Source organism: Sinohyriopsis cumingii, unplaced genomic scaffold, assembly GCF_028554795.1.
Source record: "Sinohyriopsis cumingii isolate HCF-2022 unplaced genomic scaffold, ASM2855479v2 utg000913l, whole genome shotgun sequence".
Classification (NCBI taxonomy): Eukaryota; Metazoa; Mollusca; class Bivalvia; order Unionida; family Unionidae; genus Sinohyriopsis; species Sinohyriopsis cumingii.
This window is the reverse complement of record NW_028315943.1, coordinates 2,371,129-2,515,307: the sequence shown is the minus strand read 5'-3', so window position 1 is coordinate 2,515,307 and position 144,179 is coordinate 2,371,129. Positions and strand designations below refer to the sequence as shown.

The window sequence follows — 144,179 nt, the reverse complement described above, 5'->3', positions numbered from 1 at the left end:
TTGGAGTAATTGACGTGCCGTCACCGTGAACCATCGTAAGACTTCTTTGAGACTAGCTTCTAAGACACGAGCTCGTATTTGTGGATTTTTTTCTCGACTGATGCCATACAAGGCACGAATCAATTTGACGGGAAGATGCGACTGAAGGGACGTCATGTTGGCGTTGTGTGAGACAGACGAAAAGGGTCTGAGGTTTTTATAGATTTTTTTGTGGAGTGAAATTAAGTCGAGGACGGAGACGTGTACAGGACAGGCCCTCCGTCTTGGCACCAGTGGTGAAACAAGTGGGTACGAAATCGCAAATCCTCGGGGGTCGTAGGTTTCAAATCGACGAGTAAATAGGCGTGTGGAGTTTGAGTGGCATCGTCGTATGCCTGAGTCAGCCAAGGCGTTCCTAACTGTTTGGCTAAGACTTGCACTTGCGATTTATCTCGAGGGCTTTTAAACAAGACCACGTAATGCGCATTGAGACTGATGGTGCGATGGGCTTTACTTTGTTGAAACAAATTTTGGGTGATGTAAACGACACTGGCATTACGGTGATGCCCTTTGCGCGTGAACCACAGTTTAATTTCTTCTTCGTTTTTCTCGCAAGAGGCTGTACGCCGATTGCCACTCTTTGTAACACCACACGATCCGTTGAGGTGGCCGATCGATCAAATGATGTTTATGTTCGATCAAACGTTTGACGAATTCGGTTTTGCCTGAACCGCTAGGTCCAGCAATGAGCATGTTAAAGGGATGGCGAAGATACAAAGCCTCCCAACTGGCACGATCTAAGTGTTCGTCGATGACTTTGACAGTAGAGGAAGAGGGAGCAGAGACAGCAGAGGTAGCCATAGTGTGAGAAATGTCACTTGTGACACGAAAACAAACAAGACAAGAGTTTATATACTTTTTTTCAGAACACGTTTATTGAATGTTTCAAACATGAATACGAAAGACAAAAATACATAAAAGCCAAAGGCTTAAGTATAAGGATAAAAGGCACATTATAACCATTAACGTGGAATAAACACAAATGTCTGTACAACATGTTTTGGGTAATGTTCTAACCAGTTCTATTGTAGGGGGTAAGGTCACACAAGTGTCCTCCCGAAAGGGTCTTTCAGGCCTGTCCACGACAGTCCCGTCCTGGGTGACGGGTTCTTCTGGCACCGTCACTAACACAGGTTGAAAAGTCGCAAGGCTCACAATCGCATTCCACTTCAGAAGCCCCACACTTGAATTGTGCCTTTCTAAACTTGTTTTGTGTTTCTCTGAAAGTATTCGTCTTGTTCGCTCGGTATTGGTAGTCACAATGAACTATCGATCTTGCCTAGGGTTTCTTTTTATATACAGACCAATACCGACGTGTCCATACGGTAAGGTGAAATGATTGGGAAGTCGCACTCGCTTCTGGTACACGATTTGATAGACTTTTTCCAAGGGTCGACTGACGATGTGGTGAGTGGGTAAACGTACAATTTTGTTGGGTTGATAGGTGGTCACTTTAAAGTTTCCATCCTCTCCCGATTGCAAGGCTTCTTTCAATACCCCAAAGTTCACCACACGACTGGTACGATAATTCAGAGTCAATCCTTTCACTTTACACGTCGTGTGCAATTCTCCTTGTGGGTCCCGGTATTCGTAGCCGTAATTTTTGGGACCACCACTGACGAAACTTAGAATCTTGTCGTCGGGATGTTCGTCTGTCCAGGCTCCTAAACGGTCTCCTTCGATGTCAGGGTGCTGTTGACTCGGGTGATGGATGTAAATGCAACTGTCCGTGTCAAAGTACAGGACACGTTCCCCTAACAGTTCTAAAGCTTCGTACAATTTTAAGCGAGCATGAGCTGTCACATAAGCCGCAATGATGACATTTCCAAAGGGGTCGTCTTGTACAAAGTCCAGATCTTCTTCGTAATTGACCAAGATCAAATCCTCGCGAACGACGTCCACGTGTTTCATGTATTTGGTTTTGTCGTGAATCATCTGAAAGTAGCGGGAAGGTTCTGTCAAATATTCCGTCTTGGGTAAACACGGTCGTTGTGCCATTTTACCCCACAAGCAATTTAACATCACTTTGGCAAACGACCGCCTGCCTTCGTTTTTCTCGATATGGTCTAAAGAGATGCCTTCTTGTTCATAGTATTTCTCTTTGAATGTCTTTTCGTCTTCGGAAGTGTGACACCAGGAAGGATAGCCGCTGGCTTGTTGTTTCAGTTTCAAAAAGGCATCCACGTAGTCGGCGAAAATGCCTTTCTGACTGGGGTCACCCTTGTGGTATTGTTGTGTCTTGGGAAAGTGGCAAATTTCGTACACTTCTAACAGTTGGTATCCCATGTCCAGAGCTTTGAACAATTCTACGCTGATCCAGGTTCCCGTCAAGGCACGTTCTTCCTGGGTGTGCTGACAAGGTTGGTCTTGGTTGCACGTTTCGGCACAAGTACGGCACAATGGGAACGTCAGTTTGCCTTGACAATGGTGAGGTAAGACGGGATGGTATAGGTTCGTGGGAGGCAAAACTTTACACTTGATCAAGCCTTCGTATTGTCGAATGTTTTTCAGGTCGATGTGTTCCGTGAGCAATTGTGGGTGCCCTGCAGGAAAGGGACAATATTTGCACACGTAAGGATACAGCGAACACACGTCCAAGTATTTGATTTCTTCTCCTTTCTCTTCGTCGGCTTGGTACAGCAAACAGGTGGCATTGGTCCTTCCTCCGTACAAACTATCCCTCGGGTTTAGGGGGTCCATCAGCTTGTAACTTTCCACGGCACGTTTAAACTCGGGATCGGTTTTCATACGGTGATCGTACTCGTGTTCCCACACTTCCACCACTTGGTATCCTTCCTGTTCTAACTTTAGGCGTCACTGACAAGTGTCCTCGTACAAGTCTTCCATGGTTCGTTGTAAAAACTGATTTTTAGTGCTACGATCAGGGTAACAGACGGGACATCCGTGAAATAAGCAACCGTTAAACTCGTACACGATCTTGGGGTTTTCTAAGTCCCAGCCATCGACCGAATACGTTCCGATGGTCTTTTCGCCTCCTCCGTTGCGGGCATGCTGAATCCATTTGTCTTCCTTGTCGCACAAGTAATGTAACCAACGTAGGGCTTTGACCGAGTATTGACGTTTGACATAGTGGGTCGTTTGAGGACTGATGACAGCCACGGTCTTTTCAGGCATGAATCGTTGTCGATACACTAAGGAACACGCTTTGGCAATGGTGCAAGCTTCTTTCAAAGGATCGACCCCTCCGTGTTCCATGAACAGTTCTCGAAATTTTCCACAGCAACGCTGTAAAATGTCCACGTCAGAACGACAATACTTTAGCATTTCTTCCTGAAAGTCGAAAGGGTCGGAGGCGTGAGTCTGGTACCAAGCGTAGAAAGCTTCTCGTTGTTCGGTACGCATGTTGTCGTGGTCGTAATAGTGAGCCTCAGGCAAATGGGGTAGAACGGCGTGTTGATTGGCTTCCGTATTGAAAAAGTGAGGAAAATAACCTTTAGCCATTTCTGTCATTCCAAACGTTTTAGGCATTCGACTCAAAGGCATGGCTAAGTAACTCATCGAATCTTTAAACTGCACTTGTCCCACTTGCATGAAAATGATTTTGGCTCCGTTCAAAGTGACTTTAGGACGTTCGGTGCCATGTTCCGTATAGTACCTCAAAAGAAACTGTCCATCGTATCCGGAGAAATTGTGAGCCATCACCGTGGCATGACGATGACAATCTCCGTAACGTTCGATGTCCTCTTGGCTCCACGTCTTGTCGATGGGATCTAAGACCCATTGGGCAAAATCGGCTAACGTGTTCGGTCCTCGAAAGATTTTTTCACGCCCTCCGGGAATCTTGCTGCAGTGAGGGCAATGACTGAAGATAGGTTCTTGAATGCACTTCTCGCACGCTCGATGAGCCACGCAGAAATTAGGAATGTGAATGCCAGTCTCTAGCATGCATTCGAAATCGAAAAAGATGAAATTGCCTTTCTTCTTGTGATCGTCCTCTTTCTCTGGTGGGGGTTGGTATTTTTGCACGTAGCATTGGTGTTCCAAGTCCACGATGTGGTGACAAATGTGACATTTTTTCTTTCCTGAACATACGTGTGCCTTGGTATTATTGGTACGTAGGCCTTTTCGACACGTAGGGCACAATCTCAGCAGTTGACAAGCACATTTCTGCTGTGAACCTTGCGTCTTCAGATGTTGTTGGTAACAGGCAGGGCTGACAAACGTGCGCAGACAAGCAGGACATTGTACTCTTTCTTGTCCTTCGCTCAGACAGGGTGGAGAGGCCAAACATCCTGGGCATTTCCATCCGCAATATTTGTGTTGCTCTCGATTGTTATAGCCATAGTCACATTTCTCACAGTAATAACTGTATCCCAGGAATCCAGTGATAGTGGTAATGGTATCGAAATGGTCATCGTGATAATAGACATGAATGTATTTTCCGTCCTTAAAGTCTTTCCCTCGAAACAACAGAGGTCCGCGCATTTCTTGAGGGTGCACTTTCAAGGTGTAGAGTGGAGCTAGGACATCTTGCAATTTCTGCATCTCAGGAATGCCACAGGGTGTGTCTTTGGACAGTCCGGCTTGTTGTAACAGGAGTTCTGCTTCGTTTCGTTGTTTGGCTCGGTCGGATCGTTGAATAGTTTTCCAGGCTCTTTTCCATTCTACCGTGTAGTTCTTGTTGGCATAGGTTCGTCCCACCACGATGGCTCGGGCTAAACACATCTGGTCTTGAGAATTGTGAATTTGGACGAGACTCTTTTTGGTGCTGCGAAGGTCGTCACCAATAACACCTTATTGCGTTGTCCGGTCCCTTGAGGAGGAGAGACGTGGGCCATTTTCAGTGTGGCTTTACCATCGGTGATGTCAAACTGGTCATTAGATTGTTGTACGTGTTGAATCTTGTCCATGACTTTGGAAGGGGTTAGTTCTGCGGGTCTGCTAAACTCGATCCAAACAGGGGATTTCAAGCTGTCGTGATCTATGGATAGTGTCAAGCGATCGTCTTCTTTGGGTTGACATTGTCGCTTGAGTGCGGTGAGCAAAGAATCCCACATCTCGGTGATAAACCCTTCTGCTTTCTCCAATGGTACGTCGGACTTGAAATCTTTAAACTTCACTGTGTAGGTGTAAGCCGTGGTTCTAAATTTTCTAAAGGAGCGCTTTTCCGTCTCTCGAATGGAATAGTACTTTTCAGGGTTGACTAAGAGTGGTGAACTTTGTTTAGAGGGTTCGGATTCTGGTTCACTCATGTCCTCTTCAAAATCACTGGCATGAATTTGTGCCAAGACTTCAGCTCTGGTACGAGGCGATAGATCACGTTTCTGCCTCTTACTTTCTTCTTCTTCTTTCTTCTCGAATGAATAGGATCGTTTCATCTTGAGTGCAAAACGTCAAATGACTCAAGTTTAAACACCATAGACTAATTTATAGTCATGGCAAACCAGCGTATATAAAAAGGGTGTGTGTCTTGTCCTTTCACTGTTCATTTCACTCTCAAACCGAGCACAACGATGGAAGAGACTACCCAGATGGAACGTTTCATCAGAGCTTTGCAAGGGGTCATTAGAAAATTCTCTTCAGACCAGCCGACAGACTACTCTCCTTCCTTTCGAGATAAAAGTCAAGATACTTGCTATATCTGTCAGAAGAAAGGGCATTGGTCTTCAGAGTGTCCAGACCGTCAAAAAAGAACAAAAACAGGGGCTAGAAAAGACAAAAGTCAAGATACCTGTTATTATTGTCAAGAAAAAGGACATTGGTCTCCAGATTGCCCAAAAAAGAAACAAGAGGAGTCGGAAGAAAAGAGGGATTCTTCAGAAGAAGAGAGAGATTCTTCAGAGGAAGAAAGCAGCCAGGTGAAGAAAAGAAGAAGGGAAGAAAGTGAGGAGGAAGAGGAGGAAAAGACTGTGACGGTGAAGAAATTGAAAAAAAAGAGAGAGTAAAAAAAGAAACAGAAGAAGTGAATGTAATTTATAAAGTGTTCTGTTGTGAATTGTGAATTGGATTGTAACTATGGAGAAAAGAATACATTAATTATATAAGGTAAGTGTCTTTGAGTTTTGATTTTAAAATAAGAAGCTACACTCACGCACTCATACACAGACATGTACTATAAGGGTAAAATGGGGTTTTTTTGTTGATTTTTGAGTTATTGGCAAATTGAAAGGCTATCTCTTTTCGAGAGAAGTGGGTGGCCCTGAAAAGGGCCTTTTTTGGTGTAGGGGTGAGTTTAAGCAATCAACTTTAACTGTCTTAAGCCTTTGCCACGGCCGAGGCCTACTTCTGATGATGATGATTGGGTTGAAATCACTAAGGGTGGTACGATAGGCTTAGTCACAGGGTTGGCGTGTTTAGCTCGGGAAGGTCGTATTCTCTTCGGTCGTGATAAAGAAGTCTGATACATTTGTTTCAGACTTCTTAACTCCGCTAAAATGTCCAACAGTACCGTAGCCGTTTGATTTTCACCCTCTTGTTTCTTTGCTGCTACTTCTTCTTGTTGTTGTTTTTTTCTTACCTCTTCTTGTTGCTGTTGCTGTTGCTGTAGGAGAAAAGCTTGTTCCGCTTCCTTTTGTCGTTGCATAAATTTCTCCAATTCTTCTTTCTGTCTCTGTCTAAAATTCTCCACTTGCGGTAATGAAGAATGAGACGAAGGTTCCGGAACAAATTCTTGCGAGGTAAGAAAATCCACAAAATCCCAATGTACCTCTTCTGAAAGTAAGTCCGGGTTCCCTTGGGCGGTCTCCACTGCTGGTGCACCCCAATGGATCGTTTTCTGAGTTTCCGTCATGTTGAATCACTGTCGCATAGATTGACAGCACACAGGCGCTAGCGAATCTATATAGACCACATGACGTCACAGACTGCTCTCTTCGGATTGGATGCGGACTGACTGAATTTTGTAACGCGTGTTCGGATTGGTGAATGAACTCAATCCGTTTCAATCCTTCCTCTACCTATAAATAAGCGCAGTTCACTGCATTGATTCACCTGTTCTCGTCGCCTCACGATGTGGACCACAGTTGAATCATCCAGACTTGTGTCTTCAATGATGTTTAGGACGGACATGCTCATGTATGTCCGGTCCAAGTGGACTGTTGTTGATAGGACAGATACTAGTCTATGGATGAGAAGAGTTTACATAGAAAGACAAGGATGCCTCAAGAGGGTACTTGTGTATGGACCTGCAGTTAGAAGGAGTTTAAGAAGAAGAAGATGTGACAGATGCCGTCTATGTTAATATTAATATTAACATAAATCCAAAGGCCCTTTTCAGGGCCACCCACATTTCTCGAAAAGAGATAGCCTTTCGATTGCCTACCCCTTTATAGAAATTTTAAAAAAAAATCCCATGTTCAATTCCCCTTGTCCCTAAAGTAGTTTTTTTTTCTAACATGTTCAATTCCCCTTTGTCCCTAGACAAACCCAAACTCTATTCCCATGTTCAATTCCCCTTGTCCCTAGACAGACCCAAACTCTATTCCCCATGTTCAATTGCCTTTGTCCCTAGAATCGATATTTTTTTTCCATTGTTCGAATGCCTTTGTCGCTAATCTCAATATTTCCTTTTTTTTCCTTTCTCCAATGTTAAATTCCATTGTCGCTAATCTTACCCAGGGTTTTTTGCCCATGTTAAATTTCCATTGTCGCTAATCTTACCCAGGGTGGTTAATGTTAAATTTCCATTGTCGCTAATCTTACCCAGGGGGTGTTTTTAATGCTAATTCCCATTGTCGCTAATCTCACCCCTTATACTACTAGCCTGGAAGTCGTGTACGGCGTACCCGATGGCTAATAACCACAACGATGAAAGGAGAGATATTTGTGCGTGGTACGATATTGCCATGGAATCGAATTTTATTATAGTAATAGTAATAATTAAAAATGCACCGACGCGATTAATAAACTAGTGAGCGGAGCACGCATCAATATAGAGGTCGCGCGTACATGGTTATGACAAATGGCAATATGGCAATCTTACTCGCCTTCACCAGAAAATATTCCACGTGAGTGGAATGACGTCAGAACCCAAATGAAGTTTATCAGACGGATTTGTGGCCTTTATCACATGTGGTATGTGGACAATGGCAAGTATGTGTTGACCACTGTCTATGTCGCCAACCGTTACGAAGATGCTGTTTGTTTTCATTCCATAGATAGTGTAAATACCATAAAATGTAGGGCCTAGATGTAAACAAGTATAGGCGTTGTTTAAAAAAGAGTCACAATGTTTATTCTCAAGAAAAGCATAATTCACGTCGTTGGGTCCTGAAGGTTTAAATTCGATAAATGTATTTGATTAACACTGTAAAACCACTTTTATTTATATTGTTTCAAAAAACCACTTTACCTAGCCCTAATAATAGCTCCACATGTAGCTGTTCACCTGGCTGCCAACGTTTCTATATACACCTGATATAATTATCATGAAGTGTGTAATGGCTAAATCAATGGGTTGTATGTTTTTCATACTTGATGATTTTATACTGAATATTTAAAGCAGTTAAAATTTTTAATTTATAATGTCAGATAACATACATGAATTGACAGTAGTAGAGTGCAGAGTTTTAGGTGTAAATGAGGTACCATCTTCAACACTGTAAATTATCTGTGACGAAAGTAACATAAGGCTGACATAATGATAGTTGTTTGCGACAATGAAGCATGAGGCGACTGTCTGCACTGGCACAAAAATGCCATATTTCGTAATAGGCTTATCATGTGTAGTGAGTCTTTCTCTCAGTAACATGTTTGTTCCATTTTGGATGACAATGTAACTAGTTAGAGTTTGATAACTCGGAAACGGGAGTTTGCTCTTTAAATCGAAAATGGCTTATTACAATGTACGTTCCACAGAAAGAGTTTGTCTGTTTCCAATATGTTAGTTCTGTTTTGAAGAGAAACCTTAATTGGTTGCGGCTTTTGCTTTCTTTTTCGAACTGGAAACTGTGAGTGTGTCTGAATTATAAGTGAAATCAGTTTATTTTGCTTTTTTTGATAACAAAACTAACTTCTTTAGCTCCCTTAACCACCCGTCACCTTCCAAATAAAGTTATAATTTCCACACAATTCTATAATATCGCTATCCCTCCCCAATCCGAGATGTTATTGATATCCTGGTTCGGCTGAAGTGTTCTATCACCATCAATGGGTAGCCGAGTGTTTGTGCTTAATTTCAACTTTTGTCTAAATTGAGAAATATATTAGTTCTTTTTCCGAAAACGTCCACTAGACTGTAATTATTAAGCTCGATTATCTCTAGTATCTGGTTAAAAGTTGTATGAATACAGTAGGTGTAGCTGTACTCGAAATGCCGAGGTCGTGCCCTTCTTTATCAGCTTTAAAAAGCAAACCACAGGGCTGTCGGTAAACTTCAATCGATGCAGTAGTAAACCGATTTTTATTCTTCCTGGTCGAAGCAGGAAATCATGTACTTGTGACGTGTAGATAATAATAATAATAATAATAATGTGGACTTAGTACACCGTCTAATCTTTCGCATCTCTAAGCGCTTTACAATATTAGATAACACATATACAACGCCAACATTACTAAAAAAACAAATATTATGAAATTATACAAGAAATGCATGCTGACAACAATTACGGAAGGAAACATTATTATATCTTTAAGTCTGCGAGTGTAATCAAAATAGGTGAGTTTTAAGAGCACTCTTGAATAAGATCAAAGTGTCCTTGTGTCTCAGATCTATAGAAAATTCCTTCCACGTAGCTCGGTCTGGGTAGGCAAATGAACACTGTCGGTATGACTTCGTTTAAACAATCGGAACAATAAAACTGCGAGTGTCCGAAGAGAAGTTTAAGTTTCTAGATCGATTGTACTCATGGGTTAGGTCAGATAGGTATATCAGACTGGAGCCAGCCAACGAAATGTAGCATTGTGAAATATTTTGTTTTTTATTTTGAACAGAACTGGCAGACGGTAAAGGTTACATAAAAGAGTGTGCTCAGTTCTTCATATTCAAAGGATTATTCTAGCAGTGATTACTCCCCCTAGGCCTAACAAGTCGGACAGAATACAATATTTGGTTCTGCGACTGATTATCCGTAGCTGCATAACTATATACTTTCTCGATTACCCTCTCTTGTGATTTAGTATATGTAAGCAAACAAAATCTTCTCCAGTTCCAGTGATAGCGTAGGCCCTTCTATAGGCAAGAGCAAACAGATACCCACCTTCCTCCCTAATGTACACTAGTTAGGGCTTTTGGCAGGGACCGGGAAAACTATCTCCATAGTCTATATTCGTCTATCCTGGATCGAACAACTCAAATAAGTTCTCGGCCTTGTCCATCTATGTTCCTTATTTGGTTGTCAATGAAATCTTGTCTGGCCGCCTAAGCGGCTGCCCCAATTCTGAAACTATGAGATTTAAAATGGTTAGAGTTAAAGCCACAAAACAAAGCGCTCATCTAAGTTTTGTACTAAATTCTATTCTTGTATTATAGAGTTCTTCGTGATGACAGCAATTCGCAAATATCTTTCAGTTGATTTCACTAAAACACTTGCGTATTCATTAGTACCTTCAAGACTGGACTGGTCTGTACCCTACACTGGCTATCCATTCGATCCAGAATCAAACACACAATTTGTTCTCTGTGCTACGTTTCACTGTCGGACTCTAGTCCAACATACCTCTCCGACCTCACCCATGTGTACACACCAGCAAGATACTTACGCTCCTCTTCTGATAATCGTATAATCATTATTCCCACTATGAAAACAGAGTCATATGGACAGCGTTCTTTTGCATACCAGGGCCCAGCAACGTGGAATGAATTGCCCACTGAACCTAGACACAAAGACACAGTGATCACATTCAAGAGGGTTCTCAAAACTCACTTATTTGGACTGCAAGAATAAATTTAAAGACCTAATAATGTTTCCTACCTGAAATATTCTCAGCATGTTTTTTTATTTTTTAATGTTTTTCTAATTTCATGTTGTTTGTTTTTGTAATAATATTATTATGTGTTGTTTTTTATCTTAATAGGTGTTGTCTAATGTTGTAAAGCGCTTAGAGCTTCTAAACATTAGGCGCTATACAAAGTCCTCATTATTATTATTATTATTATTATTATATGGAGTCCATTGTGAAATACAGTCCCAATTTCCGATGTATATAACGAGAAGGTTAAGTATTCAGTTTCATTCAGATTTCTGGAATCATTCACACTTTTTGTGTTCCTGATTTAAGTCTGCAGATGTATTTCGCGTTGTACTTATATATTTTTCGAGAGCAAAAACATTTGTTTGGACTGTACATTGGTGACAGAAAGTGCTCATTATGTGGAGAATACTATTATTCTAGAACTATTATAAATTATTCGAAATAATCCTAGACAACGCCATCTTGAAAACGAAACGGTTCATTTATTACCAGTACATTTATGGTATTGAAATTATATGGAACTTTTCATTCGTTTTGGACTTGCAAAGGAATAACTTTGGATACTCTTCGTTATGCTGAAAGTTCCTCTCACATGTTTCATTTATCACTTTATCAAGTAAACTGTCTGTTGAGTTTTACCAAATTTTTGGTTTTGCTTCTCTTCTGTAGTATAAGTTTGTGACCATAGAGACGTAAAACAAAATGAGGTTGATGAAGGAGATGATAAAGTTGATTAAATTGCCGAGGACGGCAAAGCCTAACTCTACGGAAATGACGAGACTAAAAAGCCATAAAATAAGAGACCATAATCACTATACTGTAGCATCGGTGCAGATTTGTTGGTTATAGCTGCCACTGGCGAAGACATCCAAGTAGGCTGTATCGTTGGCGACTGCAAGATATGAGATTCTGATAACTGGAAAATACAGCGTTTTCACATTAAAAGTGCAATTCAAAGCATAAATACCCAAAACATAATCTGATATTTATTCATAAGAAGATAAATTTATTAAGAACATAAATGCAATTTATGATAATATTAATAATGTAATTTTCAACGGCGGCGTGCGCGAACAGCACAGCCAGCATAATAAGAATTAGTCATGAGGAATAGCCTTTTTAAATCCATAATGAAGAGGTCATCAACAGGAAGTGTGGTAAAACCATTAAACCTGCTATATAGATAAAAACTAAAAGGGACTAGATATAAGTTTATGATAAACAAGCAAGTTTAGGCGACAGCTGTCGCCCAAAGAATATATTTTTAGTGTACCTTTAAGGTATTTTGTATAAGAAATTAAATCGACAGTGATGAGGTTGAAGTTCATTTTAAATCCAAGCTTGTTAGAACGGACGTATTCCATTCTTCAATTTTGTTATGTTTTCACATTGCAACCTCACAACAACAGCATGTATTTTACGTATATCTCTGTTAACCCTTTGTATGTGTATATGACTATGGTACATATTGATGTTTTTGGAATCAAAGTAGCTACTTATTTGCCTTTTCTTAGAATAATGCGAATTATCATAACGATATTTTTTTATTATAGTGAAATAGTGTTGGGCCAAACTCGATGTTTAATCTCATGTGGTCACGAATGTCTATGACCAGATATCTGAAAGCAGACCTGTGTTTTGACTAGGATCCTTGAGGAGGAAATCTTAATAAAACCACCGCCTGGCGAAAATCTTTCCAGTACCAATGACTACTGAGTCGAGCACAACGATGCAGCTCAGATTTCACGGGATGGTGCACACCAGGTACAAAATTAACTAAGATATTGTTGATGTCTTTTGTCGGATTAATCATCAATATGGAAGCAACTGAAATGTGAAAAAATAACAAGCCTGTAAAAAAAAAATAATAATAGTTAATCAATGGAAGCAATCTTTCTCCTTTCATTAAAATAGTAATGTACTTAATATGCGTAAATGCTTTTTTGCTTTATTTCCTCTGAGTAATAGAATTACAAACTGACTTACCTATAAATTTGTCCTTGGTCATGGTGGACCCATTCATGTCTTGGAAATTACATGTCTATTTTCTTATCAGTTCAGTCATACAACACGATATAATGTGAAAGCATATTTCTACGTCATCAATCTAAACTCGCATTTAGCAGATTACAGTTTCTTCTTATTTAAGACAACAATATCTCTTAAAATATTCCATATTTTCATATGTGCCCATATAACCAAAATACTTTAATCTTATAATAATAATTATAGATTTCTTTTAAACAATATGCATAATTGTGTCCAGTTCTGACACGTTTCATCAAAAAAAAGAACCGAAAGATAAAGAATCCAGCGAAATTCATTATATGGTACTTATCATTGTTACCGCAAAATATATGTATTAAATAAAATGGGTCTAAATCAGCAGAAAACTTTGCAAATTCTGCAACATTCTGGCATTATCAGAACACGTTTGTTGTTTTATTTTTATTATTAACTTTCGGGAGAAGCTGTCATTCGTCGAACCAAAAAATTGACGTGTAATCTACACATGACTTCAAATGAGTATGTTTGTGCTTGCGCGCGCGTGTGTATATGTGTGTATATGTGTGGTTAATTGTTCATGTGTGTTTGTGGTTGTGTGTACATATCACTTATGGGGAAAATTACATGTTTACAGAACAACATTAAGAGCACATTAGACTTGAAATGAACGTACTCTAATGGTTCCCTTTAGAGAATGCGATTTAGCAAGTGGAATGATTTACATATAAGAATTTACGACATTCTTGAGATTAGATCTCAGTAATGCTTGGACGTAATGGCAGGTCACTACAATGGGTAAATTAAAAAAATAAGTGTTTAATACAAAGCTTGCCTTTCTTGTAAAACATGAATTCTCCGGACCTGAAATAAATGTTTAATTATTGTAGCTGGAAAGGCTTTTTAAAGATATACCTTGTATCCCACTAAGATTTACAGTAATTATTTTATTTACGAGAGAATAAATCTTTTACAGTCCTCTCAACGCTGTTGTGTAAACAAGACATACGATTAGACATCAGAATGTCAATGCGTAAAAAGTATTCATTAAGACCTGCGTACTAAGCTGATATGCAAACAAGCCACATGATAGAACGTCTCAACGTTTATGGATTCGTAGGTGATCTACGACATTCTGACACTGTTGCGTCGGCATGTTATACTTTATTCAATGCAAATCTGATTTCAATTTAAGGCAAATGGATAACGTTTGATGATTTCTGGTTTTTAGCGTTTGAGTCTTACGTTAATAATCAAAGAAAAATTAAGGTATAAGATGTGTTTTCACCTACTCTTTCCAAAAGTTACATTAACTTATGTCATTTAGAAACCATTTCTGAGCATCAAATACAAGCGTGAATTTACCTTTCTGGCATCATTAATTCATATTTATATATTTCATATGGCATATAGCATGTGTTCAAAATCTTCATAAATGTTTCAGGAGCTTATTGTTCTACACGAGGTCGACTGAAATAGTCATCGTTTAAATTAGCGTCACAAGACACGTCCAGCATTTATTTTGACGAACTGTTCGCGTCAGATTTTACATTTACTTAAGAGAAGACAGAGTTATCATGAACATTTCACATTCACACACCAACATTGAGATGACTGTACTAAATAGGGGTTTATTATCAAATCTATAAACCAATGATATGACAATTTTCGAAAAACAAGCAATACATAATGGCAGGTGTCATACTAATGTTGGTATGTAAATACGAAGCTTACCTATTAATGTAGGTAATGCATATACCAGTTAATCTTTACTATTAGGACAGAAGTTTTTAGTAAAAGTAATAAGACTGAAATTTTCTCCATATTGTATTAAAAGTAATTGTTCATTAAATTATGTTGAAAGTATTTTTTATTAAAATATATTGAGATTAAATTTATTTATTTCGGTATTAGAATTATATACTATTTAATAAAGATTGGGCCTTTATATGCAAAAAGACAAAACTCTCTTGCACTATACATTTCTCTTGTATCGTAAGTCATCAATTATTTACACTCGGTAAATTGTGTAAGTTGATTGAATTAGCGGATTCCTAAAATTCTCTGACTGACTAAGCTATAAGCTCAACGCGCTGATGTGGCAAATTTGTCAGTCTAATGACGTACATAGACCTAGACGATAGTCTGTAAGAAACGATGAAGCCTCACTTTGAGATTCTGGCGCAACTCAAGAACTAGACGTATGACCATATTTGGCTGAGTCCTAAGAAACTGTATACAAAAGCGAGGAGATTTGTTGACGAATCAGTCCGTTCATCGGAATCTCAAAGGGGCTTGTATCGTTACAGGTAAGATACTATCTATATAGTACAGTATAAGGATTTTTAGTGTTAAGATGTTAATCTAACATCGGTACGTTGCATCATTGGATTATTGTAATATTTCGTTACTATTTTTTAATATAATGTATCGGAAAGTTCATTGTTTGAAGAACTTTTATTTACTTGTAATTATATTACATGATTACAGAATAATAAAAAGAAGATCGCTACCAACTTCATACTCAGTAATAGTCAATTCAGAAATAAAATACTCATTAAATAATAGAGTTTAATATGTTGACATTTTAGATTACATTCAGTAAAATATATTTCTATTAAATGATTGTGGTATTAGTCTGAAGTATTGAATTTCAGATTCTTTAATTATCATGAAATTATTTGATATTTAATTATCCGTATTATATTCTGAAAGGCAGAAATTATACAAATGTATGATGTTAGTAAGTGATGGAATGTCGTAGTTTTATATTTATATCTTATATGCGTAATTTAAGTTTATGTAGATTGATATTGGAATGTAATTTTGTATGTCGAATATTTCAATAAAGCGGTCCTTTCGTCGGAAACCCATGGAGGCTTGTGTCGTTACAGAATCCCGTACCTTCGCCTACCATATTTCCCAGATGTACCTATATCTACGCCGTCAAAGTTACACCTCTTTCAATAGAAATTCTTCTTCTTCTTCTTCTTCTTCTTCTTCTTCTTCTTCTCTCTCTCTCTCTCTCTCTCTCTCTCTCTCTCTCTGGTCATGGAAAACAGCATTACAGTAACTAAGAGTTTATGAGACAAACAGTCTCGTAAAATTATTACAGATGAAAGTTAGTAAACAAGTTACATGACATGAGCTCTGAACGTTGCTGGATACTGATATGATCCAAGACCATCTGACGCCGTTCCGTCTGCAAGATTTATTTGATACAATCAACCAATCCAACTTAGACATATTCTTTCACAAAGCATGCTTAATTTCATTTTAAGACGCATCGATTAGGATTTTAAGATTCGTTGAAGGCATATGATGATTTTTGCTTCCGAACTTATAACTCTAAGGTTAATGAATAAAAAGGAAACTGAGTTCTGAAACAAATCATTTTTCCATAATGCTTCCTCATAAAGTATAATGTTTACAAAATCAGTACTTCGAAGATCTGTGCTACTATTTTGAGTCGCAGATACGTTTTAAAAATAAACATATTTGCCGTCTCTGAATATAAAACGTTCATATTTAAATATTGTAGACCATGATTAAAATGTATACAGAAATCTTCATAGATGTTTCAGAGCCTATAATGACACGCAAGATCGACTGAACAAATGTAGGTGTAAGTTAACGCTTGGTGTATCTTGAAAAGACAAACATGGCGTTTAAGGTGGCGAATCCATTTTTGGTAATATTAAACATTACAGCTACGGTTTATTCAAATTTCTCTATATTTATTCAAATGTAACTTTTTCCATGCATTATCAAGTTTTAAAATTAGTAGCTTCACCGAAATAAAGGTATTTTATTAAAATTGAATGTGAACATAGTACAGCATGTTAGTCATCAAAAAGAAATGCGAGATTTAATTTGCACGAAATAATAATGTATATAAGAAGTAACATTAAAAACCAAATAAATAAAATAGAGAATCTGTAATGCACCATTATCTAAGAACTGTATAAGAGCCATCTTAGTTTCTCGTGGGTCGGTGGTTCTTCCCTGGGTTTTCCAGGGTTCTTCCTCCACCAGTTATACTGGCCGCCATGTATAGCCTATCTTGTGCTGAAAAATGGCGTTAAACCCTAGAACAACAACAACAGAGCCATCTTTGTATAAAGGAAAATGTCCATGGGTCCAATTTATACATATACCAAATCATCTATATAAAAGTATATGTTTATGAAGACCACTTTCAGCTTATTCAACTAGTAATCTTTGCACACAGGTTTGACTATAACCCATTAACGGATTAAAATTGTTCTACGGATGTTCAGTGATTAGCTCTGATTCCTTTTGATCAAATAAATATATGATTTACACATCAAATATCAATTGACCTATCGCCACTTTTGAGTCACGCTATCCGAACAACCACTTAGCAAGCGTAAATTTGACACACCTCCAGTTCCATTCTCTGAAGAGTTTGAAAATAGTTATTTGCTGCTGGTTATGAAACCTTATTTTGATAGAAGGTGACTTTGATGGTGAAAAAGTATATCTTTGACTCTGTACCCAAAACTATCAGTGCTATCTTAATGAGCATTCACATACTGTGCAGGTCTACTTCTTACAATTTTAATGTCTTACTTCAAATAGACTGATATGATTCGTATCCCTAAATTAATAAAATCGACCAACCTCGTTGCCTAGTTTGTGAATGGCTGACCTGTCACTTGTGCAGGTTAAACATTCATCGCTTAGTTAACATATGCACTAGCAATGCTTGCAGACTACTTAAGATACGCGACTAGCCCGGTAACTATTTCTTATAGGGAACTCTGCGAAATAAAATGTAAACTGGTAATATGAAATATGCTCTAACAAATTACTTTAGTGTTTGATTGGCCTTGCTCATCAATATTTGTCAGAGTTTTCTGCAGATGTTTACTTGCAATGATTACTATAGTAATAGGGTTCATCGGTGGATGGCTCAAACGGGGGCATGTGACATTCGTATACACAGAGAGTATAACAACTGGAAAAAGCACGGCTACAGCCGGGGAAAAACGCGCAGCACATCTTTATGCAACTGTACTTATATTTACGTAATACAGGTATCACATACAACGCAAATATATGTTAAACATTGAATCTCCTCTAGTGTTTGAATCTACTGAAATGCCATATATTTTGCATTGTTTCCTTTATCTTGCATTACTCGATAGATGTTGACTGTAAGCTGTGATATTAGCTCGTAAATACATCTTTTGCAATCTGCCGAATATATCCGTGCATAATTAATGATATCACAGCCATCTTCAACACTTAACAGTTTTGTTTTTTGAAATGTGTTCAAAATATTAATTGTTATTTCTAGTACTTTCTGCAACAACGAAACTATAATTAACAGCATTTCATTTCATTTTGATATATACCCGGTTAGCGCTATAGTGTAAAAAGAAAGTCCATAATTATTCAGATATACTGTATTTATTAACTACAACAAATAACAATTTCAGTGTCTTCTAGTGTTAAAATAGTAAATATTTTGATTCATCTCAAAATACAATAAAACAATATTTTCATTGGTACATATATTAAAAGCAAATATAATAAGAATGCATACATAGAGATATTATTCTAAGACATTTAAAAATGTATTCCGTTACAATGGTCATTTCTGGTCAGGCGAAACCAGCAGGATAGGAAAAAGTCATTGTGCCGAAAGTTTATTTATTTATTAAAATATTTATTACTGTAAAGATTACAAAATTAAAAATATCTTGTATTCTTAATAAAGTACATTCGTTAGGTTAACTTTATACCACCCAAACGTTTTGTTTCCATGTTACTGTAGGGAAGTGTTCGTTTAGCCAATTCAATAGGCTAAATTAGAAAGATTATATTGTCTACTAATCGAAATGATACAACGCATTTCAAAAGTATTGCTTAATCTAAAGATCACTTAACCAAAGTCACATGTCCAGGACAAATTTACAAACCTACATGTATAAATGTACATCTTTGCGAGCTTAAGTAGATAATGGCCTTGGATTAAAGATCAGACATTTACTCTACATTTAAACTGTTGAAATTAATTGCGCAACTTTAAACCACTGTTTGGTTTGTTGATTTTGTGAGAATTATGACAAGTTGTAGTATCCCATCTTATTCTGAGGCTATATAAATTGATTACTTTTCATGTAAATCACAGGCCATATTTTTGCATACTTTGATGATATTCTTTTGTATAATAAAATGAGTCGCTAAACCAATCTGTTAGAACTAAACGCTCAAATCAATGAGGCCAAAATACATAAGTCTTAACTTAAAAGTAAATAGTAACAAGGAGAGTATACGTTACACTGACATAAATACTAGTGATTTTTCTTTTAAAAAATCCATTATGATAATGTAGAGATATTTAAGTATAGAAATATTAAAGGATATAACACCATCATCATTAATAATGTGATAGAATCGATTAAAAAATCTTTGCAAAGTTGAATTGTCCTATTAATGCAAATTAATTGTAATTTTGTTCAAACTTTCACCAAGAAACCCGTGGAAGATGCTGAAACTAATTTGTGTACTTGTATGCAATCTTAGAAGCACAGAACAACATATATTCAATAATTGACCAATATTTTCAATCTATTAAACTCGTTGTACTATATATGACGTGTCATATTCATATTTCACCAGTCGTATAAGAAGTATGTTTGCAAAACATATTCTAAAATGTGTAAATTTTCCGGATCAAGAAAACGGATAATTCCAGTTTGGTAATTCTAACATAATTTGTTAACATTTTTGAAATACTTAAGTTTTAAAATAGTTAGGGAAGATAGCATACGTTATTTTATTCATTAATCGGATGTGTCATAGAAGAGATTGAACATTCTTTCCACGATTATTGTTCTTTCTAAAACAATTTAATGACAAAGAGAGGGAAAGATTCTGCAATACAATTGAGCCACTCGGTTTGCAAAACTATTTGAAAGAACTCTAGCTCTATTCAGCCCATAATCATCAAAATGTTTTGGCCTTCATTTCCATCTTAATTTTATGAGAATAACAAAACAAAACATGAAATGGTAAGTGAACATGCTCGAGCAACACGGTTGCATTCATATTTTGTAGAACACATGAGTGGAGATGCTGTCATCAACTGACTAGCAAATTAGCACTAGATCAATATATTGTATGCCTTCAAAAGATAAGAGTAGACATCGAGATTTAAAAATCAACATAATAATTTTGATGAAACTTTGCGGACATATGTATCCTTATTACGCAATGTGTCGCTTACCTATGGTATGTGTACCAGACCCCGAACCATGTGCTCAAGGCAAAGATTAGAGGCTTGGATATTAGGACATTCGTGTCCGCTCTATACATCTGGTATTATATCTCAGCCAAATAATTGGTTGCGTGAAACATTTTCTTGATTGAATAAACATCTATTTCAGGTAACACATAGGGTTGAGAGTATTTCCATTAAAACGCACAGGTTTCTAACTTATGTTGGAAAGTCATATGGTGATTTGGACAAATTACAAAGTAATTTCATCATAAAAGAAAATGCTCAAGTAGTAAATGATTTGCGTTCGAATGAAAAATCCAATATGTATTCGTAAATGTTCAAAAGGTTTACCATTTTATTCATTTTCGTTTCATTACAGCATTGATATATGTTGAGTCCCTGAGCTGCAGGGAGGGTAACAGAACACTTTTTAGAAGGGTCCGTTCGAGAAAATAAAGCTTCCTACGAAAATGAAAATTAAATTGTCGATAACGTCAAACCGAAGCCTCTAACTGACCAAGATATTCTCTAATGGCTCAATTCGTTACTTTATCTTTGTCGTTCTTGTTTTCAAATTTGTATGCGTGTTCGTTTACACACCTTGATACTCATTGTTGGTCGTCACCCTTCCTGCTGCTGTAGTGTGTGAGCAATTAAATCATTATTATATCAAAAATGGAATTTCACACATCTAAACTACCTCGACAGCGACTATGGTCAATTAATAAATATTTCCCTGTTCACGATTCTGTCAAGCAACAAATACAAAGCGTCAGGAGTGTCAGTTGAAATTTATAGAAGGTACAGAACAATTATTTAAGCCGGTTACGATGGTTATCGTGGGTCTGCTTCCCACGTTGGAGCACACCGCTAAAGCAACTGAGCAAACCGATAAAGCGACTAAACAAATAGCAGAAAGAACTTTAAAAAAAAAAGATTCTAAGAGAACTCCCAGGTAAAATAACTGGTGATACTTATCAACCACAAACACGTAAAGTACTTGAGGGTTCCGAAGTAGCCAATATATTTCTTATACCAGAAACAGAACTAGAACAGGAGAGAAAACTGAAATAACTAGTAAATTACCGAAGAAGATATTACCATCATCGATAAAGAAATTAAAAACACGGATGAATTGTCTGCTTTTGCCGTGCGCAATATTTTGAAACCCGACTACGTTAATGATACTGTAAGTAGTGATAAATGGTACAAATTGGATATTTCGTTTACACTACGGAGTTGATCAGACCCGAAGTAGTGATACAAGATATATTGCATGTATTAATGGAATAGATAAATATTTTGCATTGTTACAACAACGACAATTCCAATTACAACAACAACAATGACAAAAACAACAACTACAGCAACCAGCCCAAATAACAAGTGAGGAATATGCATGTTCTACCCACGGTGCCACTGGAAGTGGTATTGGTTAAGGTGCCAGAGTGAGTGATCATATTGTTCCATGCCCCAGCAATGTCCTTGCCGATGTTGAACGACTAGAGATTCTGATTGGCGAAAAAAGAGCCGGTAATAATTCCCCAGAAATCACTAATGAAGCAGCTGATATTTTTCAACGATTATTTACAGGCGGTATCATGGACATTAATGTTTATCGGTCTCTTATCGATGAAATCGTTGATGATTACCGCGACGATGAAATCGTTGATGGTTGAGGATATGGATATAGATCAGTGACAAGAAAATAAGATGATCATACATAATGCTCAACATGGACCTGTAATGGTCAGGGTGATACATTCGCGATTACCGACATATAAAGTGATCTACGGAGATGGACTCGGCGATGTTGTTCAGGATCTATTTAGAAGAATATGCCCAAAAGCAATACCAATTGCATAACAATTATCAAAGCTTTTGCCGTTGTTCGTGATAAAGTTATTTGTCCTATTGTTGATGGTGCTAGTAAATCATTCTCGACAATCATGGAAAGACTAGCACGATTAATACGACGAAAACCACAATCAATAAAATTGCCCACTTCTAAAATTATGCGTGCAAGCATTAGTAAAATAATAAATCAAGATTCAAAAAAAAAAAATGACAGAATTAGCTGGTGTACCCATATCAGAAAAATAAAAAGATATAACTGCAACTTTAACAGCAGGCAGTGGTCTTCCTGTTAGACGATAATAATTAATATAAAATGTTCAGAAGTGTACCTGATCCCGCATTTGACATGGACGCACCAATTCTCAAAGATGAATATGTGCGCGATTGTCAATAGTAATCGAAATGAGCTGCAAGTTTATGATACAAGTAGATATTTTTTACCCGCTAAAGCAATTATTGAAATAGAAATTGAAATTCTGAAGACAGATGATACTGAATATTGCGCTGATTGTGTTGATTTTGTCAATAATGTTATTATGGCGTTGTTCGACAGTGCTACATATATCATCGACGGAAAAGATATTGAATCATTTCAGAAAGACGTCGACTTAACTGGTCCGTCGATGATGTTTATGAAGGATACTACTAACCACCTTAGCAACAGACAGTATGATATAAGACGACCAAGAAACAATGCCGGCTGATGTCGAAAACATGATTATTATTATTCAACTTAGAATTCTCAGCATGTCAAATAATACTGAATGATGAAAACATGAGATTTTCACGTGCAATTCCACTGTTCTACATCTTTGGATTTTGCAGAAATGTCAAAACAGTTATTTTACGGAGCCAAGCGTATAGTTGTCCTTGTGCGAAATAGTGATGACAACTATGGAATTTGGCAACCTGCTGGTGATGCTGGTAAAGTAATACTAACAAAACTTGCATTTGGGATGCCAATAATGACATCAACTCTCACTGAAGAACAACATTTGCTTTCTTTTATGGACTCGGGTGGTAAATCAACATTATCATGGTTGACGATAGCCACTGATAGTGTTCAAAATACCATTAATTATTTATTCACATGACAGATAGCACCACAGCATGGTGAATCTGCACCGCGACATCTATTTTTGCCTACCAAGGTACTGAACCAGTAAACACACAAACACACAGTTGAATGATATTTGACAAACTTGGAATTACTGAGGTTTCACTGAGAATAAATGGACATCAAGAACCATCCGAAGATATATTATTGAATTTTGAGAATAATCATGTTGCACATGAATATCATCGTTTGCGACATTTATGAAATGTGATCAAAATTTTGATTCTGGTCTGCTAATATCACAGCTCGATTTTACAACGCTGTATCCGATCTGTTACTTTTCGCTGGAACATCTTGATTTATTTAGACAATCAGTCGCATATATATATTTTCGAGCTCGTGTGAACAGATGAGCTATTGCTAATTACAGATTAATCGCTTTTATACTCTCAGACAAAACAATGTTGCTTGAAAGGTTTGTGGACGAATGAGAATCATTGATGTCCCAGTAGAAAATATGTAATTAAATCGCTCATGATATTATAATGTCATATCATTATGTAAGTGTTAGTCTGACTCCTGGTCAGATTAAAAAGCTACAATCAGTATCAAAAATGAATTGTGGAATAAAAATATTACTGAAATCAGAACAGATCGCAGGTGGTCTGAATAAACTATCAGTACCAGAACGTTAACGCAGGCACCTCAATGACTCCAAACAATCAAGGACCGGCTTACGACTTAATCTTTCTGCGGGTGACATTAAAGACACAACCAAGACTGGTGGTATATTTCCACTTCTCGCAACTATACCAGCGTTAATACCCGCTGAAGCCTCTGCTGTTGCAAAAGCAGCTGCAACTGGTGCTGTTGGAACTGCTGCTGGGATGGCATTACAGAAAACAACAGGAAGCAGTACAAGGAATACAAACTTCCCAAAAAAAGAGGAAAGAGTATAAGACTCCACGGGACACCTCGTTGATTCTTTTTATGTCCAAGGTCGCTGACACAAACTCATAAAGTCGTACACGAATATACAAGTAGACGGCATAGCCATCCACCGTCGTTTCAAACAGATCTTAAAGTAGAATGGTAGATATTTACAGAAGATCTTCTCGCCTGAGTAAAACCAACAAGGCGACTTATCTAAATATGCAACCCTTGACGAGGTCAAGGATGAACTTGCTAATTTGTAAAAATAAAGTCTTGCAAATGTGGACCAAAAATAAAGTCGTTGTTTTTCAGGATAAATAAGGACGATTAAAGTCGAGCAATATCCCGTTGACAGATATTAGTATGTGGGTTCCAGATGCGACCGAAGATAACTTAATGGTGTTTACTAAAAACGGTAAAATTAAAATCTCGAAGGAATTCTAGCACTCATGGGAGAGCTTACTGGATGCATCAGAAGAATATGAGTTATTACGTATGGTGATCTCAATATGAATATAAATACAATTATTAATGTGAGAGAACAAAAAATAGACGATGATGTGGCAACAAAGAGCTACGTAGACAGCAACAACATCACGATCAGAACTGAGATCAATGGTCGTCTTCTAACCACAGATGATACAATGACTGGTTCTCTCAATATGACTAATAATAACATTACTGGTCTTGGAGAACTAGAATCAAGCGATGACGCTACAACGAATAAATACATCGATGATAGCAATATTCCGATGATAAACTCGTTAATGACATTCGATGATTGAATGACCACATTTTGATTCAAATATTCTAATCATGTACAATAGTTTTTAAATTTTCGCAAAAAATAAATATAATCGTTGATGATTTCTTTGAAAATTCAAGATTTATTGGTATTAAATTCTCTGACATCAAAAATATAACCGACAATGTAATATATACAATATCGTCTGGACTAGTATTATGGACACCACTCAATAAATCCATCAAACATCGCGCTGAGGTTACCGGTATATACAGGTTCTCAGTACTCGGTACTACGACATTTACGAAATCTTCCACAAATACATGGTGTTATCCACTAACTGGATCTTCTGGATCTATATTGCTGTAGCAAAATGACGAGGAAGTATTTGCTGTTGAACCCGAAGAAAAAACAACTAAGTTTATTGTACTATTAGGGTCTTGAATTTGTCGCTAAACTGAAACCTACTTAAAATATAATGAGCTCCCCCGTGAACGTTCAACATTACAAATACAATCAAATATGTGAGTGGCAAACCAAACTGAAAAATATCGTTGACGATTATACAGTAAAAGTGAGAAAAAAATATCGCAGACGTGTAGTTGTCGTTGATTTAATTGTATAATCGCTTTCCGCTGTTATCGCTGAAACCGGCGGGTTGTTATCAACAAAAAAGTGACATCGCCAGCATTTGTAACAATTGAGTTTGAGCTGCAACAACAATTGCTGGTGTTCTTAATATCATCGCAAAAAATCTATATGTACAAATACAAAATTGCATGAGTATACAATAAAGTTGCAGACAGCGACGCTAGCATACTCCAAATTATCTTCGTTGATGTCATCAGGCCTTAGCGATGGAATAATATCATATACTGAGTTTACAGAAATGATTAAGATTTACAACTAGGCAATAACTGTGTCAGAATCTACGTCCGATATAGAAAATCGTTATATAAAATCATATTTAAAATCACTGTTCACGAACAACATTATCAGCCGCGATAGAAATAAACTCTCTGGAATAAGTCGTTGATATATATCAGTCGTCGATCAGAACTATGTTAGGATAGCCAGAAATGCTACCTGCTTATCAAGGACCACCAGAACCACAGCGTGTCGACTTCTCCGTGGACAAGGAAATGGTTTGAATCTTCCGGAATATCGATGAAATTATCCGTGAACTATTTCTCGTTTTACTGCTTCTGATGGTAAATTACTTCCTGAAATAATGGGACAATTATATACCCATGATGATAAAATGAATCCGATCGTTGATGAAAAATGTATCAAATCATTTTCGGACCCCATTAATTCCGAGTTTAGACAATCAATCAGCAAAGTACGAAATTTACTTTCCAGTGTTCCACAATACTACAATGATGACATAGAACAACAGATCATTGAAACAATATAACATCTAAAAAAAAGTTAGATCAGACCTTCGTTATGTTAATAAAGATATGCTTGGAAATATGATTCCCTTCGGTAACGAATTCGATGATCATTATACAAAACTACCTAAAACGATTCTTAAACTGTTGTTTCTCAATCATTATAAAATAACCAAAACAGAATTATCAACATTTAAATTACCAACATTTAACACCGACGAGCTAAAAAAGTCAGCTGACGATTTCGTCAGTGAATATTCTCCAAAAATACTTGAATCGCGGAAACAATAGCCCGTCCTCCGAATACTCCCAAGTATAATAATGATCCAATGCGGTGGAGGCAGGCATATTTCACCAGGAATTGTAAATATCACATGAACGATTGGAGTTAATCTTGTATGTGAATCAATTGATGGCAGCTATCAAGTAGATCTTGAAAAATCCAGTCAGGCCAGGCAAGGATTGACATTGGAGAAACTATAAGAGATATTTAGTAGCAATCGAGGCTGTCAACATATAGAACATATATATTCTACTATATATAGTAGAAAAATTTGGATTTACACAAAGCCTGAAGTATACAATAATTACGTCTAACTCTATCGATAGCAAAATATCACATACAGTAAAGCTTTTATATTATTTTGTTTAACGATGAGATCATTATAAATACCATACTTGTTATTTTCAAAACTTGTGCTTTGCACTCTATTGAAGACAATGCAATGGAGTGGAAAATATTAAGGCCGATACCCGAGTCAAGATTAGTTGCAATGTAACAATTGTCTGTGCCAGTTTTAGAAAATAGCAAGCATCGAAGAGAATTTTTATCAAACTAACGATGTATTGTACCATTTTTGGTTCAAGTCTTCAACCTAACATTGGATTTAAAAAGATCAATGAATTAAAGTTTTAATCAGTGATATTTATTATTCTTTGCAAAAGGATAAACTTAAGTAACATATGATGATAGAGAGAGAGAGGGAAGGAGGGAGAAAGAAGCTTGGATCTTAGATCAAAACAGTGATAATTATGATTTAAATCTAAATCATTCTACCACCTATTGCGTGTAGGCAAGAGATGTTAGCATGGAATGAATCCATGCGTGTATTGTGTGTGTGTGTGTGTGTGTGTGTGGAGAGAGAGAGAGAGAACAATTTCTCTATGAAATAAGCAGTTTTAATATCCATATTTTAACCCCAAAAAAGACAAGACATACAGACTTAAGTTTTGTATGTTTTCCAATGAATTACAATAAAATTTTAAGAATACACACGCACGCCGAAACGTATCATATCTATGGGAAATCTGACCATTTTAATAAAAGTTTCCCAAGATTCAATTGGCTCCATAAAAATAAATCTTTGCAAAGCGTAGATGTAACACAAAATTGCTAAAAGGTTATAAATAACATTCAAACACTCCGTTTGGTTCTTGCATTTTTCATTCATCAAAATTTAACATATATGGGTAGTTAGTTTGTCTTTTTGCAATGGACTGACGGTTAACTCATGCAAGGCCAGTCCAGTCAGTTTGTAATATGTGAGACATCCGTACCACTTATTAATTCAAAATGTGGGAATTTAACATTGAGAATATATTTGGTTTTGGGATTCTGTGACTTTTACCATTAAATGTAATGTTAAAAATGTTCACGGATTTAACATTATTGGTGACTATGCTCTCTCATGGGAAAGTTAATGTTTATACTACACCTACTAACCAAAAGGTGGTTTGGAGTTACCAATAAGCATTATATAATATACCAAAACCAGTTATCTACTATCCAATACTCTTATATATACTATCTAACATCTAGTTATCTACTATAACAGCATACACACTATACCATCAACATGTAGTTGGAGTTATCATTACTCCACAAGAACTATCCAACACTCCGTCAGAGTGAACAAATCCCAGATATTTACAATCCAACACTCACTATACAATAAACATGCAACTGTTTTGACCAATATCCAAAGATCTACCACTATCCAGTATCCACACTATACCAGCAGCACATTCTTGGAGTGCTCGATAACCAGCATTATCAATTCATTACCCACACTATACCATAAACACACCATTGGTGCAAAAGTTATTATACCAGAATGTGTAAGCATAGCATCTCAGAGGTAAGACATAAAACTGAGGATGGTTCATGAAATAAGATTCAAACTGAGCAATGATTTTAACTCCTCCATAAAAAAATACTTTAACTTAAAAAACTCTTAGAATAGGTACATCTCCAATGTAAGGATATATAAAAGGTACATTGCAGGTTTATAAGGATCTGGATAAATCCTGCATGTTGCCATGTCACAATTAAGTCACCAATAGTTAGTATTTGATGTTCATCAAATATTAAAAGTATTAATTGTATATAAATTTTTAGTATCTTCATCTGATGCATTTCCATATTCCTTGATGACGATCAAGTGAAACTGATTCATTGTTGGAAATCTAACATCAATAATTTGATGGACTATATGGCAACAGGGGAAGAATCTGCAATAAGAAATAAAACCAAGCAAGGCTGTTATAAAGATGAGCAGGAAATATCATACCAAGCAAGGCTGTTGTAAACATGAGCAGGAAATATCAATTATACAAAAACACAATAAGTGATTTTTATGTAATTCTTGCAAACTTTATCACAGACTTAAAAGTATGGACATTTATTTACTGAGTTAATAGGTCAGACCCATTTTGACACTTCGTGATTTAGAATCTAAGCTTGAGACTTTGTTTGGGATTAATTATAAATGACATTACTTTTGGAAGCTCATTTCTGATTGGATGATACATAAAACTAGGTCTAAGAGTTTTAGAATCTCCAGGTAGTGGACTTGAATTTAACTTTAGGATCCAGTGATCAGATTGAAATTTGAATGAAAACTCCAACAACAAACTCGAGAGTTGCATCCCTCTTACAGGATAAAATCAAAGAGATGAGGTGGTAGTGTGCCAATCATTTATCAAACACTCCCAACTCATGCATATCTCCTAAAGAGTGAACCTTGTCCAGAATGCATATCCTACCAGTTTCCTCTGACAGCATCTTTGCTAGCCAAGGTTCTGATATGTTAATCCTATCTACACCTTGGCAGATTATTTAGATATTTCAGTACTTCAGGTTAGTGAATTTCATTTGATGCACCAGATCCAATCAAAATCAAATTGCTCAAATTTGAACACTGTTCCTACAAGATTGAGAACAGTGTTGCACACAACTGGAATGGACTCATAAATAAGCAATTTTCCCCCGCTGGTGCGTGTTTTTAGAAATACATCCTTTCACTCAAATACACATGTAATGGCTTCTCTCTGGTATATATTAATACTTCGATGTTAAACTTAAAAAGTATCCATTTGCAGTCCATTACCTCAACCATTTTTAGCCGATGTACAATGCACCACTGCTACAGGCTATTGGTTAGTTGGCATTATATATTAAGGGAGACAACTCATGAAATCCCATAGATGTCACTAGGACAAAGCTCTGAAATATCTGTACAATCCGCCAAGGTGTAGTGTTAACACATTGAAAAATTGACTAGCAAAGATGAACTGACAGTGGAAGACAGGCTTGTCAAGTGTCAATTTTCACCCTATTGGACAGGAGCATTTTTGCATGAACTGCTTGAAGAAAATATGAGGATGTATCACGCAAGAAAATCTTTATAGGCACTCTATTCTCAAATATAAAAATACCTTATCCACTTAAGCTGTTGTTAATATCATCCATACTTTCAAATAAGCTTCTGATTTTATTATGAATCTTCTATGAATTTTAGTAAAATTCTTGTGCATGTGAGATTTCTGACAAATTTTTATAGATTATACTTATATATCATATACCTTGGTATGATGTCTTTAATTGTTGAGACAGCCACAGTATTTCAACTGATAATGCATCAGACACAATCAAATTGATATGGGTTTAATACCTGACCAAGCCAGCTCAGGTCAACTGCCTGACTGTATCCTTGGAACATGGGCTTAATAGCCATCCATGACACCTCAGATCAACTGCCTGATCATAACCTTGGGACATGGGCCTGATAGCCATCCATGACACCTCAGATCAACTGCTTGATTGTATCCTTGGGATATGGGCTTGATAGCCATCCATGACACCTCAGGTCAGCTGCCTGATTGTATCCTTGGGACATGGGCTTGATAGCCATCCATGACACCTCAGGTCAACTGCCTGATTGTATCCTTGGAACATGGGCTTGATAGCCATCCATGACACCTCAGGTCAACTGCCTGATTGTATCCTTGGAACATGGGCTTGATAGCCATCCATGACACCTCAGGTCAGCTGCCTGATTGTATCCTTGGGACATGAGCTTAATAGCCATCCATGACACCTCAGATCACTGCCTGATTGTATCCTTGGGACATGGGCTTGATAGCCATCCATGACACCTCAGGTCAACTGCCTGATTGTATCCTTGGAATATGGGCTTGATAACCAAACATGCCAGCTCCGGTCAGCTGCCTGATTGTATCCTTGGGACATGGACTTGATATTGGAACATGCCAGCTCTAGTCAGCTGCCTGATTGTATCCTTGGGACATGGGCTTGATATTGGAACATGCCAGCTCAGGTCAGCTGCCTGACAGTATCCTTGGGAGAGACACTTGGCTGCCATTTCCTCATCATGAAACAGACAATGGTGTTAAAAGTACTATTAAAAGCAACAAAAACCAACATAAAAACCAAAAATCCCACATTAATTGTTGCACAAATAAATTATTTAAAAACATGTACATAACAGAAAATAGAGTATTGCTTCAGCATGTATTGTTTTTGTTCTAGGATGCATCATGTGATGATGTTCCAGTTAAGATTACAGACTTGACAAAATTGACCTTGGATTTCAAGGATTTTGCCCTTGCATTTTCTTTTAAATATCTAAATTTATTTTGCACTATATTTCCAGGACCATGCTGATATGCAGATGGGGCAAGAAAGGGTACATAGGTAGAAATTATATAAATTAAGACCAAGAACATGACAGAAAATGTATTTTATTTAAATTCTATATGTTAATATAACTCTTGTTAAATATGTTTAGACACATGTATATATATATGTATAGATATACATATTAAATAATTTGTAGAAAGACTAAACTTGTACATAAATGACTCAGTGAAAATAACTAGACACCATTTTTAAAGATAAATTTCCTCTGTCTACATATACATTCATTAATAAATGCAAATAGTCATATTGTGATAAAAAGATGTATTTTCTCTTATACAACATGCACAAAACGGCAAACATCATTAACCTTGATCAATTGTCAAATAATGCACCAGAACATCAGTCTCTTTGCTATAAAGTTGTCAAATAATGCACCAGAGCATCAGTGTCTGCACTGTATATTTGTCAAATAATGCACCAGTACATCAGTCTCTTTGCTATAAAGTTGTCAAATAATGCACTAGAGCATCAGTGTCTGCACTGAACATTTGTCAAATAATGCACCAGTACATCAGTCTCTTTGCTATAAAGTTGTCAAATAATGCACCATAGCATCAGTGTCTGCAATGCACATTTGTCAAATAATGCACCAGTACATCAGTCTCTTTGATATAAAGTTGTCAAATAATGCACCATAGCATCAGTGTCTGCAATGCACATTTGTCAAATAATGCACCAGTACATCAGTTTCTTTGCTATAAAGTAGTCAAATAATGCACCAGAGCATCCATGTCTGCACTTTGTATATTTGTCCAACAATGCACCAGAACATCAGTCTATTTGCTATAAAGTAGTCAAATAATGCACCAGAGTATCAGTGTCTGCACTGTACATTTGTCAAATAATGCACCAGTACATCAGTCTCTTTGCTATAAAGTTGTCAAATAATGCATCAGAGCATCAGTGTCTGCACTGTACATTTGTCAAAAATGCACCAGAACATGAGTCTCTTCACATTACAGTTGTCAAACAATGGATCAGAACATCAGTTTCTTTAATACATTCTACTACTTTATTACTGCCTTCTCTAGTGGGAACTGTTTTACTGTAGGACTGCCTGATTGATACAGCATCCAAGTGGGGCCACTATATCCCCACCAGACAACAGTGTAGGAAAACATCTGCCAAGTAGTGTGAAAACATATGACATCAGGTATGTTGCACCAGTGGTCACATTAACAGATTTAATAATCAGGCCAAGTATACTAATGTATCATAAAGTCAAAGAGAAATGAATATTGTCATATATTAATCTCTGTACATGCAGTTAGCCAATCAGAAAACGAGACTTTTTCCTATGATGTATTAATCTTCATTTCAAGTGAACATCTATTTGTGGTCACATGCAAAATATACATGGTATTTAAGGCAATGTTTCCAAACGTCCCTTCAATAATGTTCAGAGATGCATTTTCCCATCAAGAGCAACCATTATTTGGTCAAGAAAATTGTCATGTACTGATAAAAAACATATTAACAAATTTCAGAAGTTACCGAAGCCATCTCTTTCACTACAACAGTTGATGAGTTCAAAACATTGTGTATGATTATTGAACCTGTTTGAAGCAATTAGTTTTTTGGGGGGTACATTGCCATAATAAATGTTCAACAAAAGTTTGTGAAGACAGATCAACATAAGTAACATGGATTTGTCTGCCTAGATTCTCTTCAAACTGGGATAGATCTTTCTGCATCATGTCACACAACAGGATATTGAGACTACAGTTCTATCTGCATCATGTCACACAACAGGAGATTGAGAACTACAATTCTATCTGCATCATGTCACACAACAGGAGATTGAGAACTACAGTTCTATCTGAATCATATCATACAACAGGAGATTGAGAACTACAATTATATCTGCATCATGTCACACAACAGGAGAGTGAGACTACAGTTTTATCTGCATCATGGCACACGACTGGAGATTGAGAACTACAATTCTATCTGCATCATGTCACACAACAGGAGATTGAGAACTACAATTCTATCTGCATCATGTCACACAACAGGAGATTGAGACTATAGTTCTATCTGCATCATGTCACACAACAGGAGATTGAGACTACAGTTATATCTGCATCATGTCACACAACAGGAGATTGAGAACTACAGTTCTATCTGCATCATGTCACACAAAAGGAGATTGAGACTACAGTTCTATCTACATCATGTCACACAACAGGAGATTGAGAACTACAATTCTATCTGCAACATATGATGTTGACTTCAAGCTAATACACAAGTACAAGATTTGTTTAAGATTTCCTATGTAATGACATTCAGAAATCAGCAGCTCCATACAATTATATCAATACATCAAAAACATTTCTAATATATTAAAAAGAAAGAAAAATATTTCATAACTATGAGTGCTGCTTTCATGTTAGAAGCTAATGACTGGCATAATATATTATTACAACCACACATGTCTGATGTATAAGATCCAAATGATAGGAATCCTTGATTTTTCAAATAAGACTAAAGTATATCCAATTAAATGTCCATGCCACACACAGCTATTTTCATGAATTGCCATAATAACTGTGAGGTCTTTTATCTTAGAATCCATGAAAAACCTTCCCTGTGATACAGAGAATATTGATATTTAAAATATTCTATTCCTAAATTTCCACAAGAAAATCAGTTCAATAATTTTTAATTACTTCAAACAAATTAAAGAAACATAAATAAATTAAGCTCCAATACATTTAGCATTCTCTTCCCTCTTAATATTCACAATATAAAAAAGAGTAAGAAAGGAAACATGTACTAAGCATGAACACTGCTACAAAAAACAAGTTAGAACAAGTCTAATTCTATGGCAGATAAATGCATTATAATTTAATCAATAAATCTACATGAGAGATAATAAGACACTCAATCCTTAAAGGCTGTGATTTGAAATTTAATTATCTAGGAATACTGCCAATATAACATGCATTTGTTATTTGCCCTAAACAAATCATACTCTTCAGAACAAACACAAATGGGTTAGTTAGATTCAGCCTTAAAAAATAAACTAAAAACTAAAAAAAATTTAAAGATCAATTTATTCCTTCCCCATTTCTTCAAATTTTCTAATTCTAGGTTTAAAACAGATTGCTTTCCCTGTATGTCATGTAAGTATACACAAGAGACATTCTAAATCATTCAAATGCACACATAAAGAGATCACTATGGTAAATATATATTATATCAAAATTCTAAATTAGTCTCTATGGGTTTTCTTTTCATGACATATATTTGACTACTCTATAAGTTTGAAATTAAAAGTAAATGCACTAGCAAGTTTAATAAATAACAGTTTATATCAATCAACAATTATGCATTCAAACAGAACAAAATGCTCAACAGAAATTGAGTATATTTGATATATATGTTGCTAATGTAACATAATGGTTAGAAGCCAACTTTACAGTCACTATCAAGAAGACCTAGGCTTTTATAATCTCACCTAACAATAATCAATATTAGGTACAAAACTTAATGACCATAATGGAAATACAATTAAAAAACACTATAATTTTCTTTAAAGGCAATTTCATTACAAAACGGTCATGGATTGAGCATGGTTGAAAGAAACTCATCATAGGACACCCTTCCATTGAGTTTTTCATCAAACTCTGTCAGAAGATGGTAGAAGTCTTCATTGCTGAAAATAACATTGCAGGACACCAAAGCTCTCTTAAAATCTGCCACGTTTAAGTATCCTTTATTGTCCGTGTCCAACCGTTTAAATGCTCTTCTTAGACTCTTGTGTTCTTTGATCAGCTATGGGTGGAAAAAACATGAAGGAAAATAAGTTTCATATATATATATATATATATATATATATATATGCTTATAAATACTTATTTAGACATTATAATTGATTATATTTTAATTTTAATATCGGTCATGAAGAGTCCTATCCTATTATGGTAAAAAAATTGAACATCAATAAGTCAATAAGCATGGAAGAAAGGCCACATTTAAAAGGAATATTATGTAATATTTTAAACGATATGACTTAAATATTCTCAACAATCAAGTATTAATCAACATGAAATTGTCTCGCTTCATAATGGTGCAGTACCTCATTGGACATGATCAATCAGTCAGTTTTTAATAGACAATACTCCCTCTTACACTAAAAAGACCTTTGAAAAAACTCAGATGTTTTGCTGTTTTGCTGTTTTGTCAATTTCACTATGAGTATGAAAAATTTCACGGAACTCTATATAAGATTATAATATTTCCATGAAGAAATGCAAGCTTGGCCTTTATGATCATGTCATGGTTCATAATCTTCACTCTTGATCTGAAAATCACATTTGATTTTTAATTCTGCAAGTAATTATCAAATCAACAAAATCATGTCTTTTTTCAGAACATAAATGCATACATATTTCTGTACTGTTTTCCTAAAATAGATTCATAATAATAAAAAGATATGACATAAAAGTACACAATTTGAATAAAAGTGAAAAACAAATCCAGATTATGTTTATTGAATTTTATTTAATGAATTATTCTTTGAACTGCAAATTTTTCTTGAATAGTCAGAACCTTTAAAAAGAAAAGTACAAGTAAGGCATGTTTCATGAACAAACTATACTTCTACATTCTAGATGTATATAGGTGTAGATTAATTTTGACTAGTATGATGTCTTTTTTCCTTTTAATTGAAGAAACTATACTGATTTCATATTTATGACTGAAAATTGCTGTCTGATTTTCTTTCTAGAAATTTTAAACTCAAAAATCAAAATCTAAAGAATATTTTGTGAATTTTAGACATATATTGTCCTAGCTTTCATGCAGTTCTCATTTTCCTTATACAGTATTAGGATTTTAATGCATCCTTTATTAGCCTTTTACTGTATCTGATATTGGCATTTTACTGTATCCTATATTAGCATTTTGCTGTATCCTATATTAGCATTTTGCTGTATCCTATATTAGCATTTTAGTTTATCTGATATTAGTATTTACTGTATCCTATATTAGCATTTTATGGTATCCTATATTAGCATTTTGCTGTATCCTATATTAGCATTTTAGTTTATCTGATATTAGTATTTACTGTATCCTATATTAGCATTTTATGGTATCCTATATTAGCATTTTGCTGTATCCTATATTAGCATTTTAGTTTATCTGATATTAGTATTTACTGTATCCTATATTAGCATTTTGCTGTATCCTATATTAGCATTTTACTGTATCTGATATTAGCATTTTGCTGTATCCTACATTAGCATTTTACTGTATTTGATATTAGCATTTTACTGTATCTGATATTAGCATTTTGCTGTATTCTATATTAGCATTTTACTGTATCCTATATTAGCATTTTGATTGTATCCTTTATTAGCATTTTACTGTCTCTGACATTAGCATTTTACTTTATTTTATATTAGCATTTTAGTTTATCTGATATTAGCATTTTGCTGTAACACGGATTAGCATTTTATTGTATTCTTTATTAGAATTTTAATGTATCTGACATTAGCATTTTGCTGTATTATATATATTATCATGTTACTGTATTGTATATTAGCATTTTGCAGTATTCTATAATAATATTTGGCTGTACTCCGTATTAGCATTTACTGTATCCTATATTAGCATTTTGCTGTATTCTTTATTAGCATTTTACTCTATCCTATATTAGAATTTTAGTTTATCTGATATTAGCATTTTGCTGTATCCTATATTAGCATTTTGCTGTATCCTATATTAGCATTTTGCTGTATCCTATATTAGCATTTTACTGTATCTGACATTAGCATTTTGCTGCATCCTATATTAGCATTTTACTGAATCTGATATTAGCATTTTGCTGTATCCTATATTAGCACTTTACTGTATCCTATATTAGTATTTTACTGAATATGATATTAGCATTTTAGTTTATCTGATATTAGTATTTACTGTATCCTATATTAGCATTTTACTGTATCTGATATTAGCATTTTATTGTATTCTATATTAGCATTTTGCTGTATCTGATATTAGCATTTTATTGTATTCTATATTAGCATTTTACTGTATCTCATATTAGCATTTTATTGTATTCTATATTAGAATTTTACTGTATCTGATATTAGCATTTTGCTGTATCCTATATTAGCATTTTATGGTATCCTATATTAGCATTTTACTGTATCTGATATTAGCATTTTATTGTATTCTATATTAGAATTGTACTGTATCTGATACTAGCATTTTACTTAATTCTGTATTAGAATTTTACTGTATCCTATAAAACATTTTTCTGGGCAACCAATCTTTTCATCGACAATCGTATAAAAAACTGCTGTTTTAAAATTTGTTTCATTATCTTTTCATTTTGTAGATTTCATTTCATCAATTTCATTTCTTTAACATCATTTAGCTGACATTTCATTTAGTTGCAGTCATCCATCGATATTGATATGAACATCAAGAAATGGTATTATGAAAGTAAAACTCAAGAGATAAATAGTTTAGAAAAGTTATTCAATAATATTCACTATATGCATTAGACATAAAGATCAATTGTTCTGTGTCCAATATTAGCTTTTCCCTAAATCCCACATTGGCATTTATAATTTCCAAATCCAAATGCCTCTAATATAAACTACATGCTGTATGTACCAAGTAATAATAATTAATAATACTTTATAATTAGCACAAAATGAGAGAGAGAGAGAGAGAGAGAGAGAGAGAGAGAGAGAGAGAGAGAGACTGTTCATCACTATCAGAAAATACTTGTATTTAACTTTGTACACTAGTAAGCAATACAAATTATTAAGTAGTGAACAAAGATTAGAAACAAACCAGAAGAAAAAAAATGATCTGTTTCAAAAAGAAAGTTAATGTCCAAGTTAAATACCAGTCCTTTGAAGAAACATAATGCACTGACAATTCAAGTATGAAGTTTGTATATGAGAAACCTGAGAATCTGAATGACAGATGATTGCAGAGGGAATCATGAAACATGTAAGTAGTGAAATAAAACTTTAAAAAAAACACATTTTATTCCATGTAAGGAGCTTTGTTGTGAAATACTCCATCAAAAATATTATTACTCTGGTGGAAAATATGAAATGAGATAAATGACTTCTTGTCTGATATACAATTTGTTTTAATTTATTTCATATATTTGTACTGACTGAACTATCAGTACATATTCAGCAATCACAATCTCTATAACATAAAACATAACCAGTTAATTATTTGTCATTATTTTATATTCTGCCAAATATATTCAGTAGTCCTTACATTTTTGCAAACATAACTGGCTTGAAACTAATAAATCATCATTGGTACATATTTTGTTTTGAATGTAACAATCAAGCCTTTAAAAAATATCAAATTAAGTAATCAATATACTTTTCTGACATGTCAATCAACCATGTGTTATGTACATTTAATCTGAGTGTTTAATTTCTTTTGTTCACAATTATAGATTGTAACGACCTACCTGACTAGTGATATTTACTTTCTAAACAACATAATACATAGCTAATAGTTGTCTATCATTGTAGATTATGTATTAAGATAGTTATTAATAGTAAACATGAGTACTTCAGTTTGAGTTATAGATACAGTCTTGATTCTTGCTTAAGAAGGTTCCAGAAATTAATTTTTCATTAAGATGATGAGTATTTTCAGAAAATGTTAACAGTGGCCTAGATCAAGTGGAGGGTATGTATATATGTCAGGATTACTCATTCCTACCTTAACATCTAAAGTGGAATCAGTCTTATTGTTGTGTTCAATATTTATCTGAGAAGATTTATTTATTTAAATTTTTAATTGGAATTACAAAGAGCATAATATCCTTTTTGGACTAAATCAATATTTCAGGATTATTGTGAATTCATTCAAGGAAAATTATATACTGTACATGTATTCCTACCCATTTATGTTGGCATCCTCGGGCCCGAGGAAATATTGTCAACATAGGCGGATGTCAAGATAAGTGTTGGGGGTTCTGCTAAAAGTTAAATTTGTTAGTAAGGGATGACCTGTCATCAGTGAGTAGCATTTACACTTTGCGAAAACAAAGAATGGAAATTTTGAGTATATTAAGACAAAACCAGTGTGAAATACATTTGCATATTGACAAATTACATTTTGGCTACCTCTGAGTAATAGAAATCCACAATAAAATATTGCATCGGTCACATTCTGATATGAAAAACATTCATTATGATATTCAATGTCGGCATTAGCACATGGTTGCATAGTTGTTATTTAAAAGGTTCAAGTATATGTACTTAAATTGGCCTAGATTTTAGTCAGTCTGTTCCCCTCTTATTGAGGCTATCGAAGGGAAGGGACTATTCACAGGGAAATGAAAACCTGTCAACAAGTTGGTTTACAATAAGCTTTTTCGCAAATTCTTTTGTTTTTTGATGATCATATCACGATCTATGGATATAGTGGAATGTGCAATGCAGGTTTCATTGAACAGTTTTGCTGTGTCCTCCTCCACCTCTTCAAATTTAGCAGTCTTCTGCTTCTTCCTTTGGGGAGCATAGTTACCTTCAACATAGTCTTTCTTTATAGACTCAGCAGCTTTCATCAATCCCAATGTGGTGTTAAGTTTAATAGAAAATTTTTCACAGACATCTTTGCGAGATGCTCCACCTCAACTTCCTTAACAGCCAGATATTTACTTTCCAGAGACTGTAAATTTAATCTGCATTTTACACTGCCATTGGTAGTCATCATAAATATAAATAAAGTTAAAAAGGAAACTTTCACAGCAAAATAAACTTGTTTTAATCACCGATCACTTTGGAAAATGCAAGAATCTATCAGATTTAATTGCTTTTATTTATGTCGTCATGAGAGGTCAACTTTATAGGACCAAACCAAAGCCTGTGCTTTTATCCGACTGTGACATTTAAGCCTGGCAGCAAGATCAACTAATTGTTGAATAAAGTACAGGTTGGAACTGGCCACTTGCCGACATATATGATTAGGTGGAAAAATTAAAGCCTGATGGCAAGATCAACTAATTATTGAACAAAGTATGGGTCAGAACTGGCAGCTTGTCAACATAAATGATTAGAAAACAAAGGATTTGTTCAAGCTGGGACCAAGGCTTCTGTTGACATGTGCGTTTATTTTTTATCTTGACGTCGACATAGGCAGTTTGTCGACATAAGTGGGTAGGATTATATATATATATATATATATATATATATATATATATATATATATATATATATATATATATAGTGTGTAAGGATCTTGACAGTCTTTTAGTTGTGGCAATATTTTTCTGCCCTTGGGGCAGGTCATAAAGGAATAATCAAAATAAAAAGATTACATGTGTTTATACATAGCCCTGACCTCAGTAAAGATACACAACAACTTTCAGATCAAAAATATTTTAGAAACTGTTGGAGAGTTTCAAAGGGTGACAACTCATATGCACATCTACAGACCACCCTCTGTCATATCCATAAGTTTCAAGTCTTTATCTTGAACCATATAGAAGTAGGAAGCTGATACACTACATTACTAATGGATGAAAAGATGGTGGGATGAATTAATTAAGTACAGATGAACATGATGACATATTTCCCAGCTTTTTTCAGAAATTGTCAGAGGAAAATTTAGATAACAATTTTGGTCAAAAACATTCCCAACAAAAGCAATCTACACTGAAACAAGAGACAAAGTTAAGCAAGGCTGTTTTGAGCATGAATTCAAATAGAAACAATTTAGAATTAGAACACAGTCTTTCCTTTAACAGTTACAGATTTCAGATGACTGCTTACAAAATGTTGATCATTTGTGTTAATTGTCTTCAAAGGTTTATTTAAAACAATACAAGATAATAATCAGCATTTTATTAAATTACTGCTGGTTTAATTTCCAGCTTTTCAATTAAGACTGATCACAACTTAAGCACTTGAAACCTCAAAAAATGGAGAATTGATTACATTCTCACATTCAAATGCAATACAGCCACAGCTTTAGAAGTCTCAGCAAAAAGATGGAGAAAAAACTAAATAAAATCATTACACACCAAATGATTGGAAACCGAAAATAAAGTAAGAAAACAGACTGATATTCTAGCTCTAAAGTCTAGTTTTTGCTCAGTTTACTTCATGAGATGTATAGTTCAAACACCAAAAACTAATTGCCAAAGTTAGATCTTGAAAACCTTAATAAATAATTGATAAAGAACGTTAGAAAAGGATTCCCTGAAGTTAATATTGTTAGACATTTAAAAGCTATTATTGCAACAATTGCTCTATAAAGTTTTATATAAATTTTAAAAACAGCTACCACATGCAGAAATTAAAAAGAAATAAAAGAAAAGTTGATATGATCTCAATTTAAGAACATATATTTCCTTGATATACAATTTTGCATGCATGATACAGGAAGATCTAGACTAAATACAAATATACAGTGTTTCTATATCACCTGTTTTCTCATGCTTTTGAGAACCATGTGTACAGTTGTAGACACCAACTGTTCATCTCTATTTTGCTGATGATGCAAAGTGTTAAAATGTTAGTAATTAGTGTAATTATACATAATAAAATAACTTGCTCTAAAAACTTAGCAATTTCTATGCAGTTAGATCTAGAACTTTGCTGTATTATTATACTATCAGTAAAGTGAAATGTTCCTCTACTTTTGCAGTGGTCATTTTGTTATTGAAAAGTTATCGAAAAATCAAAAGTATTCCTATTCCAGCATTTACATAGTATTTAAATAATTAACTATTAGTAAATTAGATAATTAACAAAGAAAAAACAACCCTGACATTAATTTCAGTTTTGAAATGGGTCAAGATTAAAAGGTCAGTGATATTTAACAACAGTTTTCTACCACCAGTACCAGACCAGAAAGGTTTCTACCACCAGCACTAGGACCAGAAAGGTTTCTACCACGCGCACTAGGTCCGGAAAGTTTTCTACCACCTGCGCTAGGTCCAGAAACTTTTCTACCACCTGCGCTAGGTCCACAAAGTTTTCTACCACCAACACTAGATGCAGAAAGGTTTCTACCACCAGTGCTAGGTCCAGAAAGGTTGTACCTTTTGCATAGTTCTTCTTTCAATTTTCTTTTTCCATTCCTTTGACACAGATGCAATATATTAAATTTTGGAGTAATCATAATGGACATTGCTGATATTATTTTTGTTTCTTTTAAGCCAGTAGGAGAGTGATCAATGTCACATGCATGTAAAGTGTTTAATATTGTATTTTTACAGGCTTGTACTACAGTAACTATTCAATTACAGTAATATACTGTTGCAGGTTTAAAGTGCATTTAAGACAATTTCCAATAGCTTTTGGTGCCAGGTCTACCAGAGTGAACACGAACACCCAATCCGTTTGATATTTATGAATATAGGCAAAGTAACAGTATTTTAAGACATGAGTTTCAGCATAATCAAGATATTGAAGTTCAGCAGGCAAATGAAACCGATTCACTAGGTGTTCACAGAGTGTTGGGTAAATGACACCAATTCACTTAGGTGTTCGGACACTGTTGTACTGATATCGTTTCTCAACTATAGCATGTTAATAGCTAGTGAATAGATGTTCTTTGCTTTCTTGCCCTGCAATATTATGTCTGAATGAAACTGTGACTGTGTTTGCCTCATTACAACATTATGATACAGTAAAAAGATCCTCCAAAACAGAAAAAAATCTCAAGAAAATTTAATCCACATATCAAAACTATGAGTGTTGTAATAAGTTATAAAACAAAACAATAATAACTGGCCAAGAAAATGTATTGTTTAGTCAACTTTATATAAAATATTCACTCTAATATATTGTACGGTTTTTATTCATATGCAGTTTATTAACTTAAATTTCACATAAATTTGAAAACAGGATATTCTATATTACGTTCATTAAAATCTGTTATGTCCACTCTGGTGTTACAGCATATTAGAATTCTGTCTTAAGTTTAGTTAACAAACTTTTGTATTCATTTGGTTCCACTTTGTCATCAATTATTCCACATACACTGAATTTCACACAAGAATAATGAGACTGAAAAGTCAGCTGTGAGAACTTTTTCACATTTGTTTCCATACAGACCTCAGCTTTTGCTAAATTTGACAATCTTGTGCATTGAAATGACCACAATATACATGTATTTAAAATTGTTATTCTTTGGGGAAGAGTCATATGCAAGACTTTGGAGACCTACTTTGCTAATTATGTTCAATGTAAATTTGAATTACCAGTGTATCATTATCCTTGTAATGTTTATATATGTACTCGTGTATAAATAACAGTCTTTTCAGATAAGAAATGTATGAAATGCATCTGTTAATTCAACCTTAAATTATACTAGTAAATTATATTTTTTCAAAAGCCATAATTATGCTTAGAAATTAATTCTACAATCCTTTAATTTTAATATTTTACAATATAATGGTACTATAAGGAATCATAGCCATAATTTGAATAATTCCATTGTGTGAAATGATTGGAGTGTATTCTGATTTTTAAGGGATTTTGGCACAAAAATTTCAGCCAGTTCTGAGAGTAATTTCTGGCTGCAAGTGGGTAGTGAGACTAAGAACACATAACAGTGTGCATGATGAGACTGAAATATCGCTGTTCTTACTGCTTCATCCAACATTATTCAGTTGAGCCATGCTAGCTACTAAGAAAGAACATAATTATTATGGAAAAAATGTGGTATTGCATTGTTTATCCTCAGCTGGAATGACTAGATTTGTTACAGTGTTCTCCTCCAACCTCAACTACACTGCCAGCTTTATGAGGCCATCCCTTTTGCAATGAAAGATTAAAACTATAAAAGAGATAGCCTCATTTCAGGGCATGGCTTCTCTCTAGAGAGACTACATTACGAATTTGTTCAACTTGTTGACATTTCCTGACAATTCAGCAAAAAAAATGCCATTTTCCACAGCAAATATGCAAAAGCAAAACCAAAAATTTCAAAATTTGTTGCAAATTTTGGGTGGTCATCCAGGTCGATTCAAAGCTAACGGTGCATTATCAGTGTATGCATTGTGGAATCTGTAATGCACTATAGTGCAATAGGCAGTGCACTATAATGTGCAAGGCAATGCATTTTTGGTGAACATCTTTAAAAGCATGAAATATTACAAACTGGTGGTTGTCTTTCACATAGTGTACTCCTTTATCAACTGTTTATGCATAATTCTGCTTAATGAAATCCGACACCTTAACTCAAGTATACCAGTGCTCTCCAATTCACCAAGGTGCACCAGCTCTTTCAAAATAGTACAAAAGCTCATTTGATACATGACACCTCTATTCTTGCTGTAACGAAACCTCTTAGTGAATGTAATGCAGGGTCTTATCTTTACAAACACAGTTCTCTTTGCAATTTTTACAACTTGATGTGGGATTCTACTTTTATTAGGCAATGCACATTAAATACACTTTTGCAAAATTTAGTTAAGGCAAACTGTATGCAACCACATGAAAGACAGGTTGGTGTGTGCGTGTATATAAATATCGTACGAGAGTTGATCTCAATGATCTAACACCTTTATATGTAGTTTTCGGTGCATAAATGACCAGATTAATACCTATTATTTTCCATTAAGATCTCAAGTTCAAACTGAATCTTGCAAAGTATCCACATTATAAACCTGCAGTTCAAATTTAGCTTTGCAAAGTATCCACATTATAAAATCGGTAGTTTAAATGGAGTATTTGCATAGTATGGAATCTGTAGTTCAAATGAAGTGTTGCATAGGATGCAATTTGTAATTCAAATGAAATATTGCAGAGTATGCAGTTTGTAGCTCAAATGGAGTTACCCATATGCAAATCCACAAAGAAATGAGGAAAAATTGGAAAACTCTCATGACTACTACTTTTGTGAAAAATATGTCCTTCCTGATTCCTGGTCACTTAAACATAGATTACTGAATGACATTATTTTTGCAGGTAGGCTGTTTTGTTTTGTAATGGAAATTTGAAGTCAAATTGGAAAACAAAACAGCAGCAAACTAATCTGATGCACAAACTGCTAAACTTGTACAGAAATGTTAAAACAAGGAACTAGCTGGAATACCAATGAGTTCTGTGTTTATTCAAAATATATATTTCTCTTTAAGATCAAAAAAAGTTTGTGTTCCAAGGTGCTTTTACAAAATTAATGTAACTTGAGATTTCAAACAATGCACAACAATCATACAGGGATAAAATCACCTTTCCTAAAGGTAGCCATTTTCATTTAGATTCTACACAAGACTTATATGACACTGCAGATTCATAATAGAACATTAATCATATGATGAGGCATTTACACTGGAACACCATACAATTTAACTTTACTTAAAAGAAAGGATTCTCCACTCCGATTATTTGCAATTATTATAGAAAGGAGACTTTTTAATGGCATTTAGGCCCAATGTTTACTGATGGCAAATAAATCTGTTGCAAGTAAGTCCAAAAATGTCTATGCACAAAAATAACTTATTGGAAAATCTAATTGATTAACAACATCAGGCTCTATGCCATTTGCAACCATATCCTGTCTTTCAGGTTGTAGCAATCCCTTATCTGTTAGACCAAAATCAGTCCTTGAAGTACAAACTTACACATTTTGACAACTATTCAGCCTGAAGTAGTATAGAAAATGACATTGGTTATACAATTTAGCTTCTCTGAAAATAATAGAATTTTAGCAAAAATATGATTGAGACAGTTTAGACATTGAAGAGTTGAAACATTACATTCAATTTATATACATATCTGACAAGTAATAGTGGTATTATGAGAAATCTGAATACAATATCATTCTCTTTTGTAAAACATGAGGCATACTTTTACAAATTTAGAGAAATAGTGGGACGCATCCAGGTGATCTTTCACTAAAATGTCTGTATATCTCTGTATATATCCTATATTATGCGTTTTAAATCTGCAAATTTTGAACAATTTACTGAAACCACTTGTGATATTGATCCCTGACTCTCCATCATTTCATAGCATAAAAAGAATATTCATGTAATAAAATTTAATGCAAGTAAAATCCAATAACACATGTGTATCTTACACATTAACCTCTAATCATATGTCCCTCTATTTCCCACAAGAATTTACTCTGTTGCATTGGAATCTTCGAATTTTATTAACTATGTACTTATTATGGTAAGTTTTCATAAAGTCCTTTAAATCTACAATAATTCCATTTATTTAAATGAATCAGGAATAATTGGATAGTTTGGGCCTGACAAATATTTGGTATAAAAGAAATATGATGCATAAAAACAAAACAAAATAAATTCCAACTATTTTAAAATAATTATTAAATAATTAGTCAATTAATTGGTAAACTAACTTATTTGCAATTACTTACCAGATGTTCCAGATTATGTGAAAATTTGCTGTAGGCCTGTGGTTTAGCTTTAGCATTTTTCTCCTCTCTGTTTGCAAAACATTTCATGAATTCAAGATAGCAGAATCTGTGAATTGAAATTAAATAAATTTAATGAAGTTATTGAAAAATCTTAATAAAGCTGGAAACAATCACAATATTTAAGAAAAAATCAATTTACACAGGACATTTTCTTTTTTCTTTCCCTGCATAAATTCTGGATATATTATTCAAGTGGTACAAGAAAAACATGATAATTTAATTAGTGGCAAAGCCACAAGTTAAAATAGATTTGTTTGTGCCAGAAGATGAAATATGTCTGGTATTTCCACAGGAAAAGAGAATTTTCTTTTTTTTATAAACCAAACTTGCTGATGGATCATAGCTTGAATAGTAAACCCATGGTTCAGTATATAATCTCACCCTCTTTTTGGAAATCACCTAACTTAGCTTATAATATAACTTTAGACAGCAGTAGGATTAAATGGCCTAATCTCTTGCAGTAAATTACATTTTTTTAAATTGTGTCACCACAAAGCAAGTCTGAATCAGCAATGCTTCATGGCTGGTATATCAATGTTGTCAAAATGGTAAGGGGAAATAACTCGACAGAGACTCGACTGGCATCTATAAAAAAAATTCAGCAAAGCATTATTTCCATGTCTAATAGGTAATGTAGTTTCTAGTTATTTGCTCTATCTAACAAAATACTAATTTTTTTGAGACAGTTGAAACTTCTGTTGATGCAAACAATCAAGCATCACATGGCATTATGGGAAATCTATTTTTACATGTGAAGATATTACAATAAAATTTTCCTGTGAGAACATTTATGAAAAAATATGAACATATTTCATCAATATTTTTCTATATTTCATGCTTAATTGTGCAACAAAAAGTAAATATTTTAATAAACATTTGCTGTGCATGACATATATTAAGACATGCATTTAATAACGGAGTATCTTGTCTTCCTACAATTCAGTGAAATTAACATGAGATTACAATTTTAAATGAGACACATATACTTGGAACTTGGAACTTTGATGAGAGAGTGGAGTTTCTATGTTAAAAATGAAGATTATATAGCTATTTTGAAGTTGAATCCTTTGCTAACCCTTTGCATACTATGATTAGCAATTTTCAAAACTTTTAAACTCAGATACTCTGAACATGGTTCTCCTGCATACTGTAGTTTCTTTTAACAAACACAACTAAATGGTTTTGACATTAGTTCTACATGAATTCAATGTCCATGAAGAAGAAAGGAGTGTTTTTGATATGTTTCTCTTGGATAATATTATAGTTAAATGTCTTCATCGGTGAACAGATAATTTGACCCAAAAGATTCTCAATGTACAAAAAAAAAATAGTTTTTGTTTAGTCAAATATATTACCAGTGGCTAATTGTCCATGAAAAATTCAGTTTAGATTTATTCACCAGATACATAAATCATGATTTTATTGTGACCTAATGGCACAGTGTACCATGTTACAATCAGGGTGACCTTACACATTACATTTTTGTCACTTAATGGCACAATGTATCATGTTATAATCCAGGTCACCTTACACATGATTTTACTGTCACTTAATGGCACAGTGCCCCAAGTTACAATCAAGGTCACCTTACACATTACTTTATTGTTAATTAATGGAACTGTGTACCATGTTGTAATCCAGATCACCTTACACATGACTTTATTGTTACTTAATGGCACACTGTACCTTGTTATAATCCAGGTCACCTTACACATGATTTTACTGTCACTTAATGGCACAGTGCCCCATGTTACAATCAAGGTCACCTTACACATGACTTTATTTTCACTTAATGGAACAGTGTACCATGTTGTAATCAAAGTCACTTTACACATGACCTTACCATCACTTAATGGCACAGTGTATCTTGTTATAATCCAGGTCATGTTACACATGACTTTATTGTTACTTAATGTCACAGTGTATTGTATTATAATCAAGGTCACCTTACACATGACTTTATTGTTACTTAATGGCACAGTGAACCGTGTTATAATCAAAGTCACCTTACACATGGCTTTATTGTTACTTATTATAATCAAAGTCACCTAACAATGAGGTATATTCAGTAGCATAACTACTTTTATCTAAAATCTAGTTCCCTGGCCATACACGTTATCTGAGGGATTGCACTGTACCAAGGAGCTTTATTTTGAGGGACCATTGTACTATAATTTTTTAAGATTTTACTAAATGCTGTTGGATTATAAATGTATCCTCAGATTAAAGTATGAATGCAATAACTTGCATGCTGCAATGGAACTTCTCGTACCTTCCATTTTTCTGTAGATCAAATCGACCACATAACTCTGTCTTCTCCTCATCAGTAAGTTTGAACTGCATGCTGTCCATTATATCCTGAAATTAGCATTATGAAATACAGTTAAATAATATTAACAAAACAAAACAAACCAAAACAGTTCTGTGGAATTCACTCTCATGTCTATGCTACGACAAAATTCAAACACTATTGTTGTCGATGATTTTTTGTAAGTAAGAAAATGTCAAGATTTTCAAAAAGCCTTCATGGCAATCATAGTGACTGTATGGCTGGCACGTTTTCATTTAGAACAAACTAGATATCATAAGAAGTCTACTGGTGAAAATCCTATGTTGATATAGCCATCCATTTGGGTGTAGAGATAACAATATATTCAAGATGACCCACCTTGGTGGCCATATTTAGGACCAATGTGGCATCATAAGAACTCATAGATGAAAACTCCCATGTCAAAATGAATTTCCATTTTCAAAATGGCCACTATAGTAGCCATACTATATATCAAATCAGAACCATTTTAATTTATGACTGCCAAGACACTGTAAGAAGTGTTCCATTGAAAACCATATGCTGACAGAATTTCTGTTTTTGAGTAGTAATCGTCAACAAATATTGCAAGATGACTGCCATGGTAGCCACACTGGATATTAGATTTTCTGTTTAGGGCCAACTAGATGTCATATTAAGTCTGCTGGTGAAAGCAAGGTATCAATATAACCAGCCATCTAGAAGAATTCATAATAATGAGATTTTCCAGATGGCCAGTCTTGTTGCCAGATTGGCACCATTTTCATTTCTGATTAACTGTACATAATAAAAATTCTCTAAGAGAAAATCCAATGATGATATGACCATTCATTCAGGTCAATTAGTAATGACAAGATTTTCAATATGACCACTGTGACAATGATATCAAATCTCTGAAGGGCACAATTTTCACGATTTCAGAAATAATATTTATTAGCTTAATATTATTATCATTATTATTATTATATTATTATTATTATTATTATTATTATTATTATTATATTATTATTATTATTATATTATTATTATTATTATTATACTCTAGCATATCTGAAAAGTTTTGCATAACAATACCTTCATTTCCTCTATGGTAATAGTAGCATGTCCATTTCTGTCAATGTACTTAAAGACAGACTTCAGTCCTTCCCAGTTATTGACAACCTGTAATAAAAAATATGATGGCGTGTATACTAGAATGAAAACAACAACAAAACAAGACAAGAAAAGAAATCTTTGAAACTGTAATAGAAGGATTTGGCATTGTCCATAACACAATTTTAACTATCAAAGTTACAATAAAGGTACCTACGTCAGTTCTGACTTTGACTAAAAGTGACTTTGTGCGAACGCTCTTCACAGATCCCTGGGAAGAAGCAACTGAACCAGCAGTTGCTGGAGGCTGTTTTATGCTCATTTCCATTTGTTCCTTAGCTTCCTGCTTTGCTTGTACATTCTTTTCTTTCCTCTCACGTTGAACTCTCTTTGCCTCTTCAACCAACTCACTCGTATCAGCTAAAAATGACATAAAAATGAAGTTTAGTTTGTATGGTTTAAAAATAACAAAAAATGTATTGGCACATTTTGTCTGTTCAGCAGAACAGGCTATGGTCCACTAAAGGTCAGTTAAAGTTTTTCATGAAAGAAAATTTATTTAAAAATAAAATGAAAATTATATATACATGCTGATCTACCTTATTTACTCACTTATAAGTTGAGTCCAACTGTAAAAACATAGACAATGATCTGCCATCACATAATGAACTTGCAGATCAAAGAATATGTTGTTTGTTCTACTGATCACTACAAAAAAATTACATAGACCCAGATCTGTCAGTGCATTATGTGATGGCAGAGCTTGATCTATGTAGTCTGCAACAGGAAGTGACATAAGCAAGTATATGAGGTAAATAAATATTTTCTAAAATCCCAATTTTGTTATAAACATTTCCAGCATATTTGTTAATATAAATTGTAACATATGGTATATAAGAAAACATCAAACAATATTAAATCAGTAGATGAAATGGAATATAGATAATCATCTTCTATTGTAAACATTCTGCTTTCCATCCATTTTGTTTAAATGAGCTAGTACATGGATGTCAAACTAGTTCTTTTAAAACCATTTCAACATCTAATTGCATAAAACAAGTTCAGCTTAGTATAAATCTTTATATAAGGTTATTGAACTGATCGAAGTTCTACTTTATAATGCTTAAAATTTTCTTGAAACTATTTTTTATATAGGTAATATAACATTATTGAGAAGTTCTAATATCATTTATGCATAAATAAGTTTTTTGAAAATTGAATAAGAGTGTTTTAGTTATTATTTGAGGAAGAGATAGAAAGAAAATATTAATATGAAATAGCAATAATTAAAATACTTTAATTTGACACAAAATGTGTCATAGTAACGCTGCTGAAACAAAGTACAATGTTTTAGTATCTCTTTCAAAAACACAAATCACCTGCATAAAATTTAGGATTTTACCCATGCAAACACATCATACAGCTGTGTCACTTCAAACAGATTAGATTAGATAACAAAACAAACCCATTTATTAATATGTTCTAACTATATTTTCAGCATTAGACTGATCACCAAATCCAATTATTCATATGATATTTTCACCTCTTCAATGTTAAGATGCCTCCAAAGCATATTTCAACCTTAGATACATGTAATGTATGAAACGTATGAATCCCTTCAACAAATTTAATATGCAGTGTTGCACCAAAAAATGACTGAAACAAGTTTTTCATCCTTTGCAAATTCCCTCTGAATAGCTTTCTTTTCTTCATTTGTTCTAGATATGGGATTTCAGAACAAACCTCTTACAGACAATACCTAATGAGCCCAATGTAATTTTGCAAAATACAAGGAATTTTTAATACTGTTCTTACAAAAGAAAGCTAGAAAATGATATAAATAGTATCAAATATCAATAGCATTATTTAAAATAAAATACATAGCAAAACGTCACGAGTTCAAGATTTCATTAGGAGTTCAAGATGTCCCAAAATCTGTATGGCCAATTGAAGAAAACAAATATAGACTGATATGGCTGGGAAAGGATGAATAACCAGCACACTTAAAACAGCAGAGATTAAAAGCAAAACATGTCATTCGTATTATCTCAAGTCTATTCTACGAAAGCTGTGCCTTTTGCCTCACCATCCTCTTCCTCCTCTTGGTCTGGTATTGGTGATTCAAGTATAGGTTCTAGAAATAACCAGTTACACTGTTTGACACTGTTTGGTATTGGTGATTCAAGTAGAGGTTCTAGAAATAACCAGTTACACTGTTTGACACTGGCACTGGTGATTCAAGTAGAGGTTCTAGAAATAACCAGTTACACTGTTTGACACTGGCACTGGTGATTCAAGTATAGGTTCCAGAAATAACCAGTTACACTGTTTGACACTGGCACTGGTGATTCAAGTATAGGTTCTAGAAATAACCAGTTACACTGTTTCACACTGGCACTGGTGATTCAAGTATGGGTTCCAGAAATAACCAGTTACACTGTTTGACACTGGTACTGGTGATTCAAGTATAAGTTCTACAAATAATGATTTACACTGTTTGATACTGTAATAGGTGATTCAAGTATAGGTAATAGAAATAACCAGTTATCTTATTTGGTACAGTGTGATACCATTATAGTGTGCTCTATTATAACATAATAATAATAATAATAATAATAATAATAATAAAAACTTTATTTAGAGAAGTTAACTCAGTTAATTACAGAACTAATCTACCTTGAGGCTTTTCTCTGTTATGTACAACATATACAGTATATACAACAAGATGTGAAGAATCTGGCTTGACACTAAATAAGTGATTTAAAAACTCAAAGTACCAAGCCTGGAACATATGCACAGGTATCTGTGAACACATAAACATATATAAAATATCATCCTGCACTGAATAATTCAACTGTGAAAATGATGCAAAATTACAGAAAAGCAGGCAGTATTATTGTTCTAGAACTGGTCAATTGTCTAAAGATTTCATCCATTTGAGACATTGATTATGAAAAGAAGAAATGGTAGGAGCCTGCCTTATGTCACTGGGAATGTTGTTCCATACCAGTGGACCAGTATATTGAAAACTTTTTTTAAACAATTCCTTCTTTGGCCTTGGTATAATGTAATTTTTACTTCTTATGGACCTTAAATTTGGAGTACCATCAACATCTCTTTGGTGAAAGATATTGCTTAGATAGACAGGAATGGCTTTTCTGGATACTTTATACATCAATGTGGCCTTTCTAAGAAATATTCCTTCATGTATTGTTAAAATCTTTATATTATTCATTGCATCCTGGAAATTGTCTACACATTGATCTGAAATTAAATGGCAAGCACTCTTTTGGAGTCTTGAAAGTGTTGTTATGTTTGAATTAGAGGTATTACCCCCAAATTACATTACAGTAATCTAGATATGGCTGAAAACAAGTTAGATAAAAGATGACCCTATACTGAAGAGGAATGTATGTTTTGATTTTCCTCAGTAGCCTAAGATAAGAATTAACCTTTTTTGAAACATGTTTAATGTGAATAGACCAGGTAAGATTGTTATCTACGAATACAGCAAGAATTTTATCATGAGAGGTCATATTAAAGCTCACACTGTCAAACAGAACCTGGAGTTTGTCGTTATAATCTAGCCTTGCATGGTTTTGTTGTGTTGAATTTGGATATAACACAGTCGTGGCATGGCTCCTGAAATTTCATATTCATGTATTTTTCTCACACATAAAAATTTCTTTTTTCCTAAAAGAATGAAAAATAACATGTAAAAAGTTTATTATTTTGGTGAAGAAATCAAATATGAATTTGAATATAAGACAATAATGGCATGGCTTCTGATAGTGCATATGTATGTATTTTTCTTATACATGAAGAAAAAATCTTCTTCAAAGTATGAAAAATTAGTTGTACATTTTTTTGTCACTTTAGGGAAGAGATCGCATATGAATTTGAATATAAAACAAACATATGTTGGTGCATCTCCTAAAATTTTAAAATGTCATCAATTTATTGTTTCTTATTTTTGCTGTAGTTATTCAAATGAATAAGAGTTTTAATTAGTGAAAATTTACAATGGATAACGGGACATGGAAACATAAAGCTTTTACCACTAAGGAGAAGAATGAAGCCCTGGACAGGATTTAAGCCTGGTGTTCAAATTTACCAGATGGGGAATATGATTTGACTTTGCCAAGAGCAAATGTGACAGCAACAGAAAGCAGCTGAAAATCAATTTATGAAAATCAAAACGATAAAGTATTATGACTCACAGATGAGTAATTTTAGTGGAATAAGTATGAAATTTAAACAGACACTGTTTATTGACCTTAGGATGTACAGAACCATAAATGCGCTATAACTTTCATTATGACACATTTTACCTGTATTTTACCCAGAATGCTAGAGAAAAGCTAAAGATATTGAAGTCTGTCAAGGACAAATTTTACCAGTATGTTACCCAGAAACAAAACTACTACAAATTAAAAGCCACGAGAAGAATGCCTGATGCCCAGGGCATGTCATGAGATTAGAGAGAAATCCTGCTTTTTCAATGCCTTCACTGAGTAGAAATATTGCATAACTATTGTGTAAATAGAAGTCCATACTGATGACAATTTAATTACCAATTTTGAAGTGAAGCCACATGTGTGATTATATAATATTTTATATACATCATCTTATGAATTTATAAGCCTCAAAGTGAAAGCCATATCATTTTTCAACCTGACATATGTGAATGATTCTGACAAGTCTCGAGTGTGGTGGCCAAGGGCTACCAGACTGATGGGTCTGGGCTACAAAACTCGGTAGGCCTCTGGACTATAATATGAAATCATTATTCGCTTTAAACAAATATAAATACATAAGTATTCAAATGTCAAAATTCCACAAAGGAAGATTACAGTACACTGCTCCCTCGATAACTCGCGCCCGGATAACTCGCGATCCCGCTTATAACGCGGTGTCCGTCTTGGCTCCTGATTTTTTCCAGAGAAAATGTAATTAAAATGTCTTTAAAATATGCTCAACATGAAAAAATTACGATAAGAATTTATAAATTAAACCTTGATACATTGCTCGTTTTATCATCGAAAATGGTGATTAATGCCCGTAAAAATATGATCCATATTTTGAAACTTGCAAGTTCTAAAGAAGAATTAATTTCAGAGATCTCGAAAACGCTTAATTACGCGTATTTGGATGCCAATTTTTTATCTGGGACGCAGAAAATCACTGAGGCGGGAGTCCTCCATACGCATGTAATAGGTGCGCAGGAAAATTCAAAGATTTGCCGGTCCTGTTTCAGCCACCTGCTTTGTGGGAAAATGTGTTGATCAGTTAACTCTGCTGATATTTACAATGACAGAATTCAGTGACTGAAAGACTCTTTGATGTACTGTTGCCATTTTATAAGAGTACATTAAAAAAAAAAAAGAACATGATGCAAGAGCTAGGCGGCTAGTTCAAAGGCTTTGACTAGCGGCCGAGTGAGAAAATGTACTGATAATTAGTGATTGACTTCAGAGGCAGAAAGACCCAGTTTTAAAATCCTAGCGAGACCTCTGTTTAAAGATATCATATATTATGTAAGTTTTTATGATAAATAGTTGTCAGTATACTGTAAACAGTCTGGTGAAATAGCTATCAATGAAAACTTCTGGTAAATGCTAACAGGTGGCAACAGAGAATGAAATAAACACCAGTTAAACGTCTTCCTGTGTGAAAGTCGCGTTCTAATCCTTTAATTCTGTTTTAGTGTAACATTATAATCACAACATATTATGTTCATTGAAAACATGAAAAGAGTCAACCGACCGTCACATCAAAACCCGTGAGTACTTCTGTGAGAACCTAATTACATGTACATGCCGGCTTTGTTTTGATCAACAACTTGGGGAAGTGTTTGCTGCATTAAAAAAAAAAAATCGATTACAAGAGACCTCGGGTGCTGGATTAAGGGTCTTGGAGCTGCCTTTGACGTAAAGCAAAACAGTAACAGAGACAACGACGATGATAGTGACTTCGAATGTTTCAGTGAAATTGATGTCATTAATGCCGAGGCTGTTTGGGAGAAATTCGTACAGACTCATGGTCCTGAGACGGGCATTTCTCTTGATATGGAGGAGTGGATTTGTGCTGACAATGATTGCCCCACAGCCGAATACATGTCAGATGAAACTATAATTATTTCTATAGCGAACAAATTTGCAGCAGAAGACGATTTAACTGGAGTAACACAAGTGTTGAAAGTGATGCAGACGCAGATGTTGCACCCATGGGGGTGGGCCCTCTGCACAGGAAGCAATCAAATATTTTGATATTGCCATAAGGTGGCTGGAGAGCCAAAATGTTGACTACGTAAAGCTCATGCAGTTGAGAAATCTGAGGGATTTTGCTCGGCGGCAGAGAAACCAAGGAGTAACACACACAAAAAAAAACTGATTTTTTCAAAAAGTGAATTGATATTTGTCAAGCGTGGCACAAACGGCAAGCATTAACTTGTTCTAATTTACGTTGTTTTAAATTTGTAGACCAATTAAATACGTCTGTACTGATTAACCCTTGTTTTTTTTTGTTTTCCATTTTACTTCTATCACATTTACAAATATTTATCTATCTATCGTTCGATCGACACTGTTTCTCGAAAAGAGTCGATCTTTTGTATATAAAAAAACGTCTAATTTGGATCAAACAATAAAACTAGAATGTATCCAATTCAGCATAAAAATTAGTGACGTAGTACACAATGTGTGAAGTGGTACACATGTTAAGCGAACAGAAACCACGTGGAATAATGTTTTCGATGATCGCCTCAATATACTGTAATTTATTCTGAAATTAATGTTGTCCTATGAGGAAATAATAAAGTACACCATTATGAATAGATATTTATTAACATTTAATCTCAGAATGATTATAAAGTGAGTATTCAACAGTATAATCTGCCAACCCCCCAACCTCCTTATTTCTCCGTTATGTCATCAATCACTTTATTGGTTTTGGGCTTATTTTATAGGTCTCTCGATAACTCACGCCTCACTTATAGTGCGGTCGATGTTTCTGGACCCCGATGTGCGCGAGTTATCGAGGGAGTGGTGTATATAGTCATATGCAAGTCAGATCCAACTGCTAATGGACTGGTAATGGACTATGCCCAGATCTGTTGTGGCATAATATGCTGACACAGGTCTGGGTCTGTGCAGTCTGTCAGGACTAATTAAGAGAACAACAACAACGACCTTGCTCTGCTGGTACATTATGCAATGGGATCTCAAGGTTTATGTTGTTTGCAGTTGGATCTTACTCATATGTGAGTACATATGGTATACATGACTTGGAACAGAAGTCTTGACCGTGTGAGATTCATACAAATGTCACTTTTCTGGGACATTGAATTTATGCAGTGCATACTGAATGGACACCGAGCTAACAAGTGAATATTTTTTTAGGATACCCTGCAGGACTCTATATAATTCTGAAATTTATCAAACCATTATGGGGGCCCCGAGTGGCCGAGTGGTCTAAAGCGTTCTCCGTTACGGATCACTGCCATCTCACCTCTGTCTGCGCCGGTTCGAGTCTCGGATTCAGCCAATGTGGGTATGTGAGAAAGTTTGCCAGTAGCTTCTCGTGGGTCGGTGGTTCTTTCTGGGGTTTTCCTGGGTTCTTCCTCCACCATTAATACTGGCCGCCATGTATAGCCTATCGTGTGCTGAAAAATGGCGTTAAACCCCACAACAACAACAACAACAATCAAACCATTATGATTAAGCTTGTAAAGGCGAGTGTGGTGCTGCAAAAGAAAAGCTGATAAAGAGTCTAAAGAGAAGAGGTAAAGAGAGGTATCTAAAATTGTTGAAGAGATATATTTCAGAAACAATGCACTGCTCTAAAAGATCAATTTCAATACGGAAGTATCCAAAAAATATTTACCTAGTACAACTGCTTCTTTTTCCTCCATATCTAACTGAGATCGGTTGAAATGAACGAAGTGCCTTATGAGGGCACTGTAACTGTACATTCCATCTGGAGCAACCTTTAATGTAGCCCATAACTTGTCTAACTCTTGTGGCGTGAGAATCAAGCCACACCTAAAAGGAAAATATATTCAGTGTTGGAATGGAGAAAAGTTTAAAAGCAAGCATCTCCTGTCTGTAAGCCCTGCAGCCAGTGTCAGATACAAGAATTAGTATGAATACATATTAGTAGAACTTACATAAATGAATCATTTATCATAATGATCCATTCATCCTAATTTTACAGATTTAATGGATGAATGAATTAGTCTTTAGTATTATTCTTTATCATAATATTTTCATAGATATTAGCAAACAATGCATTTCCTGCCACAACATGGGTTATCTTCACAATAATCACTATGTGACCAGTTATCAAATGCATGTACAGCAAAACCTGTTCATAAAATACACCAATGTCCATAAATGTTCCTCTTTGAGCAAGGGTCTCTTAAAAAAAAGGGTTGAAATAATCAGAAAGATGACATAAGAGTTCTGTGAATGGCATATTTTACTGGACCTGCCCCACACACAACAGTCCTCTTTGTAAACATAGGATATGCTTGACTATGGAGATAAAAGTTACTCTAGAACAAAAGTAATTTCACAAACCCACTTTACTTTTCTAAAATGACCCTGACATTCAACTTCGGACCCCAAAATCAACAGACATCTTCCACACCTTAAATGCAAGCCCTTCATAAACTTTGGTCAAGGTTCATAATCTAGAATTAAATTTTGTGTAAGAATCATTTTGATTTTTCAGTCCATGAGACTTCCAATCCCCAAATTATTAGAGCTCTTGTATGCCTTAAAGCGCAAGCCCTCCATAAATTGTGACAGAGGTCCAAAAAAAATACTTATGACCCAAAAATCAATAGGTTTATTTTCAAAAGAGTTTAGTGGCATATAGCTTAATTTGGTAGATGTATTTTTGAAGACTACATACATATGACCTTTGCGTTTATTGGTGCTTTACAAATCTACTGTCATAAAACATTGGGGACCAGATAGTAAGGTGGCAATGTACACAGCAGAGATGTCATTTTAACTTGTGGACGGGGGGAAACTTGATTTGGGGGGGGGGACAAAACTTGGTTCATGCAAATATCAATGCGCTGGATCAGGCTGAAAAACAGATTAAAAAGATATAGCAGGAGCATCGTTTCAATTTTTGGGGGGTGGGGTAAAAAACTTGACAGGCTGGTTAATTTTCATATATAGGCTACAGCAATTTTACAGCATATGCAAATTCGGGGGGGGGGGGGGCAAATGCCCCCCTCCATTGACGTCCCTGGTACACGGTCTGTACCATTACAGTACCAGATTCAATGCCTGATTCCCATGTATATAGTTATGACATTGCCATCCTGCTTGTCATAAACTGACAGAACCTGTTGTGCAATCAATATTCAATAAATAAAGCTTAAGCTAAATCACCCAAGCCATTAGGAAACAAAAGAAAAATTCACTGCTCCACAATACAGTATACAACTGCCAACAAATACGGTACTTTTTCTTCTTGCAGGCAAATAGGGCCTATTTTCAAAAGCTAAAACAAAAGCAACTGAATGCTTGACAATTACACATTTTGCAAGTTCTACTTTTGTTGTTTCCTTAAACAGAATAATGCCTCCCCTCTTATTTTCCAATGGTGTAATCAACCTCCCACTAATGTTAGTTTTAGAATAGACCCTTGACAAGCAAGGACATATTTCATATTATTATGACCAAGAAACTTACATTTTCAACAATGCTCCAAACTGCCATTTGCTCATTCTGCCTGTCATTTTTCTGTCCATCTGTTTGAAATGCTGCAAACAAATTAATTGAAATTTCTTAGTTACTGGGTTTTGTTATGTGTGTGTATACATTATATATATATATATATATATATATATATATATATATATATATATATATATATATATATATATATATATATATGTATCTATAATCTTTTGCATCTCTACACAAGTGAATAATCTAATTTACAATAGTATCCATGGTAAACATTTTCTAATTCTGAATTTCACACTAAGAAGATCACTTAATACATAATGAAGCAAAATTATTTTATATAAAATAGTTATGTACATTAACATGACACTGTCATTCATGTAGATTTCAACACAACCTGTTCATTTAAGAATAAAGAATCGCTATAATGTAACAAGGTGTGGAAAAGACTTTAACTGGGTGTGATACCACATACTGATTGATACTGATGACTCTAAAACGCTAAAAACACATATGAATATTAATGACTCTAAGACAGTAATAACAGACACTAATTGACATTAATGACCATATGACACTAATAACTCTGGAGACTAGATAATGACCGTATCCTTTGGTATCATATTCATCAATGTATTCTCAGTTGTATTAAGTAGGATTGTTAGATCTTTATGCAACAGCAAATCCTACCAATATACAAACAAAACATACTCTGATCTGCCATTGCAAATTGCACTGACAGAACAAGGTCAATGCTGTTTGTTAAGACTAACCAGTAGAATAGTCAACATAGACTCTGATCTGTCAGTACATATTGTGATGGCTGATCAGACAATGTTGTTTACAGTTCAATCATACTTATACATGAATAAATATATGGTACATGATATTTTTGATTACATAATGTAATTAGAACTGACCTTGTCAAATGTGTGAAATCTTGTCCTGAACACTTCTTCAAGTTGTTTCTTGATCTTTAGATGGAAAAAATTAAATGCAATGAAATGAAGGAATTTAACATTCATGCCAAGAGCCTTACCACCACCACCACCCCAAAGAAATCATCTTGCATAATGTGTCTGACACATGTATTCCAGTCTTAAGCTTTGTCCATCATTTAGCAAGATTTATTAGCCACTATTTTCACCGAGAAAAAACCTTATTGTGCAATAACAGTGTATATACACTCTCTATATACTGCAGTAACAATATAGATAATGCAGTAACAGTGTATGCACTACAATAACATGGTGTATATACTGCAGTAACACAATATATACACTGTGGTAACAGTGTATACATGACAATAACACTGTATATACTGCTGTAAAAGTGTATACACTGCAGTAACACAGTTAACTGATGTTTTACAATATTCAGAATACCAAGTTGAAGTTACTTATAAGGTTTAACGATATTAATAATCATACTTAATCATCTTATTAATTTGGTTAAAAGTGCTTTGCAAGTTGCTATAACAACATAAAATTCAAGGTCATTCATACAGATCTAAACAAATGATGTTTTTTTTTTACAGTCAGACTGACAGGCAGTCAGACAGAAAGACATCAGGATGAAGCCAAAGTAGGTTAGGTTTGCATCTTGTAAAAAAAATAGGTATTTAATGATTCTGATAGAGAAAGTAATTCTGGAAAATAACGATAGTGAAGGCTGAATGCATGCTAAAAATATTTCTATCAAATTAGGTTAAAGAAAAAACAAAAGAAACATCTCAGTAGTGAAATTATGTTGTACAAATTTTACAGCCCAGTATAATTACGGCAAGGTAAAAAGAAACAAATTTAAAACTTTGCCCAAAAATATGGAAGGTTGAACAGAAATATTCTTTTAAAAGCCAGCTACCTGACTTATCATGTTATAGTTCAAATCTACCATTTTGGAAAACAATAAGGTATTTTTTAAATACATGAAGAAAATCAGCCATTGTATATTTTTACACATTCTGTTCATGCAGTAAGAAACCAGTCACAAGCAGGCTAGTCTGGCAACCATAACTGTTCCAACAGTACAACAATGATTTGTTCTCAGAATCCAATTATGAAATGTTACAAAACAGTTGACATGTATACAACAACAAGCTGTAAATTGATTGCCTTATTGCTGTAATTGGAGGGTCAAAAGCCATGGTAGGATCTTTATTAAGCAATTTTAAATAATAAAGGAATGAAAGGTGGTTCATGGTGGTTCATGTGTCTTTGGTTAACAAACTGACCAAATTTTGGCAGATGTGAGATAAAAAGGAAAGACAATCAAAATTATTTTAGCAGGGATATTGATATTTTGTCTTGTTTAACTGTTATTGCATTCTTATAATAGGAATATTTATGGACAGTTCTCATCTCTTTTGGTCAACTCATGCTAAAATGTAAACTTTTTCCAATGTTAAAAACCATAAGCTAAATATTATTACAAGTTCAACAATTCTTACAAATAAGAGCTTAATTTGGTGCAGGAGCATTATAAAGTAAAGGGATCCTGTTTGCATTGTGACACGTTTTACCTGCAAAGATGATGTTATGATTACCAGTAGTATACTGAAATGATATCACCTTATGCATGCAAACAACAATCACATCGGATAAATCTAGATTTGAAACCTATTGACGCAAACACCATCACACTGGGTAAATCTTGACTTGAAAACTACTGACAGTCTGCTTAAAGTGTAATAGTTAATAATCACAATAGATGTCTTTATTGGACACCATGAAGAAAACTTCTGAAGGAAACTAAGAATGCTTGTGGATTTTATTTTAAAAATATCTTTGCAGGAGAACTTATTAAAAAATACAGCTCTTTTTTTTCATCTAAATGACAATACTGTGACCCATATTAATGAATTATTATTATAATATTATTGTCAGAATCTGTACCATGTTCTAAGCCTACTGTTTTATTGCAATAAAGATAAAATACATATTATGGCAAATGATGCACTTGTTTTGTATAAACCCCTTTAAAACATATAAAATTAATGTTTATAAGAAATCCTACTGATTTTGAAACAAATCTACTTACCCAATTTTTCAAAATCTACTGATTTAATGTCTGATTTGTGTCACATGTATGCTGTAACATAAAATCTGCATAAATTCCACAAAAAGTTGAAAACTAATAAATAAAAATGCTTTGTGAAGAGAACCAAAAATGGAAACACTATGAAAACATCAAAAAATAATTCATTATATGACAGATCATCTCAGGAATTTCTTTTTCTTGCAATAAATAACCATGTCATTTTCTTCTTGAATTTAAAGGCTTGTCATTCTTTATGAAATATTGGTTTTATGTCTTATCCATAATCCATATTTGATCAAAAAATGTTTGTTAAATTCTTTGTATAAAGACATTACTGGGGATATAAGATGATTTTGTCACATCACTATTTATTCACTCATATTACAGCACTTTTGAAAACTATGTGATACGTTTTCTCTACTTGTCAACTGTAAACCACATTATTCCTACATATTTTGCACATCTGTCAACTGTGAACCACATTATTCCTACATATTTTGCACATCTGTCAACTGTAAACCACATTATTCCTACATATTTTATGCATTTGTCAACTGTAAACCACATTATTCCTACATATTTTATGCATTTGTCAACTGTAAACCACATTATTCCTATATATTTTATGCATTTTCAAACATCTACTTTATGACCTAGATTCCACTTCAAGGAATGCCGATAAGGAAACCTACTGAAAATTGATTTTATAATAGAAATAAGGTGGAAACTGCCACTCCAGGGGTGATTTTAAAACTGTCATAGAAGCTAACAGCCCAGTTAACTCATTTATGTAAAAAACATGTTTCAGTACAGGTTAGAAAACAACAGGACAATTAAAAGTAAATACAATTTTATTCTGTCTATATTCCTTTTGATTAATACATGAAATAAAAAGAATTATAGAGCACATCAAGCTGTTCTCAAAAACTGCCCTTGTCCTGTGCATTTCACTGTTGGCTCTGACTTCCAAGTGAATATATGCTGTAAAAAATTTGCCTAGTTTCTCCTTCAACTATAATACATAATTCACTGATGAAGCAGTGACAGACAACGATGTGCAGAGTCCAAATGCAAGCATTACAGGCCCTGATGTGCCAACACATAATGTGCCAGCAGATCAGGGTCTATGTTGTTTGTTCTATTGAACCTGTAGAGACCCAGATCTTCTGGCATATTATGCAAAGGCAGATCAGGGTCCATACAGTTTTGCCATTGGTCTCGGCTTAGAAAGGAGTATATATAGTATATTCCATGTTAAATCACAAGAGTTTGAAACCGCAGAATATGAAATTTAATCTAAATCCCTAATTTAATGATCACTCTTTAGAGTACAATATTTAGTGCTCACAAGTAATCTAATGATTATTCTTTATGGCACAAGATAAAGTGCTCACAAGTAATCTAATGATTAGTCTTTATGGCACATGATAAAGTGCTCACAAATAATCTAATAATCAATCTTTACAGCACAACATTTAGTGCTCACAAGTAATCTAATGATCAATCTTTATAGCACAATATTTAGTGCTCACAAGTAATCTAATGATTAGTCTTTATGGCACAAGATAAAGTGCTCACAAGTAATCTAATGATTAGTCTTTATGGCACAAGATAAAGTGCTCACAAGTAATCTAATGATCTGTCTCTACAGCACAATATTTAGTGCTCACAAGTAATATAATGATCAATCTTTACAGCACAATATTTAGTGCTCACAAGTAATCTAATGATTAGTCTTTATGGCACAAGATAAAGTGCTCACAAGTAATCTAATGATCAATCTTTACAGCACAACATTTAGTGCTCACAAGTAATGTAATGATTAGTCTTTATGGCACAAAATAAAGTGCTCACAAGTAATGTAATGATCAATCTTTACAGCACAATATTTAGTGCTCACAAGTAATGTAATGATCAATCTTTACAGCACAATATTTAGTGCTCACAAGTAATCTAATGATTAGTCTATGGCACAAGCTAAATTGCTCACAAGTAATCTAATGATCAATCTTTACAGCACAACATTTAGTGCTCACAAGTAATGTAATGATTAGTCTTTATGGCACAAGATAAAGTGCTCACAAGTAATGTAATGATCAATCTTTATAGCACAATATTTAGTGCTCACAAGTAATCTAATGATCAATCTTTACAGCACAATATTTAGTGCTCACAAGTAATCTAATGATTAGTCTATGGCACAAGATAAAGTGCTCACAAGTAATCTAATGATCAATCTTTACAGCACAACATTTAGTGCTCACAAGTAATCTAATGATTAGTCTTTATGGCACAAGATAAAGTGCTCATAAGTAATGTAATGATCAATCTTTACAGCACAACATTTAGTGCTCACAAGTAATCTAATGATTAGTCTTTATGGCACAAGATAAAGTGCTCACAAGTAATCTAATGATCAATCTGTATGGCACATCATGCAGTGCTCACAAGTAATCAAATGGCACAATATGAAGTCTATACAAGTAATTTTATTATAGAAATATTGGAAACTCTACTTTAACTTGATGGTCCTCATACCTCTGCAAGTGTTCTATTTTTATCTTTCTCTGCATCTCTCGGTGAAAATTCTGGTGGTACCATTGTTTCTTGTGCTTTCTCTTTTAATCTCTCTACTTGAGGTGGAACAGGTCTCTCAGCTTGCGTTATTAAAGCAACTTGTATTGGACCCTCCTGTTTCTGATTCCAAGCACCAGGCCTATTGAATTTTATACACAACAGAGTAATTAATACTGCCTTTTAAAAGTCAAACATCTACTGTTAAATAAAATAATAATAAAAAAAAAAATAATAATAATAATAATAATAATACCTGTAGCAGTCATGTTACCAATAGAACATTATATAAGTTCAGTTGTAAAAAATATTAAAAATGAGATTGTCCTATTGTCATTCCTCAGGAGAATTAACCCTGCGAATTCACTATCTAGTGTCTGCATTGACTCAGGTAAATAGAACTAGATGAGACAGTAGCATTATGACTGTACTTTAGCCATGAGCACAGACCATATGGTGTCTGCCTTGTCTCTGGTGAATGGATTTATGTGTGATTTGGATCTTTTTAATGTATCTTTAACAATTTTTCAGTCATTTTGCTACAATATCTGCAGTGTGGCAGTTTATAGTGATGTTTAGGATTGGGGCTTCATGCCACAGACATGTAGCATCATGTCCCACCCAGTCACATTATCCTGACACCAGGCCGACCAGACTCCTAACACTAACCTATTAATGCTGAGCACCAAGTGAGGCAGGTGTTAGTAACATTTTTATAAGTCTTTGGTATGACTCAGCTGGTGTTTGAATCCGTGACCTCTCACATCTGAGATGGACGCTCTAGCTACTTAGGCCACTGGAGCGGTCATCAGGTGAATAGAACTAAATCAAAAGAAGCATTATGACTGACCTTTAGCCATAAACATATCTGGTGTCTGCCTTATCTCAAGTGAAAACAACTAAATCAGGCAGTAGTATTATCACTGACCTTTGAACTAAAATAATTTCTAAAACTAACTTTCTGCCTGGTAGAAATTTAAAAGTCCAGTTCAGTCTCATTCTAAACCAAAATTTCTGCCTGGTACAAATTTCAAAGGAAAAAATGACATCTCAAAACACTGACTTGTAGTGTTTTCTGCCATAGCCAGGCGGAAAAATATAAAATTACACCTCAACTGAGAGGCGTAAGTAAGAATTTGTCTTATTTAAATTACGTCTCCTGCTCTATTCCACCTGGAATTTTTTCATTCCAGGCGGAAAACAGGTGGTTTCTGTCTCAATGACAGGTGGTTTCCGTCTCTCTATTTCATACGGGTCTAAGATCAAACAGTAGCATTGTGACTGACCTTTAGCCATAAGCATATCTGGTGTCTGCCTTATCTCAAGTGAAAACAACTAGATCAGGCAGTAGCATTATCACTGACCTTTGAACTAAAATAAATTCTTTGTACTAAAATAGTTTGAGGCACATAGAAAAACATACAAACAGAAATGAAATTTGATGCATTAAATCATATTTTGAGAGAAAATCCATTCTGCCAACAAAAAGTGTCTCTCAAGACAACTAGTAGCTGACAACAGGATTTTGCCTATAATTCATTGCTGCCATATTCATTTGCTTAAAATAGTGCATGTATATAATGAATCTGATCAATGAATGACACAGTCAAGTGGCTCGATCATCTCTGAGGTAAATCAAATCAGTTTGTACAGTATGAAATGCATTGGATCTTACATGATTGCTCTTTTCTAATAAAATTTGTACAAAGACTTTAATACTCTCTTACTTTGCAAGATTTGGTAATAAGAAATTCTATAATTGGGGGCCCTGAGTGGCCGAGTGGTCTAAAGCGCTCTCCGTTACAGATCACTGCCATCTCACCTCTGTCTGCATAGGTTCGAGTCTAGGATTCAGCTAAAGTGGGTATGTGAGAAAGCTTGCCAGTAGCTTTTCGTGGGTCGGTGGTTCTTCCCGGGCCACCATGCATAGCCAATCGTGTGTTGAAGAATGGCATTAAACACCACAACAACATCAAATTCTAAAATTATACAGTAATCAACAGTTTTACTTGTAATAACCCGGCTGACTAAAGTACAGTTTTATTGATCATGTAATGAAACAATGTTTTATTTATTTTGCTGTATAGTGTAGGGAAATGACAATGAAATGGATTTGGATGTCTCAGACATTAGTCTTGCTGTATGACATCATCTTTGACATCATGATCTGTTATCACATGATTTAATAAAAAACATATTGTAATGCTTTATAAGCCAAGATAATATAGCAGTCTTATGACAAAGGTATATTAAAATGTCCAAGATTTTTGCATTTCAAAAACTCTAAATGTTGTTTTTTAAGGAAAACAACATGATTTTTTACTTCTATTTAAAACTTCAAAGGGTTTTTACTATCACAAAGATACAAACATTCAATATTTCAAGGTGGAATATCACTACGGCTCTTAACTGAATCACCAAGTAATAAACACTATGAGTGATCTACATTTTGCCAAACTATACATTTTGGGGGCCTGACTCAGACCTACTTTGAGGACTATACATTTTGGGGGCCTGACTCAGACCTACTTTGAGGACTATTTCTACCCTTGCAAATAGAAGCACCCATTATACAAATATTTTTTTTTATAGTTCAAACTTTACTCATGTTCCAAACATGATTTTTATTACCTGGATCAACACTGCCCTTATAGTATGCTGCCCATTTTAACAACAACTAGAGATGGCTGCAATCTAGTACAAGTGGATGAATCCATAAAACCTGGAAGAAGCCACTGATCCTTGATGGGAAAAACTTAGTAATGCATTCACTTAGAAACAAGCATCAAACACTGTACTTCTATCATGCAAATCAAGTGTACTGCTACCAAAGAATGTGCAGGCAAAACATTAGGCCTTAACATAATAATGTATAAATCCACCATCTCTGAGATAATTATTTGATAATCATGATGGAATCTTAATGGCAAGGTTTTCAAATCAAGGTGTCTACAGGTGTGATGCGAAACACTCAGACATGTCAATGACCATTTACCACAATATATTCTTGCTTATACCAGTCCTACTGCAAACTGCACAGACTCAGATCTGCCATCAAATAATATCCCAGCAGATCTTTTGTCTCTGCAGTTTGTCAGGGGTAAATCAGTAGAAAAAATGCACAGACCCTGATCTCTGGCAAAATATGCACTGGCATATCACGGTCTAAGTTATTTGCTCAACTGATGCTACCAGCAAGCTGCATAGACCAAGATATGCCAGCACGTTATGTGACAACAGATCTGGGTCAATTAATTTTACAGTATTATATTATACAGTAATACCAGTTTATGTCGACATCCTCGGGCCAGAGGAAATATTGTCGACATAGGCGGATGTCGAGATAAGTGTTGGGGGGGTCTGAAAAAAAGATAAAAGTTAAATTCAGCAGTAAGGGGTGACCAGTCGTCAGTGAGTAGCATTTACACTTATCTGACCGCAACATTAAAGCCTGGCGGCAAGATCAACTAATTGTTGAATAAAGTACAGGTCGGAACTACCCGCTTGCTGACATAAATGATTAGGCGGAAAAATTAAAGCCTGCTGCAAGATCAACTAAATGTTGAACAAAGTAACGGTCAGAACTGGCAGCTGGTCGACATAAATGATTAGGCGGGAAAATTAAAGTCTGGCGGCAAGATCAACTAATTGTTGAACAAAGTATGGGTCGGAACTGGCAACTTATTGACATAAATGATTAGAAAACAAAGGATTTGTTCAAGCTGGGCCCAACGGCTTCTGTCAACACGTATGTTTATTTTTTATCTCGATGTCAACATAAGCATGACAATTTTGGTAGTAATAGTAGACCAAGGGACCATGACTTTGCTTTTTTGTCGAAATAGGTGGCTTGTCGATATAAGTGATGTCGATATAAGTGGGTAGGACTGTATTATATTATATTGCATTATATTAAATTATATTGCATTATATTTTATTACATTATATTATATTATATTATATTATATTATATTATATTATATTAGTCAGCAATAGTCCCTAGATCTCCTAGACTAAGGAAAAATAGTTTGAGACTTACACTATGTCAAACATTTGCAAGAATGACACGTAGGGTACAAGACCATCAGCATCTTGGCCAACATCCTCTTTCAACTGTTCCCATTGCTTTTCTGACATTGGGTAGCCAAGTCGCTTCTCTAAGGCTGTGCGAAATTCGTGTGGGGTGATGACTCCTAGGCTGTACTTGTCACATGACCTGTTGAATATTCAACATGCAATTAAGTATCAGATGTTTTAGCTCAGATAATGTTTATCAGGTAATACGTGATTATAAAAACATTATTTTAACCATCCTTTTAAGCCACTGACTACCTTTGTTCCATATTGTGCAAATTCTTAAACATACTGTAATAAAAATGAAACAATATATTATTATTATTATTATTATTATTATTATTATTATTATTATTATGTTTCTTATAACAATGTTAATAGTATCTATTTAATCTTATTTGTAAACTTCTCAAAACAGTTTCTTTAAATATAACATTATTAGGAAAGTCCATATCATAATAATACTATATAAACTTTGACATGAAGTCAACATGGATTCTGTAATGCGTCTAAAAAAACTGACAATGGGGCATAGCTCAAGCAGAAGAGCAAAAAGAAAATACAGCCTTACTAAAATGCATTTCATGAGAGCCATAAATGTGGACTACCTTAATAGGTGAGGACGCATGGCCTATTTTAGGGACAATATTATTATTAAATAATGCAAGGGGATCTATCACCAAATATTACTTATAAAAAGTATCACCTTATATTAAAGTGCTTTCAAATTTTCAGAATCTTCATATTCCAAATGCATCACAACATAACATACAACTGAACTTGCTACACTGATCACTGCTTTATGAAAGATGCATGTTCATAAAGGAAATATAGTTAAGAATCCACTGTTTACAAAGTTTACATGTACAGAGAGGACACCTGTCAAAAAAAACTAGATTCTCTTAAGTGTCCTTTATAAACAGGTTTCAGTTTACTGCTGTGTATGAGACATTACAGCACTGACAATGAAGTAAACTGAGCAATTTTTTATATCAAAACATGAGAAGTGTTTAACTATAAAATCATGAATTGAACTACAAGATACAGTACAGCTATATAAATTATCGTTTTTTAATTTAGGAACATGATGGTGTTTTAGATGATTAATAATAACTATACAGGTATACATCATTGAGAGCAAATGTACATTGTATGTGTAAAACAGTTATATATGATTTAAAACAATACTAAAAGCCATTATAATTAAATAAAAGAATAGTCTTCTGGTTAAGATAAGGGAAATTGATCAAAGTAAGTGCGGATAGATGTCTGTCACAAAATATATTGCATCTTATCATATTTCTATTACAGTCTTTCTTCAAAAATTTCATATATAAAATGAACAGTTGATTTGAAAATAATATCTGATAATCTGTACTGCTGAATACATTCTGATATTATTTTAGATTTATAAATGATAATTTATTTACCAGTTTTAAGTCGTACTACTAATGCTTATAGAATTTTTTCCATATTGATTTGACATTATTAAAGTTTCAATAACATAACATAGTTTATCATACAATAATGTATTACGTGTTCAAAGAATATATAACTGTGCTGAAATTGTGTATTGTTCAATCAAAGTCATCCAAATGTGAAAGTGTCTTGAACTTCAAAATTTCAAACTGGTAATCAATTTAAAATACACATCCATGTGTAGCTTGGCTTACAGGTTACAAAAAAATGAAATAAACTGACAGGTATTTAATACCACATTAGCACATGCATCACTGCACAGTGCTCAGGCAATTAGAGTATAGTGCCTTGCCCAGGAACAGACCACTTCAAGCAATAGGAGAAGGCATTGGTGAGATTCAAACCTGCAATCCACTGATTGTAATTCCAGCATACTTACCACTAAGTCAATGAGGCAACCTTAATTTAAAAGTTACAAACTTGAGTCAAATCACAGTTAAAAGTAACTAATAGTCTATTTTTTCCAACCTAAATAAATTATTACAAAATGTTAGAGCCCAACATTGTGCAGCGCAATTAGCCTAATTAGCCTAATTATTGGAAGCTCTAAGTAACAATCAACCAGAAATGTTACTCAAAAAATGCATTTAAAGGAAACAGGAGGAATTAATAACACAAACATAATTTGTTGGATTACAAATCTTATTGAATTCAATAACTAGGGATTAAATTCATTAGGACCTAAATAGTATTCCATACAATGTTTTGTGCTGTGCATATTAAAGCTCTGTTGTGTCAATGTACAATGTTTTCTACTGCGAATATTAAAGTTTGTTGTGTCAATTTACAATGTACAATGTTTTCTCATATGGATATTAAAGCTCTGTTGTATGTTTTGTGCCAAGAATATTAAAGTTCTGCTGTGTCAATGTACAATGTTTTGTTCCATGAATATTAATGCTATGTTGTTTCAATGTGCAATGCTTTGTGCTGTGGATATTACAGCTCTATTGTATCAATGTACAATATTTTTCACCATAAGTCATATGTTTATGATTAAATGATACTTTATCTCCCCTACACTGATAGTCATAACAAATCAAAAACTTATGAAAACGCTTTAAAATCCTCTCTTAAAAATAGCTACTAAAAGTGAGGATTTGGTTTGCTTTGGTGTTTTGAAATACAGCACCACAAGTACACAATTTAGTCATGATGCAATAGGAGTAAAAAGCCTTGCACAAAGGAACATCTTAGTAACCAAATCATGCTCAGGTGATTGTAGGATTCAAACCCACACCCTTTTGGTCATGAGTCTGGCACTCTAACCACTAAGCCACTGCGATTCATGCTTCTATTAGATCAGTCTTTGGAAACATGTGTCCCTTTTATAGAGGCTGTATATTAATGTCAAATTTTAAAAAGGGGCATTATAAGAATGCTGTCCTTGGTGAACATGTGTCCCTTCTATGGGCTCATATAGGAATGTGAAGTTAAGACAAAGTGTAGAGGAATTCTGTTTTTTGTGAGCAGGTGTCCTTTTTGAGGGTAGTGTCCATTAACACATGTTTTTAACATAATTACTTTTTTACATTAAAATTTTTAACTTCTTGAATTGCATTATTAATTGTATGACGTCTGAAAAATGGATCTACAGAAATACACCATTTAGAAATGTGAAAATGTACTTGAAAAGTGAGATTATTTTTCAATTTTGAAGATATGAATAAAATCCACCATAATTAAGTTTCTCAAAACTATAAGAACTATCTGAGTTTTTAACAGTATCAGTATGGCTTTAAATCATATTATATGAACCAAAGGCAAATTCACTCATTTGATGCTAACCACATTTCATAATATTTTTTGCTGATAATTTTTACTCATTATTCATTAGTTATCTTTTATGTAATCAAGACTGGATGTAACACATTATGGTTTTACTAATTCTCTTGTCTCAGTTGCCTCTTTTAAGAATGAAGGTCACACACAGAGTGAACTATCTCGGAAAGATACATATTTTGGCAAAACTTTTTAAAAAATACCACATTAAGATAACAACACAAGTATCATATAATTCCCCTTATCCTCAATCATAAGGTCATAACTGCCTGACCCTACAGAAACAATGTTATAACTGTCTGATTCTACAGCAGCAAGGTTTTAGCTCTGTGACTCTATAGAAACAAGGTTTTAGCTGTGTGACTCTACAGAAACAAGGTTTTAGCTGGGTGACTCTATAGAAACAAGGTTTTAGCTGTGTGACTCTATAGAAACAAGGTTTTAGCTGTGTGACTCTATAGAAACAAGGTTTTTAGCTGTGTGACTCTATAGAAACAAGGTTTTAGCTGTGTGACTCTACAGAAACAAGGTTTTAGCTGGGTGACTCTATAGAAACAAGGTTTTAGCTGTGTGACTCTATAGAAACAAGGTTTTAGCTGTGTGACTCTATAGAAACAAGGTTTTTAGCTGTGACTCTATAGAAACAAGGTTTTAGCTGTGTGACTCTATAGAGACAAGGTTTAAGTCATCTGATTGTAAAACAAATTGATAGCTGTCTTACTCTGTAGAAACATTAAGCTGTCTGTGAAGCCATTTCCCATTAACAGAACAGTAAAGAAAGGAGATATAAATTATTTAAAAAATACATTATCTTTCACTGATTCTAACAGATCAAATATATATATATATATATATATATATATATATATATATATATATATATATATATATATATATACACTCTGTGATACAATATTCAATATTGAAGGTGGATATTTGGAGGCATAATCAATTTATCAGTATTTGCCATTCCATTTTGTCTCTTTAATTGATCTATAACAACCAAACAGAGAAGTAGCCTGCAGGCATATGAAGGGATTGGGCAGCGTGAGTAATGACCATATGTATAAAGCCAAAATTATCTAACATGACAAATACACAGAAATAATGAAAATGGATAGGATTATGATGCAATCTTGTAAAAAATATAGGTGTCATATGTATAAGCAAAGTTTTTGTGGAAATAAATGGTGAGACCATGGTTTGCATTGCATCAAGTAATAGCTGGACATTTGAAATGATAGTCAAACTGTATGATCATGTCATAACTTGGGTCAAAACTTGCAGGATTGCAATCCTATTGACAAAACATATAATAATAATAATGACAACAACAACAACAATAATAATAATATAATAATAAATATTTTATTTGCTGAGGGTAACTCACTATAATACAGTATTCTCCCCTGAGGCCCTCAGAATTAACAAACTGTTGCAAAATTAAAATATTCATAATGGCTACAAATATATGATCACAATCACATTGACAGTACATCCTGTGCCAATGTAAATATGATCACCATGACAGTGTATCCCATCACTACATATCTGATTACAATCACAATGACAATACCCAAATGCAACATAATATGATTCAGTGTGACAATACATCCCCTGGTTTCATGTATAATTACAATCACACTGCCAATACCCCCCATGGATTCATGTATGATTAGAATCACACTGCCAATACATAAAATGGCAACAGGTCTGATTAGAATCACACTGCCAATACATACCATGGCTACAGGTATGATTGCAATCACATTGACAATACATCCCATGGCTACAAGTGTGAATACAATCACAATGGCATTACATCCCATGGCTACAGGTATGATTATAACCACACTGACAATACATCCCATGGCTACAAGTGTGATTACAATCACAATGACAATACATCCCATGGTTTCATGTATGATTAGAATCACACCGACAATACATAAAATGGCAACAGGTATGATTAGAATCACACTGCCAGCACATACCAAGGCTACAGGTATGATTACAATCACATTGACAATACATCCCATGGCTACAAGTGTGATTACAATCACACTAACAATACATCCCATGGCTATATGTGCGATACAGTCACATTGACAATACATACCATGACTGCATGTGTGATTCTGGTCTCAATGACTATGAATCCAATGGTTACATATGTGATTAACATTGCATTTGGTATTTGGTATGAGCATTACAACTTCCCAAAGCAGGATTAGTAGTGATTGCAGAGAACGCAGAAATAGGCAAAGTTTATAAACAAAGCAGATAAACAAAAAGCTGTAAATGGTGTGTTGAGTATAACAAACCTGAAAGTGCTGACCAATTTGATGAAATCTCCCTGGAAGTATTCAACAAGCTTTGCTTCAAGTTCGTCAGAAGTGAGGTTATCTTTGGTTGTGCTGTCAGAATGGAATCTGTATGCAAAGTAGACACAGTAAAAAAAAACTGAGGGAAAATGTATGTATATATTCAACTGTATATATATTCTTATAAGTTCAGTCCAACTGCAAACTGCATAATCCTGGATATGCTGTGATTGCATAATGCACCAGCAGATCTGGTTCTATTCAGTTTGTTAGTTATAGTCAATAGAACAAAATGACATAGACCTTAATCTGCCAGTATAATTTGTGAAGACAGATCAGTGTCTAAGATGTTTGTAGTTGGACTCAATTTATAACCTAGTATGTATGGTATAAATGACACATTTTGTGTTATATCATTGTAGAATGAAAAATTTTCTTTAAAGAGAAACAAAAACCAAAAATAAATATTGTACAAAATATTACAGACCATGTAAGGTTGTATTTATCACAGTCCTTTGTTTTTTAAATAAAACCATCAATATTTTGTATCATCCTTAACTTACTGAATCATAAGTGATAAAATCTACTGTATATACTCATCTATAATTTGAGGCCAACTGCAAACAACATAGACTGTGATCTGCCATGGTGTGCTGGCAAGTATAATTGGTACTTCATTAACAACATTCACTGCAATATAATTTTTTAGTTCTGATGGCAAAACTGATGATAGCAAGCATTCATACTGTTAAATCTTCACTCTGTTATGCTTTTTGCAAATGGACATGTTCCCACCCACCCCCTCCAACTGCACCCCACACACCCACTATCAAATATTATTCATCATACTTTACATTCCCAAACTTGTGGTCATCTGCATTTTTAGCTGTACTACAAATCTGCATTTCCTAAGACAAGTGCAAAATATTATCATCTGTATTTGCTGTTAGAACTCTCTATTCCCTTCTTTTTAATAATCCGACTGTCACTGCCACTCCTTTGGATATCATATTTCTTGTTGGGAAAAGGTTAATCTAGTGTGGTCCAATTAACAGTAGGCATTGCACTTTGAATTTCAAGCAGCATGCCTTCATTTAAAGATCTATCTGTGCTTGCCGACAACAAAGTTTTTCTACGCAGAAACATGCATTCTATTTTCAATAACATCATATTCATTTGAATTTAAATACTGTTTTGCTGCCAATTCACTTTGACATCCATGATTTGTGATTTTATTTCCTAAAAATCTGGAATATAAGTGTTCTCTTATAAAATGTGTAAAATCAGCAGAATCCTTTATGGGTATTTCTTTTGCACGGATTCACTTTGCTTACAATCTGTTTCTCTAGTGATATGGCAGGCTCTACTACTATACACTTAGTGAGTGATAGCATCACAATGGGTGATAATTAGAAAATCATGTCTATACTCGAAATAAAATGTAAGGGCAACTTTGTGCTATGCTATTTTGCATAATAATTTTCAATGACTCTGCATACTTACACATGATCTGTGTTTACAGCGATCTTGTTTGTGATGCTATTATCTGACCTTGCTTGGAATTTGGTGAGAAATTCTCTGTAGTTGATCTGCCCTTTAATGGTACGCAGACCACATCTACAAAAACAAAAATGTAAAAGAAATGATTGAAAACATAACACAAATTCCATTTCATTGAACTAGAGAAGACAAAACAACATCTAATCATAATATATTTAATAATAATAATAATAATAATAATAATAATAATAATAATAATAATAATTATTATTATTATTATTATTATTATTATTATTATTAATGTGATCGCTGGAATGAAATAATGCTAATCCTTGACTATTCCAAAAGAAATCAAAGTCTTCCCAACCATGTAGGAGATTTTTAAAAAATATCAACTATTAAAAAGATTCTATAAACTTGCACCTGAAATCTTCTAAAATAGAAGCCAGTCAATGTAATAACGTATAAAAATATTTAACAAAACTTTCCATTTCAATTTCATGAAAATCAATAAACAACCAGTAAATTTGAAACTGTTGTCACTATATGTACATGTGTACATTAATCAGCCACCTTATATGTTGACCCCATTGTTCAAAATTTTCAAAAATGATGATATTGCTATGGCCTATTTATAAGCTGAGATGAATTTTGGTATGAACAAGAATGAGTGGCAGTATTAATATGGCACTCCCTCCTTATATGCCTTTTCATTATAACACTGCTATAAGGTGGCATTTATAATTCATGGATTACATTTCATTATGTAGCAGTAAAATTATATGAATAATGTGCTTCATTATAAGGCAGTCTCACTATAAGGTATTATACCCAATAACTCCCAATGCATGACTGCATATAATACAGTGGAACCTGTCTTGAAAGACCACCCCTTCTGCCAAAACATAATGGTCTCTCATGACAGGTGGTCTCTCATAACAGGTTATAACACTATATAATCTCTAAATCTGTACATAGAGAACCTGATCTCTCAAGACAGGCGGTCACTCATAGCAGTGGTCTCTCAAGACAGGTTTTACTGTAATGAACACTGTATCATGTAATTCATTATAAGGCAGTCTTACTTTAAGGTGGTATTCTCTATGGCTTCCTTGGACATTATTATGAGTACTGTATCATGTAATTCATTATAAGGCAGTCTTACTTTAAGGTGATATTCTTTATGGCTTCTTTGGACAGCATTATGAGTACTGTATCGTGTAATTCATTATAAGGCAGTCTTTAAGGTGATATTCTCTATGGTTTCTTTGGACAGCATTATGAGTATTGTATCATGTAATTTATTATATGGCAGTCTTACTTTAAGGTGATATTCTCTATGGCTTCTTTGGACAGCATTATGAGTACTGTATCATGTAATTCATTATAAGGCAGTCTTACTTTAAGGTGATATTCTTTATGGCTTCTTTGGACAGCATTATGAGTACTGTATCATGTAATTCATTATAAGATAGTCTTACTTTAAGGTGATATTCTTTATGGCTTCTTTGGACAGCATTATGAGTACTGTATCATGTAATTCATTATAAGATAGTCTTACTTTAAGGTGATATTCTCTATGTCTTCTTTGGACAGCATTATGAGTACTGTATCATGTAATTCATTATAAGATAGTCTTATTATAAGGTGATATTCTCTATGGCTTCTTTGGACAGCATTATGAGTATTGTATCATGTAATTTATTATATGGCAGTCTTACTTTAAGGTGATATTCTTTATGGCCTCTTTGGACAGCATTATGAGTACTGTATCATGTAATTCATTATAAGATAGTCTTACTTTAAGGTGATATTCTTTATGGCTTCTTTGGACAGCATTATGAGTACTGTATCATGTAATTCATTATAAGATAGTCTTACTTTAAGGTGATATTCTCTATGGCTTCTTTGGACAGCATTATGAGTACTGTATCATGTAATTCATTATAAGATAGTCTTACTTTAAGGTGATATTCTCTATGGCTTCTTTGGACAGCATTATGAGTACTGTATCATGTAATTCATTATAAGATAGTCTTACTTTAAGGTGATATTCTCTATGGCTTCTTTGGACAGCATTATGAGTACTGTATCATGTAATTCATTATATGGCAGTCTTACTTTAAGGTGATATTCTCTATGGCTTCCTTGGACAGCATTATGAGTACTGTATCATGTAATTCATTATAAGGCAGTCTTCCTTAAGGTGATATTCTCTATGGCTTCCTTGGACAGCATTATGAGTACTGTATCATGTAATTCATTATAAGGCAGCCTTACTTTAAGGTGATATTCTTTATGGCTTCCTTGGACAGCATTATGAGTACTGTATCATGTAATTCATTATAAGGTAGTTTTACTTTAAGGTGATATCCTCTATGGCTTCCTTGGATATTATTATGAGTACTGTATCATGTAATTCATTATAAGGCAGCCTTACTTTAAGGTGATATTCTCTATGGTTTCCTTGGACAGCATTATGAGTACTGTATCATGTAATTCATTATAAGGTAGTTTTACTTTAAGGTGATATTCTCTATGGCTTCCTTGGACATTATTATGAGTACTGTATCATTATAAGACACTCTTACTATAATGCCGTGTACTCCATGGCTCTTATGGACAACATTTTATTGAACAATGAATTTTGTACTTCATTATAAGACAGGCTCATTATAAAGTAGAATACTCTATAACTCGCATGGACAGAATTATGAGGAATAAATTTTGTACTTCATTATAAGACAGGCTCATTATAAAGTTGAATACTCTATAACTCGCATGGACAGAATTATGAGGAATAAATTTTGTACTTCATTATAAGACAGGCTCATTATAAAGTTGAATACTCTATAACTCGCATGGACAGAATTATGAGAAATAAATTTTGTACTTCATTATAAGACAGGCTCATTATAAAGTTGAATACTCTATAATCGCATGGACAGAATTATGAGGAATAAATTTTGTACTTCATTATAAGAGAGGCTCATTATAAAAAGGTGTACTCTATGACTCGCATGGACAGAATTAGGAGGAATGAATTATGTACTTCATAATAAGACAGTCTCACCATAAGGCTTTATATTCTATGGTTTTCATGGACTTCAGTATAATGAGTTCTGTATTTTTCTGATTACTGCTTCATCTCTTCAACCATAATTAACTGAAAGTCAAGATTTGTTCTAATGATTTGTCTCCAAGCTGACAAGCAGATTTAGTTTTCTGAAACACTTTCATCACCAATCACAAACATCAAGCCAGCCACAATTTGTAAGATTTTTCAATACATTTGGTACAAAAATTGACTCTATGTTCAAATAAAGTGGGTAAAATATGGACTTACAGGAGAGTATATACTGTAATTGGTTTTGCTCTCAAAATCCAATGTTTTCTGAACATATAAGCTTATCTACACCTAAAACAGACATATTTAGTTTTCCCCCTATTTCATACTGTCAGAGAAGAATGAGTGATAAAAAATTGTGACTATACAATTAGACTAAACTGTGACTATAGAAGACCACAAATTTAGAATGGATTAAACAGTAAACTGGAATACTCTATCAAATTTATGTCTTTATTAGCACCATGGACTAAGTTTATTGACTTTGATAGGCAAAGATCTACAAGATCAACTCATTATGCCCTGGAGGTTTTTATCGTTTTCACCTGAAATGCGAGTAGGAAACACATTTTGTGGGCTATTTCTGAATACATCCTAATACATCGACTTCCAAGTGATTTCCCATTAACCTAATGCCAAGTTGTCCTAGAAACATCATTTTTTATTGGCTATTTTGCTTGCACATGAGCAGATGGGTAAAAGTTGGAGTTCTTTTTTTTCTTTTTTTTATTATTTTTTTTGCTTAACAGACCCATCATTTTTGTATCGAGACCACTCTTTATTCCAAATGCCCATCTTATCCTACTTTTTGCTTGTTGTTGTTGTTGTTGTTGTTCTGGGGTTTAACGCCATTTTCAGCACAAGAGAGGCCATATATGGCGGCCAGTATAACTGGTGGAGAAAGAACCCTGGAAAACCCAGGAAAGAACCACCGACCCACGAGAAGCTACTGGCAGGCTCTCCCACGTACCCAAGCTAGCCGAGCCTTGGACTCGAACATACGCAGACAGAGGTGAGATGGCAGTGATCTGGAACGGTGAGCGCTTTAGACCACTCGGCCACTCAGGGCCCCTCCTACTTTTTGCAAAGGTTCATCTGTCGGTGTGCAGTTCAGACCTGTCTGCCTTAGATATGAGGCCAAAAAGTCTAAAATCCAGACACAAAATCAGATTTCAACCATGGGCGAATATTGGGTGGAAAACAATCTGGTCCAAAAACTTGGGTTTTTCCCTCTGTATTTTGTAGTGCAGCTAGAACTTCCAGATTATTTGGTATCATTGGTTTCATTGTAGAGCTACATTTGTCTCCCTTTCTATAATACCATCCACTTTAGTGTATCATACATGACCTTGATGCTACAGAGCTCGGCGGTAGGCTACTACCTTCTGCCACATAAATGTGGTGTCAGGGGGTAATGAGTTAAACGGGTCAGATTAAGCAGGTTTTTCAGTACCAAATGGTACCATTTATCATTTGCACTAACCTGTTTAAAAAGTTTTCCAGCTCTGAAACTGATATGACAAAACCAAATTCCTGAAGTACTCTCCTGAAGTCCACTCGTGCTATGTAACTGTCGTTCATGAAGTCAAACAGTTGAAATGCAGTCAACATTGCATTGTAAGATTCCTCAAACTGAAAAAAAGAAAAAAACATAAGGAAGTAAAAATTGCATAATTTTTAGCAACCACAAAATCTGAGTGAATTAGTTAAGAAAACTATATTAATTTATGCTAAAATATGAATTAGTGGATTTCCCAAGAGAAACAACTTTAACATTCACTCAGTTGAATTTCTTTACTGAAGGTACAGAAATTACTTCACCACTGAGGAAATGGAGATGCATTCTTTCCAGTGACACTAACCTTAACTGAAATACACTTAAATTTTTCACTGGATGTTGTATAGAAAATTAAAATCAATCATAAATGTGTAGTTTTCATACTATCAGTCTAAGATAAACAGACAAAAATGTAAAGTGAAACTAACACAGTGCGTAGCAGTTTCTTTTGTTTAAAAAAAGGAGTTTGCAATAATGTATATGAGTGACATATGTAAAACAGCCTTGTTGAGGTTTGCGACACAATAGTTTACATATCTCCAGAGATTGTCTTATATTCGCATCATATGAAAAGAAAAATCATCAATATTTTGCCAATGTAAGTCAGTCAGAACCTTTAATATTGCTTTTTTTATTCTTGTATTTCATTCACTCTGAAAATTTTTAAATAAATATCTGATTACCGAAAATTTCATGTATGTGTATATCAGTAAATATATGTCTGATGTTTCCCTTTATGACTGAAAACTTGTTCACAGTGTTCAAGTTGTCAAAAAAGCTTACTTAAGGTAATTATTGCTTCATTAACTACCATTATCTAAGATGGAACAAACTGAATGTTTCTTTCCTAATCTCTCTATATTATGAAAAAGCAAACAGAAGGAAAGTTGAAATTAATGTACATACAATAAAGAATATATACAAAATTTTTGTTGAACATTTTTTATCAACACTTCTTGCAGTTAATTTCCTCTTCATGTAGTGTTCCAGCTTTACTGACTTACCATGTGTACTCGCTTATTAGTCGAGTCCAGCAGCAAAGTGCACAGACCCAGATCAAACATCCCATAATACACCAGCAGATCTTGGTCTATACAGTTTGACAGGAGTAATCAGAAGAACAAACAACATAGATCATGATCTGCCAGCACATAATATAGATCAGTCTATATTGTTTGTATCTGGACTTGACTGGCTGAATGTATATGATGAAAAAAAAAACAAAGGAATTTTGCATTCAAAGGAAAAACAAGTGCAAAATCTTTTTAACTTCATTCCAAAGCAACTATATATGATTCTGTTGGAGCAGTCTACATGAGAAATCAGAACATGGATGGAAGCTATAGTTCTGTGTGTGCTACAGTTGTTCTGGATCTCTTAACAGATTTTTCTTTCTCAAGAAACATTATTTCAGTATACCTTGTAGTGCAGGCAGTCTATTATATTTTCCAATTTTATAACTGGTTTTAGTTTTTTAGCTTGCTTCATTTTCTTTTCTGCTTCATCAGATCTCTTGTCAGTTGGTTCTTTGCTATCTTGTACAGCTACTACAGCTTTTTCTTCCTTTTCTTTTTTTTCTTCACCCTTCTCTTCAACTTTCTCTTCCTCTTTTGTTTCTTCTTTCTTTTCTTGTGTTTCTTTTATTCCTTTGTTCTCACTCTCTGGTTTCGTCTCAAACACATGTTTTAAGTCACCAGATTCTGAGACCAAACTCTTTTTTAGTTTGTCTGTCTTTTCAATTGTGTGGGCGATGTCTGAATGAGGTCTTTGTCTTCCTCTTTTGTAAGCAGCACCTCGCGGAGTGGCCGAGCCTCGAGGAGTCATATAGTTCACAGCATATGATGCTCTTCCTTCACTGTCTAAACCCATTAGTTTGAAGAAAAAACTTGCCCTGATAGCGCCTGTCCCATCCTTGTCATACCTGTGAAAACAAAAAAACTATGTCACTTTCTGTAATTACACTTTCTTGAATATCAGAGTAATCATACTTTTTTTTTATAAAATAAGTATTTTTTCAAGAATACTTAGACATCGCTTTCGCTTCTATTATCTTTTCACTCTTTGATTAAAATCTTCATAAAAACTAAAATCTGCATTGAAATTTGTTTTAACACTAAAAACTGAGATTAAGTTATGTTCTCGCTTTAGTATGATGTTCTATCACTATATCACCTCTATGTATATCGCTTTACCTTCACTATATCACCTCCATGTATATCGCTTTACCTTCACTATATCACCTCCATGTATATCGCTTTACCTTCACTATATCACCTCCAAGTATATCACTTTACCTTCACTATATCACCTCCAGGTATATCGCTTTACCTTCACTATATCACCTCCAAGTATACCACTTTACCTTCACTATATCACCTCCAAGTATACCACTTTACCTTCACTATATCACCTCCAAGTATACCACTTTACCTTCACTATATCACCTCCAAGTATACCACTTTACCTTCACTATATCACCTCCATGTATATCGCTTTACCTTCACTATATCACCTCCAAGTATATCACTTTACCTTCACTATATCACCTCCAGGTATATCGCTTTACCTTCACTATATCACCTCCAAGTATACCACTTTACCTTCACTATATCACCTCCAAGTATACCACTTTACCTTCACTATATCACCTCCAAGTATATCGCTTTACCTTCACTATATCACCTCCAGGTATACCACTTTACTGTATAAAATTCCTTTATGATACCGAATAAAATGAAAAAATATCCTATAAAATGCACAGTATACTATATTTTATCTGATGATCACACTTGAAGTCACTTGTGTGGCATACTGAATCAGAAGATAAGCTCAAACCTGGAGTCACTTGTGTGGCATACTGTATCTCATCATTAGCTCATACTTAAAGTCCCTTGTGTGGCATACTGTATCTCATCATAAGCTCATACTTGAAGTCCTTTGTGTGGCATACTGTATCTCATCATAAGCTCATACTGATTTTACATGTACAGTATACTGCATTTATCCATTGATAACCCCATGCTAGATCTAGGGTATATGGTATTTATCCAATGATAAGTTCATACCTGATTTTAAATTTAAATTATACTGTATTTATTCTATAATAAGTACATACTTGATGCTAAATATATTGTTTACTGTATTTATCTATTGATAAGCTCATACTTGCTGCTAAATCTAAGGTATAATATATTTATCAGATGATAAGCCCATAGTTGACGCTAAATGTATAGCTGACTGTATTTACCCAATGATAAGCCCACAATTTATGCTAAATGTATGTTATACTGTATTTTCCCAAAGGTAAGCCCATACTTCATGCTAAATCAATGATATATACTTGATGCTAAATCTGTGGTATATACTTGATATTAAATCTATGGTATACTGTATTTACCCAATGATAATCTGTTACAACTCTATATCTTAACTAAGTAACAGAATGAAGCACAACTAACAAGTTTAGCAAAATTAACAAATATTTTATTTGTTTAAGCTACAAAGTGAAAATTTAAATTGCTGATGTACCAATAGTCTTGAAATATGTTAATGCACCTAGTCTTGATGTATCACAATGATATAATCAGTAATGTCTTTGAATGAATTTACAATAATCCAAAAGTAGTGTTTTTGTCCAAAAGTCAAGAAGCAATTTGTAATTCCAATAATAATTTAAATCAATGAATCCTCGAAATTATATTTCAACACAGTAGTAAAAATGATTCCACACATTGAACTTCAAATGGGAATGAATAATTTTGTTTACCTCATTCTGTATTAATTTCACCTGACACAATAAAATTGCCAGGATGTGGGTCACAAGTTTACTTCTTGAACATTCTTAGTTTGTAAATAAGGCTAGAACTTGAACTAAAATATCAGTAAACAACTTATTTATAACTTACAGACATGACAAAAATCAGGTACTCATACAACTCTATCCTCAGTCAGGGACAAATGACAAGCACAAAACATAAATTAAATACACATAACACATTCCATACCTGATGCAAAATGTTCAGTATATTGCATTTATCTGATGACAATCCCATACTTGATGCTAATTCTACCATCACTTTTTTAAAAAACTGGTTAAAAATGTTTTCTGGATATTTTTATCTCAACAGAAATCCAACTTTTAAACTAATTTTTAGGCTCGCCACTTGGTCTTAGCATGAAAATAAATACTATAGGGTGATAACAACCAATGACAATATTGTTTAATCTCTTTAGATACCCCGTAGCTTTTGCAGTTGTACTTGTTTGTGCAACTAGTCATACACTCAGCCTTGGAGGAGCACATTCCAGTGTAAGGTGGACTCATTTATAACACATGTCACTGCCTTGTTGGAGCATATCTCAGTATAAGGTGGACTCATTTATAACACATGTCACTGCCTTGTTGAAGCATATTTCAATATAAGGTGGACTCATTTATAACACATGTCATAGCCTTGTTGGGGCATGTCAGTATAAGGTATACTCATTTATAACACGTCACTGCCTTGTTTGAGCATATCTCAATATAAGGTGGACTCATTTATAACACATGTCACTGCCTTGTTGGAGTATGTCAGTGTAAAGTAGACTCATTTATAACACATGTCACTGCCTTGTTTGAGCATATCTCAGTATAAGGTGGACTCATTTATAACACATGTCACTGCTGTGTTGAAGCATATCTCAATATAAGGTGGACTCATTTATAACACAGGTCACAGCCTTGTTGAAGCATGAACCAAAATAAAATGGACTCATTTATAACACTGGTCCCATCTTTGGTTACACATGAATCAGTATAGGGTAGACTCATCTGTAACATAGGTCAAGGTTTTATTGGAACATATATCACGATAAGATGAACTCAATAACAGAGGTCACATCCTTGTTGGAGCATACCCCAATATAAAATCTCATTTATAACAGCTGTCACAGCCTTGCTGGAGAATATATTGTGTAAGGCGAACATATGTCACTATAAGGTAGATTCAATAACACTGGTCCAATCCTTATTGTAGCTTATTTCAGTATAATGTGGACTCATTTATAGCAGAGGTCAGCCATTTTGGACCACATGTCAGTATACTGGTAATTTGGACTCATTTATAACACTTGTCACAACCTAACTGGAGCATATATCAGTACAATTTGGACTCATTTATAACACCATTCACAGCCTATGTTAGAGCATGGTATAGTATAAGATGAACTCATTTATAACACAGGTCATAATTATGGCTCCCATCAAATATGTCATAATGAGAGAACATGGTACTGTATTTCACTGTGAGTTATGGCCATGTGACCAGTAATAAGAGAGTTTTCCCTGCAACAGGACATACAGTACTGATATCATTTTGCTTTAAAGTTAGTCTTGTACCTTTGCCAGTCTTTCAAAGTCTACATGCATAAAAATGCTGTATCTTTGCTACAGTCTTTAAAAGTCTGCACCATGCATATAAATCTGTGCATTTGCTAGAGTTTTCTAAATCTACATCATGCATGAAAATCTGTATTTTAGCCAGTCTTTCAAAGCCTTTATCCATGATGAAAATCTTTACTGTTTCCAGAGTCTTTCTGTGTGAATATCATGCATAAAAATCTGTACCTCTGCCTGAATCTTTCAAAATCTACATCATGCATAAAAATCTATACCTTTGCCCAAGTCTTTCAAAATCTACATCATGCATAAACATGCTGTACCTCTGCCTGAATCTTTCAAAATCTACATCATGCATAAAAATCTATACCTTTGCCCAAGTCTTTCAAAATCTACATCATGCATAAACATGCTGTACCTCTGCCTGAATCTTTCAAAATCTACATCATGCATAAAAATCTATACCTTTGCCCAAGTCTTTCAAAATCTACATCATGCATAAACATGCTGTACCTCTGCCTGAATCTTTCAAAATCTACATTATGCATAGAAATCTTTATCTTTGCCTTAGTCTTTCAAACTTTACACAGACATTCATAAAAATCTGTACCTTTGCCCAAGTCTTTCAAACCCTACATCATGCATACAAATCTGTTCTTTTGCCTGCCTGGTCTTTCAAATGTACATCATGCATACAAATCTGTACCTTTGCCAGAGCCTTTCAAATCTACATCATGCATGAAAATGATAGAACTTTGACATCTTTCAAAATCTACATCAATCATTAAAATTTGTACCTTTGCCAGAGTCTCTGAAAGTCTATCATGCGTAAAAAAAATATGCACCTTTGCCATTCTTTGAAAGTCTATCATGCATAAAAATCTGCACCTTTTCCAGAATTTTTCAAAGTTTACATCACGCATAAAATTTGGTAACTTTGCCAGTCTTTCAAAGACTACATCAGGCAGACAAATCTGTACCTTTTCCAGAATTTTTCAAAGTCTACATCATACATAAAAATGCTATACCATTGCCAGAGACTTTCAAAATCTATATCATGCATAAAGATCTGTACCTTTGCCATTTGCCAGTCTTTCAAAGTCTTCATTATGCATAAAAATGATGTACCTTTGCCAGAGTCTTTCAAAGTCTATGTCATGCATGAAAATGCCCAACTGAGCATATGCTTCTCGCAGCTGTGGTGGAAGAATCATGCCATTGGGATCAAAACATGACTCAGGAAAAATTTTCTTGGCATCAAATTTCCTGGAAAGAAATAAACATTTATTGACATTGCATTTAAAATTATACATTTTTACCAAACCTTTGTAACATTGATTTAAACTGGTTACCAAACCTCTCTGTAATAAGCATTTAGACTGGTTACCAAACCTTTTTGTAACAAGCATTTAGACTGGTTAAAATTGCATCATTTGATGCAAACAAAAACTAGAATCTATTCTTGCATGTTTTGCCAATATGTGTAAACAATGGTTTCAGTATAGGTCTATCATTTTTTTTCTTGAGATTTGTTATTATTTTTATAACTATTTGTAATTAAATTGAACCTCATATTTTAGATGATTCATGAAGTAATGAAACCTGAAAATAGATTACACATTTCGCTTGACTGCAGCCATTCATAATACAATATGTAATACATTTTTAATCTTCATGACTTCATGAATCCAGTAAATGATAAAAAGTTCAATGCTTAAATATGTAAATAATGAATCAAATCAATATTGTAATTTATATTTACTGCACTTTAACTTAAAAATACAATGTTTCCCCACAAATCACTGTCCAGGGGAACCATGAAAGTATATCATGATATAAGAAAGGCCGCCTTCTACTGAGAACAATTAAGTAACTGAAGACTATTATATGAAAATGGTGACCATTTAATGAAACTAGGGACAATTATATGATCAATGGGTAACACTTTAAGAAGACTACAATTCAGCCAGTATAGTGTGATACATGATATATCTAAGTTACACCAGAGACTATGCTGCACTGAGTTACATGGTGGTGAAGGACTACTATGATCATATCCATCGAGTATGACTTGGATACAAATAATGATATAATTTTCTCTAATACAGTATAAAGAACTGTATAAAGAACTCTTAATGAACCATAAAAGGTTGTCCTTTGCAGATAGGTATCATTTATATAGAGGTTAAATTTGTGAGGAAATGTAGGGAAATGATTCATAAACACTGTCCTTCATAAATATGAGCAGGTGTCGTTTGCAACAAGGCATTGGGTAAAGTAGGTTTTGCTGTCATTAAATAGGCACAAATCCATGTAAAATATGGTGATTAAGAAAGTACAAATCCATGTGACATGGAGTCATTAAATAAGCACAAATCCATGTAAAATGGGGTCATTCAGATGGATATAGAATGGAAACAAAGATCAGATAACAATGATAAAATTAAAATACTAAATGTTAAAATAATGTAATGGATCTTGTTATCCAGGCAATTATTTCAATGACATCTTACGACCTTCTCTTCAACTTGCTGACAATTTTATATAGAAAAGTAATTGCATATCTCAATCCATACATTTTTATTATGAATTTTTGCTTTTCTTGAACTGTAACATATGAACTTGAATTTGAAAGAATCAATATACACCTCTTTAATTTGTAGACGCTAAAGATACCAGTATATCTTGAATACAAATGCTCTTTCATCATACTAAAAATGTTTTATTTTTAATATAGATTTGTGAAACACCCAGACGAGAACAGCCTTTAAAAGAAAGAGAAAAAAAAGGAGTCTTTCAAAGATTATAAAAATTGTGTCATTAAATAATATTTTTTAAACCTTCAAACAGTAAAGAAGCAAATAAATAACAAAACTTTTACCTTGATCTGCACTTTGCTCGAAATATTGCATCCGAAAAAGGTCCAGACGTGTAGGGATCATGTGTCATGATATCAAAACTTCTTAACAACTCCTCTGGATGCTTTCTTTTGTTCATCTCATCCATGGCTATTTGTGCCACAGAGCTCACCCATTCTCTTCTCACAGTCTGGAAAAGAGTAGAATATTGTTATGAAGTACAGTGATTATCTTGATTACAGTGTGCACAGGTTATTATGGGAGTGTTTTCATTTTTGACCTGCATCTTTTGCACCTATAGTGAGTATTTTACATCTGAATACAGTATATACTTGCTTATGAGTCCAATTCCAAACTTCATAGACCCAGATCTGATGTTACATAATATGCTAGCAGATTTGGGTCTGTGTAGTTTATTAGGAGTCATCTCTAGATTAAACAACATAATCGCTGATCTGCAGGTGCATTATATAATGGCAGATCAAGGTCTATGTTGTTTGCAGTTTGACGTGACCTATAAATGAGTACATATGGTAATTAATTTGTATGAAATACATGCACTGTGCTGTAAAATCACAATTTTAGGAGTACACAATTTTGTGCATTTTTTGGTTGCTACGAACCAAGATTTTAATGAGTTATAACCCAATGAACAATGATCTTTCATTGGAAACAAAGTTTTTTGTTTTGCAAAACATATAAATTATAAGTATCATAAAGTTCTTTGGAAGTACCAGTAAGCAAAATCAATTAGCTAACAGTTTAGTAACAAAAATAATAAAAATACATGTACTTCAATGTGACCATGAGGTTTTAAAAACATTTATTCAAAAATATCATCCCAAATCAACAAAATTCCATCATGTCAAATATCTTAATTTTGATTCCTGCAAAATCAAATTTTTAAAAATAAATTTAGTGTATCTTCTCTCAAAATACTTTATTTTACAAGCAATTTAGTATTATCAACATATATAACATCACAATCAATATATATTGTATATACTCGCTTGTAAGTCAAGTCCACCTGCAAATTGCACAGACACATTTAAACAATATATCTGAGAAATAATTCTGCTGGCCAGTTTTCTTTACGCAGGAGTGAAATTTTTGTCCAGATTTTAGACTTTTTCTCATTAGATCTAAAGCAGATATGACCAAATTTATCAGATGAACCTTCGTAAATCTTGTAATAATACTAGAATTGTTGCCCTTGAAACTGAGTGTGAATAATCAGCTGATGGACTTGGACATCCCACAAATATTTAAATGGAAGAATAGCAAAAGGCATATCTATATGACTAGTTTAATATATGTTCTAAAATACAAATAAATCTCTTTAACAGCTTTGGAGCTGTTGCTGAATCAAAAGTATTAATGATATGTGGCTGGCTAAATAATCAGGTGAAAACATTAAAAATATTGAAACTAAAGAATTATGTTTAGCAGAAGCACATCTATGCTTCTGTAAAAGTCTAACATATACGCAGATGGTTTCATAGAGATAAAATAATTTAGCATTTTGCCCTAGATAACACAAAAGTGTGGATAATAGATGAATGGGCTCAAGTTGAAAACAACAAAAAAATATTGAATTGAAGAATTGTAAATAGCAAAAAGCACATGTGAAATACTAGTCGTCTGATATGTGTAACAAACTTTATAAAGACACCTTTAACTGAAATACTAGTCTAATATGTGAAACAAAATTCATAGATACACCTGGAACTGTTTGAGAGGTATTCTCTGGAAACAAAAACATTTATTGACAAACAAATATACATATTGATATAAATAGTGAAGTGACTTTTAATTATCTGATGTCCTTGTTTTGTGCTTTTAGAAGGGACATATGATTGCTAGCTTGAAAATTCAGTACTCAACCAGTTGGCCTTCATAACTCTGCACAATTTGTCCCAAGTAAAAACGTGTAGTTGTCTCCCTTTGTATATCACTGAAACAAAATGCATTCTTATTCTATGTGTACAGTCAGACTGTGTAAACAGGGCTTGCAGATTCCAAACAGGAAGGGTCCACTTTATGTAGACTAGATGTGGAAGAATGTATTCAGCAACAAACACTAGAATATTGTACAATAATCAAACATTATAGGTAAATTCTGGTAATTAAGTCTCAGTTGGTACATTTCATAAATACCACTAAGGCAGTAAATTTTATTAATGACTGGACAGTTTTAAATCCAATTTCCATTTTCAAATAATCACAATGTGGATGTGGGGGTAGAGTTTTGGAGTTTATAATATCTAATTGTTTGTTGACAAATTGAAATGTCCTTGTGTGATCTATCTGGTGTGCAAATAGTCTGAGAGTCCACAATACTGAGTGATTGATTCTGGCTGTTTAATTATCATGCATTAGCTGAGGACATTTCTGGACATGCCAACTCAATGAAAACAATGTTCTATGACCAGTGAGCTTTGTAGTATCTAGTTGTGTTTAGTAATTTCAAAGTTGTGCAAATTCTAAATTCAGAGAAAGTGTTGTGTCTTGTAAAACTGACAAGGAAATTAGAGGCATTCGGGACCAGTGCGATGTAAGCAAAGAAATAAAAAAATTAGAGCCAGTGACAATTTTCTGTCCATGACTAAGCTAATTAGTGGTGATGGATGAAGGACAGATGCGGCATTCTGGGTACCAAGACTCAAGTAAAATCCTGACCAATCTGATTTTAATATTAGAAGGAGCCTAATTTTGAGTCAGTTATTGACCAGTTTAGTTGCTTGACCAGAAAGGTAACAAATATGGACATTAAGAAAGGACAACACTGTTTCTCATAGGAAAAATAGTAATATACGATATCCACTAAGTAATGGTAGTAGCATTCACAATGTAATGTGATTGGTTGGTATACTGTAGAATAAATTAAATCAAAGTAGTTGGTAACATCCAGAATAAATTTAAGTACCTGGTAAGATCCAGAATAAATCAGAGTAGTGAGTAAGATCCAGAATAAATCAGAGTAGTGAGTAAGATCCAGAATAAATCTAAGTAGCTGGTAAGATCCAGAATAAATCAGAGTAGTAAGATCCAGAATAAATCAGAGTAGTGGGTAAGATCCAGAATAAATCAGAGTAGTGGGTAAGACCCATAATAAACGAGAGTAGTGGGTAAGATACAGAATAAATCAGAGTAGATGGTAAGATACAGAATAAATAAGAGTAGTGGGCAAGATCCAGAATAAATCAAAGTAGTTGGTAACATCCAGAATAAATCAGAGTAGTGGGTCACATCCAGAAAAAATCAAAGTAGTAGGTATCATCTGGAGTGATGTGTTTAAAAAAAACTATAATGAAAGTGAACACAGGACAGTAAGAGTTCAAGAACTATAGTAAACATCAAAGATGTAAGGAACTGCTAAGAAGGTTCAAATGTAAATCTAGTTATTGAATATAAAAGACACTGTGTGGAGTCACGTTTAAAATCCACCAGTCCTTAATATTAGCTGAGCATCATCATAGTAAACACCTTTTGGTCACTGTTCCTTGCAGAAACAATTTTCTTCTGATGTGAGTGTAGCTTCTAAAAAATGGGCTGTTTGTGCAAGAGGGCTGTTATTTTGGCATCACGTGCCTAACTTGTTATGAAATAGTCTAATCCTTGTATCTGCAATCTTTGTTGACTTGTCTGATTTCTCTCAATGACTGAGATCATGAGATCACATGATATTAGACCTAATGTTTAATAATTATGATGCATGTACCAAGTTTATGCTTGGAGTTGATGCTGACCATATCATAGTGATAAACTTGACTAGTTTCAACAAGTCATTTATCAACTGAACAGTCAAGATGCAAACTGAATACAGTAAGCCAGATGGATAGAAATGGAAGGTTGTTCTGCTCCACCCTCTACCGTCAGTGCCCTCCCCTTTATTCTCAGTACCCTTCTAGACATCACCTGTACCCTAAAAGAGAACTCCCTCTACCAGTCTTTAAAAAAAAAACTAAAATTCCTTTTAATATCTGTGCTGTTTTTTTTATTTATTCCACTCATGCTTCTGTTCATTTAATATAGGATAAACTTTTATAAATTTGATTTTGTTTGTTTCTACTTCCAGAAAGATTAAATTATAGATTTTGTTACTAACATCAAGCGTTTAACTTTTAAAAAATGACCATGGTTGCAAAAATGCTTATAGTTTCTAGAAAAATGACCCTCTAGCTACAGGTGTCCCTTTTCACCTCCCATCTTCAACACATTCTAAGTTAGGACACTGAAATGTATCAATAATACTTTATGGCAATTACCTTATAAATATCATAGTCAATGAATATGAACCTCATTGGTGTTAAATATGAACCTCATGGGCACTAAATATGAACCACCCTCATTGACACTGAAACTGAATATGAACCTCACTTGCATTGAATATGAACCAACCTCACTGCAACTGAATATAAACCTCATTCCTCAGTGGCAGTGATTCAAACTGAGATTAGAAAGGCAAGTTGTGAAAACTTTTAGAGGTCTGATTATGTCATTATCAAAACTTTTCAAATGATTGTTATTGCAGCCAATGTCTACTAAGAAACAATAATACAAAGTGTATACACCACTCCCTCAATAACTCGCGCCCTGATAACTTGCGAAACCGCTTATAATGCGGGGTCAGGCATGAATCCCATTTTTAAAACCAGAAAATACCCCCAAAATTGATCCCTATTTATTGAACTTGAAGAAAATCATGCTCCAAACTGGTAATGGAAACTCTGATGTATCGCTAGTTTTATCGTCAAAAACAGTAGATTGGACCTGGAAATTTTAATCAACACTATGAATTATCAAATTTAAAAATAGGTCATACAATTTTTTACATTTACTTTCCAAATGACATTCCTAGTACACCACAATTAACGATATGTAAGGAAATTTCAATCAATGAAAATGTCAATCACACTGAGTCGTGGCAGTACTTTAATAAATATATACAAATTAAATAATTTTGTATCTATTGAAATTTGTGTTCTAGTTCTATCTTTTAGTTCCTTTTAAGTGTAATCATCATTAATACAATGTGTCCTATTGTAATTAAACGTAAAATGCATCAATCTACCATAACAGCTATTTCTGCAAGCGTTTTCTGAGAACCTAATTAAGTGCTGACCATGTTTTGATAAATGACTTCCGGAAGTATTTGTTGTATTGTTGCACTGAATTAAAAGCTGGACTCCTTTGTATTATCACGTTAATTATGTATTTTGAATCAAATAAAGGAGGTGCAATAAAAGAAAAGTTAAAAGGCACAAAATAAAAACCCTACAAACTTAAAACCCAGCGGTCCCGGTCATATGTCGGGTGAACTTACTTCATTTGATCAATCGAACAATTATAAATGTTACTGTGTATGTAACATAAACTACCTTAAATTAACCAACTCTTTCATAACTGTGATCAAAGATAACAAGGCAGCCAAGCGAAATGAATAATTCGTAAAATAAAGATCTTGATTTCACAGATATGGATTATTGTGGGCAAGTGAGTTTCAGAGAATTCTTGAAATGACACTTAGAGATATCTTCAAGGATGATAAGAAGTTTCAGTATTATTACAATGAAATCACAACATCAAAATTGTACTAATTGAACAATACAAAAATTGAGTTTCGACATAGACGATTGTCTCACGAAATAAATGTCGCGTGTTTATTGAAAAAAGGAAACAGGTGGTGTATCAACAGTTAGTCTAGTTCCCTGCTCTGTGGACTCCCAATTTGGCAGGATAATATTAAACAACATTGAGGGAACCAGACTCATAAAAAAAACATAGATTTTTTGCATACACATGATGGTTGTTGAAACCAGTTAGAACGATCTTTTGTATTTTGGACATTTTGAAAATAAATATTATTTAAACAGAATAACAAACAAATTCATTAGAAAAAGCACGTTATTAAAATTATTATCGACATGATTGTAAATGAAGAGTCAGTCAATAAAGAGCCCAGTTCCCTAATGCAGTTCTCCCTCCCACGGTTTTCTTGATGTCAAAGCGATTTGTTTTCAATTTTTTGACGTCCCTTGGTAACTCATGCCTCGCTTATAATGTGGTCTATGTTTATGGACCCCATTGTGCGTGAGTTATCAAGGGAGAGGTGTATTAGTATTCCCTGAATGGTTCAGATTTTCAAATATGTACAAAATTATGAAATCCGTAAGTGAACTTTAACCTTTTATTAAATGTAGCTAAAACAAACTGCTACAGACAGGGAATATACTCTTTTGAACAATTCTTGTAGAAGTACCCATTTTGGACATGAAAAGATTCCAACCTTTACTTGTACTGCAATCCATTTGGACTAAATTAAATTTCCTGCATAACAATGAAATACAATGGCCAGTTCTGTGTACCTACTTCATTGTCTCTGAAGCATGAAACAAAGGCATCAAATGATATGGTTGGTCTTCCATCAAGATTCAACCTGAAAAATGAAACAAAATTACCATACAATGAAAAAGCTGAAGCTATATATTGAAATTTATTAAATTTATTAAATGATTAGAAAAGCTAAATATTTGTGTTAAAGCACCAGTAATATTATGCAATGTGAGATAAATACATAAGGAATAGTTTAAATTCTTGGAACTCGAAAGTTACTGCAATAAAGAGGAATGACGGTACCAAAAGCTTTATTATACCTAGGTGGCCACTCATCCACTTTTATACTGACAGTCTGGTTTTCAATTAGCCTATCCCCTGTCAGGTATTTTATGCCCAGCATTTTTATTTTAAAATGCCCAGCCTTTAAGAACAACAACTGAACGTTATGTTGTCTCTCTTCATTTTTAAGGTATGTCATTTTATTGTCTGTCAACGTTTGTTAATATATGTCATTTAATGTCTGTCTTCAGTTGTTAATGTATATGTCATTTATTTAAGATTACAATTATACTGGTCCTGCGAACACAAAGATCCTACTGGACCTAGCTGTGTGTATGTCCTTATGCTTTCCTTAGACAGGGATGATGTCACATGCTCAGTGACCTAAATTCCTCCCAGCCTTAACATGATCATATCTCTGTGTGTGCATGGGAGTTGGCAGGGAAGTGTCAATATTCTTGAGTTCTGTCAGTGGCCACGTTAATTGTATCCTATACATAGAATTCCCTGTACTTCTGATAAGATTCAGATAAAAAGATAAATGATGAGGCATGATCTTCATGACAGGATTGACAATCATAGTTATCATATTAATCTTCATTATCATTATATTCCTTCGAAATCTTCATTATTATAATCGGTGATGTTCATGCAGACAGTTGTATTAATAACTATGTCTTTGTTTTGTTTGTTCTAATTGTCTCTTTATTTTTAATTGACCTTTCTTTGATGTGATAATAGAAAACTGCTAAAATTGACCCACAAAAAAAAAAAAAAAAAAAAATAATATGAACTTAGCAGGGAAAAGTCTTTATAGAATGAGAAAATATCCAAAATCAATAATGATGGCATCAAATAAATAATTGTGTAATGACATTTTCTTATCTTACTTACATTTTCAGTAGCTTGTTGTACTGGTCTGTAGGGATATAGCCACAGAGTGTGTATAAAATCCGCAGTAAGGCCTCCCTGGAATGGAGCAATCATTTCTGTAAATGCATGACTATGGCTAATTGGACAGCTGTAACAGAATCTGCATGTTTGACTAAGACTACATCATTCTATAAAACTGTGCTGAGGATAATTCATTGCTAAGAGGCATTACAATTTTGCTACTTATTCCTGAACTTCTACCTGTCGATATATAAAAATTAATAATTAACATATCTAATTAAGTCCTTTTACATATGCAGAGGAACAAACTTTATCAATCCCTTTGATCTACATTACACTATGTGTGGGGTCCCCATAAGCAGGTAAATGAACAATTGTAAGTAAGTACAAAAGACACTTGTGAAAGAACTGAAAGAAATACAGTGGAGACTCAGGATTACTTGACAAATGTTTTAGGACAGAAGGAAATACAGTGAGGACCTAAGTTAAATACTTGACAAATGTTTTAGGACAGAAGGAAATACAGCGGGGACCTAAGATTAGTTCTTGACAGATCGACAATCCAAAGTTTAGAAAATTGCAGAATTCAAATTATATGCATGGAATATATTTGCTCGAGATAACTGGATTTTTGTGTATGTTCGAGATAACTGGATTTTTGTGTATGTAAATAAACAAACATACAGACAGTTGCGTGCATATCTGGATTTTTACTGTGTCTGACCCATGGATATTTATAATTCTGCTAATAATAAAATTTAAAAAAACAGGAAAATTTACAAAGTACAAAAAAAATCTAAAAATAAAGCATTTATGTTTATTAAGAAAAGAATCTCAATTGATATTTGACAAGAACTGCATATATTTAAATGAGCCCCATACCACTGATAAATTAATGGTGACAAAGAACTGAAAACTTATGCAAATGATTGTAGGAATGCCTAATATTTTGTGTATTTCACAAATGACCACAGAGCTTAAAGTTATCTACTGTAAATTTAGTGAAATATACTTTATTGTATTTATCAACATCAAATATATAATTTACTCCATTTTCATTTGCTTTATCTTTCTATCAGAGCTATTGCTACTTACTGCAAATGTAGAGTGACATCTTTTTCAGAAACATTGGAGTATAAATTTTTATGTCATAAATCAATAGGTTAATGCTCTCTGGAGTGTCATTCTTAAAAACAATAATGTAGCTCTGATCTCCCTTCCAACACACACACCTTTTTTCTCAATCCCATCCCCCATCCAAACTTGTTTAACAAATAGATACTATTTCTATATACTGTACCATCATTATTGTCTTCAGGTCAAACTCGTAAACTATTTCAAACACCTAGCTGAAAACTGTGTCTGAACCCTTTCCTCCATTAAAAGTTAATAAATATGTTTACAATAAACTAAACGTGACAAAAGGGTAACTGAACAACACTAATTATAAATACCTAGAAACATTTCCTTGTCCCGTTGGATCATTTGAGCGAAACAGATGTCTAAGGCCATAGAAGCCTGTTGTCAGCTTGTCCTTAATCATTTCCCGGACCTGAAATGTTCATTAAGTCATCAGTAATAATATTGTTGGTGGTAACAGCAGCAGCTGCAACAGAAGCAACAGTTGCTGCACAGATGCACAGATCATCTCCGATACAACTGGTCAGTAAGTCAACCTGACAGACTAACAGACATTTCATTTGCAACCATTTTCAGAATCTTTGCCTGCCACAGTGATTTTTAAAGAGTACTATTTCATGAAATTCATAGTGTAATAAATCTAGGGTATGTGCCATTTGTATTAACGTCTCCATTTCTATAGATTTATGGGATTTTTGTGATTAGTTGCTTGATTATGGAAAACTGGTATTGGGGAAATATTCCTCAGCCTAAGTAGTTAGCCAATTGCTAGAGGCAGATGTCACAGAGTGAAGAGTTGATGAGATTTCATGTTGGCATGGTTTAGTTTCGAAGTGAGTTCAGGTCAGAGCTGCATAAGTCGGTCTTAATCCAAGTAGTTCCTATAAAAATCTAACTGTGTTGGTTGATTGTGTATCTCCATGTGAAGTATTTATGATAGAGGCTGTTAATTTTTACAGTGGAATAATTTAAATGGGATTATTCCAGTATCTTGAGACACCTTTTATTGTTGCTCTGATGGTAAATATGGTGTATGGTAACAGGCAAAAATGGAGGCTTAAAATCATGATTTTGACTAACCTAGGGATAGAGTAGGAAAATTAGTTCCCTGTAGTTGGTGTTTGAGTTGTATTTATATTTTCAAGTAGTGGTGCTGCGTTACAGAAATTTAATAAAGAGAAAACGTGCAGTTGTGAGTTTAGCATGAAATTGTGAAGTTGTGATGCAAATATATAGTTGTGATACTTGTGGTCTTGCATTGATTAGAGGAAATTTAGTTATAGTCTGGGCACGTTGGAATTTTCAGCAGACAAGGTTGTCGTCAAGAAGTCATTGGAAATCAGGTGAAAACAAGTGACTCCTAGCAGGATTCGCATCAGGGTTGGATTTGCTCAGTAAAGAGACCCCTTTGGCTTATTACAATAGGTTACAGCCAGGCAAAATGCTGGAATTTTTAAAGAAATTCCTATTTCTACACTAAATGTTTCTCTTGTATCAAGTACATAAAATCTGCTTTTTCTAAAACCAGGCCTGGTGATAATACAAATTTTGAGCTACAGTTTAGTTATTAAAAGAAAAAGGATGAAATATTTTGTAAAGTATGTATACATGTCAAGAGTACAGCTGGAAGAAAATAATCAGATTGAACAGTATTATGATTTCTATGCCTGATTCTGAATTCAGGAATCAGTAGGAACTTGTGATAATTACATAAATTTGGACTAAGTCATGTTGGGTGAAAAACAAACGAATGAAGTTGTCCTGCTTTCCAAACTTGCTATATCAATTGATGAGTGGCGGCTCTGGAAGGGTTTGGATTATTGAATTCCCTTCTCCAAAAGCATATTCACTACAAAATAAAAAGCAAACAAAGCTAAAAGTTGAACATTTTAAGTAAAACAAGACAAAGTTTTTAAATTCATTTCAAAATGTATTCGGAATTTGCCCCTGTTCTTTAAGTGAAGGTGTCCTTTATCTCCAGATAATGCAATTAGGACGGAAAGGACTATTTGCCTATAAAGGGGGTGGGGGGCTATACCAAGAGGGTTTTTTAATTGCTCTTTATCTAAAGAAGATCGCCCAAAATAACACGGGGGTGTGCTGCGTGAGCGTGCGTTTAAATGCCCATTGCACATGAAATATAAAAGTGCAATTTGATAAGTAACTCATGGAAATGATGAGACAAGCAACTATCAGTTATACATCCATGTCTATATCCTTTCTAGCTCTGAGTTATACCTATACAACCTATAAATGAACAATACATACATGTAGATAGGTAATGATTAACCAATAAATAGTCCATCAGAATGTTTTCAAGTTCGAGGACCCTTCTACATCATGTCTGTTCAATAGCATTTTCAAATGTTCAATCCTTCAATTATACTATTTTATGTGTATTTTATGTTTACTTCTCTAAAACCATAGCTATAAATCTGTTAACGGTTAATCCTGCCCGTCTTCTTTCCACCTGAAAATTGCACTACCTTTTATCACGAATCAGTCTAATTAGACTTGAAGATGTTGTATGGCTCTATGACAACGACAACTGCAACAACAAAACAACAACGACAGTAAGAACTTTAGACATCTACCATTGGCAAACAAAAAAAAAATATTTCCCAGTACAGTGCAGCTATTTCATTTCGCAGTCATAAATTTATCAAGTGTAGCTCTGTAAGGTCGTACATTACATGCTAGGTTGAAATATCAGTGAATGACGTGTGTAAATCAATTAAATGGTAATTGATAGTCGATTTCAGGCCATTAAAAGCTGCACTTTAAAGGAAAATGTTTTGCTTCAAATTCCGATAATACTTTCAATTAACTGCCAAAATAAGCATTGTCAAACGACATAGATATAGGTAATTATAGCAATGTATTTTTAGACAGGAATATCGGTCGTTTTTTTTACGATAGGACTCATTTGTCCACACTGTACACAAACAAGTCTAAATCCAAAATAGCTGGAAACCGCGTTACAGCTTGCAGAACTCATTGGAATGGCATACAATGATAATAAATTCAACGAAACAGGCATACCAACATGCGTACTAAATTTGATATTCTCAACTGGCGTATGTGTGCTTTCGTTAAAAAATAAATTAGGTTCCAAATCAATTTTTTTAAAATAATTAAGAATTCAGAGATGAATTTGAAAATTAGACCAGGTCACATAATATATGTGCATTAATATGCCTGCCAAAATCTCACTAGTCTGTATTTAATGGTTTTTGGTTTTCGTCCCAACAAAATTTGTACCAAAAAAGTCTATGTCCTGAATGTTTAAAACCATAAATACCGAATCATTTCTTTAATGACAGAAAAATCTAATCAGATCAACTGCAGAAAATTCGAACAATTTAACATATCTAAATATTGTATATATCTAGGTAAAGTTAGTTTTGCCCAATGGTGCTGACTGAACTTTGATTTCACGAACGGACGGATGCAGGGACGGACAGACATACTGAACAAGACCAAACAACGATGTTCATGCTACAGCTTTTCCTCCCCCAAAATGCACAGCGCAATAATGCGGGTATTTTTTAGATTTTGTCCTATGATATCTAAATGTATATGAAGTAAGTGCATTTTTTTATATTGAACAGTGATACCTCATCGGTGTTTTTCGGGATTGTAACTGCATCTTGTTTCTTCTGTTTTGATTTTTCGGGGCCAAGTGTATATTCTGCAACAGGAAAAACAAATTCAAGCGTATGGTTTTGATACTAAATGCTTGACAGTTTGTATAGAGTGATGAAGTATAACATAGCAGCTGAAGAATAATTTAGGAATAATGCGAACAGCAACTTGGAATGACATATACCTTCACATAATAAATATATCCTAAATATCTTTAAATAATTTTTATGCAAAAGTAATTTTTTTTTGTTTTAAAATATCATTTCATGATCAAACTGATATATATATATATATATATATATATATATATATATATATATATATATATATATATATATATATATATATATATATATATATTATTCATATTTAAATATTCCCTACAAATATATACACAAATGGACAAGTTTTAATTTTTGTTCGTAAAAAATCTATACATACAAATGAAACATACACTGGCTTCCCGAAATACACAATTTATAATTGGAGTCATTTAAACTTCCTTTCTTCTGGCTGTTTTTCGTTTTCTTTCTTTTTCTTAATCATTGCTAAACTTTTATGACACTATTTTGGTTTTTACATGGCTGTTCATACTGTATCAGCTGATGTAAATTTCGAGATAAAAGTACATATTTATGACAATAATGCCTATAAATCTAACTAGACCCATAATGTTAATGTTCTCGTACACTTTCTATTCATGGGCAAATCTTTAAAAGTGGCTTTTAAATTTTTTTCAAACCAAGGTTCCAAAGATTCCTAAATCCCTCTCTTGATAAAAATACAAACAATGGCGAAAATCCTTAAAAATGAAACATACACTGTTAATTTGACTTTATTCGTTGTGTACCAATTTTCGTATACTTAGTTGTTTCGTCAAAACATGAATTTTGACAGCCCACAAAATCTTATCTGCCTCAAGCAAGCTTACACCCAGTTAACATCTACGAATTTAAGTATCCACAAAAATGTTTTATTTTGCTTTTATTGCATTTTTTTTAAAATCATTTTTTTAAACAAGGACAAAAGTGAAATGTAGTCTCTAAATATTAAAAATTACCAACCTATAGTTTATATACTATCTTATTTTCCTCTTGAATTAAGATTTGGTTTATATTTGAGAAGAAAAGATGGAAATCACAAAAGAAAAGAATATTTGAAAAACGAAAGGTCTGTTTGACACAAAATACTCTTTGATACTGGATATTGCCATACTCTTTCACATTACGACAGACATTTTTTATCGCAAAATTAAGACTCCGGTTTCATTTAAGATCAAGTTTTCAATCGATTACAGTGACTAGATCTGTCTACTCTGAGCGCGGGAAAAAAATAAAATCTAAATCGAGTACAATACTAACACAAAATAAAAGGAGAATACACTAATTACAAATTTTAATTATTCGTTTACTTCCATTCAAGCTATGACACATGACAAAAAAACCTCCGGTGATCTTCTGAGTTTTCTTAACCTTTCCTTTAAAGTCACTTTCAAGTACTATTAGTAAATTCAATTACTTTAACTGCAACTGCTTGAAGCCCTGGACCTACTTTCCTAGTGTCTTTGAATCCTCTGTTCAGTTTTTCTTAAACATCTCACTTATCAAATCTGTTTTAACTGTCTACCTATATGGAGCACTTAAACGTTTTACAATTATGGATGACAAATAGCTGTGATATATAAAACACGTAAACAAATATATACTGTACATTGTATAACAAGGTATGTGCATCTATTGAATCAGCCCGGTGCGAAGTTTTGGAGAATCACAGTTTGATCGTGTCAGTGTGCTTATACACCTGTAAAATTCACAATTAGCTGTGGTAATGTATATAGCAGTTTGTAAATTAATCCTTTACCCAGTCACTCCATACGTTCATAGTTTATATTATATAAAGTTTTAATACACTCAGTGTAAAAAGCATATTGATGTTACTGATGCTATACATACCATCTATGCACGCTTATAAGTCGGGCCTAACTGCAAACGAACATGGACCACGATCTGTCGTCGCATAATGCGCTGGCATATCAGGATTTATCTTGTTGATTACTCCTAATAAACTGCATAGGCCCAGATCTGTCCATTTGTTTAACCCTTACTAGGTAGGCAATTCCCCTCACATATGTGGACTGAATGACAATGAAGTCTACATATTTTTTTTTGAAACTATCTGTATTCTATTCTAAAAGAGGCTTTAAAGAGATTTTGTAGCTACTCAGAATGTTTGTTTTCTTTTTTGTTAGATCTTTTCTTTTTGCTGTTGATTTTGTTTATCTTTTGGTGGGGCATGGTTGGGATTTGAGGATGTAATGTGGTCGTTGTAAAACTGAGTTTATTTTTTTCATTCAGAAAAGGCTAACTAAAGAAACGATGATAAATGAATGAATTAATTCAAAATTATCCCGAAGTGTTACTTTACAAATAGTATGACTTCACGGTATTCATTATATATAAATGTTCATAACATTGTATGCAATACTTATCCTATGTATTTTCTATCAGCTCATATATATGTTGAGTTGGATAATATATAAGTGTGTGTGTGAGAGAGAGAGAGAGAGAGAGAGAGAGAGAGAGAGAGAGAGATTGAGATTTAGACATATCGCTACGATGTCTGCAGTTTTGGTATTTATAGTGCTGTCTACCCAGTCACATTATCCTGACACCAGGCCGACCAGTCCTAACACTAACCTCTTAACGCTGAGCGCCAAGCGAGGCAGCTGCTTGTAACATTTTTATGTCTTTGGCATGACTCGGTCGGGGTTCGAACCCGCAACCTGCCGCATCCGATGCGGCCGCTCTAACCTCTTAGGCCATATGAGCAGTCGAATATATGTACGTACGTACGTATGTATGTATGTATGTATGTATGTATGTATGTATGTATGTATGTACGTATGTATGTATCTTTGTATGTATGTATATATAAATGTATGTATGTAAGATAGATAGATAGATAGATAGATAGATAACGCCATCAATATTATAATGATATAAGATGTGTCAGCGTTTTGTGCATAGAATGGAAAATTGTGACCTTAACAGAGGAGCTTAATGCCTTCTAAATTGGTTGTGTTAATCGATCCTTCGGATTTTACAAGTAAGACCATTTACCATTTAAGGGGACGACCATAGCACCATGAAACTAAAACAAAAATATTTTATATTTGTATTGGCATTCCGTTATGTTTTTTTTTATGATTTTTCAGAGTTTGTTGTGCTCATTTTTTCAGATGCTTCTTTAAGGAAGCGATTGCCAAATCGTAACTTTGTACGACAAGATAGTTTAGGTCTTTTTGTATTCCATTTTCTTTCTTTATTTTGCATTACATTTTGTATATCATGACACAACTAAAAACAGTGAAACCTGAGCTTCACGGCATTTATTTTGATACATGTACAATTTTGGAAAACGTCTCTGTGAAGAAGTCTGAGCAGACTTTATTTAAGAATGTTAGAACTTATTATAATGCATTTAGTCCAAAAACCTTTGCCAAACATGGATTTGAAATCTTGAATTATAGATCTGAATTAAATGCTTAATGTTGTAAGCGGTATATAAATAAAAATGGCTATAATTTTCTCCTCAATACGTAAGTACAGCTCTGAAATATATCTTAAATTTTCATTATCTATCTTTTAAGGCAATTTAGCTTCATGTTACATGAAATACTTTAAACACAAATTTGCTGGGGAGAAAAGAAACTTTCATTGACATGTTAAGTCCAGGGGTTGGCTGAATAATTATCTATTATGTAGATACAAAAGATAACCGTTTTCTTTACGAACTTCCTTTTCTCCGCTACCTCTACTAAAACAGATTTCTCCCATATAATCGACCCAGCGATGGAACGGTGTTCGATTACATTACTCTGGTTACGTCTATCCATAAGAAAAGTCTTCAGATTTATACTTCTACGTGGGCTTTGCGTTACTGGGATTTTTTGCTATTAAAGTATAAATCTTTTAAGTGCATATACAAAGGTTATTGTTTGAGGAATAGTGTATCTGCGTGTCACGCTCTCTCTAATAGCGTCGTTGCCTAGCAAGAACACAGAGTGAAAATATTTTAGTCTTTATATGTTCATTGCGCTCCCCAAGGCTTTAAACCTTTGGAGAGAGAGTGAAAAAGTTCTAACAATAAAAGAAACTACATGTATGAATAACCAAGCAGACAGATCATTTGTAGTTTTATGGCTTATTTCTTTTTTAGAAAAAAAATATGATTTTTCTCAGCCACTATACAATTTTGTGGCAAAGGTAGGTCTTGTTTAACAGTGAAATTCGAATAATCATGCAGTTTTGGGGGCAATAGCAAGCCTATGTTTATATGATATTATTACTTCCTTTCCAAGATCAGTCTCAAATTCACCTCTAATTGTCTTCATGAACTTTACATTTTTGCATATCTATTTCGCTGCTCTGTTTATATGCATTTGCAAATATCTCTTTAGTTACTCTGTTTATTTGTTTACAGCAATTAATATTTCATTCACGCCAATGACTAAAATGCTGCCACAGTATCATTTGTTCTCATGAAAAGTGTCTTGTTGTATCTATCAGAAAACACAGAGGAAATTATCATTACTTCCACTTATTCTTTTTTTTTTTTCTTTTTTTTTTTTGTTCTTTTTTATTTTGGTGTTAAGAACAAACAATTTCCAGGTGTACAGTTTCCAAACTAAATAGCATTTCTAGATCTTTTTGTATACCCCGATATAAATTCCATTATTGTCAGACGTATTGCCCTATCATAATGTAGATAATTAAAAAATATTAATTAGAGGAAATTTTTTGATAAATTTTGTGAAACTCGGGTCAAATGATTGATTGATGTCACTCGATGTTGTCTTACTTAACAATACCTCAATATCCGATACAAATTTCAGAATGGGATTATACGTCTCACGGAAAAATTGTTCATTTGAAATGTCTTATTTATGAGAAAATTCATGCTCTAAGATGTAAAAGTCAAAATAGACCTGAAATGAAGATTTATCAGCAGCTGAAAAATGATATAATAATAAGACATAAAAAAATTACAGATGTAATACAATGTCTGGGAAGAACCTGACAAGCATTGATGTTTTCTAAATTAATGCGTATGATGTGAAATCAATTAATGAACATTATGTGAAATAAATATACAAAATTAAATGATGTGTGGTTGATTGTGACATGCTAGACAATTTTTTTACATAATACATAACTACTGTATTTTTAGATGCCTTACACCCAGGCATATGTAAACAGCTCGAAATACACTTACATTGTATAATTGTATTAAATTATCTCTCATTATTTTAAAGTTTATATATTACAAATGCATTCAGCTTATTTTGCAATTGCAATATATCGATATATAGTATTTGTATATAAACACACTCATACACATACTCGGACACAATGACATTTCAAAGTTACAGAATACTGATTCAGAATACTATATGAACAAATAAAACGTATTGCTACAGCGTATGGCGATTTATTGCGAACAATCACTTGTGTAATCATAACAGCGCTAAACTGACAGGCAACTAACAAGTTATTCCTACGGCTCACGAACACTGTTCACACCCCGCAGAGACTAAATGTCTTATAAGCTTAGCGACAGAGGGTATCCCAACTCCGGAAGTGGTCCAGAGCATCTTGATGTGGAACAAACCACCTTTTTTTGGTCGGGTAGCTCAACGTCTGACGGAAGAAGGGGTATCATCTTGCGGAATACAAGACAACCTTATTTTGTCAGACCGCCTAATATGTTGATGGAAAAAATGCATAAATAAAAGGAAAGAAAAACAAATTTAACATTGAGTATGATCTGAAAAGCTTTAACACCGAGCTTAATCTACGGCCGAATATACTTTGCACACGGAGGTCAAAATGATCGATGTGTTGAGCTTCCGCAATGGCAGCATCGACACAGATGACAATGATGGAGGATACAGAAACAGAAGTTGAGCCTCAGTCGTAGGTTGTAATTTATTACCCTTCGTCGTTGTAATTTTTACGCTCCGTGATACTACCGATCTCACGCCTTTGGCTTGCCCTCCTTCGTTGACATATTAAACGATATGTTATGCAGGGTGTAATATTTTCTGCTTGCACATGTACTGATGACTAGATCCCGGTACGTTAAAGAACACTTTTTACTCGCATTCTTGCAGATTTATGAATGATGGCAACTAAACTAAATCTTATCCTTTTAATTTGTATAATTTAGCATAAAAATCAACAATTACAATAAGGTCTGAAGAAAAATTACTTTATTTCTGGTTTTCCATCTGCCGACCTTTGCAATTTTTCCGAAAAAAACTATATTTTTTATGAAAATATTTTCCCGAAACCCTAATAAATTCCGAAATTCCTGAATGCTATGAATAGTCCGATTTTTTTCTTTTAATTTTTAGTTAAGAATATTAGACTTCACACTTCAAAAGACATCTGCTATTTTTCCCAATATCTTTAAGCGCCCAATGGATATAGACCATAAAGCTGGATTCAATAATGGCTACCTTTATACGTTATCTGCTGATCGTGACAGCTTTAAATAAAAAAAATAAGTTTCAGTACACAGAGGCAAATTATTATAATAATTATACAGTGAGGGCATACATAACTATCGTATGGTATCGTTAATAGATCTTCTCTGAGGAATAAAATTAGATCATGCAACCGTTGTTCACTTTATTCAACGGGCGGTGGGGGATAATCTGAGCGACCAGTCCCGTTCCTTTTGGCAGGAAAATGAAATCACGTATTTATTTAATTTTTTGCTTCAATCGTTTTAAAGACGGCAATCGGTTGAAGTCTGTATTTAAATGGACAGTATCCTGTCAACATGGAACGAATGGATTTCGGTCAACAGCTATCGTCCGATTACTTTGATTTACATATAGTCTAATTGTTTGCACTTAATCGCCTTGCGCTGTAATATGCAATAGTATCCAAAATGGCAGACACCTTTTTTCAGTCACACTACAAATTGTCATCAACCTATGAGTATGCACACAAACACTCTAACATATCCTCCAACCCATGATTATTCACTCAAATAATACACTTTCCGTATGTAACAATTTTACTGTTTATTCCCTTTTTTATTTCTATTAAAAGAATAATAATTCCTTTTAGAATCATTTGGCAAAAGTCACATTTCACTGATGAAAAAACAACTGGAAGTTTTACATGAAAAACAGAAGATTTCACTTTAGTCAGATATGGATACTAAACTAAACCCAGAACCCACGGTGATGTGAAATCCACCCAGGGTCAAGTAAATAAGTAATTTCTAATTCATAAAGTCATATTTCATTCAAAAAATATTCAAGAATAAACTTTGTATTATCTCATAAATTAACAATTAGTATGCAATTTGCGAAATTCTATAATTATACAACATGAAATTTTAATATTTTTTGACTTTAGCAAAAGTAATCTCTTAAAATTATGAATGCTATATAAATGATATAATGAGGGATGTAACCCACAAAAATGGAATATATATATATATATATATATATATATATATATATATATATATATATAAACACACATAACCTGCCACCAACACACATTAACAAACACCAATATCGCAAAATCATAGCTAAGGCATATGCAGCACGCATGAAAACTAACCTACAGTACGTATGATGCATCAACAAACATAAAAAGCTAGTGATTCTTTTTGAAAAATCTTACTTAAAAAAATCATATGTAATAATTTACAGTAAATAATGAATCTGCACGGCTAAATAGCATCGCCTTCAGATTTTCGTGCATTAGTGTTTCTGTATTTCATTTCACATTTAACGATTCTTTATTCCAGTAGAAACTAATACAGGTTGATTGGAGTAAACTTTGGATGCCAAAGAAAAATGTACATGTGTGTGTGTGACTTTCGATGATGACACTGGAATACAACAGTGAACTGTGTCTTAACATGTCGAACACAGTCTTGGAAATTAGTGCAGAAATGCAGGTGTTAAATTAAAATAATTGCAAGAATGAAACTTGTAGATCTATAAACTGTAAATAGTGTTTTACATTATGTCGTGTGTTGCCTGACTAACGGTTGAGTAAAATAATAATAATAATAATAATAATAATAATAATAATAACAGTAAACATTAAATGTACAAACACTGCATATTATAGTCCATATATAAACCAGTCAACTTTATAACATTAGTTTTTAACTATCTAACACTCGTCTACGTCTATTGTTAAGTCCAACGTAAGATGCGGACGTAAAGCACGGCAAGGTATACTTGGTTTCCTGTACTTGTATACAAAAAACAACAACCGAAAACCACATGGTAGTTAACAACACAAAAGCATCAGACCGACGTTTAAATTGTGTAAGCAAATCTCCCCGCGCTTGAATAAGCAGCTATTATGCGCATCCTAAACATGGCAATGCGTTTTCTTTGACCAGGTTTAGGATTAGCAACCCTCACATCACTGACAACGCAGTTTAAGTTCTTTGAGAGAACGGTCTTTATAGGGTTCATCTCATAAATTTGGCTGCCATTTAGTGCATGACAGAAAAATGAATTGTGTTGATTAAACAAACGGCTACTCGATAGCTAACACTCGTTTAAGTACCTAATAGGTAACTCGAATTGAGCAATGAGAGACAATTTGTATTCATTTATAGTCAAATGGAGGAAGAGGGTCACTTAAACTGCGTTATTTTGTATTTAGCAGGTAAGTAAAAGTCACGCTGACGTCAGTGCGTAACCTTCTAGTTCTTCAAAGGCACGAAGACCATGTTTCCTGGGAATGCTGGGTAGAACGGGGTATTTCAGAATCGGGTATTTGTTCTCTTTACCGGTCGCTAGGGCAGTGAGGTGCAGCTCTGCCGTAATTTCTGTTCTCTCAGAAGCTGTGTCGTTAATTGTAGGTAAAATTGGGCGAGGAATCTTCTGATATGCATAAGGTGCTTTGGGTTCGCATGCTTAAATAAAACATTCAATAATGGATGATGACATTGTCAAGTGGCTGTGATATTCCTGAATCATAACGTATGTGGTCTTACCTGGGATAATTGGTACAATTACTTTAGATAAAATGTTTAAAACTAGGATTATGAACTCTTCTGAGATATTTCGATTGATTCGTTCTTCGTGTAACTATCGTTGATACCGTATAGTATTGGAGTCATCCAAATGAGAAGCACATTCAGAAAGGAATAAGGTAAACAAGTCTTTTCCTTCACAACTGTCGAAAACTAGTTCTAGAAGTACTCCACACTACATATTGCGCGCACGTTGAATACGCATCGCGTGTTTTAACGTCAAGAATCCACTTTAAAATGACGAGGGGAAGCAAATTCACCTAGGCTCAAACTTTGCAGCCACAAACGAAAGCTTCTCCAAATCGTGCTCTGATTGGCTGGAAACAACTTGTCACAGAGACAAACGCGAAGCTAGGCTGCAGAAGCTAATTCGTGTGGTATGAGATCCACCACTACGTGTTAGAGTTTGCCACACCTCGCTTAATACACATTGATAACTAACTCTAGCTACTTGACCATTTATAGCTAATGTGCTATGCTACCTGGCCTTTTCTAGCTCAATCGACTGACTTACAAACCCGATCTTCAAGGACGACTTAAGTTCCGATGCCTCAATTAAAATGTATGCAGACATGGCTAAGTCAAGTTTTTATCAAGTTTTATTACTCCCTTCCCATCGGGATACCTCACTACTGTTCCGCATCATTCAGTGTATACCCTAGCTTATTCTACCCTTTATCCTTGCCCACCTATGCCTACCCTAATTGCCCATACTTACCCTGCCTACCCACGTTAATCTACTGTATATACCCTACATACTGTAAACTACACTGTAATGCTCTAACATATTTAGATCGGGATATGACACACTGAAATATATATGACTTAAGTTTTTCTGTGTATGTTGTTCTTTCTCACAATATTTTGACACTGACTTAAGATGATTATATATATATATATATATATATATATATATATATATATATATATATATATATATATATATATATATATATATATATATATATATATTTATATGAAATTTTATTTGTTCCAGGTGTATCTGTTTGATCGATGCCTTGCATCTCTCCCTCTTTCTCTCTCTCTCCAATAAAGTATTTTTTAAAACAACTACTACGAAATCGACTTGAATTCCAATACGAGTCCTCTGCTTCTATCAGTATATAACGTACACAGCCACAAACGTGTATCCCCATAGGGATGCAAGAATGCAAGAAGTCAAAACTGTCCTTGGTGTCAAAAATGGGGGTCAGACTGAGTAAAATACAAACTTTGGTATCAAAAATGGGGGTCAAATTAAAAATTTGGGGCTCTCGGATGCGCAAATGAGGTAAAAGGAAACACTGCACACTGTATTTTGGAAGTGCACCCACGAAGGAATGACAGACAAACTTTCTTTGGCATCCAAATGGTAGAAATGTTGGGACTGCTCACCCAATGAAGTAATTCAAAGACCGCAACATAAACTTGTTCAACATACAGCTAACAATTCTTATAGAATGGATTTCACACTGTCAGCAGTTGGTAGTGTGTACTCGTTAGCAAAGGTATAATCACATACTATCCATGTACTAAAAGCAAATCTGATTCTTGATAAATAAATAAATAAAAGTCCCTAGGATTGTATTCGAATCCTACAGTCTTTTAGTGATAAAAAAAATAAAATAGCAACGTCAACGGGTGGTCTTATTTCCAGAATTTGCGGAGCACAGCTTAATGGCTTAGAGCCTTAGACAAAATCTTGAGAGCTGAAAACGACCAAATAAGTGAGGTACACGCTTCAAAGTAGTTAATTTAACTGCTTTGAAGTAAAAAAATAGACCTGCGAGCCCGCATCAGAGTATTTGAGTTAGCTGAACCTGAACGAAGTCTTACTAAGAAGAAACAAATTGACGGGGTGGGGTGGGTAGGATGTCCTAAGGTCTCGAGAATGTAGAATAGACCTGATGCGTCCTCCCGTTTGTCGCAAAAGGCGTCTAATGGAGGCAGTAGATGTGATAGTGCAGTGGTTAGCATGTCAAATTCGAGAACAAATAGGTGCGGGTTTGAATTGAATCAGCCTGGCTTGGTTACCTTGGTGCGGCCTTTGACCAGGGGCCCCAGGTAGCCGAGTGGTCTAAGGCTCTCTCCTTACAAGATCACTGACTCTCACCTTTGCCTGTGTGGGTTCGAGTCTTGGGGCGGCTATCATGGGTATTTGAGAAAGCTTGCCAGTAGCTTCCCGTGGATCAGTGGATCTTCCCGATTTCTTCCTCCACCAGATATTCTGGTATAACCTATCATGTGCTGCAAAATAGTATTAATCTCACAAAACCACTAACAGTCCTTTGGGCAAAGCAAAACACATTATTCCAATTGCTTAGGCACTAAATAACCTACTTGCGTTACTGTGCCAGAGTGGTATGTCAAAATGCCAACGAATTTACCCCTGAAAATGAAAGCTTAAAAGTAACTAACGTGTATCTCACTCAGTGTGTGTGTGTGTGTGTGTGTGTGTGTGTGTGTGTGTGTGTTGGATTTGTAACGTAGCTTTAACAATCTTTCAGTCATATCTCTACGATGTCTGCAGTGTGGCTGTTTATAGTGATGTCTAGCACTAGCGCATCATGCCGCAGACATGTAGCATGGTGTCCCACCCATTCATATTATCCTGACAACAAGCCGACCAGTCATACAACTGACCTCGTAATGCTGAGCGCCTAGCTCAGTACCATTTTGATAAGTCTTTGGTATGACTCGGCTGGAGTTCGAACCCGCGATCTACCGCATCAGAGGCGGACGCTCTAACCACTAGACCACCGGAGCAGTTATTCTTTAAATTTCTCATTATATCAACAGATACCATAACCCATCGTTATTTTACAATCAAGAGTTCGTTACTTGCTTTATGCAGTACATGCATAACCAAAAATGTTTATACCAACTGTATAATCCTTAATGTCGGATCGCGATTATCACTTCATTTCCAGTGAGCAATGTCAGTTATGCGAATATTTTTTCAAACATATTTCCACATTCAAGCAGTAATTAACATATTTTGAGACATATCATTGGTCAACAAAACGTAGGTAGATAAATTATCAATAATCTATCCTTGACTGTATATGAATGAAATCAATCAGTTATAGAGTAACCGGTGTTGACTTTTGTCATCAAGTCCACACGAGGTGTGTTCTTGAAGTCTAGCTGTACAATAAATACATGAACTCGATTCTTAGCATTCATTCTATACAAAGCCGCAAACTAATCTAGACGAGCTTACTGACACACAATATAAGGTTAACCTGACCTTGGTTTTGTGTATCGAACACTTCTTTTTCTGAAAGATTTGAAAGATAATTACATCGATATATTCTGACTCAAAAGTAAAGAGTTATTCTTCTGATAATTATGACGATAGAAAACTTGCATACATGTAGATGAAAACAAGAACGTTCGTATTATTTACTGCATGTATGTAACGTGCGAAAGAGTTTATTTAAAACATGTGACATACATGGGGTTTTTAATTTACATATGGAACATAAGTCTTTTTTTCACATAATCGACAGGAATTCAGGAATAATTTTTATGGGGGAGTAAACAAGCAGGCAAGGGGTTGTGGGGTGGAATTCTTAATGGGGGCGCAGGGACGAAGCTGTCGGATGCTCCTGTAGTTTAAGCGTTTCCATATGTTTAACAATCACACTGTAAAGGAAACTAAATCTATGATACGTTCCAGTTGTTTCACTCATTTTTTAATTAGTATTTTTTTTTGGGGGGGGGGCGACAATCAAATTAGCTTTCACACATGAAAAACAGGTTGTTTTAACAATGTGAAAATAGGAATGTATGCACACACAAAAATTGTTTGCCGTAGGAAACATTTTTCGGCAATCACTGAGTGTATAAAGACGACGTAATGATGCCTCGTTTTATAACCGTGGGTGATAACAGTCCTGCAAACCTGAGGCTATTATTACTAACGGTTATAAACACGGACATCTTATTAGCATTCAAGAAGAATAGGGGACACGGGTCGGCTCACGTGAAGCTACACTGCAAGCTGCATTGTATCTTCATGTACTAGCATTATACTTCATTCAACTTATTATTTGATTAAACTGCACTAAAAAAGAGTATGCAAAGTGTCTCGTATGAATTGGACTGATCAAAATATAAGTTCCAGGATCTGGTAAATTAAAAATGTTTTTGCCTGATCATAAATAAGACTGAAATTTGCCAGAAAATGCATACATACATTGTATTAATTTCGCTCTACAACTGTGTCCTTGGCATAGGGTTTTATTTTTAAAGAAAAAGAAACACCCAAGTTTTTTTCAATGGTTGTCCCAGTTATTTCTTTTAAAGGCATGGTTTATTGAAGAAACTTTTCATTCCCTTTTTAGTTTACGATCGATAGCTGTAATTTGATTATAGAGTATACTGCTTGGCCTTACTTCAGATGTATACCTCTCAAAATAATACTGGCTTCTCTTGATCATTTTCACTTCCTTTACTCGAAAAGTAAATAGGACACAAAAAGAAATAGTCGATAATTTTTCTATCCGATTTCTGTTTTATAATTCATCTCGCTGCAGTTTCAGAAGCTTATATTGTTTAATGTATCAAAATAAACTTTCCCTATTTTAATGGCTGCTACAGTTAATGTACTTTGAACTAGTTCAAGTGCATTTTTCGAGCACATGAAATCAGCCATTTTAATCCTCTTGTCAGCTTTAGATAGTGCATAGTTTCCATAGTTACCATGTACAGAGAAATTTCAGTCCCCATACATGAACATAGCATAGAGTTATGGCAGTTTTTAAAATTACCACATGTAAAGAAATCTCAATCACAGTAAGTGAAAGTAGCATGAAGGTATGCCAACTCTCCCCAATGTACTGATGGAAACAACTTTGATCCCTCTCTCATACGTACATAGCAAATGTGAGCGGAACCATAAAAAAGAAAATGTAATATTCTTAGACTGTCAATCCTGCCAAGAAAGCTATTGAAAGAATAATATCAGAATGTAGTTCTAAAGTTCAGTACTGTTTATACGAATTTAAAGCAGTTTTGCTGTTTTTAAGAAAAATTTCTAAGGTGAATTAAAGATTGATTTAATAACTGTCAAATGTCTACTTCATAATATTGAGGTGAAATACAAGCACCGACATAGGCTATCCTACTCGGAAAAGTTAACATTTTACTTTTCCTAATGCATGCAAGAAATTTAGACGGTAATTTGTTGGGTTCATACAGAATAGGACGTTTCGGGATTCAACAAACTTTCAGGTTTATTTTTCCAATAAAATAGGAGCTATATACAGTGCCAGTTAAGACTGTTTTTTTTTTAGCAGACCTAGGAAGAAAAATGTCAAAGATGGAGAAACATTTACGACAAGTATTTATAGGCTTCCTTTGGTTAACAAATTTGACAATATATAAGAAATGAATAACTTTCAATTCAAAAGAAAAATTACCATATCGCGCGCACGTGTGTGTGTGTGTGTGTGTGTGTGTGTGTGTGTTATACGTGCTTACATTGAAAATAAGAGAGACAATGATAAAAGCCAGCATTTTTGTTTGAACTTACTGAAAACAATCTGGCTAAAATGTTTTCATAGCCATTTAAAATCTAAAATCTAAAACACTAACCTCGTTTGACTGGGGCTGACTGTGGTCGATTCAATAGATCGTAGTTCAGGGTTATCATGGCATTCGTATTACGGTTTAGGCCTAAATCATCGTTGTCTCTTGAGATCGACACTCTGACATTTCTTACAGGTCGAAAGATATGGGTTCGGGGACTCATTAATGGCATGATTAAATGTTTGTAAGGGTATTATAATCCAGTAAATATTGAATTCTCCCGCTTTTCGAATTTGGTTCTTTGATAGACTGTGACACCGTTTCTAACAGGCGGCGTTAGGCTAAAATTATTAAAGTACAAATTATTTCCTGGATATCATATTTCGGACAGAATTGCTGGTATGTTATAACTGTTACAGTATTCAGCATTTCGGACAGTTATTCTTAGCTTAACGAACCGTGTTTTCCCTTCTGTTTTTTAATAGCAATTTTCATTTATTTTAAATTAAATTTTGCAGAACGATGCAAACAAAGTCATCGAGGAGAGAATATACAATATATACTGTGCATACTTTTTTAACATTTATTATTTATTATGAAGAAAGTTGTCAATATAACGAGAAAACTAATTAATTGTACATTTACTTCACAGAATAGTCAGTTTCTGATTAAATTTACCACATTTGTATTCACGAGAATTATTATTATAGGAATCAATAATCAATTGACAACGAATGTTTCCTTTCTATTGCATGAAACAAATCCAGGGTTGGTCTGTATTTTTTATTATTTTTTTTAATTTTTTTTTTTAATTTTTTTTTAAATTTGACAATGGTTATCTATAGTCGTTGGAAATGTTTGTGGAATTTATTAAGAATTTCAATAACACATTTACATGGAAATCAGTGGGAAGTGGAACAGATCAGTGGATTATAATATTTTTCTTTGTCATCATGCTCAAACATCTATTTTTTAAACCTTAAGTTTATTAGCTCGCATACATGTGGTCATGCTTCCCGTATCACATTCCTCATATTTAACTGGTCTCACTACTGAGCGAATCAAGCGATTCCGCACTTGAGTCCGGCTTAAGGTCCATGTTTCCCCAATTTCCGAGAACCTTAAGACAGCAGTTCTTATATGAGGCGTTCTTAAACGCGTAAATACTACACACAATTTCTTCTCATCACTAATGAACAAACAGCCACTAGGCCCTAACTTCACACCTGGTTTTATTTTGCTTCCAATATGTATGACCCATCGGGGTGCTTTTTCCAAGCTGAATATTGATACTTTACGCCATGGACCACAAAACACGACTCAGACAATACAAAGAATTGTTTCGATCTCAAAGTAGTAAAAACGTATACATTAGAATATTTAGAGAATTCATTATGTTAATAAATCAGGGAGGGTCCATTTTTGAAAACCCAATCCCATACTACCATAAAATCCCGTGAAGACTATGCATTATGAAGTCTGTTCATATAAACTGGATATTTCCCGAATACCGACACCCCATAATCAACAAATAATCACTACAATTTAATGAAGCCAGATCCGGTGATATCAATGCAAATATCAATTACATTAGGTTTATTACAGCATCACCATGCCCTAAGGTCATTTGATTATAATGTAAATATTTTATCATACACTAGGTATGGATGCTTTGGCATAATTTTATCTATATTCTCTGACTGTGACTGATACCCCTCACCCTTCTTATTTCTGGGAATGTTATCTTTTTAAAAAGAAAAGTTTTGTGGTTCATACTACATTGGCTATTTTCGTCAGTATTATACAGTCATTACCAATTCCATGAAAGCACTTACATTATCTTTCTCAGACACTTCTTTCACATGCGGTTCTGATAAGTATTCTAAATACAGTCCTTTTTGTGGGAGTATAAATCGCCGCATAACTATGGTGCCCTCGTAGAGGTTGGAGGGGAGTAACTGAAAGGTTACACTTAGCAGTTTATGTGCCTCGACCTGTACTGATACATGGTGTGTAGTTGTAAACTACTATCATTTCGCTTTTTTAATGACGTCGTATACAGTCCGCCTACACACCTGAAATGGCTAGGTTAATTATATAATTCTTGCGAGGATATCTGTCTGATTACACAAAGACTTATGTGCAGCCACTTTTCATTTTCTTTTGGTATGTCCTCTGCATACTCACTTGCGTGTAAACTTAATTCAAAAGTACTTCTGGATTAAACCTCCCATGCACAGGTACATTGAACTGAATTAGTAACTTCTAGTACTCAAAAAATAGTGTGTTCACCTGCTACATTTGTTTATGACGTGTTCAAAATAAGCAATTGATTTTTATTTCAAGTGAAATTTATTAAAAAGATTCTGTATATGTGTCTAAAAATTAGTTTGATATATTAAATATAGCATGTGTATGTTTCACCTAAAGGAAAAAAGAAAGCTTCTGTTTGAAAAGGCAGCAAGCGGACAAAACAAAAATATACAGTGAATCAGTACTGAGTGTGCAAAAAAAGGATATAAGTTGTAGAAAAATGTTATAATAATGTGTTGTATATTAAATAACATGATTAGCATAGAGTTTCATACATATGTTTACTTGATAAAAGAACGTTCAGAATTTGTAACATTGCAAGAGGTGTAACAACCGCCCAAGATCAAGCCCCGCAACAACCGGGAGTAGGGGAGGCAGGCCCAGTGGAGGCCCAAAAATTCCCATTGAACAATCTTTTTTTACTGGGTTCGGGCACCAGAATTAAGTTCTATGAAGAGGTGGCCCAGAATTTCTTGCCACGCCACTACATATTACATTTTAAGATTACCTATTATGAAAATTATTTATAAATGACATAATGACATTATGAATTAATAAAGTAAATAAAAGTAATCGAAGGTGCTGAAGATGTTAAATGGCTCTAAAGTTGTAAACCTATAAGATTAAGTAGTATAAAATGCATAGTGTGCCGTTTGAAATATTACACGCAGTTTCTTCTTTTGATGTGATGGTAGCTGAACTTTCATATTAGAAAATTAAGAATTTTATGGAAATAAATATTTTAATACAAGGAAATAATTATTAGTACCGAATCTTTTTATGCTACAAAAGAACTTATTTTTTTCTATTTTCAGATGTTAAAAGTGTCAGATTTTTTTTTGTAATACTGAATATTGTTCCAGTACTGAGAGACCCTTCTCTAATTTAGGAAAGGTAGAACTATTTCCATGGCCTGCCATTCTTTTCACCTATTTTTAGTGATGTTGGGCTAGCATTGCCAAATTATCAACATTATTCAGGGAATCTCTTTTTAGATCCAAAACGGGTGCGGAGATGGGGGGAGGGGAGGGCTGTCAGGTGGAGAGGAGTGGAAGACTTGATGAAAAAAGTACAAGGTTAGTCAACAGTCATCCCTGCTTACCACACCAATGTACGGTCTAACTGCGTTATTTGTATTATTTTTTGCCATTTTTTTTAAAGTATTGTTTGATAGAATGTTGCGAGCTTACAGCCATTTCTTGTATACTTGGATTAGAGATAAGTTTAGCTAAACACTTCTGCAGATCAGAATGATCTCTTACTGAAATTGACAAGTTTACTCAAAGGCTTCCAGCGAACAAATGGATGCAGCCTTTTTGGCTCCCGAAACCGTTCAGTTATGATATTCAAAAAACTGAGAGGGCCGTTTGAATACAATTAGGTTTATATTTTTACAAAATTGTTGGGGTTTATTTTTTGTAGTTTTAAAATTGTATCCATTTCTGCGCCTATGCTTGTCTTGAAGACCTTTATGGGATAATTAATCTTTCTCGTCACTATTATGGCAGGACTGCGTTGATATGCAGATAACCCTTATGTATAAACACGAAATGCCTACACAATGGCCTCGTCTGCATAATGGGACCTGTACTGGTTAAGCTGTAGTCTGTTCACTTGACGAAAAGCCCTCTGGAGAACTGTATGAGCAATGGTTCGAGCCCCCAAATTTTACTTTCCTAAACATGGTATGCCAGTTAAAGTTTTCAGATCCAAATATTTCACAAAATCAAAGAACAAACGCAAATATATAATTTTGCAAAAAAAAATTATAAATAAAAAATCGTGATGAAAATAGTCACTGTTCTTTATATTCAATAAGTTTGCTGTATAATTACTTGCTACCTGCGTTTATTGAAAATGAGCATTATCGATGTTCGATATATAAGAATGGGATTTAAGAACTGTCAGATCGAAGTGTATACAGCTCTTATAATAGATAAACGAAATCTAAAACTCATTAATCAAAACCATTTGTCTCATTTTGGTCGAAGCAAGCAAACAATCCTAGCAGATCTTATCGTCAGTGGCTTACATGTTCTGATTTATTCTTGCGCCCTTACGGGTTTCGATCCATCTATGAAGGCTAGCAAGGCTTCATTTGAATTGGGTCTAACAAAATCAATATCATATTTAAACAAAGTATGATATCGTTCAGTGGCGTCACTAAGGTTGGTGTCATCCAGTGCGGTAAGTCATGGTGTCACCCCCATGGACCTCATTCCTGCACAAAAATTTAAATGTTTTAAAGAATGTCGTGTGCGGTAACTCATGGGGTCACCCCCATGGACCCCTTTCCTGCACAAAATTCAAAATTTTTATAGGCAGCCATTTTGGTATCACCCCCTCTGATGGTGTCATCCGGTGCAGTCCGCACCCCCACCCCCTAGTGACGCCACTGATATCGTTGAAGAACAAAGATCTTCTGTCTAGTTCTTGAAAATCATTTTAAAGCGTGCAGATAATGGCATTAATTAATTAGACTATACTGATAGTATAATATCATCTGTTTGCAAGTGTTAACCCTCCACTATGTGCGTAGCTCCATTACCTTCTCAAATCGCACGATCTCAGATCTTTCCGTGATTAAAAAAAAAATTAATAAAAAACGAAACCAATAAGAGCAAACCAAAAAGAACAATAACAAAAGAATAACAAAAAGAAGACGAAACACGGTCTTGAATGCATAGTGTGAATAAATATTTCCCATTTTCATGCATTTTGCCTTATGTCCGTCTAAAAATGTATGCGACAAACAACCGGTGTCCTTAGCCTAGGCTTCTTCCTTTAAACAGTTTGCATCAGCATGGGGGATATTTATTTCCTTTGCACCGCGATGAAAGCAGAAGCGACCCGGGGGAAGTAGCCTAGTAACCTGTTTTGTGTCGTGTGACAAGATTGAAACAGCTTTAGTAAAGTTGCCTTTCGCTGTATATTTAAGGACTGGTGGTACTAATTAAACACCTACGGTAAACCTTTGGATATTTAATCATATTAAATATGTAATAACTTTGAATTTCAAAATACTAGTGATCAAACCTGTATCTCACGAGAAATACATGATTATACAAGGAGAAAACGACACATTCACCGGCATTTGTATTTTTTTATTATCTACATCTGTATTGAAAAATGAGTTCACAATTCTGCAACTAAATAATTAGGTGAATTTCAGCAACGAGTGTTCCAAAGACAATCTGTAGAAGGACTGAAATTCCATAAATGAAAAATTTTCTGTTTGTTTCTGTTACAAACAGGATAAACTCACAAAAGATTCTCTTGAAAAAACATTTACATTTCATATCGATCAATCATACCCCTCCATAGCCGTATATATAACACTGTCGACGAGAAAGAATGCAAAAAGAAAAAAGAAAAAAGAATTCAGAGAATTAAAATTTTGACACGACGATGTTATGTTCATCGAAAAGATCTGACGTAAGAATAGCAGTCTACCTTTAAAATATTAAAACTGAGAATGCTAAAGTTCGATCTTTTGTACTGCTTGTCAAACAGTTTGCAGGCCTAAGCACATAAATTATCAAAAACGCGAAAATTTTAATTTGATTCGACAGCAGTCTTTACTCGTCTGTATACAATTTTCCCCATAAATTCTCTAACACAAACACCATACCTGACATGTCTGTGTATTATAGAACACTATACCTGACATGTCTGTGTATTATAGAACACCATACCTGACATGTCTGTGTATTATAGATCTTTAGCATTTGTATTTAACTTGGGCATCATTTTTCTTTTTGAAACATATTATGTTTTATTTATTCTGGTTTGTTTTCCTCTTTGTTCATTACTTAATGAATTGAATTGCTTACTAACGTGCAAAGTTAAATACAAGTACATTCAGATACTGATGAACTCTCTTTCTTTCTCTCTCTCTCTCTCTCTCACGCACACACAACTCTTACCCCCCACGGTGCATATGTGTAATGGTGGATACATTAGGTGTTATCAAAAATACACAGGCCATAGATACCACTATCTTGTACATAGATTAGACAAAAGGTGTATGTGTGTGTACGACTATAATATACCTACCATTCTTACCCACAATGCATAGCTCATCACGGGGGGTCCCTTAGAGATAATCATCGTCAATTAGAACGAGCAAATACAAATGTGATCACCTCTTTCTACTGAATAAGTAATATATTCTTCAATTTTTAAGATGGCCTTAAATTACCTTTTATACGCGTTGTTCTCAATGGACCTGATACTGATACCAAAAAAAATACATCACAGTGACTTATGTTCACAGCATAGCAAGATACGTCATGCTTGTACCATATATATTCGACATTGATTGCACGTATTTTAGAGTGATCTGCAAATGAAAACTTAATCAACCGACTCAAGCAATGAAATTAGCCTGATACCCTGGTCTGACATGATGCTCCGCGCTTGTCATGGGAGGCCAGGGTACCAGGGTAACGCTGAAATAGACGTAATGTTACAGGCACGTACGAGTGTAAAATACTGATGTATAAAGGCGGTTTCGTACACGTTGGTAGGTAATTGAAATTGTAGCTGACCTCGAAAACAATGTCCTTAATTTAGTAATGGCATCATGCTAAAAGTGAAATACTTATGTTTTCTCGCCAAAGTATTAAAAGAAGAAGGAAATACTTAGAAATCAAATCATAAAAGATGAACTCATAAACGATGGAAGGAGAGAATAAATACTTCCTCAGACCTAGAATTGAATGCTTTTTAAAATGACAAAAGGACAGTATTAAAACTGAATCATATAATTGTATGAAAATAAAGATAACTATTAAAATGAAATATATAATATTAATGTAGCAAAAATTAAATTTGGTCGTGTTTGTAATGAAACATGGTTATAAAGGACTGCATAATTTAAATTACAGATATCAACTACATTATGGACTCTCCACCACATATAATGATAATAATAATAATAATAATAATAGTACCTGGAGGCCATTGCACAATCCTTTCTGGAACACTTTTCCGCATATGATTGTGAGCACCATGGTTGTTTCCGACCTCAGCACGTCCGCTGCGAATGGTCACCACTGTATTTTCTCGTCGAATAGCTATACTAGATGACCCCCGGATATTAAGGTCCTGCGCATCCCCCATCCGGGACATAGGATGTTGGATCACTGGTAAGTTGGACATTCTTCCAGATGCAGAACCAGCCGCTGAAACTGCTCGGGACATGACCATACTGGTGGCCATTCTGTTCTTGAACGGAATAAATGAAACTTCAGCAACCTTTAGCTCTATTTATTCTCTGATCATTTGGTGTGGAATAATAGTAATAGCAATACACATTACCGGTGCCTATACATTTGCATATGCTTTTGTATTCGCGAAATTTCCTCCGTGGCAAATCTATCAGTTTAAAAACCGTTGGCAAACACTTTCGTACTTTGAACTAGTAACTCTGTCAGTTTCGAAACTACCACCGCAATCTAAGTTTGAAACCAAACAGTTTCCTTCTCGGTTTAATAAATCAGTTCAGCCATGTTCAAGAATAGTGTACGTAATCGCTAGGTAACACGCCGGAGATTCACCCCGCAAGCTCGACACGGATCACGTGATTGAACGGTTTTAGTCAACTAGAAGCATTGTATAGTTCATTACTCACATATCGTCCTTCGAGTCGAGATCCCATTCAAATTATCTCGTCTCGAGCCATGGGTACCGTTTAGCTATGTACATTGAATAAATGTAAACATGCCGATGTTTATTTAGCTTGGGTACATGGTGTTAAATTGTCATTCCTTTAAATACCGCAACAGTACATATTGTCATAAGTATAACTAACTTATCAAATTTTAATATGGCTTATTAAAGGTGCCGTAATTTGTTCGTTTGAGAAACTTGAACTCATATATTTTCGCTGTTATAAAAACTAAGGGAGATAGATAGCATAGCGAGGTATCTCAGCCTTGTATTGGAAATTTTGCAATAATTTATGACAACCACAGATTTTCATTCATTTCAAGCCCAAACCTTTATTTGATTTCTAGCCTTGTATAACACTCTTGAACAGCAAGGTCGATTGTGGACATGATCTGATTAAACCGACACTTCATTTATCTGCCATATTTTCATTTGTATAGGATAAATGAATGTGCTGGCGGCGGGCCATTCATTAATATTGTATAAAATGGTTTCACTATAATAACAAAACAGATTCCTTTAATAGCCATTACGGACTCAAATTCTCTATTTTTGTCGCTATATTCCACATGACTCGTTTTCTCGATTTTTTTTCCCTCCTCGCCCGAAATCGCTCGAAATACAATAGGTCTTATTTGAATCTTCTTCGAGACTGAGAGTTCAAAACTGCATATAGGTCTCATACGCATGAAAAAAGTAACTCTGATATAATGGCCATTTTAATATCAGAGTTTAAAAAAATCAGTAAGGTTCGAGGTCCATAATTTTGAGATAATATTTCTGTTAGAGCCATCATGACGTAAAGCTGCGTAAATTGAACGTTTCTTCTCTGTCTATCGTCTTATTTGTCTTTGTTTTGTAATTGTCTTTTGACAAAAATTCTTTGAGAGTTTAAAGTTTAGGCTAGTTCAAAAATATCACTGCGTGTTGTCAGTTACATGTATACATAACACAGTCTTAAATCCTAATTTCAACTACTTTTTGACGTAAGAAAAGTATGGCTGTGAAATTGGAGATTACGTAAAATAGAGATATGATATACATCCACAATGATAAGTTTCACAGAATACTGCTACAGTCTCATTAATAGTTCGACATATTTATCCATATATCATTGGATCCTATTACTTATACAGCCTTCATCAATATTGCTGCTCGAGTTTTTTTTTTTTTCTTTTCTTTTATCATAAATACTCTATCCCTTGCAAAATTACTAGAGGTGCTTTTCATGGTGTCACCTATTAAAATGATGGTCTTGCCTTTGACTTGTACTACTATTCCACTTTATTTACCACCGCGGTCTGAATTTTGTACCGTATTTGTACTCTCTTATAAATGCAAATGCACATAATCAGATCTGCGGTTGCGCAATGTACCGGCATATGTGGGTCTAAGTAGATTTTTTAGGACTAATCAGCAAAAACAAAACAAAACAGACCCTTATCTGCCGACACATTATGCGACGGTTTATGACGGTCTATTTTTCCCCAGTTAAACTGATTTATAAACGAGCAAAGTCGGTATTTGAAGATTTTTACCCATCTTACCTCCATCTTTTCTTCAAGAATATTTACACCACATTTACCTCTACTCTTTTATCTCACAGTACATATTTACTTTTAGTCGAAGCGTTTATCTTCGTAAAAATATTAGCAAAGAGTTTACCTGCACAATTTTACTACCCACATTTTCTCAAGTGAAAGAATAACTGTCACTGCTACTTTACTATAGAAATATTGAAGATCAAAACTATTGAATATTAAATCATGTACTTTTTATCAAAATGTCATCAGTTCCCCATTTGTAAGCTGAAATGTCCTCATTATCCATCTTTCTAATATAAAAAATGTTGTCCTCATTTTAACTATGTAAGCTAAAAGGTTTCAGTTCTATCCAAAGTAGGGCGTGCAAAACCATGTTGTGAAGAAGTTGGAAGAGTAGTTTTGCACTGATTTCAGTGCATTTTTACTATCAAGAAAGAAATGTTGAGTACAATCTGTTTCTCTGCAGGAGCATAGAAGAAAATTTGTTATATCCATTTTGAAAAGATGTTTGAGCCTCACTTTTTCCAGCCAGCTTCTATCGATATAAAATTCCCATCTTCATATTTTGCCGAAAGACTTAAAGGTTGTGCTCTACACATTATGAAATGTAGGTGTGCCTTAGAGAGAGAAAAATTACAGAATGGTTGCCTCGCCGAGTTGGTATTATTTGCAAATATTAAGAATATTTACTGTGAACCATTTTGAAGAAATTTGTTAGTCTATCTATATTATGTTGTTTTTTCTTCAAGTTTTCCTCAGGGCGGATCCAGAAATATCGTTTTGTATTATTTTGGGTCTGTAAACAAGTAGGCGAGGGGTCTGCAAGATGGAAACACGAAACTTCCGAAAGCACCTGTCCCAACCCGATTCACTGAACAAAGCATCAGCATTAAATATCCTAGCTGTTTCTGTCAAAATTCATGATGCTTTCAACGTTATTTTCTTTTCTTTAATTTCCCGTGGTTCATACAGTGCATTTATTTGATTTCTTGTTGGTCATACAGTGCAGTTATCACATATTGCATCTGTATATTGGACAAATAAAAGAAAACTAAAAAGTCTGTAATATTGAAAGATCTGCGAATTTTTTTTAATTTTTGCAATAGTTTCAAATGAAAAGAGGATTTATAGATAATAGTATATGCATGTATATGACACGCGCTGTCTTGACAGAATGTATGTCTCTAGGTGACAATGAGTAGCTATCACTTTGATCAATATATTGTTATGGCACCGGGAAGATTATATATCTGGGTGTGTTTTGTTTTAATCAAATTTAACAGGCCTTGTATGTGGCAATTAATTCTCTAAAGAGCAGAATTCAACATAAGGGCTGATGATGGGGATGTTCTACAACTATATACAGAATTCAACATAAGGGTTGATGATGGGGGATGTTCTGCAACTATATACAGAATTCAACATAAGGGTTGATGATGGGAGATGTTCTACAACTATATACAGAATTCAACATAAGGGTTGATGATGGGAGATGTTCTACAACTATATACAGAATTCAACATAAGGGTTGATGATGGGAGATGTTCTACAACTATATACAGAATTCAACATAAGGGTTGATGATGGGAGATGTTCTACAACTATATACAGAATTCAACATAAGGGTTGATGATGGGGGATGTTCTACAACTATATACAGAATTCAACATAAGGGTTGATGATGGGAGATGTTCTACAACTATATACAGAATTCAACATAAGGGTTGATGATGGGAGATGTTCTACAACTATATACAGAATTCAACATAAGGGTTGATGATGGGAGATGTTCTACAACTATATACAGAATTCAACATAAGGGTTGATGATGGGGGATGTTCTACAACTATATACAGAATTCAACATAAGGGTTGATGATGGGAGATGTTCTACAACTATATACAGAATTCAACATAAGGGTTGATGATGGGAGATGTTCTACAACTATATACAGACCAGTGTCGTCAACAAAAAGATGTATATTTGATTGAATATTGATTATAATATTGTGGTGGAATTGGTGAGATGTTTTCATGACAAGGGGCAGTTCTGTTTTCACTAGAATACTGGTTTGAAAAAGTATTGGTCAATTAAAAAAAGGAGTACTATTTAGCTAAGGTCAGTGACTCTGGAGTGAGAAAAACATTTACTGCAGATTCGTGTCAAGCATCATACTTCAGCTAGGATGTTTATGGAATGGAAAATTTTAATTAGAATAAAATACTTAAAGGGACAGACGTTTCATACTATCAGTGTTAAATGATTAATTGTAATCTTTGTTTTGATAGTTGGTTAAATTCAAATTCTGCCGAGAATTATGGATAATTCTTACGGAGTTTTCTTGGATTTATTTCTGAGCCCGTCAATGTACAATATCATTTATATAGATTAATAATATTGGGGAGGTGGTAATATTGATCCTTAGGGCACGCCTGCCTGGATATGTTTGCAGTCAGACTGTCGGCCACGAATGATCATTCTTTGCTTTTTTATTGTGAAGATAGCTTTTGAGCCAGTCTAAAAGAAGACAAGACGAACACCTTGCTAGTCTTTCTGAATAAGTTTTATTTTTTACATAAAATATTGCCAGTATGAAACAAATGATTGCCAGTGCTTTCGCCCAGCAGGTAACAGGCATGGAAAGGAATTATAACATAAAAGTTGTACAGACGTTTAATAAATTTGTTAGTATAATCCTTTCAGCAAAGAATATCGATTTAATCAAATGGTATTTTTTTTCCACAGAGGATATGTATAACACTCTGAATTGTTTAAGATGTTACGGCCGCATAACTGAGTGAACGTTATAGGGTCAGTGTGACTCACAGTTTATTAAGTTGATGAATGGGTTTTTGTACCGTGTTAAGTTGCTAGAATACATTGTTTTAATGCCTTGGTTTGAGGCCTTATAGATTTTAGTTTCGTTCCAGTTGAAAAAATTGTCATGAGATGAGACCTTCCAGGAATAGGTTTTTTCATAAAGTGGGGAAATATGAAAAACTACTTAACTTGATAGGCATGTGTTAATTTTCGGCGGTTAGATACATGTAATCCTGATTGGCTAAGCTAAACAAGGAGTTTGTGTTTCCCACACCAAATTCAATGTTTTAAACATTCTTAATCTCAAAATTAGGCAGTCTAAGTTTCTGCGGGAAGGCAAGAAGTTCTTAGTTCCTGGGGATTAGGAAGCATACGTTCGTTATAATTTGTCCAAGGGACGGGTGTCTGGAAGTTTGAGGGACACGGAACCTAAATGCATAGAGAGATTATTGTACAACAAAAGCGAGCTAGTTTCGAATGCACAAGAACAATAATCCATATAAACACTTATACAGAGAGGGCAGGTTACAGAGAACCAAATTACGGTTTATGACCAGAAGGAGACTGGATAACTTTTAATTTGGATTGACGACATGCAACCAGGTTATGCGGGCATGCTGTGCAATTGAGACAGGTTGTTCATTTAATTTCATTATGAAATTTATCTTATCGGAATAAACAGAGCTGATAATTGCTTTGTTTTAATAAACTTGGTAATTATTTCTACGAGAAGTCTATGCTTCAAATGACTTGTTCGATTCCATTTTATTTATATAATGGATTAAATTATTTTATTCTGCATTCGGGCCTCGTGTTGTTCTATTCTGTATCTCTGCTCAAATCTCCATTTATTATATCTCTAAATTTCATTTTTTATTTTACCGTTTACTCGATCTGAGCAATAACACCGTAGTCGAATAGAATAGATAACGACAACTTAACCACCACGTAACAATTTACTTACATTACTTTTTTCTGTATCCATTTAAAGTATTTCTTATTTAAAACACCTTATCTTGTCAGTTACACGTGCTTGCAGATATATAATTTATGTTCATACTTATTGTTCGATCCTCAATAGTAATTTGATTATATATATATATATATATATATATATATATATATATATATATATATATATATATATATATATATATATATATATGTGTGTGTGTGTGTGTGTATATATATATATATATATATATATATATATATATATATATATATATATATATCTTGAACGTTTATTGGATTAGATATGGAACAAAGAATCAAGAATAAAATGAAAGAAACGAAAGAAAATAGGTACGTTTCCTTTTGATACCTTACGTGTATAATTTCAAAATTCCTTGGATTAGGAGTAATCAGCACGTCGAATATTAGAGCTAATTTGATTATTAGATTTGATTACGAATAAAATAATCTTCATTTTCATCCGAACTTTGTTTTATCTTTTAAATAAATATTTTCACATTGAAACTTGCTAGTCACATTTGATCATCAACGTAACAACCTTTTGTAATGTCACTTAACCGTTGATTTGTAAGAGCACATAAACCTAAGATATAAAAACAGACCCTGTATAAGGAACCTTGCATGCAAAAGCGTCTTATGTTGTTTGTAGTAGAAATGTCAACACCACTGACGAATTCTCTTGTAAGTGCTTTAGACTTGACCGTTACTAAGGATGTGGGTTTTTCAAATTTAAGAGGTTCTTCAAGTAGATTACATAGATAAACAATGCAGCTAGAACGACTACCACTGTGGTATCAGTCTTCGTCGTAACTAAGTACAGTTTATATTTTTAGAACTTAACTTTTTATCGTATCGTGCCGTTAAACACTACATGTCCGTCCATCCATCCATCCATCCATCCATCGAAAGCTTGCTAAAATCTTATAAAGAAAGGCAAAGTACAAGAAACAATCCGTACAACTCGTTTTTCTCTTATCCAATATTGCTCTTCCAATACGAAATATTTTTTTTCAAGTTGTGATACATCAACCAACAATAAACGTCAGATGGCACGCAGGATGGACTGCTGAACTTTGAAAAGGTCAATAACACATCAACCACCTCCATTACCTCCCCCACCACCAAACAATCGCTACTACCTACTACTACTGCCACCGCCGTCGCCGCTAAGATTTCCTTTGCTACTACCACTACTACTACTACTACTACTACTGTTGTTACTGCCCATACATTATATTCATGCTTCTACTATCATGACTCTTTGGTTTTAAAATAAGTAATATAATAGAATAAAAACCAACAATTCTTGTAAAATCCATAAAATATTGTATTCCCCTAGAATACAAAGTAAAAATGTTAAAGAAGTCACGATATTGCGAATTCTATCCCAAATAATCATAGAATTACAGACACAGGTCCTAATGAATAAAGCTCTGTATAAACTTTAGCGGTATTCCAAATAATTTCCAACGCTGAATGTGTTGATGTGCCTGCAGTGACATGCAGTCCCTAATGGCTTGAATAGTAATGATGTGCCAACAGTCTTTTGTTGAATGACTTTAATATAATCCAAGGTTTCCTTGTCTGAATTCAGCATAATTCCCAGTTAATGACTCTGTCCAAGAATAGTAAAGAGCACTTTGTATTTCCAGAGAAGACTAATTAAATAAAATAATTTCGTCCAAATCAAAATACTGAACACAGCAATGATTCTGCTTCATGATCTTACAGCACGAAGAAATAATTTTCCCAGTAAACAAGATTATAAAGCCCTCTACTTGACCTAAAGTCACAATTAGCATTTCCTAAAAGAGCTAATACTTAATGGAAAATCCCATTCTGTCTAGAAGATTCTGTTACTAAAATTCTAATAAAGAACATGGTAAAGACGATGTCCTTGACTCACATCAACGTAAGTATGTTTACTTCTATTAATATTGATTTTAATATTAAACCCACACTCATACAGAAACTACTAACCAAGTATTATTGTTTCCAAAACAAAAAAGCCAATCATTCTGGTCAGGTAGACAATAAACTTGGTTTTGGATGAAGTCAGCTATAAAATACTATTTAACATAACCCATAGCAAATACTGAATAAAAGAAAACCTTATTTTATTTTTAAAAAACCCAATGCAAATTAAACATACTAAACACTACTGGTGTCACAGATGCTGTTTGTAGAAAGTGCTTTTCGAATGTTTGACTACTGATTATGTTACTATTATAACCGTTATAATCTCAAGCAACACAAATACATCTTGTACTGCATACTACAACATCAAGACTGATACTTTCACTATTGCAGCAACAATCACAACAGCAATAAATGCTCATACTAAAACTCCTACTACTACCACGATTACTACCACCACTAATCTAGTATCAGTTCTGGCTCTATACACACTGATTAATTATGTTTTAGTTAAATTTACTTGTATCGCATCATACCAGATGACCAAGCTAATGCAATAAAATGCGATAGTCTGTTTCCACTTCCCAAGCACCTTGTCGTATAACTTCTACATCTAGTTCTTCCAGAATGACTAACTAGGTCTTGTCTTGAAACTTTTATTTTGTGTAAGTGCTTCCACTTACAGCCTGAATTTATAAATATATCGAAGTTGTTTATTACATTTCAATCGTCGTATTTTTAAGACATGCGATGTCAGTAGCTCAACGGCCTGAAACAAAATTACATGCAAACTGAAACATACAGATTAGACCTGACAAAATATAACGAATGACACATACTTCATACATTAAATATGTCAGTATTCTTGAAATCATCTGCTCTGTCTTTAAACTTTACTCTACTCCAAATCTTCCTCGAAGGCCGCATTCGACAGTTTCGAGTAATGTTTCTAACATTTATTCTCCGAAATGTTTAGTCAAGTTTTCTCACGGTACTTGAAGCAAGCCCTTCGTTATTAACTCCCTTGATAGCAAAACCTCAAGGCCGATATGTATGTATGTATGTATGTATCTATGTATCACTGAAAACATCATTTATACCCCGACTAAACCGATAAGTCGGCCCCCTACCCGTGAATACGATGGCCGATACCAGCCGCCAAATACAACATCAAAGTAAAATGAATTTGTTCATGTACACATTTTATACGTGACGGATCAACACAGTAAAGTAAGAAAGATTTGTACATGTATACATTTTGCTCAAAGGTGTAAGTGACGGATCAACATATTGAAGTAATATAGATTTGTACATGTACACATTTTGCTCAGATGTGTACATGTACAAATCTCTGTTCACATGTAAAACCAATTAACGACATTCCTTGCGCAGTAATAAATTAAAAAGAATAATTCACCTTTCTGATAAGGACTTAACCTATCTGCTTATGTATTTGTTCGTCTGAGCCTAATTACACTGGTCTATGTCAGCAAGAAAGCGGGAGAAAAAAATATATCCCAGTTATAACAAAGTTGTAGTTGGATCATCTAAGTTATAAGTAATCATGTGAGTACACCTCACTCTTTCTCTGTACATACATACATACATACATGGGGCCACGAGTGGCCTAGTGGTAAAAAGCGTTCTCTGTTACGGTTCACTGTCATCTCACCTCTGTCTGCGTGGGTTCGAGTCTCGGATTCGGCCAATGTGGGTATGTCAGACTACTTGCCAGTAGCTTCTCGTGGGTCGGTGGTTCTATCCGGGGTTTTGCCGGGTTCTTCCTCCACCATTAATACTGTACAGCCTATTGTGTACTGAAAAATGGCGTTAAACCCTATAACAACATACATACATACTGTGTATTTTTTAATTTTATTTTACTGTAATTTTATGATGTTTTGTTTGCTTGTTTGTTTTTGTTTCTCCATTCCGATGTGAGCCCTTGTGTTGCTGCAGAATGACGTCAGGACCATGGTAACCCCATTTTACTGTCATTAGTAGTGACTAAACACAGTTAGTGACATACTTGTACTCGTTTCAAGAACATATTCTGAATGGAATCAAATAGGATAGTTTTATTTTTTGGAAGATTCAGAAATATATATTGATGCTTTGTAAAAACTTACCCAATATTGGATATAAATACAGCACGTACTACAACAATTATCATTACATGAGCAATGGCAAAATTATCTGTTCATCAATGCTTGTATTTTTATGAACTTGCATACAGCTTTTGTACTTACAATCGTGATAACATTAATACCGTTACATCAATGACTTATGTCTTTACAGTGTCAGCTTTAAGATAAAAAAAAACTGATAAAAGTTTTGTGAAGATGTTTAATCTTAAGTTTTTATTCTTCTTGAATAAAATAAATTAAAATAAAATAAAATGTTTGTCATCTTGAACTGGACCGAATGCCAAACGTTTTTGATTCATATGGAGACATATTGGCTTGTCATAATATACCTCTTTGACTTTTAAGTCATGCAATGTTTATAGCTTCAAATTGTTATTATTATTGTTACGTGTTTAGGCTCTAATAAACAGTAACAAAGAAAAAGGGAGAAGAAAAAAAAAACAATTTAACAAATAATTTATTTCGCTGGAGAATCAATGCAAAAATGAGGAAAAGAACTTACGGTTCTAAGAATCAAATCCAAAAATAATCCAAGAATAATCCACGAATTAAATTTTAGAAGTCCTAGTAATTGAATGTTCTAATAAATTTAAGTTCGAGCCCCGACGAAAAATCGAAAAATGGAAGGCGATAACGTATACTGTAGCCTTTATATTACGGATGTGTCTACAGTTCTTTGTTGATCCACAGACAATATTCCGGTGTTTTAATTTCCGAACAAACTTTAAATAAATGTCTTTGTCCAAGAATTCTGTATGAGCACTCAAACATTTCTAGGAAAAAAATTAATTTTTAGAATCCAGATAATTTTTATACAAATTAAAATGTAACTCCTTACTGGTCACAACGAAACACTTTCCAGTGTCCAAGGTAAAAGCCCAAACTGAGAAATATCTCTCTAAACATTACTATTAAATCTAACGACTGCGCAGTTTTGGAAAACCCAGAATTGTGAAATAGAGGCTGTTTACGAATCTAAAGTCACATACTCCCAGTATGACCCTGATAAAAACGAATCATTTTAATCCGAGAATAAAATAAAAGAAGAAAGTTGTTTACTTGTCTCAGTGATTTTTGAATCAAGGTCGGAAACTAAGTAAAATATAGAAACAGTGTTTCTGTTATTAGGTGTTTATGGAAAGAGTCAGGTCAAACTGAATTTTCTGGAAAGTAGCAAATTCCTAGTAAAAATAATTGCATTACTTTGACGTGTAATGAAATTAAAAATAAAAAGATTTTAAAACTTACCCAGAATTAAATTAAATCAAATATAAATTAAATCAAATATACATAACACTTCCCCCCATAAAGAAAAAGAAAGATTTATATGATAAAGCCTTCTTTTAACCATATATTAATTAAATATGAGGTAAAAAAAAGAACTCTTTTAAATTATATAAATTATACATGAAATAATACATTTCTATACACGGGAAAGTGCATCTGCTATTGAATTATCTTTCCCTTTGATACGTCTGATGTCAGAATCATATTCCTGTAATAACAAACTCGACCTTAGTAGTCTTTGATTTTTCGTTTTGATCTTGCCGACGAAAGTAAGGAGGATGTAGTCACTAAACACAATAATCGAAGAAGGAGCTGAACTAATGTAAACTTCAAAATGTTGTAATGCCAATATCAAAACCAAACATTCCTTCTCATTTGTAGAATCATTTCTTTGGTACTTATTAAATTTCTTAGAAAAATAGAACACTGGATGATCAATACCATTTTCGTTTTCTTGAATCAAAACTGCTCCAACCCCAAAATTGAACAGACAGTTTCAATGATTAGCTGAGATTTGGAGCTGTAAGAAGTGGCGCTCTTTAAAGTATGGCTTTTAACCTCTTTAAAGCCTTCTGACATTTGTCAGTCCAAAGGAACTTGTTTTTCTTACTCAATACATTTTTCAGGGTTTCAGCAATTATAGAAAAATTGGAACAAAATTTTCTATAGTATCCGGTCATCCTAAAAATCGGCCATCCTAAAAGTCGCATCAGTTGCTTTTTATTAACAGGTACAGGGAATTCAGCATTTATTGGTTTACACTGGCCATGTCCAACGATATGTCCTAGAAAAGTTACACTAGCACGGCATCTGTGAGTCTGTCAAAGAATTTCCGAATTGTTGCTAAATGTTCTTTCCAGGTATCATTGTAGATGATCACATCATCGGTGTAAGCATCACACTTGTTTGGACCAGAGGTAATCAGACTCATGAGACGTTGAAAAATACCTGGCGACCCTTTCATCCCAAACGGCATTACTCTATATTGATAAAGTCCATTTGGAGTCACGAATGTCGAAATTTCCTTTGCTCTTTCCGATAGTGCTATTTGCCAAAATCCTTTCAGAAAGACAAATTTGGTGACATACTTGACATTTCCGATCTTATTAATACAGTCATCGATTCTTGGTAATGGAAATGAATCTGTTTTTGGCACACTGTTAACCTTCCTATAATCAGTGCACATACGGAAAGTTTTATCTGGTTTTGGGACAATTATGCATTGTGAACTCCAATCACATTTAATGAGCTCTATGAAATCATTCTCCAGCAACTACTGACTTTCTTTTTTCAAGTATTCCTGTTTGAGAGGGTTCATCCTGTACGGGTGTTGTTTGACAGGTTTAGAATGTACACTTTCAATGTCATGGAAAATTTTGTTCGTTCTTGTAGGAACATCTGGAAATGAGTGCTCAAATTCAAATAATAATTGTTTAAGTTCATTTCCTTCTTGCTCGTGCAAATGTGAAAGTTTCTGGTCCAGATCTTTCATAATTTCTGATTTCCGCAGATTTGTAACTCCAGTATCAGTAGAATCCGATGGTATTTTTTCACTTAAATCTTCACAGAGTGGGACGGGTACAACTAAATTAATTGCCTGTTTAACCTGGCTATCTCTTTCGATATACTGGTACTCCTATAATTTATTTAGATCCCAGGAGCACTAATATTATAATTTAACTCATTCATTTTCTTCTTAACCTTGTAACGGTCATAATATCTAATCTGAAGAAAATTTTGAAGAATGAACAAGAGAGACAGTACTCTATTACTAGAATAAAAAATTATCTCCATTGTAGTTCTGTCAAACTATAATTTCACTTTTGACTTGAACTGCTGAACAAAGTATCTCTTTCAAAGAAGCACATATGATCTCATATAAAGGTATATATAAAAAAGTGAAATATGGATTGCCATATTAAATTCACAATATGTTACATACTGCGTCCCCTGAGGTGGAGCTTGTTTCGCTATAAATGTAGATGTTGCTTCTTTACCCACTCCGAATCTAACTTCCTTCCTTCCTCCCTCTCTCTCTCTCTCTCTCTCTCTCGCAATTTAAGAACTGGGCAGAAAAATGGAATGTTAACCGCAAAAGTTTTCAGGGTTTTCCGATGTTGAACCATTACAATAAGCTACATTTATTTTGCAAAGTGGGCGATATGTATTGACGATGACGGATGTACATAAAATATAACACATATCTAAAGATAACGAGCAAAGGAGTAATTTGATAAAGAATCTTAATTTTAAAAAATGTCTGGTTTTTTTTTTCTTTCTTCTTACAACCTCGACCAGTCATGGTTCTTATAGTCAATTTAAATATTCACGAATGGTAGTCCAATTTAGAAATCTTACTGTTGGATGTTTAATCTGCCTACTCATATAAATACATGTACATTTCATAGAAACTTGAAATATTTATGAAATGCTAAAGCCTAACCTGTATTTATTACTGAAATGCGACAAACGTTACACACACATCAGGTTGTATTGAAAGTCAGAAATAACTACATTACAAAATGTATTGTGCATTTTCCATCAGATTTGTGCCATGAATTTTTTATATTAAATCCGATATTTCCTTGTACGTGAAGTTGTTCTCAGCGTAGGGCAAGACAAAATTCACTGCAATCAAAATAAAGAATATCTTCCAATGAGAACTTTATATAGCTTTTTGTATCATAAATAATCCATCGAATGAACCTCTTTTTAAAGTTATCAGTGTGGTAATGTTCAAGCAAATCCAGCAAATTCAGAAATCAGAATTATACAAATAATTAAAAAATAGGCTAGATGTCGTGAGCAAAACCCAAAAAGTATTATAGACAGAGTGAGCAACTCTTTTACTGCATTATACATCAAAGGCTATTTATTAAAATCTTACATGGCTGCTCCATAGGTATTCTGTTTGCAAAACTGGAAAACAAAAATGGCGACTAGTTTATGCTGGACTGATGGGAAGACGGGACTTTTTTCCGATATCCTTCAGGAAAGTATGAAGCAAAAATTCCAATTACGTACGTTTTTCTTCTTCTTTTCCTTGAAAGCCTTCTAATTTTCTAACCTAACAAATAAAGAAGCATATTGCATATGAACACAAGTTGCAGAAAGCAATAAGTATTCAGCGGAGAGTATTGATCTGTTGAGAGTAAACGAATTTAAGCAACTTTTATAATTTGTGTGTAAATTATTTCACCTTTCCAATGACGTAAATAGAGCGTTAATTTTATTCATTGGTAGAACAGTGCTAACGCTTCCACACCTTTAAAAATCACAACTCGTATTAATTTCATAGAATGAAAACTAAACTATGTCCCATCATCAAGGCCAATTATGGTATCAAATACAGTAAAATGAAATGATACACAGTATGTATGTATGTACGTATGCATGTATGTATGTGTCTCTGTGTGTGTGCGTACGTGAGTGCGTGCATGCATGTATGTATGGATGGATGGATGTATGTACAGTCAGAGAGAGAGAGAGAGAGAGAGCAAGTATCAACTTGACATGCTCGCAACGACGTGTGTAACTAAGCAACGTCCTACAGCGTTGCAATGTTTGATGTTACCTAGTTACACGTGTCGTTTCAAGCATACGAGTTGCACAGGGCGCTATCTGTAGATGTATACTGCAAGCTTACATCCAAAGCGTCTTCGTCTTATTCACATATTATATGTTCCTTTCTAGTCATCTAGTTATTTGTTTCTTTATCTTCTCTTTATTCGTTTGTTAAGACATCTTTACTCTGGTTAGTTTGCTTCTGATTGCCAACATGTAATCATGTATTTTTATATGTGTGTGTGTGTGTGCTCTTTATTCTTCCACGAGGAAGATGCCTTATGTCAAAACGCAGGAAAACTCCCTTTTTTATTTTTCTCGGGCCCTGTGAACACCCATACATATAAAACATATATATATATACTAGGAGAAAAAAATATTGTATTTCAGTTTAGATAATTTTTAATTCACCCGAACGCGCGGTTGCCATGCCTGTACGCATTAACCCTCATACTCTCTTAACGTAACGTATGGAAAGCCATAGCCGCCAAAAACATATCATTGGCCTAATATTAGCAACTTTAAAATAAACCATGAAAAGCTACAATGAAACAAACATGCTTGTAAAATAATGATATTAAAGCTCAGACAATAAGATCAATATTCAAATAAGGCAATGGATGCACCAATGAAACAGACAAATTTCAGCTGAAACAAAGAGAATATGAATGAAACAACCAAACTTCAAATGTATTTAAGCAATAAGACTGGTACTCAAATAAAACAAGCGAGTCATAAATAAAGCAGAAAAAGTATCAACAAAAACAAACAACATAACATTGAAACAAGCAAACGTCAAACGAAGTAAATGGTATTTATATAAAAGAAACAAACGCAAGCTGGTTAATTGTTGTTGTTGTCGGGTTTAACGCCATTATTCAGCACAAGATAGACTATACATGGCGGCCAGCTTAAATGGTGGGGAAAGAACCCGGGAAAACTCCGGAAAGAACCATCGACCCACAAGAAGCTACTGGCAAGCTTTCTCACATACCCACATTGGCCGAACCCGAGACTCGAACCCACGCAGGTAGAGGTGCATGCTGGTTAAGCTAACGTAACATGATACAAAGTGATTACAGAAATGTCAGTAAAAGATCCCCATACATATAAAACACCCATGCGCAAATACTTCTGGTGAAATGAACGAAACACGATAGTCAAATGATCAACTTTATCGTAAGTATAGAGGGCGCCCCTGCATTGAAAGAGGAAATTACAGCGACGAGCGCAAAATATTTCAAAATGTCACATGACGTAGGAGTTAACTAAAGCTATCAGCAGGGACGGATTTAAAAATGGTGAGGCCCTATTTGATAACAGAGAATAAGACTGTGTAACAATTGAACTTGGCAATGTTTTGCTAATTATTACAATGTAAAGTATGTAATTTGAACAAAATACATTGCATAAATAACAATGGTGAACATAATATGTAAAAAATCACGGAATAAATTATTGCTTATATATAAATTATACTAAAATTGTAACAAGTTTTAAAAGGTTCTGACATTTTGAGAGGCTCCTTTAGATTGTGAGGCCCTAAGCTGTAGCTTGTTCAGCATATGGCAAAATCCGATCCTGATTATAAGGCGTCTCAATGAAGCGGCAGATATTTTTTATCACAAGGGACGCCGCCACCGACCATTGTGATGACCCCAGTGCCACCGTCAAGCTCGCCCCTGCCGATGACTATAATTTCCCCCGTGCCACTGTCGGAATCGCCAATCCAATCGACCATGACATTAGCTACCCCAAAGACAAAACAGCATCATCAGTGAGCATATACACTTGTTTCGAAGAGAGTTCAATGCAAAAAGTATTAATTGGTTGAAATGTTTATTTTAAATTTTTAACTAATTCAGTTCAATTCATTCAAATCTCATAAAATTAACAAGGAGTAAGTAGATGGGCTTGAAATTATTTTAGATGTGGTTTTATTAAACAATGAACCCCTTTTCAGACGGGGGGAGGGGCTGATGGAAAGGGTGTTATATACTATACACTGACTCCTCGTTTTACGAACGTTATATTAATTAATTTTTATCTATCTATCTATCTATCGATCTATTTCTCTCTCTCTCTCTCTGTCTGTCTCTCTCTCTGTCTGTCTGTCTCTCTCTCTCTCTCTCTCTATATATATATATATATGTCTCTGTCTCTCTCTCTATCTGTCTCTATCTCTGTCTCTCTCTATCTCTGTCTATCTTTGTCTCTGTCTATCTCTGTCTCTCTCTCTCACTGTCTCTCTCTCTATCTCTCTCTGTCTCTCTCGCTGTCTCTATCTCTCTCTACCTTTCTTTCTATCTCTCTGTGGGTCTCTCTGTCTCTCTATCTCTGTCTGTCTGTCTCTCTCTCTATCTTTGTCTCTCTCTGTCTCTCTCTATCTCTCTCTATCTTTCTCTATCTCTCTCTGTCTCTATATATGTCGATCTATCACTCTCTCTATCTCTGTCTCGATCTCTGTCTCTCTCTATCTCTCTCTATATCTGTCTATCTCTGTCTCTCTCTATCTCTGTCTCTGTATCTCTGTCTCTCTATCTCTGTCTGTCTATCTCGCTCTATCTCTCTCTCTATCTCTCTCTATCTCTCTCTATCTCTGTCTCTCTCTGTCTCTCTCCCTGTCTCTCTCTATCTCTCTCTATCTTTCTATCTATCTCTCTCTCACTCTCTGTCTCTCTCTCTGTCTCTCTCTATATATGTCTCTCTATATATGTTTCTCTCTCTTTATCTGTCATTCTCTATCTCTATCTCTGTCTCTCTTATCACTGTCTCTCTATGTCTCTCTCTATCTCTCTCTATCTCTATCTCTCTCTATCTCTGTCTATCTCTGTCTCTGTCTATCTCTGTCTCTGTCTATCTCAGTCTCTCTATCTCTGTCTCTGTCTCTTTCTCTCTATCTCTTTCTCTCTCTCTATCTTTCTATCTATCTCTATCTCTGTCTCTCTCTCTATCTTTTTCTCTCTCTGTCTCTCTCTGTCTCTCTATCTATCTATCTCTGTCTCTGTCTCTCTCTGTCTCTTTCTCTATCTGTCTATCTATCACTCTCTGTATCTCTGTCTCTCTCTCTCTGTATCTCTGTCAGAGACAAAGATAGAGAGACAGAGATAGAGAGAGAGATAGAGAGAGACAAAGATAGAGAGAGACAGAGATAGAGAGAGACAGATAATAATTACAGTGGCATGAAAGCATGTATATCTAAATGGGCATTGAAGCATAATTATGAAACAAGATCATCCCAGCGTTTAAACTCCATTCGCAGTGATTGTATATCACAAAGTCCGAAAGCTCTGGTCAATGATAACGCCTTACAAAGAACTCATGAAGATGCTAATAGAATGAGCACAATATCTGCGCAGATAGCGATAATGAATGATAAGTTTGAAGAAAAATTCTCCAGATTGGAAAACCAGTTAGGTGATATTATGACACAGACAGAAAATGAGATCCTAAACTTAAAGTCAGACTTAGTGGAAACTACGAAGAAACTCGAAGAGGCGAGCTCTTATATAGAACAACTGAAATTAAAGGAAGAAAAACTAATCAATGATAATAGAGGAATGTATTTCCAGATGTCATCAATGGCAACCCGGGAAAATGAGATTAAAGAATTATCTTCTCATGTACATCAACATCTAGATGTGATCATGAAAAAGATTAACTGTATTGAGGGAAAGTTAGACACAATTTGTACAAGACACAAACTTTTATACAATCAGTCTAACAAAGGAAGTGGTAGAAACGTAGACTTGCAAATGAAAGAAAATCATGGAAATCATGAACTATCAGCATACAAGGAGAGTAGACATGCTATCTCTCCAACTATTGACCAAGAAAATGTAGTAAATGGACAAAAAGAAATACACAAAGAACTTGCTAGAACTCTTCCAGCAAATTTGCCTGGAAATGGTTCCGCTATGTTTACATTGAAAGATTTCCCGCCACTTTCACGGAATGATCGGACTAACATAACGGAAAATGTGAGTCATAATCAGCGCACAGAAGTAACATCTAACAATGCAAGTACATCAACCCACAATCAGCAAAAGAAATTAAGATATGAAGATAGAGCTAACATGAATATAAATGAAAACATAAATAAAGATCAAATAGGGCACAACAAATCACCAAATGATCAAAAAATGCTTCCGAATGACGAGGAGAGACAAAAAAAGAAAGATACATCGTATAGACATATTGAGACAATTATTACCAGACCCAGTCAAAGGAATATAGAATCAGATGGATTTGAACCAGTTGTAAGAAACAAAATAAGACGCAATCTGCTATCAAATGTCAAATCGAGAAAAAATATAGATTTAGTAAGGACAGCTATCGCAACTCAGTGCAAGGAGGAAGGTGTGACAGTAACATTCGTCCGCCTCATAAAGGAACGACTCCATTGGGATGGATCAAATATATATACATTTCGACTAAATGTACTGGATAAAGATTTTGAACTGATGATGAATAATGAATCATTTTGGAGTTCTGGAATAAAATGTAGGGAATGGATAACAAACAGAAAATGGAGAGAAGGTTACTCACTTGATGAAACGCATGAGAATACAAAATATATTCCTAATGAGCATAGCCATATGACTAGTAATTGCTTCTTAATTATAATTTTGCTCATTATTTCAACATGGAATGTACGTGGTATAATGTCTAGCACGCAGAAACTAATTGAATTGTTATCAGACACAGATATATTTGTTATCACTGAACATTGGCTTTGTACAAAGAATCTAACGTATTTAGATAAATTACATGATGATTTCAAAGTAGTTGCGCTACCTACTGAAGAGATACAACAATGCTATAGGGGTAGTGGCGGGGTTGCCGTATTTTATAAATCATCACTATGCAAAGTAAGCACCTTACAAAATGAGTTCCCAAATATTATGGCGGTGAAAATCTTAGTGAGAGACTTGGAACCTATAATTTTGATCGCAACCTACTTTCCCTCGACAACTAGAACTGATGATGCATATGACAAATTTTGTGAAAATGTTTTTGATGTGTATAATAGGTATTCTGCTGAAAATATATGCATAATTATAGGCGACATGAATGCAGATCTTGTGTGTAAAAATTCATCAAGAAGAGATCTTGCTCTCAAAAAAAGAATAGAACAGAGAAACATAGTTGCTACGCTGGTGATAAAACCACATGAACATTACATCACGTATAGATCAAAAGACATGTCACGAAGGTCCACACTTGATTATATATTAATACCTGAAATAATTAGAGGTGCTGTAAAAAGACACATAGTAAATGACAAAATTGATTTCTCAATATCGGATCACCCACCTATTACAGCGGCACTTGCAAAGATATATCGAAGGAAAATAAAAAGACGTGTATCTCCAAGAATGAAATGGAACTTGGCAAATCCATTAGACAAGAGCATGTATAAATCTGATGTTAGTGCATTCTTGAATTTCACCTATGAGTGTAAAAAGGTAGAAGATATAGAGAAGTATAATGAATTGATAACTAAGAGTGTAATAACCGCATCAGACCGATATATTCCAAAGTCCGAATTCAAATCGCACTTGAAACCATATTGGAAGAAAAGTGGGCTTGAAAAATTACATCAGAATATGAGAAAAGCGCGCGGAGAATGGATCAAAGCAGGAAAAAATAGAAGCACAGAGTGTAACA

General features: G+C 34.2%; 1 protein-coding gene across 6 annotated transcripts; it reads right to left on the bottom strand.

Annotated features, from left to right (window-relative positions):
- Positions 1-31,182: 31,182 nt before the first annotated feature.
- On the bottom strand, positions 31,183-124,174 carry LOC149773039 (EF-hand calcium-binding domain-containing protein 6-like). Of its 6 annotated transcripts, none has more exons than XM_089946900.1 (23): positions 123,538-124,174; positions 110,399-110,614; positions 101,623-101,696; positions 98,320-98,417; positions 96,866-96,940; positions 95,726-95,792; positions 89,377-89,543; positions 87,624-87,761; positions 82,535-83,036; positions 81,041-81,189; positions 76,434-76,547; positions 74,931-75,038; positions 69,311-69,487; positions 65,236-65,413; positions 60,579-60,632; positions 59,662-59,732; positions 57,836-57,993; positions 50,169-50,371; positions 49,934-50,020; positions 48,824-48,909; positions 46,492-46,597; positions 42,200-42,238; positions 31,183-34,932 (listed from the first exon to the last, which is right to left on the bottom strand). In XM_089946900.1, the coding sequence occupies exons 1-23, from the start codon at positions 123,803-123,805 to the stop codon at positions 34,717-34,719; spliced, it is 3,351 nt and encodes a 1,116-aa protein (XP_089803026.1). In that variant the 5' UTR covers positions 123,806-124,174; the 3' UTR covers positions 31,183-34,716. The 6 variants fall into 6 exon arrangements, with proteins under 6 accessions (XP_089803026.1, XP_089803025.1, XP_089803027.1 ...); XM_089946899.1 differs by lacking the exon at positions 42,200-42,238 and adding an exon at positions 41,581-41,646; XM_089946904.1 differs by lacking the exon at positions 42,200-42,238 and adding an exon at positions 45,731-45,751 and having other exon boundaries at positions 34,807-34,932.
- Between the last annotated feature and the right edge of the window lie 20,005 nt (positions 124,175-144,179).

Excerpts from the sequence above, each read along its gene's own strand:
- LOC149773039 (XM_089946899.1), bottom strand. The coding sequence starts at position 123,805 with ATGGCCACCAGTATGGTCATGTCCCGAGCAGTTTCAGCGGCTGGTTCT. Across the intron at positions 89,544-95,725 it reads CATGCTTCAGAGACAATGAA|ACTGTGAGAAGAGAATGGGT; the intron begins GTAGGTACACAG and ends ACTCTTTTCCAG. Across the intron at positions 46,598-48,823 it reads GATCTACAGAAAAATGGAAG|ATTCTGCTATCTTGAATTCA; the intron begins GTACGAGAAGTT and ends TTCAATTCACAG.